The 121,896-nt window shown below is 28.3% G+C and overlaps 11 protein-coding genes and 2 pseudogenes across 15 annotated transcripts; 6 read left to right on the top strand and 7 right to left on the bottom strand.

Annotated features, from left to right (window-relative positions):
- Positions 1 to 2,264: 2,264 nt before the first annotated feature.
- Positions 2,265 to 8,031, bottom strand: LOC113551533 (nuclear RNA export factor 1-like). Of its 2 annotated transcripts, XR_003405132.1 has the most exons (15): positions 7,686 to 8,031; positions 6,180 to 6,411; positions 6,006 to 6,105; positions 5,862 to 5,942; positions 5,690 to 5,794; positions 5,453 to 5,609; positions 5,175 to 5,374; positions 5,004 to 5,110; positions 4,898 to 4,934; positions 3,885 to 4,135; positions 3,619 to 3,802; positions 3,343 to 3,519; positions 2,740 to 3,275; positions 2,376 to 2,556; positions 2,265 to 2,277 (listed from the first exon to the last, which is right to left on the bottom strand). XR_003405132.1 is itself a non-coding variant. In XM_026953820.1 (14 exons), exons 1-14 carry the CDS (start codon positions 7,741 to 7,743, stop codon positions 2,463 to 2,465), a joined length of 2,319 nt encoding a protein of 772 aa, XP_026809621.1. In that variant the 5' UTR covers positions 7,744 to 8,031; the 3' UTR covers positions 2,332 to 2,462. The 2 variants fall into 2 exon arrangements, 1 of the variants encoding a protein (XP_026809621.1); XM_026953820.1 differs by lacking the exon at positions 2,265 to 2,277 and having other exon boundaries at positions 2,332 to 2,556.
- An 8,554-nt stretch (positions 8,032 to 16,585) lies between these two features.
- Positions 16,586 to 19,451, bottom strand: LOC113555291 (annotated as a pseudogene).
- A 2,589-nt stretch (positions 19,452 to 22,040) lies between these two features.
- LOC113555287 lies at positions 22,041 to 28,065 on the bottom strand (annotated as a pseudogene).
- Positions 28,066 to 33,501: 5,436 nt separating this feature from the next.
- On the bottom strand, positions 33,502 to 42,962 carry LOC113553398 (nuclear RNA export factor 1-like). Its single transcript, XM_026956712.1, has 14 exons — positions 42,445 to 42,962; positions 38,468 to 38,675; positions 38,289 to 38,373; positions 38,138 to 38,218; positions 37,923 to 38,030; positions 37,686 to 37,842; positions 37,407 to 37,606; positions 37,239 to 37,345; positions 36,379 to 36,415; positions 34,919 to 35,166; positions 34,669 to 34,843; positions 34,438 to 34,614; positions 33,832 to 34,376; positions 33,502 to 33,636 (listed from the first exon to the last, which is right to left on the bottom strand). Exons 1-14 carry the CDS (start codon positions 42,737 to 42,739, stop codon positions 33,543 to 33,545), a joined length of 2,517 nt encoding a protein of 838 aa, XP_026812513.1. The 5' UTR covers positions 42,740 to 42,962; the 3' UTR covers positions 33,502 to 33,542.
- Positions 42,963 to 44,397: 1,435 nt separating this feature from the next.
- On the bottom strand, positions 44,398 to 46,062 carry LOC113553817 (nucleic acid dioxygenase ALKBH1). Its single transcript, XM_026957359.1, has 6 exons — positions 45,885 to 46,062; positions 45,694 to 45,808; positions 45,473 to 45,626; positions 45,196 to 45,268; positions 44,755 to 44,951; positions 44,398 to 44,681 (listed from the first exon to the last, which is right to left on the bottom strand). Exons 1-6 carry the CDS (start codon positions 45,981 to 45,983, stop codon positions 44,426 to 44,428), a joined length of 894 nt encoding a protein of 297 aa, XP_026813160.1. The 5' UTR covers positions 45,984 to 46,062; the 3' UTR covers positions 44,398 to 44,425.
- A 6,237-nt stretch (positions 46,063 to 52,299) lies between these two features.
- LOC113551270 (EEF1A lysine methyltransferase 1) lies at positions 52,300 to 57,221 on the top strand. The gene is made up of 5 exons (XM_026953419.1): positions 52,300 to 52,552; positions 52,626 to 52,773; positions 52,835 to 53,044; positions 53,128 to 53,254; positions 57,074 to 57,221. Coding segments are annotated over exons 1-5 (639 nt in total). The 5' UTR covers positions 52,300 to 52,399; the 3' UTR covers positions 57,075 to 57,221.
- Positions 54,528 to 58,455, bottom strand: LOC113551267 (regulator of G-protein signaling 7-like). Of its 3 annotated transcripts, none has more exons than XM_026953412.1 (13): positions 57,982 to 58,453; positions 57,561 to 57,708; positions 57,398 to 57,494; positions 57,272 to 57,322; positions 57,083 to 57,189; positions 56,454 to 56,505; positions 55,909 to 56,132; positions 55,635 to 55,852; positions 55,449 to 55,562; positions 55,248 to 55,391; positions 54,989 to 55,166; positions 54,751 to 54,843; positions 54,528 to 54,665 (listed from the first exon to the last, which is right to left on the bottom strand). In XM_026953412.1, the coding sequence occupies exons 1-13, from the start codon at positions 58,047 to 58,049 to the stop codon at positions 54,600 to 54,602; spliced, it is 1,560 nt and encodes a 519-aa protein (XP_026809213.1). In that variant the 5' UTR covers positions 58,050 to 58,453; the 3' UTR covers positions 54,528 to 54,599. The 3 variants fall into 3 exon arrangements, with proteins under 3 accessions (XP_026809213.1, XP_026809214.1, XP_026809215.1); XM_026953413.1 differs by having other exon boundaries at positions 55,248 to 55,373; positions 57,982 to 58,452; XM_026953414.1 differs by lacking the exon at positions 54,528 to 54,665 and having other exon boundaries at positions 54,758 to 54,843; positions 54,964 to 55,166; positions 57,982 to 58,455.
- LOC113551268 (ribonuclease P protein subunit p40-like) lies at positions 57,682 to 64,238 on the top strand. Of its 2 annotated transcripts, none has more exons than XM_026953416.1 (8): positions 57,682 to 57,734; positions 62,336 to 62,480; positions 62,572 to 62,716; positions 62,942 to 63,076; positions 63,170 to 63,286; positions 63,367 to 63,544; positions 63,836 to 63,973; positions 64,038 to 64,238. In XM_026953416.1, the coding sequence occupies exons 2-8, from the start codon at positions 62,367 to 62,369 to the stop codon at positions 64,189 to 64,191; spliced, it is 981 nt and encodes a 326-aa protein (XP_026809217.1). In that variant the 5' UTR covers positions 57,682 to 57,734; positions 62,336 to 62,366; the 3' UTR covers positions 64,192 to 64,238. The 2 variants fall into 2 exon arrangements, with proteins under 2 accessions (XP_026809217.1, XP_026809218.1); XM_026953417.1 differs by lacking the exon at positions 57,682 to 57,734 and adding an exon at positions 58,806 to 58,819.
- A 93-nt stretch (positions 64,239 to 64,331) lies between these two features.
- LOC113551269 (protein KTI12 homolog) lies at positions 64,332 to 67,189 on the top strand. The gene is made up of 7 exons (XM_026953418.1): positions 64,332 to 64,577; positions 64,897 to 64,948; positions 65,339 to 65,391; positions 65,464 to 65,647; positions 65,718 to 65,829; positions 66,384 to 66,446; positions 66,571 to 67,189. The coding sequence occupies exons 1-7, from the start codon at positions 64,415 to 64,417 to the stop codon at positions 66,796 to 66,798; spliced, it is 855 nt and encodes a 284-aa protein (XP_026809219.1). The 5' UTR covers positions 64,332 to 64,414; the 3' UTR covers positions 66,799 to 67,189.
- Positions 67,190 to 68,690: 1,501 nt separating this feature from the next.
- LOC113552719 (probable methylmalonate-semialdehyde dehydrogenase [acylating], mitochondrial) lies at positions 68,691 to 72,764 on the top strand. Its single transcript, XM_026955592.1, has 12 exons — positions 68,691 to 68,771; positions 68,871 to 68,947; positions 70,152 to 70,289; positions 70,353 to 70,502; positions 70,568 to 70,646; positions 70,733 to 70,932; positions 71,163 to 71,330; positions 71,410 to 71,656; positions 71,746 to 71,927; positions 72,128 to 72,307; positions 72,380 to 72,478; positions 72,568 to 72,764. The coding sequence occupies exons 2-12, from the start codon at positions 68,924 to 68,926 to the stop codon at positions 72,667 to 72,669; spliced, it is 1,569 nt and encodes a 522-aa protein (XP_026811393.1). The 5' UTR covers positions 68,691 to 68,771; positions 68,871 to 68,923; the 3' UTR covers positions 72,670 to 72,764.
- Positions 72,765 to 72,802: 38 nt separating this feature from the next.
- LOC113552721 (dihydrolipoyllysine-residue acetyltransferase component of pyruvate dehydrogenase complex, mitochondrial-like) lies at positions 72,803 to 74,844 on the top strand. Its single transcript, XM_026955593.1, has 3 exons — positions 72,803 to 72,933; positions 74,259 to 74,448; positions 74,523 to 74,844. The coding sequence occupies exons 1-3, from the start codon at positions 72,872 to 72,874 to the stop codon at positions 74,784 to 74,786; spliced, it is 516 nt and encodes a 171-aa protein (XP_026811394.1). The 5' UTR covers positions 72,803 to 72,871; the 3' UTR covers positions 74,787 to 74,844.
- A 5,032-nt stretch (positions 74,845 to 79,876) lies between these two features.
- LOC113554003 (uncharacterized protein DDB_G0290685-like) lies at positions 79,877 to 85,279 on the top strand. The gene is made up of 3 exons (XM_026957629.1): positions 79,877 to 80,606; positions 81,203 to 81,411; positions 84,977 to 85,279. The coding sequence occupies exons 1-3, from the start codon at positions 80,009 to 80,011 to the stop codon at positions 85,028 to 85,030; spliced, it is 861 nt and encodes a 286-aa protein (XP_026813430.1). The 5' UTR covers positions 79,877 to 80,008; the 3' UTR covers positions 85,031 to 85,279.
- Positions 85,280 to 85,994: 715 nt separating this feature from the next.
- Positions 85,995 to 110,966, bottom strand: LOC113555290. The gene is given in 10 exon segments (XM_026959713.1): positions 85,995 to 88,029; positions 88,031 to 88,124; positions 92,905 to 93,099; positions 93,944 to 94,114; positions 94,233 to 94,585; positions 94,655 to 94,833; positions 95,922 to 97,734; positions 98,380 to 98,537; positions 99,557 to 99,843; positions 110,512 to 110,966. Coding segments are annotated over 9 exon segments (3,462 nt in total). The 5' UTR covers positions 99,822 to 99,843; positions 110,512 to 110,966; the 3' UTR covers positions 85,995 to 87,795.
- Positions 110,967 to 121,896: the final 10,930 nt, after the last annotated feature.

Genomic DNA, 121,896 nt, shown 5'->3' with positions numbered 1-121,896 from the left:
CAATCATATTATTTATAGCCTTGTTTAGAGCTAATAATATAATATAATTAATAAATTATTTTCTATAAAAACCGATTGGCATTTAAAATGTAAAAATATATGTTTTTACAAATAAAAATAAAACAAAATATCATAGAACTATAACGAATTTAATGATTATATAATAAGTAGGGATATAATATATGCTAAAATATCTAAACTTAATTTTTAGCGATGTTTTTTATAACTGATACAATTTTATATAAAAGAATATATTAAACAAAAGTGTAAAGAATGTTCTGATGAAATGAGGAAATCTCAATTATTAAGCATCCCTCCACTTATTTTAAGTCATTTCAACCATTGATTTTATATAAGCGTATTTATTTTTTAATATATTTTTGACACAAAATAAACCTTCCTATAGCTATGCCTCCCCTAATCACATTACTCGGCCAAGAATCCAATAGCATGTCAAATTGTCAAGCATTAATACAAATTAACTAATCTAAGATGAAAATCTAGATAAAAAATGTTATCTATACATATTTATTCAGATAAAAGTTGAATATTCTATCTTCGTATTAATCTAGGTATTGTTTTTGCTATCTAAACTCAACACATTCAGTAAACAAAAATGTACGATTTGCTCTGGAATTGGAAAAAAATGAAAATTTTCGAATCTCGACCAAAAACCGAAAATAGATAGGTTAATTAATAAACTGACTGTATAATTATATACCAGTGTAACACAAAGTAACCGTTTTGAAATTCATTTTTTATACGTAATTTAAAATTATTTCTAAGACCCATACGTTCCGAGTAAAATTTTCTGTCAAATAAAAACAAATTACGATCAAAACTCTACTACCTAGACACCTAGTAAGTACCGACTCTAAGAGGCGTGGATCGATTTTCCTATAAAACTATTACTTTGATCGTTAAAATTAATTTTAATTTATTTTTCCTCGTGGTTTATTGACTGGCGTAACTAGAAATTGATTGAATTTTCGCACCTTATTAGTAAATAGCCGGCCTCTGACGGACTTAACATAGTTTGGTAATTTATTTTATAAATTTAGTATACCTAAAAAAATTGTACTGATTTAATAAAAATGACAAAGCTTAAAATTGATCGAAAAAATCTGTTTTTAAACGATTTTACCGGTTTGATGTAATCTATATTTCTTTAATACTGCTGGACTAACATTTTACTTGTTTTTTATTTTATTAAAAACATTTTTATTCTCCACAATATGCTCTTAGCACGCAAACACATAAATAAATTATAAGATCCTCTAAAAAGTATTGACAATGATGCAGTTTCCCCTCAGAATTATTATTCCAAAGCACAATCATTAATCATCGAATTCAAGTATAACAAAACTCATTACGGTGGCCAGTAGTGCCCTACTCAAAAACGAGGTACCTAAAAATACCTTAACACAAAATACAGCAGAACAACCAAAAAAAGCAAGCAAATTAGGAAATTGTACATAATTATAATATGATACATTATTAAAAAATTAATCACTTATAAAAATTGTATTTAAAATACATCAGAAGACAATGGTAATTCTTTATATTATTATGCTGTTATAACTAGGTATCAATACATTTGTTTTTTTTTTATATAAGACATTTTGTAATGAAAACAGTTTTCTAAAAAAAATTATTTTATTATTTCAATAGTAAGAGTAACAACAAGAAAATATTTACATGGCATATGTATTTTAAGTGTCATATGTATATACTATATATTTAATTGATATTAAAATATTAAAAAAAAAAAAGTCATTACAATGTAGTCTCAACCATTTAAAAGTAAAAATGGTGTCATAAACGTTTCAAATACAATAATTTCACTTATTTTAAAAAACTAAAAAAAAAACATTTACTCATTTAAAAAGAATTAAATAAGATAAATATTAGATAGTGAGTATTAAAGTACATTTAATTACATTTTCATTATTTGGTTTTTTTTCGTTTAACAATACTATTTACGGTTTAACAATCAAAACCATTTGAATAAAATTACTTTTTTGATTTTTAAATTAAGTTCTTGGTTCATACGAAAAACAATGTATCAAAACAATTGATATTAGGCTTCTATGTGTATTCGCGTACCAATTTCTCATTGCCTACACGGCACAAAATATTATATTAATGGTCCAAAAAAGAATTTTCAATTTTTTTTTTTAATATTTTGTTTTTTTTTATTTTGCATTTTTATGTCAGTTTTTTGTATCATATAAAACACATTTTTCTTCATAGTTATTGTTTTCATAGACCAAGTATCTTAAAAAAACATTTAAATGAAAAACAATAAATCAATCAATTATTATTATTATTATTTAAAAAAAATGGTTTTGGTTGTTCCGCAATAGCAAGCTTACATTTTTTTTTTTTAAATTTATATTGTTGACAATATGGAAAAATAAACCAAAACAATTTAATGAATCATTAATATCAGACTATTCTCATTAATGTATAAAAGCCGCAGGTGGAATATTGGCTTTCAGTTCTGAAAAACATGCAGCAGCTTTAGCATAATCCCATCCATTTTCTTCTAAACACCTGTACAAAAAAAATATAATATATAATTTTAAAAATAAACAAAAAACTATATGCGTGATATTATATTGTTATCAAATTATAAATATCAGATTAAGAAATTTCCCAAACCACAAACAATAAATAACAATAGTATACACTTTCATTATCATAATTAACAATATTCAAATATAGGTAATGAATTACTTTTTAGCCCACTCGTTATTCATTCCAGACTCATTTGAAAAACTCTTAACCAGAGACATCTTATCAGGATTTGCATTAACATCGCTGATCAAATTTACAGGCGCTTCAGTAGACAATTGATTTACTGGCAAGGAGGCAGGTGTTGAAGTTGTAGGAAATGCTGCTGTTGAAGGTGATATTGAGTTAAACATATTAAATGAGGCAGTTGGCTGCCGTTGTGAGTCTGGTTGGAAATTAACAGTAGCAGCAGGTGCCATTTGTTGGATCTGTGGAGTAGATGTACTCCCTTGATAAGGAGATGGCTGCTGTGGAGCAGTCATTTGTGAAGACTGATAAGATGAAAATGTGGATTGCTGATAAGTTGGTGGTGGGTAATTGGGTGTGGATTGTTGACTGGATGATGATGATTCCATGCCAGCCATTTCATCAGTATCCTCCATAAACATTGTTACATTTTGGTTACTGTTGCCATTAGAATTATTTCTTTTTGATGACACTGGTTTTGGTTTGAAAATATGAAACCGTTTTGAAGTTTCCTGAAATTTTAAATATTTGTATTATAGCATATATTTGAAATTTGAATAAAATCACAAATTCACTTACTAATAATAACTCATCAGTAACTATTGTTATAAAAAGCATATCACTTATTATACTCCAACCACTTCCTACAGGCACTATACAGAATGTTCTGCAGAATGATCGGTATACATGTCTATAGTTGGTTTCTTTAAAGTCTTCAGCAAACACACCATTTAGTACAATCTGAACCATTGCAGCCTAGAAAAAAACAATTATATCAATATTATACATTAATATAATAAAATACTATTTTACTCATATAATTATTAAAAATCATTAAAACAACAAATAACTCACAGTTGCCAAAGGAACATCAACTATGAATGATCCAAGATCATGCTTGGATTTAGGTAACTTGTCAAGAAAATTTATTATGTTTTCTTTGCCTTTATGTAAAAACCGACTTCTTCCTTGCTTATTTCTGTCAGACTTTAAAAAATTTCTACCTTCATGTAGGTATTGTGATAAACTTCCTTTAACACTAAAGTTAAACAAAATTTTAATTATTTAATTATTTAAAAATTTGTGTTACAATAGATATTCTTAACATATAAAATACTTACTTTTTAAATAGAAAACCACTAGATAATGTAAAAGTAGCGTTTTCATGGTAAGCTTCTGAAACCATTTGTCTGGATACTTGATTATCATACCGTTCATAATATTGAGCGAGAAAAGATTCAACTAAAGACATCACCGGATTTGGTAGTTCGGGATTATGGCCTTCTGGTATTGGGTAACAATTACCCAAATTAATTGGCATTTTAAATTTGGATCCAATCGCACTGTACCGAGATGGCAGTTCTGAATTATCCTGAAAATAATTAAATAACATTGCCCTACATCCTAAACATCAGCTCAACTTAATAAATACAAAGAGAATTTAAAAATTTTTAATATTGTTCATCCAATATTTTTTTACTTTAGTTAGGTACTACATTCACTTATACTCATAAAGTAATATAACGAAAATCAAAATGATTCTTTTAACCCAAATGTATATCATAAGTAACTTTAGATTATATTTTCTAAATGGTAAATAAATATATATATTTATATATATATATTTAAATGCTATTCAGTTAAAATAAATTTTATTTTTTTAATTAAACCTTTCCTTCAACAAATATTCAGTGTTTAAAGTATTTATTTAATTAAATACATAAATTAAACAATTAAAAATGTCCAATTTCCCAATACAACTACTATTACACATACATAACATACATTCTATTATAAATATGTATAATATTTATGTATAATCAATCAACCATCAAACAATCACTGTGAATGTATGTTTTTTTTTAAATTTAAATAATGTAGTGTGTGCAATATTTTTCATTTTTTTTTTTTTTTGTATACAATTGAATTCAAAATTATGTGTAATACACTTATTCCGAAACTCTTAATTTTAAATTCAAACCAGGTAAGATGTACTTACTTCAGACACCTTACCTTACAATACACCAAAAATAATCATAATACTGTTAAGCAAGTACTATAAAAACATCAGTCTTGTGGTTTCTTGCTAATACTTAGCGTACAAATGGTATAAAATAATACAAAGGACACTTACCAACTTAGTTAGCATAGGAAAAAATTGTTGTACATCCCTAAGACATGTATAATATAAATATATGTTAAGTGGTGTTAAAACTGAAGCATTAAAAATAAATATATACCGTTTGTAACGCTCTTTGTCCTCTGTATCACACACTGGATTTCTTGACAAGTTCAGCACTTCAATAGTATAACCAGAGAGACATCTCAGTTCTTTTAAATCAGAAAACTGTAATAAAAATTATTATAACCTATTGTAACAATAAGAGTAAAAAAAAAAAAAAACAAATTACTTTGTTCCCAGCCAAATCCAACACTTTAAGTTCAGGAAACAATCTACGTATCCATATAAGACCTTCACCTAAGTAAATGTGATTATTTTCAAGACTCAAACCATACAAATCATGTTTGGTATGTTGAGCAACTATATTTAATGCTGCCAAAAGAACTGCTGGTCGATTTAATGGTACAAACAGTTGATTATCGGTAAATACTGTAATAAAAATAAACATATTTTCCTTATTTATATTAAAGCTATTATTAAATTAATATAAAGTAATCTTTTATTTACATGAACAAGCATAAAAACGTGACAAATCCAAACTCTTGGTACTAGGATTGTATCGGGTTGCCATAGCTTCTATCATTTTTTCTCTGACTTCATTGGATACTGGTGTGAATGATATAGGACCACGTGGAGGTGAATATAATAATACCTTTATAACTAACTAAATACAAATATTTTTGTTAATATACATTTTTAAAATTTAACACTATAAAACTCTACAACTGAATCATTTTAACTTACTTTTCGATCATCTCTTTGTGTTATCTTATAGCTAGTGTTGTGCAATGCTTTAGCAACCTTATAATCATCAACAAGAAATCTTAATGCATTATCAAAATATTGTTTCTGTAAAATAAATATTAATCATTGTAATATATTCTACAAGTATATAAATAACATAAAAATAACATACATTATATGGATAAAATACAACAGGTGTAATATAAGTTTGTATTATTTTTAACACTTCATCACTATCTTCAACATTTGGCACCTTAAAAATAAGAAAATTGATAAATAAATATGTACAATTAATATATTAAAAAATAAAACTTACAAATACTGAGTACCATCCAGTACTACTTTCTTTTAAAGACCATGATAAGTTTCTGAAGTTACCATGACCACCGCGGCCATGATTTCTTTCAGGAAAAGACCTATTGAAAATGATATTCATGAGTATATGAATTGATTTTATAAGTGGTAATAAATAAAAATGTAAAATATTTACCGCCGACCAGAATTATTTCTAGGTGGTCCATTTCGATTAGAATATTCACTATCCAATTGATCACGAACTAGATCAGTTTTACCCTCCCAACTTTTACGAAAATTATTACCTCCACGGTTGTTTGCTTTGAATGTCACTTTTTTATTATAACCATGACGATCTAAGTAGCCACCACCTCCTCTTGTGCTAGGTCTTGAAGTTCGATCATCATGTTCATTATTCCGTTCATTACCTACAATTTAGAAATCTAATATTATCAGTGTGATAGGTTAGAATGTTATCAGATGAACTCATTTTGTGTGGAACTGCATATTATTGGTTTAAACTTTTAATTGAGGTTTAGCGTTTACTTAGTAGTTTTTATGAATGAATATGTTTTTTTGTTTGTTAATATACAAGTTTTTTAGATAAATTTATATAGTTTAATTATACTTAGATAAATGTCTTTAATTATAAGTTATAACTATTATTTTACATTAAACACAATAGTAAAATATTTTCTTCGACGAATGCACTGTATTTTTGCTAAAGAAACAATATCAATTTTTTCACACTGAAATTCTCATTAATTTATATTTTGAAGTACAAAATATTGAGAAATGAATATTTCTATTTCATCTTTTTAAAGTTCTACTGTAGAAATATGTACTAATTTAGTATTTGATGAAATTGTTTTGTAAAAATATTTCCTTCTAAAAGTATTTACTATATTATTTAGTTATATGGTTAAATATATTAACTGTATGTTTTTTTAATTATTGGATTATGTTTTATTACTACCACCTAACATAACAATATAATTATAACTTAGTTAAATTAGATAAACCTGAAATATTTCCTATTATTGAGGGATTATTTTTTAAAAATAGGTGCCTAAAACAATCTTTTAAATACCAAAAAATTACACAATGATAAATATTACCTATTGTAAGTATTATACGGTTTTTTTTCATAAAATGACCATTGCTGAATTGACTTTATACCTATATAACCTATTATTATTCAAGCAAATGAATTTCACACAAAATAACAGTCATATGAATTACACAGTACCTTTAATACAGTCAAGTAAAAATCTATACTGATGTTTCCGTTCTAGTAAAGAAGAAACGTGTCGATGCAATAAAAAAAAAATTAAAGGATAAGCACAATACAAATAATTGTGATATTTGAAATGTAGGTCCTACTGATGAATATATTTATACAAAAACAAAGAAAACTCTACCATGAGTGTATATAGAATTTATTTAGAAATTGCTAGAACTTAAGAATTTCAAAACTGATAAATATGGAAAATATGGACAATATGGTAGAATGTAAAATATATAATAAAGGTATCTAAGGAATGCCGAACGATATATTTCAACAACGTGTTTAAACGAAAACAGCAAGTATGTCAATGGTAAACATTAAGTTAGCTAAATTCTTATTAGGTCGTTGTTTTTTAAGCACTCCATCCCCACCTAAGTCCCAAAACATAAACGTCGATTTGTACGATATACTCACGTGAATTGATGTTGTGAAACCTGCCGTTATTGTTACGTCCTCGCGATCTACCAGCCATCTCGTTTAGTAAGTCGTCAAAACTTCAGACCCGAATATGACAACAAATGCCAAAGCTCGAAAGTGAAAGACTGAGAAAGAGTAGAGTGTACGCTAGTAGGTAAACAGAAAAAGCACTATCAAATACTATAAACAATGATATAGAAGACGTCTGTTCAAGTCTTCATAGAATAAAAAGTAATAATTATTTTATTAATTCGTTAATCTATGAGTCTAAACAAGAATTTAGATATGATTGGTTGCTAACGAGCACGATTGCAGCCTGCGCGACGATGAAATTTTTAACCATGCCGAAAAAAAAATGTATTGTTTTTATCAAAAACCTGAAGACTGCTAGCGCTTTTAGCGGTACTTGCGGTGTACTACGAATTGCGCTCTAGTTTTGAATAATAAATAAATATAGTAATATTAGTATATACTAATATCATTGATAAATATACATAATATATTTAATCAATGGTAATATTAAATTTTGTCAAATGACATGCAAATAGTAGCCACCAGGTATATTATAATATAATATAATATTATTATTTATTACATGACCATTATTTGATGTTATACGTTTTTAATTATTAAGTACCCATGTCCATAGTCCGTAGTCCATATGGCCATGTTTTTCAATTATATTTTTTAATTTTCTATTATTAGATATACCAACCTATTTTCAACAACTGTATTCATGCAATTAATTTAATTAAAAGATTTAAGTTTGAAAAACTGTTCATTAAATCTACATTCAACCTTATCAATTTAACAAATAGATGTTCAATAAAGGTTTTTACACAAGGCAAAGATGGCAAATTATGTTCCTTGAGAAACTCATATCCTCCTGGAGACCTATTTTATTGTGATGTATTTTAAAATTAAATTTTTTTGTTTACTTTATCTGAAATAATAAATATAAAAGCATTCAATTCTCACTATTACATCTGTTCTTAGGTTTTTGACTTTAGAACCAAAGTAAATTTCCTTTATCATATCACATTAACTTTGGAAAGTACCTAATAAGTATTTCATTTTATTATCAATTCATTAAGATTCTTTTCTATAATACTTATCATTTCGTTTTTATCAATTGGTTTAAACAAATAATTTTTTAATATTCGTTTTTTTATTTGTGTTTATACTATTATTTTCTTATGATGTTAAAATATTTTTAAAGATGTTGGTAAATTTTAATGTTATTAGAAGAGATAATATTTTACCACCATTCAGTACTATAAAACATTAATTATGTCCAGGGGCGCCATTTGGGGTATCGCAGGTTATACATTAGTGGCCCAATATTTTCCCATAACATATTGGCCAGCCTTAATTTTATACTGCACCGGTACAGCTAAAATGTAATAAATAAACTATTATAATAATTTTCGAAAAATATTTTATAAATAATAATATGTTGTTTTAATCTTTATTGTAGTTAACATTTCTTGACAGTTGTAAGATTAATGGATAATCAATGGATCAAAATTAAAAAAATATATTTATCTGTCTTATAAGCTTCTTAAGATTGTGATATAAATATAAATTATTAAAAATTTGTAAAAATCAATCTTACGTTATTTTGCTAATTATTTATAAACTCTTAATTTCAAACTTCAAATAATTTAATAATACAAATAACTGCATGCTAATAGCTTACATTGATTTTTTTTTTATTATATATTGCTTACAGCTTTATTTGTATAATCAAAAATTTAATTTGAATCATAATAGTCATAAGTATTCATTATAAATTAAGGTGCTTAAGTTAAATGTATAAATTATATTTATAGATAATGACAGTATAATCAAGATTCAAAGTAAGTGTGTAGGCTGGTTGTGACTGTTGTGAGACTTCTACAAACAGGCTAAAATGTATAATAAGTATATATGTATTTTAAGTTTAATAAATTTCAATATTTTTACTGTGTTCTGATCTGGTGGACAAATTTGGCCTGCTTAATAATTTGGCAGCCCTATTTTAAAACTGAATTGGCGCCCCTGATTATGTCACTAATAACCACTCTACCTCTACATACTAAGTTTCAAATCATGCTCTTATATCAAGATAGTAGGTACCTATTTAGAAATAACAAACTTAATTTTATCAAGTTTACCTAAAATCTAAATTATAAATCTTTAGTATCAATGATTTCAAAATCCTCATGAAAAAAGTATTATCCAAAATACAAAAACTGCACACACTATGTATTAGGGATACCAATTGTACAACAGTGATAGATAAATGTTTTACAAAGTATACCAGAATGATGTGAAAAATAAGTATATATTTCAACTTATTGAAACTTTTTTTTTATGGATAATTCAAAACAATATTAATAATAAGTGAACTTTTCTTAAAATTATATCAGAAAAAAATTTCAACAAAATAGAATATAAAAATGCTTATTGTTTGCTTGTATTTGTCACTCTTGGTCCTTGGACTCTATATGTCTATTAATATCAGATAAACAACAATGGTAAAAAAAAAATAATAGTTCTAGATATCTCATTTTTTCATAATATATAATAATATATATTTTTAGTTAAGAACGCGCAAGCCATGCAAGATGCAACAGTAAAAAAAAAGGTAAGCGTACGCGTACAGCGGCGCACCAACGCTCAAGAGATGGCGTTGTGCGCCTCATCGTTGATGACACGCAGTATGCAATCACGGTCAGTGATCACTACTGCCTTACCAGCCTTACCGGGCATTGGGAGAAACTAGAAAGTAGAAAGTAAGAGCCGCCACTCCAAACTCTGAAACTCACCAAGTAATCGCTCGGGAGCGCCTATTCACTATCGTTGTTCTGTAATTCTATTGTCTTGTTATAAAATAATATCTCTTATAATACCGTGTGTCCGACGTCCGTGTTCTGTCCTATAATCGGTCTTACTTTAAAGTTACTGCTAATTAACTGATTTTTAGTGATTGCTGCTGGGGCTTATCCCCCCCAACAAAAAATGCCCATCAAGCCCCTTCAAACATTCTTGGAAACATAAACATTTTGTAGTTTCATTTTCATATATTATATTCTTAAAAAACAAGAATATAACACATAATAATTTTTATATTTTAAATTTGTTTATATAATATTTACATAATATTTTATACGAAAATTAAAATTATAAGTTGGAACACTGTCCTATAGTGATTTGTTTTATCGTCTGACGAATAAAACAAATAAATATATAAAATTATATTAATTTAGAAATACAATACATAATAATTTTTCACAGTTAAAAAATATAGTTATTTTTTGTTAGATTTTCATTTAGCGTGGTAGATTACCGAAACTGGAGAACGGATTTTGTTATTTGGGGTTTTATTAGATTCACATTGTATAGGAGAAGTGCTGTAAAGATTTTCAGAACTTAATCTTCAATCGTTAACTCACTACAAAGCTATAAAGCTGAAAAACATAAAAAAGTACCCAACAAAATGTGTTATAATTTTTTTTGAAGCTCTGTAGTGAATTAATTATAAAAATTATAATAATATTAATATATTATATTATTAAATTTCAAATATAAAAAAAAATAATTGGACAATAATTTTATATTTTCGTTTAGTTGTTCAGTAAAATTTTTTCCACTGTGAAATTCCAAATTTGTTTAGAATTATTTATGAGGGGGTTTGGGGGGCGTAGCCCCCACGGCTTTGGTTATGAGAAAAATTGTAGCCCCCCTCCCAACTTTTTCCATGGATTTCCGCCTATGAATATAGTAGAACCAACAATTTATATCCATAATCTTATCATAACCTTCAAAGTCGTAATTTAAACTTTTATTATACTCAATAAGTAATAGATGTGTGTTATCCATATTATTATTATTATCGTTGCGACTTCGCTCATCAAAACTACGTAGGTACCTAGCCACCTAGGTATAAAATACGATTACATTTTTAACGATAAAATTTGGTTTATCGCAACCAATGGGTATCATTGTGTAGGTATACAAATTACAAATATAACTTTAGGCTAATGACCTGTGATGTTGAAGCCTTACTTTTAATAATATATATATAACTTACATATTAAAAAAAATAATATAAATGTAAAGTTTATTTCAACAAGCATGCTTTCGAATTTCTATGTAATTTAAAAATAATTTTTTTTATGACGACAATTATTTTAATAACTTTTAACCAAAATTAACGTTTTTCACTTAGTTGTTTTTTCCGTGTCGTTTTTTACCGATTACCGTACATTGTACACTTAATTCTAGAACTAAATTTATTCATTTAATATAAATAGCGTTATCTCTTATTAAACTAATGCTTCATATAGTACAAAAATACCGAGTATTTATACAAAATATTTAAATATCAGCATTTTTGGTTTCTTCAATCTTGAGTTATATTTAGTTGTGTTTGATGCTGTTCGAGGTATTTGACGAGATTATAACATGGGACAAATAAGCGCAATACAATTTTGTGTTCAACTTCAAAAATCATTTACAGAAACTTAAAATTCTATGATTCGGCGATGAAACTAAATTTTGTACCACAAAGTATATACGTACCAATGTACCTATACATGATAGAAGTGATTTAAAAACGGGTGAGTGTCAAATCAAAAATCAAAACAATGTTGATCAATTTAAATCTTACCTATATCATAGTATAGGTAAGTTTTTATATTATATGAAACTGTATGGAAATCAATTCGACAATCATATTGCGTAGAAAAACTTTTAAATTAATTTAAATATATTTTGGTTTTAAAATTAAAAATATTCTTAATTTCTTTAAAATCACCTACTTATTTTTGTTTACTTTAAATATCAAGCCCAAGTGTATACATTATGCCCATTATGTTGTGAATATTAGAAGTAATTAGTTAATATAAAATAAAAATAAAAATTTCTTTAAACATTAATTAAAAATGTTTATCAGCAAAATGTTGATTTTATTAATACCTCTAGGTCAGTGGCGTAGTCAGAATTTTAAAATGGGAGGGGAGGCAAACCCAAAATACTAAAAAAAACATAAACTTATTAACAATAACCCCTTCCCCCATGGCTACGTCACTGCTCTCGAAGGCGGATCCAGCATATATTTACGGTCGGGGCACTTTATAGGAAAAATGATATAATATTAATATAGTACCCCACCAAAAAAAAAAAAAAGCAATATGATAAATATGTATGTTTCTTAATATTATTTTTTTCCAGCGGGAGTGGCACTTGCCCCTAGTGCCCCCCCTTCGAATCTGCCCTTGACTGCTCTAGGTAGATATGTATATAATACATTTAATATTCATATGATTTATTGCTGCTATTTAAATTTCCTCTCTAAAAAATAAATATGCATGAAACAAATACTTTATTTCTCAGATAATCGACTGCTACAACGCTGCACACTCTGCAAATTATTATATAATATTTAAAAAATATATATTTATATATAATTAGTGACTACTGACTAATTTTCGGGCACTTTTGACGTTTTTAACGCATTTTTAGACCCATTTCTCGTAGTATGATTGAAAAATTGACTTTATTGAAATCGCAGTAGCAGTGTGTTATGATATCTAATAATAATTATAATAATAATAATACATTAGGATCTAATGTAAAACATATTACAACGTACTAGTCGTACTACTACACTACTACAAACCCAAATATCCCGTAACTGGTGCCTGAAGTATAAAAGAAAAAGTGAAGGTTAAATGACAACATAAAAAGCAGAGATAGGTTTAACAAGTCCAGAATTATACCAGATGTCCAGATCCATAACTAAATAATTATAGTCCCTTTATAAACAACCAATCAAATTCATCCGTATTAGAAACTATGTAGTAGCAATACGTCTGGGTACGTACGGACATGTACGAAGAAGATACGTAGGAGGTGTCATCCTGTTGGCTGTCACAACTCATAAGCTCACAATCTATTTAGGTTATTGCACGTCCGCGTAAATCCTAAACTGCGTAATAACGTGTGAACACAAATGACGCATATTATTTGACCAGATGTGGTAGGTGAAGATTAGGACGGGGGAAACTGACTATATATAAGAGGAACCTGGAGAAGACTCCGATAGAGGTGATTTACCAGTTAGCACGAACACCTTCACGGGCTTCAAGTCAGTCTACATCAAGAAACAGCCTCCTAGACTTGGTCTATTTTCTAGTTGTAAAACATCACTAAGAATAATTTTCAATAAATAAGCACTAAAAAAATTTGCAACATCTTATTTTATACTTATTACACCACGACTATAAACATCACTGCTCAACAATTAGTTGATTAGCAAGCTAGAAACATGGTGCATAGTATAATTAGTATAAATGTGTAATACCTATATAGTGAAATACAAATGTAATTTTTCAAATTTAAGTTTTTATTCAGTTTTTATAAAACATATTTTAGTTCAATTAATTGTATAAATATAGTTGCTAAAAATGGAGTGATGTACCTAACTAATAACAGCAAATACCATTTAGCAAGTTGAAAATTTAATTGAAAATTTGAAAACCAGTAACCACAAGTCCTTATAAATCTAACATCAAATTATAAAATTTATTCATATCATATTAAGCCCAAGGATTGTATTGTTTGAAGTATTTACAGAGAGTTGTAAGTTGTAAGTTGTAATGTTGAATTATTATAGTGTAATACTAGCCAAAAAGTACCTACCTTCTCTAATTTAATACACTATTATTAAATATATATAACAAAATTATTTTTCATTGTCTTTTATTTCAATATATTTTAGATTAAAATATGGGTCATTACCAGAGCTCAGAAGTTCTAGAAAATACATAAATATTTTTAGTGAGATATAACCATAAGATATAAATTTGTTTCACACTTACCTAGTAATCCTAGTGTTAAATAAGAAATTGTATTTTGCCAATTTATGCATGTTTACGGTTTCTAGTGATATTTTGTTAATTTTGAGTTTTTTTTAGTAATAATTAGGTAATTAGATATTTTTTATAATTAAGTATAAATAAACAATATAACTCCAATTAATAAGTATACAAAATACATACGACTGAAAACATGTGTTTTTATTTTTAAATAATGAGTTATTGGTTGTTATCTTTGATCGCACTAAACAATTTCTTCCATTAGTTGCCTAATAAATTATTACTTATTTTTAAAAAAGATTTAAACAGTAAACGGTAAACCACTAAACCAGTTGTTCGCAGTGAATCATCCTGATCGAAGGTTACCTCTAGGGCTGCTTTAATAAAAATTGTCTAATTTATAATAATTTAACCTAATTTAAAAATTAAAAAATGGATATCTGGGACAACAAAAAGGTTTTGGAACTTATTGAATGCTTCAAAAATAAACCAGTATTATGGTTCCCAAAGGATCCAAAGTATTATAATAAAATCGCAAAAGCCGATGCGTGGGAAGATAAGGCGAAACAAATGAAAACGACAACAAAGGAATGTAAAAAAAACATACGCCTTAATGCGCCATTTATAAGGCGAAAATAAAAAATAGCCAGAGAACTGGCTCAGGTAAATATAAACAATATTATTAGCCAGTCTTGCTAAGTATTTGAATACTATTTAGATTTTGTTTCTAAAATATTTTTTTATAATGATTGTAACTTATAAATTATAAATTAGATTTCGTCAAATAAACAGATTACAGAACCTACCTATTTATTTGCGAATTATGTATAAATATTTCAGTATAAATTTTATTGAACTAAAAAAATATATTTATTTAAGTATTTTGAATAATGAACATTTTGAAAAATGTAAAGGAAATATTTTAAATACAAATTACACTAAGTATTTAATTTAAGCGTGTATTCTTAATAATTAGCTATAAATAGGTACACACGATATATAATACGTTAGGTTAGGTTAGGTTAGGTAAACCTGCACTTGTGAACTGTCTATGAAATAAGCAAATACAACAACTGGAATAGGTATTCACGTCGTCCTTTTTTGTTAATGTTTCATTTTTATAATTCTATTTTAATAAATTGAATAGCTAAGTATTCGAATCTACAAATAGAATATATTATATTATAAATTATAATATACATTATTTATATTATAAATTCACATATTTACTACATAATGTATAGAAGGACTCTTGAATGACTATTATATTTCAAAAACTATTTATAAAGTAAAATATATTTTTATTATTTTATACAAGGAACGGATGAAGTAGATCATGGTTTGCCTTCAAAAGTTTGGCCTTTATTGTGGATAAGGACAATCCACGACCTATACATTAAAGCGGTAAGTAAAAACCAAAAATGTTATAATTTTAGTTTTGTTATAATATTTTAGATTTTTAACGGAGTGATGATAAATGTATTGATTTAATAATGATATATTTTTTTTTTAAATAACGATAATAAAATTTAGATACCCAAAAAATCTTAAAAACTGAATATAGAGTTAAATACGAGTTGAATGTATTATGTTTATTAAATGTATAATAATAATAATTTTTAAAAAATTAATAAGACACACTATATAAGTAGGTACCAGTAAAAAAATAAAATAAAATTATACATAGTCGTTTCGCCACGAAACCGCCCCTTCATTTACAAAATAATCTGCTATTTTGTTTCGAAGTTCTTTTACATCCAATGGCGATGTACGAGTCATATTCCGGATTGGTAATAAAGACATACTGTTATTGTTTTCCGATCTCCAATTTCCTTCAGTTATCTGTCCACCAACTTCTCTGTCAAATGTACTACTCGGTGTATAAATGTCCACCAAATGTATACGTTTCTGTAAAAAGTTATGGAGGTGTGCTACAGCCATAAAACAGCCTCTGCTTTTTTGGGTTCTAATAGCATAGAGTTACATAAAAGATGAAATTCCAAAAATGTATATTATAAATTATAATATACTTGGTTAATCCATTTCACTATGAAATGGAGCTTATAAGACTACATGTTTTCCGTCCATTGCGCCTAAACAACGGGAGAAATTCGAACGATCTTCATACCCTTGTGAAATAGCTAACCAGCCTTCAGATGTCGTAGAAATCTAAAAAATTTTAATAATAATATATTATGTTTTTTTTAAAACATCACATTATTATAGAAAATATTAACCACTTAAATTTTATTTTTCATATTTTTTATTGTGGTGGTTGAAGTTTAAATATTGACAAAATGCGTAGTTATACTTACGAATGTTTGTTAATTATTTTGTAGTTTAAAATGTATAAAATTGTTTGTGGTAATAGCTAATAATTGAAAATGTAATATAAGGTTGCCAATCAATTTTTTTAACAATAGTTATTAAAATATATAGGCGCAGTTTTTAATTTGGAAAAATGGAAGTACCTATCTTATACCCAGATAAACATTTTTCAACTTAAATATTCTTAAAACTTTATAACTAAGCTTCATCAATAATATAATTTTTATGTTATCATACATTTTTAGAAATAATTTAATATAACATTTAACATACAACATTTTTCGTTAATAAAATATCAATATCTACTTACAATTATATAGGTAAAACATAGCAATACATATAATAAAGTATTTATTAACTTTTAACTATTTTATTTACTAAAAAATCACTAAATTCTATTTACCGAGGGATGGAAAACTTTTTAAATTTTTTCATTTCCGTTATTGCTTATTGATTTAAAAAATATAGTTTTTTTTAGCATTTTATATGTTTTTGATTGAGTTTTTAAAAACGTTATTTTTCTAATATATTGTTTCCAAATAACGTTTTTGATAATTTCATTTTCTTTTTTATATTCTTATAAGTTATTTTAGTACCACGCATTATAGGTAGATACAAAAAATAAAATAGTTAAAATTAATTATTCTTAATAGTTATTAGGTATTTTAATTGTAATGTATAATTTATATACAATTTAGAAAATTCAAAATTTCAAATTATAAGAAAAATATAATTCATTTATTTTTTTTTTTCGTGGCATAATTTATTTTTGTTTTGGTTTTTGATTTTGTTATAATATTATTTTCGTTTTTTGGAATTGTTGGTTATCTTTTTATTAATTGGTTTAATTTTTGATTTTATTTTGTTTAATAACGTTTTTTAAAGACAATTTCCATCCCTGATTTATTGACATCAAGTAAATCATAAAAATATAACTTAAATATATAATTTAGGCGAACTATTTCTAAAATTTTTAATTCTTAAAAATAAATAAGTAAAATTAGTAAAACAGTTCATTTTTCATGTTCTTAATTCATTTTAAGTATAATATTTCAAATATGTTTTATTTATAACTTCTCAAAACATAAAAATAGATAATTGTTGAACTCCAATTAAAATCTTGATATAAACTTATAACATTGCTATCAAAATGTTGTATTAGCATTCTTAAAATATAAATTTTTTATCTAGGTTTATAAAATCTCAATATTTACAAGTATTTAGTTGTGTGTACTTTTCAGTTCGTTGAAGAATAATTAGTTGACGCCGAAAATCAAAATAAAGAATCCGAAGACTGTAATATATCATTACTGTCCATTGAAAGCCGAAACGATTCAGCTATTTTCGATGTTCCATCTTGTCCAAAAAAAAAAAAAAAACGGAGGAAAATTTTATGCTAGACCAGGCAATTTCCATTTTAATTTTTGCAGCTAAACCTGCAGAAGGAACTGAATTGGCTGAATGTAGTGCGACTAGTGCATATGGTCCGTACGGAAAATATATTGCAACGAAGTTACAAAGTATTTCCCCTCAAACAAGGAATGCTGTACAACACGAATTTAGTAACATAATTTTTAAAGCGTCTCAAGGTTTTTATGAATATAATTATACTGATACTAATAATATGAATGAACTATATAACTACAATCCTAGCTCTATACCTTCTATTTACATTCTAAGCCCTTCGCCTCCTACTTACATTCCTAGCCCTTCACCTCCTACTTACAATACTAACCTTTCCTCTACTCCTATTGCCTATGATCTTAGTTCTTATAATTTCATCTTTCAATTAATATTAAAATTAAATAAGATTTTAAGCATTTTTCAGTTTCATTAAAAGGTTATTATTTCTTTTTTTTTTATTATAGGTAGTACATGTTTATTATTATTATTATTTGTTATAATATTGTATTATTTTATTACCATTATAATTATTCTTCTTCTTCTTATTATTATTATTATTATAAAGCAAAAATGGGACTAGTATTATTATCAATACTATTTTTATTATTAATAATACAAGTAAAAATTAAACAGGAAAAAGTTATTTATATTTGATTTGTCTTTAAATTATGTTTAAAACCTTAAAAAGTTTCGAAATGTTTATTGTTTATATATAACAAATATACCTGTATATTTTTTTTTAACGCTTCCACAATAAAATTGCTTGGCATACCTCGAGAACAATCTGTCCAATAACCTGTTTTGACATTTTAAAAAGGTAAGGTAACTTTGATAGGATTCACTAGTTGCCAAAAACGTAACGTAACAGCTAACCTTTCTTGCACAGGAATGGCTTTTCGGAAATTTGTATCTTGTTTTGACATTTTTGGACCGATCAAATGTATTAAGTATTCAAAATCAATAGACGACATTCTAATGAAATTTCTGTAGGTACTGTCCACTTATTTCCTGTTGCTGAAGACAATTTAATAAATCTAATCCATTACATATATCCCTAGACTCCATCAAATTTGTTTGCTGCCATCTTCTTTCGCCTTTTTTTTCTTTTTTTAAAAATACAATGAATTAAAATAAATGATGTGCTAGCGACTTGTAAGTTAGTAGACATTGCACACGATGTGAACTCGAGAACAAATTGTGAATAACTGATGGATAGACCAGCGAATAACCGATACACAGTAGTGCTCGGCTCTAAACGTACATACTGGTCATTGTAACATTCAAGCGAGCACGAACTTTGTTGCATTACACCTAAATGCTCCGGTTTTAAACTCAAACCTAAACGCATAATACTATGCAACTATCGGATTTGTCATATTATTTACGTTTCAGAATCGAACCAAACACAAAATTATAGTTCCTAACTTACTGTCATAGATATTCTACAAAAATATAAAAATTTGCTTGACAATATTATATAGCATATTATAGCACTAAATATGTATATATGGTTATAAATATAACTATTAATTCTGAGCCCTAGTCATTACTATCAATAAGAACGGGCTCTGCAGATGGTGATGAAAACACGGGTGCATATGCACTGCCGAGGGAGACGACTTGGTCAAGCCAGCCAGAGACGTAGGCGGCCCCATTAAAGGCCTCTGCGTTTCCAAAGACCTGGCTTTATCCTTGGTTGCAGAGTCCCTCATTGGGCCATCCCTTGTCTTTGTCGGCAAACGAGAAAAGTCATACGTCCTGCACTTTATTGTCACAGACACGTATGGCGTTTCTGTGTGACCTCGTAATATAAATCGTCCCCTTGATCACCGATAAAAGACTTTATTGAAGTTTACCGTTATCCGCGTGCGGCAACTCGACCATTACTAATTTATTATGTTTAACTCTTTCTGAAATTAATACATTTATGTGATATGAGCGCGTATCATTACAATATGTACCTACCTATATATATTATACATCAATCTGAGTAATCTGACTTAATATTACCTGTGTACCATTTGCTTATGTATATTTGAATATTTCAACGGTACACAATGTAAATAAATTATTAAATCCTATAAAATGCATTGGTAGTGGATACAGTCTCCGCACAGAAATGTTTATCCACCAAGCAATAATGATTTGATGTTGAGTTCAACTAAAACAGAGTGCATTATACTGACCTACTCCTCGCGGTACCTAGCATAGCAGGATTGTCTACTCTTAAAACCTACTATACAGCACACAACTGAGCGACTTCTGAGGTTTTAATATTTTTGTTTACATATTAATATGTTATTGATTTCATTGATAAAATCAATAGGTGTTTTGCAAATGTAGAACCGTAAAATCCATATTGAAATAATTATACACATGTTTTGTTTACTACAAAATGTATAATAGAATTTTGATTTCTAGAACCATAATAGCATAATCACAATAGGTAGGTACAATATTTAACAAGTACCTACTACCTATGATGTGTTTATTATATTATAAACTACTATTTTATACAATTATATTATTTAAACATTTTATGTACTTTATAAATTACCTATTGTTTTTTGCTGAAACAAAAGATAAAACTGTAATTGTATATATTTATAATTATATGTTAAAAAAATTGTATTAAAAAAAAATGGTTGACTGGTAGACAATGGTAATACATTATATTAAACTGTATATAACTAGACACTTATAACTAGATAACTTATAACTAGACATCAATAAATTGTTTTCTTTTTATATGACAATACATTTTGTAATGAAAACAGTTTTCTAAATAAATATAATGTAAAATAATTATATTATAATCAATAACTATAAAAATGAATAATAACAAGAAATGATTTATATGGCATAAATACATTTTAAGTGTCATATTTATATTTAGTTGACATCAGAAGATTACTTTTAAATATTGCCAATATTGGATACAAGAAATAACAATGGTGTCTTATACATTTACAGTACAATAGTTTTACTTATTTTAAATTCTAAAAACATTCTATCATAAAAAAAAAAAAAATAAGATAAAAAATATATAAGATATGTGATATGAGTCACTAAGTACAATTACTTATATTTTTGTCTAATAATATTTTTAAAGTTATTTTTGTATTATACTATAACATTCATTAATTTGTTTCTTTAAATAATAGTAGAATGCTATTTGTGGTTTAACAATCAAAACCATTATAATAAAATTACTTTCTTTGCTGTTTAATTTAAGTTCTTGGTTCATCTGAAAAAGGTATCTAGATAAAATATGACTTCCATTTTTGTGTCTTGTGTACTAAATTATTTTTCATTGCCTATATGGCGCTAATTACAGTAATGGTCCAAACAATTTTCCATTTATTTATTTTTTTGTTAATTTTTTTTCGTAGTGCTAAACACGGTTTTCTTCATTATTATTGTTTTTGTAGACCAAGAATCTTAAAAAACATTTAAATAAAACATTATGGTGAAAAAAATGGTTTTGGTTGTTCCACAATAGCAAGTATACATTTTTATTTTTTATTATTTAATTAACATTATAAATATGTTGGAAAAATAAACCAAAATAATTGTATACAAAATATCATTAAAATTATAGAGCACTTGTTATTTTGTTTGGACTCATTTATGTCAAACTATGCTAATTTATGTATGAAAGCCGCAAGTAAAAAATAGGCTTTCAGATCCGAAAAGCATTTTCTTTTAAATACCTGTACAAAATAATTTAATAAATAACATATAGAATATACAAAAAACTTAACTAAACACTTTATATACAAATTTTGAGGTAAGTTTGATATTAATATATTATATCATAATCAAATTTTAAACATGAATGATATGACATGACTTAAATTTTAGCCTATTTGTCATTCATTCCACTCAATTGAAAAACTTATATCATAGACAATTTAATGGGATTATTAACATCCCTGATCAAATTTATAGACACTTCAGTTGACAATTGATTTATAGGCAAGAAGGCGGGATTTGAAGTTGATATTGTGTTAAACATTAAATGTGGCAGATGTCTGTTGTGACATTTAAAGTAGCAACAGGCACTATTTGGTGAATCTGTAGAATGGATGTTAGCATACCCCTTTGATAAGGTGATGGCTGCTGTGGATTTATAGGAGCAGTTATTAATGAAGTCTGATAAATTGGATATGGATAGCTTTCGTTCCAGCCATTTTATATGTATCTTCCATAAGCATTGTTAAACTTTGGTTACTGTTGCATTAGAAATATTTCTATTTGATGACACTGGTTTTGATTTTAAGATGTAGATGTATAATAACAAACATATTGCTAATTATACTCCAACCACTTACGATTGGCACTATATAGAGTGTTCTGTGGAATGATTGATATATGGGCCTAATGTTGGTTTCTTTAAAACATTTAGTATAAATACTATTCAATACAATCTGAACCAACAGAAAAACAATTATATCAATATTATACATAAAAATAGTACGAGTATGACTTATATAATTAAAAATTGTTTAAATAACAAGAAACTCACAAATGCCAATGGAAAATCAACTATGAGTAAACCAAGATCATGTTTAGTTTACTTGTCTAAGAGTAACTTGTCAAGAAAGTTTATTATGATTCTCTCGTCTGTGTGTAAAATATAATGTCTTCTTTGTTTATTTTTGTCAGATTTAAAAAATTTTTTACTTTCATTTAGGTACTGATTTTGATAAACCACCTTGAACACTAAAATTAAACAACATTTAAATCATTAAATTATTTAAAAAAATGTTGTTTAAAAAATATTTTTAATACATAATACACTTACTTTTTAATAGAAAACCACTGGATAAATTGGTTCCAACTGTATAGTACCGAGACGGCAGTTCTAAGTTATCCTAAAAGTAATTAAAAAGCATTGCCCTACATCCTAGACAGCAGCTCAACTTAATAAATGTATAGATAATTTAAAATGTACTATATTCACTCTTGCTAGTTAGGCAATAAATCAAAAAAATAAATATTTCTTTCAACCCATGTTTAAAGCATAAGTTGCTTTGAGTTATATGTTCTAAATGGTGAATATTTATAAAAAAATTTTTTAATACTATTAAATTATAATATTTATTAATCGTATAGTTACAGCTAAACATTTTATTCAACAAACATTAATATCTCAAATTATTTAGTTTAATTAAATGCGTAAATAAAAACATAGAATAATTTATTTGCCAATAAAACTACTACTATTACTCATACATAAATATATACTTTTATAATAGTTGAAAATGTGTATAAGGACCAATTTTAATTAAAGAATCAATAATCAATTACTACCAATGTTTGTTTTATAAAATTTAAAGAAATAATTAACAATTAATTTAAAATAATCAAAACCATTTTATAAAAATGTCATATCATAGAAATTAATACATTGATTGCTTTGTAGAAGATTCATTTATACCAAATTATGCTCATCAATGTATGAAAGCTGCAGGTGGAATATTGGCTTTCAGATCTGAAAAACATGCAGCAGCTTTAGCATAATCCCATTCATTTTCTTTTAAACACCTGTAAAATTATTTAATGTATAACATAAAAAAAAAAAAAATACAAGAAAGTAACTACAGGCCTAAACAGTTTGAAAGATAACTTTCAAGGTAAGCTTGTTATTATATTGTTATAAAATTGTAAATATCAGATGAAGAAATTTCCTAGGCCACTAATAAATAACAATACTTCCACTTTTAATATTGTAATTTATAAGATTTAAATATAGGTAATGAGTAATGACTTACTTTTTAGCCCATTGATTATTCATTCCAGACTCATTTGAAAAACTTTTAACTATAGACATCTTATCAGGAATTGCATCAACATTGCTGATCAAATTTACAGGCAATTCTGTAGACAATTGATTTACAGAGAAAAAGACAGTAGTTAAAGGTGATATAGTGTTTAACGTAGGAAATGAAGCAATTGGCTGATGTTATGAGTTTAGTTGGAAATTTTAAGTAGCTGCAGGTGCCATTTGTTGGATCTTTGGAGTGGATGACAGCATACCTACTTGATGAGAAGATGGCTGCTGTGGATTCACAGGAGCAGTCATTGGTGAAGACTGATAAGATGAAAATACGGATTGCTGATGAGTTGGTGATGGGTAATTTGGCATGGACGGATGTTAACTGGATGATGATAATGATAATAATTTCATGTTAGCTATTTCATCTGTATCCTCCATAAACATTATTACATTTTGGTTACCATTGCCGTTACAATTATTTCTTTTTGATGACATTGGTTTTGATTTGAAATTATGAAATCGTTTTGAAGATTCCTGAAATACATAATATTTATATTATAGCATACATCGTGATTATTTTAGTACAAAATACTCATTTTTTCAAAATCAATTATTTTATGATATAATCCTAAAGTTCTTAAATCACTAAGTCCATATCACTAATTATACTCCAACCACTTCCAACTGGCACTATACAGAATGTTCTGCAGAATGATCGATATACATATGCCTACAGTGGGTTTCTTTAAAATCTTCAAACATACCATTTAGTACAATCTGAACCATTGCAGCCTAAAAAAAATAACTATATCAATATTATAAATTAAAATATTATTTATTAATATTACTTGATATAATATTATTATTAAAAAACATATTACAATCTATACATTTATGTTTGTACAATATGGAATTTCTATTACATTTTAAAGTAATGAAAAATTACAGAAGAGAAGGTACTAAGTAATACAATTCAACTAACTTAAAATATTATGAAAAATCATTTTAATAGCAAGATACTCATAATTGCCAATGGAACATCAACTATGAATGAGTCAAGATCGTGCTTGGTTTTAGGTAATTTATCAAGAAAGTTTATTATGTTTTCAATGCCTCTATGTAACAAACGTCTTTTATGTTTGTGTTTTCTGCCAGATTTTAAAAAATTTCTACTTTCATATATGTACTGTGATAAATTACCGTTAACACTAAAATTAAATAAAATGTAAATTATTAAAAATTTTGTTAAATAGAAATTTTTAATACATAAAATAATTACTTTTTAAATAGAAAATCACTAGATAATGTTAATGTTGCATTTTCGTGGTAAGCTTCTGAAGCCATTTGTCTGGAAACTTGATTATCATACCGTTCATTGAGTGAGAAACGAATCTACCAAAGTCTTTACTGTATTTGGTAGTTCAGGATTATGGTCCTCTGGTAGTGGGTAACAATTACCCAAATTAATTGGCATTTTAAACTTGGTTCCAATTGTACTGTATCGAGACGGCAGTTCTAAGTTATCCTGAAAATAATTAAATAGCATTGCCCTATATACTAAACAGCAGCTCAACTTAATAAATGTAAAGATAATTTATTAAAAAAAAAAAAAAAATCTTTTCTTATAAAGACTACATTCACTCTTGCTGGTTAAGTAATAAATTAAATAAAAACTAAATATTTATTTCAACCCAGTGGCGTATTTAGGATTTGTCTGAAAGATAAGATACAACTAAAATGTTTGATACAAAATGTTTTAGGATTTTATTAACTCTAATAAAACTCTTGATATATCTTCCTGATCTCCCCCCTGTAAATTTGCCACAGTTTCAACCCATATGTAGAGCATAAGATACTTTGAATTATATGTTCTAAATGGCATATATTTATTATTCTTATAGCTAAACCTTTCATTCCACAAATATTAAGAGGACGTTATACCTGCATGTGTTGTCACTGTCTTACTAATGTAGATCATAGCAAATTTTTGTTCAGCAGAACACATCAGATGTTAGATTTAATATTAGAGTCAATTTACCTATTATCAAACTTGAAGGTAATAATGTTATCTAGGGCATCTCATATGCTTTTATTGATATTTTAATTTTTAAGCGAGTTACAGGCATTTTAAAGTTTTAATATTTTACATAACCATAACTCACTTAAAAATTAAGATATCAATAAAAGCCTATGATATGCCCTAGAAAATATTCTTACCTTTAAATTTGATACTAGGTATATTCACTCTAATATTAATAAAGTAATCTTTTATTTTATTTACATGAACAAGCATAAAAACGTGACAAATCCAAACTCTTGGTACTAGGATTGTATCGGGTTGTCATAGCTTCTATCATTTTTTCTTTGACTTCACTGAATACTGGTATGAATGATATAGGACCAGGAATATAATAATACCTTTATAACTAACTAAATACAAATATTTTTGTTAACATACATTTTTAAAATTTAACACTATAAAACTCTACAACTGAATCATTTTAACTTACTTTTCGATCATCTCTTTGGGTTATCTTATAGCTAGTGTTGTGCAATGCTTTAGCAACCTTATAATCATCAACAAGAAGTCTTAATGCATTATCAAAATATTTTTTCTGTAAAATAAATATTAATCATTGTAACGTATTCTACAAGTATATAAATACCATAGAAATAGAACACATTATATGGATATAACACAACAGATGTGATATAAGTTATAAGTTATATAAGTTGTTTGTATTATTTTTAAGATTTCATCACTATCTTCAACATTTGGCACCTTAAAAATAAGAAAACTGATAATTTAAATATGTACGATGAATATATTAAAAAATAAAACTTACAAATACTGAGTACCATCCAGTACTACTTTCTTTTAAAGACCATGATAAGTTTCTGAAGTTACCATGACCACCGCGGCCAAGATTTCTTTCAGGAAAAGACCTATTGAATATCATATTCATGAGTATATGAATTGATTTTAAAAGTGGTAATAACTAAAAAAATTAAACATTTACCTTCGACCAAAATTGTTTTTAGGTGATCCATTTCAATAAGAAAATTCTCTATCCAATTGATCAAGAACCAGATCACTTTTACCCTCCTAACTTTTATGAAAATGATTACCTCCGCAGTTGTTTGTTTTAAATGTCACCTTTTTAGTATAACCATAATTATCTGAGTATCCACCTCCTTGACTAATGCTAGGTCTTGAAGTTCGATCATCGTGTTCATTACCTACAATTTAGAACAACCATATGAAACACACAGTACCCGTTAAGACCTGTCTAGTTTAATAGAGTCAGCGAAATTAGTATCAGCTCAAGTAAAAATCCAGACTGATGTTTTTATCCAAGTCAATGAGAAATATGAAGATGCAATCAAAAACAGTTTAAAGACTGGCACAATATAAAAATAAATATAATTGTTGTATTTGAAATTTAAAACCTACCGATGAATATATTTTTACAGCATTAAAGAAAACCATGTTGTGAATGTATAAATAGAATTTAATAAAAAATTGCTCAAGCTTAAGCTCTACAATATTAAAATTAATAAAAACTAAGCCATGTGAGGGTGTTATATAATATATTAAATATTTTAATTATTTTATATAATATATTGTACCTATGATATATTCAAGCGCCAAATAGTATAAATCAACATCATGCTTGAATGAAAACAACGAGTACGTAAATAATTAACATTAAGTTATACAGATTCTCAAGAGGTCATTGTTTTCTAAGCACTCCATTTCCATCTAAATCCTGTAATAAAATCAACAATTTTTACGATATACTTACGATATACTTACGAAAATATAAGTCTTGAAATCTCACACAGCTGTTACGTTTTCGTGATCTACAAGTCATTGCGTTTAGCAAGTCATCTACACTTAAGGTTGTGTGCAATCAACAATAAACTTTGAAACTCGAAAATAAAAGTGTAAGATGAAATATGAACAGAAAACTTTATTTGTCCAAACCACGGTCTTAGAATAAACAATCCACACAGAACAAAATTAAAAAAAGAATTGCAAGTTCCCGCTACAGGTCTAACCGCATGGTTGTGATAAAGAAACTTTTCAACTAACAGTGTCGCCAGGTTTTTAAACAGTAAGCATCGTTTTTAGTCTTTTCAGTAACTTTGGATCTTTTTTAAATTATTATATAAATTAAATAAATAAACTATTTTATTATTTATTTACTAACTATTTATTAAATTTGTAAAACAAGGTACCTACCCGGTATTCCAGTGGTCAATGTGTACCGATCTACTGTACTTTAGCCATCAGCTATGGCTCAAATCTAGTGGTGCAGGGGTGAGTGCAAGTGCAACTCCCCCCCTTAATTTAATAGTTAGGTGTAGGTCAGGCGTGGTAGGAGCCAATACCATAAGCATAATTCGTATTTTATCGGCTGCCTAAATCAGACATCCTAAAATTTAGCTGTGTGGCAGAATCTAGGGTGGCTGGGGGGGCATAGAGGTAGGTAGGCAATTGATTGATACTCTATACAACAAACTCGCATATAACTATTAGATATCTATTATACTTTATACACCTATTAGGTAGTTATGGTATAATGAAAATGTATTTTTTTTTTCAATTTAAAAAATAATGGGTTTTGAAACAATAAAAATTTTTTTCGTATAAGTCGTCGTCGGTTCAAAAAAAAAAAAACCTTTTTGGCGTTTTTGTTATGTTTTACATAATATATAAGACGCCAAGACGGAGCAGTGACGGCTTAAGTTTTCAAAACTCAAGGAGCAATTTTCAAAACAACTCAACCAACCACCAACTAAATTTACTAAGACCAATGTAATATTTTTAGGTTCTTCTTTAGTTAACATTTTCATTAACTTTTACATTTTATGATATAGATACAATTATTATTTTTTATCTGAATGATCAATCTTCTGTTATGAATTATGATTAAACCTATCCAACCTAAAACATTTTTTTCCTTATTTTCGGGACAAGTGCGGCTTCCTAGTATATTCTTATAACAAGCCGCCCTTGAGATGAAGACAACACTCGCGAGTGTAGAGTCCTCGTGAGTCGTGATGCTAAATAATCTAAGGCCGGACGCATACCAAAAGAGTAAAACTGTTCCGAGTTGCCCGGCCTAAGACCGCGTGGACACTGTCACTGTGTGTTTAAATTAATTGTCGATCTCAATTTCATGGTTATCTTTAATATTTATTTACAAATACGGAGTGCAGTGAGTGCACACTGCACATAACACACTGTACCTACAGTAATTAGTAATTACTAATTACAATATTACATATACATATATTATTATAGTCTATACACTCTATAGATAATATGGGTATTATACTGTTATACGTCAGGGGCGTAATTCAAGGGTCGAGGAAGGATAGATCCCCATGTTCCGTATTTATACACAAATTACTAAAATAAAAAGTTTTAGATGTTTAATTATATTACTGTCAGAGCCCAACTTAGAGGGGGGCTAGGGGGCTGCTATTACTAATAATAATAACTTATTAGAGTGCCTATTTTATATTTACTATTAATAATCTACACATCGCAGATAATGGTCAATGGACACAACGTATATAGCGCAGTTTACGATAAATCGACTGATCTACGATCATTGTATTATTTATTATATTATACATACTTTAGAAATAGTATGACAGTCGATAGAGGTGAAACATTATTTTAAACTAAATTTTTAATTTTAGTTTTTAAGTCAATAATGAGCATTTTTAAATATTTAATAATCTCATACTCATAAAGTCATAACTCACCTAAATATTAAAATATTGTAAAAAGCCTACGAGAAAACACAGATAATGTTCTTACCTAAAAATTTGATAATAGGTCAATTAACTAAAAGCACACTATTGAAACTGGTGAACGAAAATTTACTATGTCGTACGTATGTAAGGCGGAGACAACACATGCGGGTGAGATGTCTTCTTAATAATTTTGGACACTTGATGTTTGGCAGAATCATAAAGAACATCTACTTTTCTTAATTGGACATATAAAACCAAATTTTGGATAGCTGGACACAGAACCGGCGCTAGCAAATATTGATGGGGGAGCGATATAAATATATGAATTTGCCGACTAACATTTTAAAATCTAAAACAAAATCCGCAAATGTTGTCTCTGTCGATTATCTCACACACAAGTAACATGGGAAATTTTGCATTCAGAATAATTCAATAATCAGAATAATCCATTTAATTATGTTATTTTAAAACTAGAGTACATTTATAAATTGTAAAATTTAAAGATAAAATTATTATTCGGGCATATTGTAGATTTTCAAATTGACATAACATGATGCTTTATGACTCATGTTTTAAATATCAATAAAACACTCCAAAATACCCAGATAATAATCTTAACTTTAAATTGTACACTAATGTCACTAATTGTATGTACATAATTGATCAATTTACTCTAATTTTAAAAATAATAGAGTGAAATGCATACTGAACGCAAAATGCCAAAATTTGATAATATATTACGCGTGTGTAAAACAGTCAACACTCAACACATGCCGTTAAGACTAAGACTAAAAGTATAAAAACAGCACCATTTTATTATATTATGTAAATTATTTTTATTGAAGTAAAATTTGTATTATAATTACAATGAACATTTTTATTTGGATTACAAATTACAATAAACTTTCTATCAAATTAAAATGATAGGGGTCGTGGAAGACAAGGGCTACACTTACACTACACTCTGTAAGTTACAATCATGGGTAATACACTGATACAGTGATACAATCGCGATTATTTATCCACACTTTCAAAACATTTTCACCATTACTGTTACCTATAAATGTTTGACAAACTCTTGTAACGTCAAAACTATAGGTTGATGTGATGGTAATGAGTATGTTTTAATTGTGTGAACTGTTATAATCACTATTGTATCATCTCCATTATTATTCGCATAATCGCATAGAACAGTGCCAAATTTTGTGTCCCACAACTCCTATCGCCATTTGATAGAATCATTAACAAATGTATAGGTAATTGGATTAACCTAGATTTGGTTACGGCATGGTTATCTGTCCCCAGAACCGTTTTTTTCTGAGCTTAAAACTTCCCCGTTATATTCCTATACTTCGGTGAACGTTTTCAATTTCCGGTATAACATATACTGATCATCTGCGCTTGGTAATGAAATAGTTTTATTGTCTTCCAGACTGACACTATTCTTGTCAGTAACTTGTACATCCTGTTCCACACCGTGTATATATCCTTTAAACAATATTTTGATCGACATTCGGCGTTTATTACCAAATAAACAGCAACAACAATCAAAAAATAAAAAGTCATATCATAATAAATATAATTTTACAAAAAAAATTTAAAAAATTAAAAATAAATATAGTACATACTTATAATGTTAAGTAATTGTATCTAAATTGTTGTCAAGAACGTGGCATTTGTGTAGCAATCGCTCAAAGTATACATTATTCCAGAGCATATTTTAACATACAAAGTAGATAGCACGTGACTGATGAGTGCCACCTTGTGGTTAAAAAATGTGCCCCCATGGCCCATGCCCCAAATCCCGGAGCACATTATTATTATTTCCTTATGGCTTACAGTGCCACTTAGTCAACAGTTCTTAAAATATGCTCTGCATTATTCCATAAAAACTTCCGCCATATCTTTCAAAAGACAAAAATGCATACGTAAAACTCTCCTTTCTTTTCCCGTCTCCTTATTACATACGTAAAAATTCCTATAAACTGTAGTATCGCACAATTAAGTGACGTATCTGAGTGACAGAGTCCATACTCTTACGAAATGTCGAAGAATTTTTTATTGAAAGTCACAAAGTATAAGACCATTATCATAAAGAATAAAGATAAGCCAGATAAGGTGTTAAATTGAAAATTTTAATATTTTTAATCCGTTGTTGTCTCTGTTAGCTCTAATACTTCTGTTCTGTTTGTATGAAGTTCGTTAGGCACTCGCGGTGTCAAATCTTATGAAAATCTGTGCATTTATAAATTATTTTGAATATTTTTCTTTTCTTGCAATACAAACATTTACCTAAACAAAAAAACTTAATTTTCTTGCAATACAAACATTTACCTAAACAAAAAAACTTAATTTTCTTCACAAAAGTATGGTTTATATCCATTTTTTCAAAACTATGGGCAGACATTCTATGTAAGCTGATAAATCAATTAATAATATTATAAAGCGTTCATATAATATAATATTAATAACTGAATGCTTGTGTTGCTATTACTTGCTAATAGTTTCACAGAAATAAGTAACATAATTAATTATTTTTAATTTAGCATGATAATATTTTATTTTTTTTAAATATTGTTTACATCAAACATTCTTGTTTAATTAAATATAAATGCCAAACAATTCTACAATTCTACTATTTGTAGCGGCCTCTTAATACATTGTTAAACCATTGATAATATAGTAATATAATAAAATTAGGTATATTTTAATAATTAAGTAACACTTTTTTTAGCATATCTATAACCATAAATATAATATAAATAATATCTCATTTAATAATTTTTATATTCTTTTATATCATAAAATGATACACAAAATATTTATCTTGTATAAATATTTTATTTATTAGTTAATTGTATAATTATATATATATATATTGATTTATGGTTTATGTTTTATGATTTTAAAATAACTGTGTTATAATTAGTTATTATTTACAATATACTAGATGTAATTTTATTTTTATAGCTACCTTTATTAATAAATTAAGAGTAGTACCTAGTACATAGTATAATAAAATAAATAAGGTATATTATTTTATTAAATGTTATCATAATATAAAAGTATTATATACTTAGTTGATAAGGGGCTTTTTTTTTGAAAATACTTATTTTAACTAAGAAAAGCCTGGAAACGTGTTTTTGTACCTTTTTCATATAAATTTGATTTTGCAGGGGTTTTTCATGAATTTTAAAACGAATCTTGTAAATTTATTTCATTCAAGAACTTAATAAACATAAAATAACTAGAAAATTTCGATTTTTTTTTTTATTTAGAGGAATGTTATAATATGGTTGGCTTGTATTTTAGATTATACTCTGAATTATTTGTATCCAAAAAACAGTTTAATGGTTAACTGATAGCTTTATTAAACATTTATTAATACATTGGAAATTCATATTTTATAACTTTTTACTTTCATTATATACCTGATCCAAACTTTAAATATTAAAGTTATTAACTTTGTTTTTTATTCAAGTAAAATAAAATAGTTTCATTTGTCAAAATGACAACAAGCAAACTACTAATATTTAAAATAAGTGTGTAGAAGCCAGATGCCAAAGATTTTGAAGATATATGAAGGTACAATATTATTAAAAAGACATTAAATAATATAATAATAAATAATTTAAAAAGATAAATAATAAGTATATTTTAACTTCTTTTTTATAGAATATAAAATAATAACAATAATAATCTTTATCAGTGTTTATATGCTATTGAAGGAATTCTAGATTTTAGTTTTGAAAAACACAATGTAGCTTTGGCAAAATCCCAATTATTTTCAACTAAACACCTAGAAAAAAAAAAATTAATAATAATACATTATAACCTAAATAGGCTAAATATATTTATATGATGGAATTTGGAAAAAAATATATTTAAATAAAATGTTCATAGAATGTGAATAATCAAAACTAAATATATTTCAATAGGTAGTTGAACAATATTATATATTACCTAATGAATATATATAATTCATGTATCTTACTTTTTTGACCACTTATCGTTCATTCCAGACTCATTTGAAAATCTCTTAATCATTAATAATTCATTACTAGAATTCCCGTCATGGTTATTAGAAGAATTTGAAATCATTGTAGTTGGTATTGTTGAGGATGCTAGTTCTATTGGTTTTGTGTTGAATACAGGAAATGATAATTTTTCACTAGGCACGAGACATGGCAAATTTAACTGTTGAGAGTTGGATAAGATACTGTCTGTTATCATAGTTAATGGTGTTGCAAGGCAATGCTGCTGCTGACGTGATGATTGTAAGTTCTGTACTACAGATGCATGAAAAGTAGATTTTTCCTCTGAATTCTTAGTCGGTATCAATGGAGAGAGATTATTAGATAAAAGTGAATTTTTTTGATATTCTGATGACGGACATTTGGAAATAGTTGTTTTGCAACATAATGTTGACAATACATCAGGCAAAGTATCCTCTATAAGCATTGTCGTTTTAAAACTGTTGTTATTAGATGTATGATTCGTTATTGATGGCTTAAATACATAGAATCTTTTTGTCGATTCCTAAAAATGCACATTTATAATAAACCTTGTTAAGAAAATAGACCCAAAACAATTTACTTACTTCCATTAACTCAGAGGATACTAATGTTATAAACATCATATCACTTAATATAATCCAACAATTTACAGCAGGCACTAAACTGAATGTTCTACTAAATGATCTAAATACTTGACAATTGTGGTTTTCATTAAATTCTTCAGCAAACACACCATTTACCACTACTTGAATTATTGTAGACTGGGGAAAAATAAAGTTTTAAAATTTATTTAAAACAAAAACCTAAAGACTTACACTTGCAAATGGTACATCAATTATGAATGAGCCAAAATCATGTTTTGTTTTGGGTAACTTTTCTAAAATGTTCATTATGTTTGCTTTGCCCTTGTGTAAAAAACAATTTATATTTTGATCGGGTTTCAACAAATTTCGACTTTCAGGCATGTAATTTGCTAGACTACCATGGTTACTAAAATATATAATATACACAATTAAAATTATACAGCACTAGAGATTTTATGCAATAAGTTTCTTAAATACATACCAGGATTTTAGTAAGCAACTAGATAATGAAAATGTAGCATTTTCATGGTATGCTTCCAATACCGTTTGTCTGGATACTTTGTTGTCATACTGTTCGTAGTACTTTGCTAGGAATAATTCTACTAAAGTCATTACTGGATTTGATTGTACCAAGTTAGAGCTATACTGTTGTATTGGGTAACTATTTCCTAAGTTGATTGGCATTTTCAACTTGGAACCCTCGTTGGTCAAAGGCAAATTCAAGTTATCCTAATATACAATATAAATTTATATTAAAATACTACAAATATTATATTATACTATAATATGATGCATATGATAAATAATATAATATTTTATGATAATCATTTCTAAATTTTAGTATAAGTTGTTTTATATTAAACAATAATTAATACTCATTGAACATTTTGAGTAAAACAAATTTTTATTTATATGTCTGACCTCTGACGACACTAATTTTATAGCACAAAATGCTTCAATATATTTTTTATCGGAAAGTGAATTTATTTAATTTATACTTTGACGAAAGAGAATCAAAAACAAAATATTCCTAATACTTTTCTTGATTTTGAAAAAAAGAAGGTTCCTCATAAATTATTTAAAAGCAAAGATATATAGGCACATATCAATGAGAATATGAAACTTTTAAGTATATTATATTATAAATACACAACATGTCAAAATATTTAGATACATTTTATGGTATTATCTATTTATACTCTGTTTGAGTAAAAAAATATAGTCGGCAGTCAACTATTGCACAAGGGAGTGGCCTTACTACATAAAGTAGACTTACAGATGGTTGATTTGATAGGAATAGACAAGTAGGTGTTGTCTGACCACAGTCCGATAAAATCTAATCACTACCTACATAGGCACAATTTCAATAAAAATACTGAGGGTGCTTAAGCTCTTCATTTTTCAGGCATAGCGTTGAATCGCTGCTGAATGTGATATTATGAACAAATATTTGAGACTGCTAATTTTAAAATTGGCGGTGCTAATATACCCTAAGCCTACTCTAATTGTGCCTATAATTATCGATTATATTTCTTAACTTGATCAGAGTATAAGCCACAAACCTATTCATAGGGTTCTAGAGTAAGTCAATATTGACTCAAATGTTAATAACAATAATATATGATGTAGATATTTTAATATTAATAATATATATATATATAATATAAATCTAAAAATCAAATAATAATTATAAATAAATAATTTAAATTTTTAAATTTAGATTACAAAGTCACTCAAAATTCTACATATTAAAAAGGCTCATTATCTGTTCATATTTTAGATTTTAAATCAAATAAAATATGTTTACTTTAATTATATTCTTATAGTATTATAATAAAAACTGTCATAATATTGTGAAGTTTATTTTATTAAAAAATTGGTCAATAATTTTTCACATATAACTATAATAAGATAATGTAATGACATCAAATTTAAACTTACCAATTTGATTAACATGGGAAATATTTTTTGTACATCCCTGAAACAGTTATAATAACATATTATTATGTGAATGATATACTTATATGCAAACAGGTATAAATGGGACATATTTTCCCATAAAAATAAAATTGTCATTCAAACAGTGATCCATAATTATTATTTTCAAAAATGTGTGGTATAGCTCAAAGAATATTGAAGCAAATATAATAACAAATTTGCAACATAAATAATAAATAACTATATAACATACGGTATTGATATAATTTGTCCAAAGGATGTCAGAATAGTATTTGACATTTATTATCTCTCTCTAATCCATAAGCAACATAGTAAATTTTATGTTTATAATAATGACTATAACCATATTCATTTCTCAAATTAGATTTGAATACAAATAGTAAACTTAAATTCAATTAATTAAGGTATACTAATGTTAAGAGTTTTTATATGCATTTTAAATTTTGAGAAATAAAATTAACAAAAGGTAAAAAATACTGTGAATGCCATGTATAATAATTTGATTTTCAATTTCTGCCAAAAAGGTTTTTATGCATTACTCCGCTTATATCCATTTCAAATACCAGACTACGAGTTTCATATTCTATAGATGGCCATTAACATTAAAATATACACGGCATAAGGATACAAAAATAATATGGGTATAAAATATGTACAATATACATTTTAGCATTTTATCAAAATCATCAACAGTAATTTTGCTAACTAACAAATTTAAGGCAATAAAAAAGATTGAAATTAAATGTATCATATAATTCTCATAACTATAAACTCATTAAAAAAAAAATTAGAATGTTTGTTGTTAAAATAAAAGAATTGACTCGATTTTAAATTTTGCTCACCGTCTATAACACTCTTTGTCCATTAAATCGCAAACGGGATTTTTGGATAATGTGAGAACTTCAATAGTATAACCCAAAAGACTCTTTAGTTCATTTAAATCAGACAACTGTAACAAAAATTATTTTAGCATAATATATAATACAAGTAAAAAATATACAACACATTACTTTATTAACTGCTAAATCCAATACTTTCAGTTCAGGGAACAATCTACGTATCCATGTAAGCCCTTCACCTAAATATATGTAATTGTTGGCCAGACTCAAACAATACAAATCATGCTTGGTATGTTGAGCAGCCATATTAAGTGCTGCCAAAAGAACTGCTGGTTGATTTAACGGTACAAACAGTTGATTATTGGTAAATACTAAAACAAAAATACACTTGTTTTCCCATATTTCTTCTAAAACTATTATTAACTTAATATAAAATAAACTTTTGCATACGTGAATATGCATGAAATTTTGATAAATTTAAACTCTTGGTACTAGGGTTGTAACGAGTCGCCACGGCCTCAAGCATTTTTTCTCTTACTTCACTAGATACTGGTGTTAATGATATTAACCTTCGTTTGGGTAAATATGGTAAGACATTTATAATCAACTAAAAACAAATATTAGTGTTAAAATGTAATCATACATTTAGAAATGAAAAACTTTAATTTTAAGTTTATTTCAACTTACTTTTCTATCATCTCTTAGTGTTATTTTATAACTTGTATTATGCAATGCTATAGCAACTTTATAATTATCAACAAGAAATCTTAATTCATTATCAGAAGAATATTGTTTCTATAAAATGAAAATAAATATTAAGTATTAAACTATTTTACAAGTATTATATTATTAAGTACAGTAATATTAAAAAAAGCTAATTAGTATTAAAATAGCATAGGTACATTGTATGGATAAAATAATAATGGTGAGATTTCTAATTCAATTTTTTTCAATACTTCATCAAATTCTTCAGCATTTGTCACCTTAAACATCAAAATATTAATTATTTTAACAACTACAATGGGCGCGAGTACATTAAAATTTAGAACTTACAATAATTGAGTACCAACCAGTTATACTTTTATTTATGATAAATGATGAATTTTTGACGTTGCCATAACCACCATGAATATGATTCCTTTCAGGACAAGATATCATTATCAATTTTAATAATCATGACATTTTTTAATATCTATTAATAGTAATATTATGTTAAATAGATACTTAAATACCTTTGATTGAAATTATTTTTGAGTGGTGTATTATATTTTGGAAGTCCACCATTAAATTGATTTTGAACCAAGTAGCTTTTACAAATAGTTTTATTTCCACGGTTGTACGGTTTGAATGAAACTTTTTGGTTATAATTTTGACGATATGGGTAACTTCGTCTTTTTGGAATAATGTTAGGCCTTGAAGTAAAATTGTCATGTTCACTATCTAAAAATTTGTGTCATAGATTGCATAAATAGTTATGTTTAGCATATTAATTAAAAATATATATACAAATACAACAACTCATTTGTATTAATATTTTTTAGTACATTTTTTGTGATGAAATTAAAAAAGGTATTATTTTTCTCGTCCATCGATCTTTAAAAACCGGAACGTAAGATTTAACGACAAACTAAAAATCACTAAGTGACGGAGTCAGCCGCTTTTGCGACAAGCCTTCTCACAGATTCTTAAGATTATGATATGTACGAGTACCATATTATAGTGTAATTTACAAAAAACTGAAGGATATTAATATATTGTACATATACAAGTACAACACCTATTTGGTTTCTTTTGATATACACTTCCCTTGACTCTATCGTGTATCGATATATACAAGTCTCGACACAATATACATTTAGAATTTATCTAATAACCCATCTTGCGGACTTAAGAGTCATACCAGTCATGAAGAACCATTTAGGGCTTAGAAATAAAAACTGTTAATTGTTCATTTCTTTTCAAACATAAAGTGACACATCCCGAATCTTTATTCAAATCCACCAGTAGTCGAACGAAGCCATAGTATTTTTACTATTCCTAATGTTCTGAATGATCTTTTTTTATTGTGCACGTTGTTGAAGGCAGTGATATAAAAACTAAAAACATTAAGTATTTGATAGATACTTACGTTCATAAAAGTTTTAACAAATATAACATTTAGTGTTGTTTGATAAAATATCTACAGTATTTAATATTTATGGGCTTAATACAAATTATCTGCGATCAATAATCTTACGTAGGTGTCGATCACTTGTGTCATTAATATTAGTACAATAAATATATCGTGTATTTTTATACGTAATTCATATCCTAATAGTAATTATTAATTAAGAAAAACAATTTATCTTATACTATCTAGATTAATAAGTAATATCATGGTAGTATTTATTAAATTATAAGTTGATATATTATTTTCCGGGGGTGCCCATAGGTCACGCCTTAACTTTGTCACTTGTATTTAAAATCCGGATTCCATAATAATAATTTAAATAATTTTTCAAATTGAACTATCTGGTCTGTCTATAAAATACAAATATAATATATTATATACAATTGTAATTTCAAAATAACATTGTGTGAAGTTCCTGAGATTACTGTAATACGAAAATCTCAATAACTCGAACTTCAAGATTCTTTCAAGTAGCTTTCAAACTACTTTGAGATATTATACATCTACATGTAGATCGTATGTCAAACTCGAAACGGAGTTTCCGTTTAACTGGTAGTTATAACCAATACAAACATTTGTTTTAAAATACATGAGTTCTTGGTGATATTTACATATTATTTATGCCTAACCTTTTATAAAACTCTTTGATTAAATTCAAAACAATTATATACCTTTAATTTTTATTGCAGCAAAGTAAATTGTTCCAATCCATTATTAATAACCATAAAATGTAGGAATTAGGTAACTATTTTGTAGTTATGTATAATACATACATATAATATCGTTTTTTTCCAATTATAGCCAATAGGGGCTAACTATAATTTATATTGTACAATACCAATAGCCAATAAGGGCCATACATTTTTTTCGATATAATCATAATATTACAAATTACTATAGACTGTGACTGTTTACTTATAATATTATGGATTTAGTTGCTGCTAAAAATACATATTACGGCAAAAACTAAGACTTAGGGGACACTCTGCTCCTCTTTAATTAGGGCTTGAGTATGTATTTTAGTATGTGTATAATTTCTAGTATCATGAATTTTCTAATTATTAAGCGATTGGAACATTTTTTTTTTAAATCGCATTTACATTTATTTAGGTGTTTGGCAGTTCTAAAAATTCATTAGCGCAAGCTCTGGCCTAACTGAAGAAAAAAAATCAATATGATAACCAAACATTTACATACCATATTTTATCGAAATAATAACTACCTAAGCTACAAATGTATTTTATTAGATACAGCCAATACAGAATATTTATTTTTAATTAGATCTCAAGTTCGAGGCCATTGCCGTGTATAGATGATTAAAAACAAAAAAATTTATTTAGTTTCTTTTGACTTTAAAAATCAAGAGTAATAATGATTAAGTGAGAATAATTAAGGAATAGTAGTATATTGAACTTGAATGGCTGAATTTAATATCTATTATAATAATATAATAACAGTAATTACTAATGACAATAGGTACTAATTCATGCAACGATTAATAATAACATTATCATATCAACCAATCAATATTAATTATGTATAAATATTGAATGTTTTGTTTCCAGTGAATAACAAATTGTCAAGTCTGGGTGCACAAGTCGCCACTGAATTTCGTGATATTAACACATACAAATCCAATATAATTCTTTTGACACTTAAAGATATGAAATACACGAAATAATTTATTAATATAAATGGTATGATAAAAATAAAGTAATAACTAATAAGTCAACAAAAAACACACCACAGGTTAAATTTGAATGAATGTTTAAAAATGACCCAACAGTAATTAATTGTTTACTGATAATAGTGATAATAATTATAGTTCTAGATTGCATTCGAATGTTCAATCGAATTATTTAAAAAATATATTTGCTTTATATTTTCTTCCGACAAATTTGTTATATTTATTTATAAATATATAATTATACATATAATCCTTAAATGAGAACTGGTATTACTATTTAAATGTTAATTAAATATTCAGTTCTATTTACTGTTATTCAGTACGATCAACACACATAATAATAATATTGATAGCGAATAGCGATTATTGTTTGGTATAAATGTATAATTCTATAATAAAAGTGACCAGTTCCCAGTAGGTGTACTATTGTACTAACATCGTGCTACTTGTTATGTTATAACAAAATTCTGTTTATAATAGTATCTATGATGGGTTATTCTGGTTATTCCACGTGTACAGATGAGTCCTTTATGATTGCTTATGCCCTTTATACGAGGGTATATAATAAATAGGTATAAATAGGTAAATAGGTCAATGAGTACACCACCACATTGCCCGTACTGGGAAAATTTTTTGTTAAAAAACAGTAAAGACAAAATCTCGCTAATTTACTCTAATAAGCGACGGGAAATGAGTTTCCATAACTCAAATTTGAATTAATTTGTATTTAAAACCAAGCAATTGTTTTGGTATTTCGTGGTGATCGTTACTACCGGACAAGAGTATTGTCCAAATATCCAAGCTAATTCAATAGGTAATCTCGGAACTCAGACCCAGAAAAATGTAATTATAAACAACAACAATAACAACGTAATTTTTCGTGGTCTTGAGGTCGAATTTTTTACATTATAGTAGTAATTTCTTCAAAAATTGAAACATGACATTTCTTAATTTTTATTATTTTACGATTTAGGGGAGTGGAGAGATAAAACAAAAACGTAAACAAGTCGATCACGAGTAGACTTGACGAAAAAATCAAATCTATTTTCAGAATTCTTATCGCTTCGCTAGGTGGTACAATCACAGAATATATTAAATCTATTTTTTTTTTTTTAATTTATCTTCTTTAATCTATTCTGCGGTACAATCGAAACATTGGAAATAGAGGCACGTGCCTTTTCATATTTCACGAGGATAACACGGTGTTATTAAAGAAAAGAAAACACCGAATTCGTAAGACGAAAACGGAGGAAGGTGGCGATCGATCGCACAACCGAAACCCTCGTGTTTTTATTTTTGTCCCGTATCCACACAGTGCACTGTGCACATGGCGATTTACATTCAATACTCACGTGAACGGTCGACATAATTCGAAGACGACAAATCGCGGCCGTTTAGTCGTCCGCGACGGTCGGTGTCCGGCGGGCTTCGGCGTCCGCGGCGATCGGCGTCCGGCGAGCTTCGACGTCCGCGGCGGTCGGCGTCCGGCGAGCTTCGGCGTCCGCGGCGGTCGGCGTTGGCTGGGCTGCGACGTCCGTTGTCGGATCGTCTGCGGCGGTCGGTGTCCGGCGATTTTCGGCGTCCGGTGTCGAACAGTTTGCGGTAGTCGACGTCGCGCCGTCGACCACCGGCTGCTGTGTCGGCCATCGATGTCACACTTCGTCAGCGCACGGGGTGCGGACAGAGTGAAAAACGGGTTGTAAAATGGGTACGTGAAGCGGACACGCGCACACGCTAAATCATAATGTTTGATTTTCTAAACACTACGAACGAAAAATTAAAGTATTTGTTCGGTGGTATGTATCTCTGGGACTCGGAAGTGAATAGAGCAAACAGCTGCGATCGTACGAGCACTACGAGCACACTGCAGTAACGCACGTTGGGTCACTTGGCGTCTGACTCGCGCGTGGAGCTGGAATCCGTTGACGGTTGATAAGAACGTTATAAAAATAGTCAAGAACTGGTATCGGTCGACTGCTGGCACTACAACTAACTGTGCGACGGTTAGTGGTTGGTGGAGGGAGCGACGGAAACCCGCCGTCCGACTGTGTCTCCCGTAAGTCATAGAGTCGCCGCGCCGCTCAACGACACGTGGATAATGATAATTATTTCTCAATTACGACCTATATCTCTGTGTAATACACTGCAATAGCCCCGCGAGTCGATTCTATTATTTCTAACCATAGACGTATAAAACAACGATTGTTTGTTTGTCTGTGTTTCTAACAGAATAGTCAATTAATCAATGTTTTTTGGAAATATTTTGTCAATATAATTTTAAGTCATTATTCAACAAAATTGTTAACTGATTTCTATTGTCATTATTATAATATAATTGTTAACAATTTTCAATTTTCAATGACTGCATACGTTTTTAATTATATATTCCTAAGTAGAATATTTTGTGAGAATTTTCACGTACATATAAATAAAATTTCAAACGAATAATAAATTATGTGCCTCACAATTCTCACATACATTTCTATATTTACAATTACAATTGTCTTTTTAAAATACACATTTTTTTCAGAAGAATTTCTTATATTTCACTAGAAGCATAAAAAGTAGTGCAGATGTGTAGTCACTACATGAGTTACTCTAAAAAGTCATATAGCACTTGCCACCTTGTATGGATGATTCTAAAATCCAAATTTCCATTCTATTATCTATCGGACTTGAATTCTAAAACTAGTGAAATTTATCAATCAATTTTATTAAATATTGATCAGATTTTCTCAACCAAATAAATGGATGTATTTCCAATTTCTGCTAGGAATTGAAATATACAATTCTTAATTTTTCTTTTTAATACTTTCCAATAGTAGTAAATAAATAACAATATAATATCTATGACCCGATGGAGCTTTTTTCCAAATGTGTTGCTTGTTTTTACTATGAAAATTATTAATAACAAAATAATTATTTTTACTCTACCTAGTTTAATTTTTAATTTAATTTATTGTAGTTACATAATCTCAAATTATTTTTGAACTATGAATAACTAAGTAGGATACCATTATTTCTAAATACAAATATAGTAAATCATATATTATGTAAGTGGTAAGCATGTTTGCTAAACCAAATTTTTATGAATAGTTTATTTTTTTAGCTTAAATTTAGTGTTTATTACTTATTTTAGATGTTTAGTATTTATTACAACATTTACATGAATATATTAATAATATATAATATAATAATATAAGGTGTACTATTTCATATTTTTAGTATAAGATCAGGGAACTAAAATAAAAATAAATAGAAGTCTTGATTTTTACATAAATAATTTATTCATATATATTGTTTAATGTCTGATATACAATTAAATTAATATTTTCAAACAACATTATTCACTTGTCTAACATTTATATTAATCCTTGTAACTTGCATATAACTCTTAAAAGGCTCTTCCAATTCATTGTCATAGTTAAAATGTTGATCATTTTTAGGTAACAACACTTTTGGTACACCGTGGTAACATAATCGACTCTCTTTGCTCATGATGATAGTATCCCCAGATCTTAAAAGTATTGCTATTGGCTTGTCCTCTAATGAACGTCCTCCAATAAGGAATATGGCACTTAAACCAAAACTATAAGATACATAGATATTATATATTAAGTTAATTTAAAAATATAGATGATTTTTTAATTCATTATTTTTACCTGATTGACAATAGTGGAGCACTTAGATTATACTCTGAGTGATCTGTATGACCAGAGAGTGTTGATGAAGGATGGTAAAAGTTTACAATAGCTGCTTCCGCCATAAATTCATCAGGGAATTGTAATAGTTTGATAATGGTTTTACTGAGCTTAGATAAGTCCACTGGAAATTGAGATTTTGCGGTTTCAGAATACACCTGATTTAAAATGATATAATAAAAATAATTAATCTCTTTCAATTTTTGAAAAATTAATATTTTTTAATAAACACATGGATAATAATAGGTTTTAGTTTAATAACGAAAAAAGGAAAAAAATAATTTATAAATTAACATCAAAAACATTTTTTTTTTTTTTAAATTTTAATGTTATAAAGTTGTCAGTAAAAAACAAATTATGTGCATAAAATAAATAAATATAATTGTCTATTTTTAAACTAACTTTTGTATCCCAATCATGATGGTATCCAAGTGTAGCCCATCTTAATTGATCTCTAAGTTTTAGATTTCCATTCCTAAAAATAAAAAAATATATAAGTAACAATACCTAACATATTAGATTTTATCGAAACTTATAAATATATAAAATAATTTTTTGAACTATATTACTGAATACTACTACTGTAATTACAATTACAGATACACCTGTTGGCTTTACTGTAACACATTTAAGATTTTAACATAAATAATTCATCAATATAATTTAACCATAACCAAACTTATTTGTTGTAGTCCACCAGTCTTCTCCATCGCCAAGGATATGGTGAGCATCAATATTTAATCGATTTGGTTTCTTTGTGTAGTCTACAATGCATCGTTTCGACCAATATTTTTGACCAATTGATGTAAATGGGTTTTTAATGAATATTAAACCTAGGTATGACAAAAAATAATAAATATGATACTAAAAATTGAGTATAATGAGATTTTTATATTTTACCTGGTACATTTAAAACATCATAACAGTTCCACTCTGATATATTGCTCTTTAAACCAAGATCATCTAGTATTTCTTTATCATTGTTAAAAAATTCTGATGTTAATATCTTAGGTTTCTATAGTAAAAGAATAATCATAAATTAATGTTTTGTTTTAAATAAATAAATGTCATTGATAAAATAAATATCTCACCATAAATTCAGTATTTACTTCATTTGCAAAGTCTATAATATTTGATTGTTGTTCAAGAGAATTAATATGCTTGTAAAATTTAAAACATTCTTTAAACATTTTAAAATTAAATGAACATATTATTTAACTTTGACAGTTTGATAAAACTGTTTAAGCCTATAAATATATATTACTGTTAAAGTTTATATCGTTTATAATTTTCGATGTAAAAACTAAAGAGTCCAAATTTAATATTTATTTGAAATAATATTATATTGTTTTTTGTTATCTGTGTGACAGTAACTTACAGTGTAACTGCATAAACGTTATCAAAATGATAACAATTAATGTTATCTGTATCGTTATATTCCGTGATGTTTTATAAATAAACCATTAAACCATTCCACAGATTAGAAACATGAAGACATAAATATTAAAAATTAGAATATAGAGAATTAGAGACTAATTACTGGTTCCTTAAAAAATTGAATGGTTTAATAACATTACTTAATGAACCAATTTTAAGAGACTATTAGCGATTAGCTCACTATTGAATCCTTAAATGTCTATTCATGCAATCTAGAATTAAGGTATCAGCTACTGAGCTACCTATAGTTAATTCAATCTATTTTAACTAATTTTTTGTTATGAAACCTTACTTATGGCCTGCAAAATCAATTAAACCCTGAACTAATCGACTGAGATTTCTTAGTTCGTGGTCCAAACAATACCTACCAACTATAAATATAAACAAAAATATGTATATCAATAGTGATTTATATCAAAATTCACTAAAAAAAAAATGTACTTCCTTAAATTATTTCCTTTAATGATTGATATAAGTATAATCATAGTATAATATTTATAAGCAGTGATGTATCCAGTAGAGGGTGTTAAGGGGTTGTATTCCTCTCTCACGAGTCCCACGGAAAATTGTTAAATTAAAAAAATATTGCTAAATATCCAAATACCTGCTATACTTCATTCATCAAATATGGGCAAATATAACTCAGTAATTCAAAAAACTAACAAATAATTACGAATATCGTAACTATCACCTATGTATCGAGTAAAATAATTTTTAGATAAAAATTGTTCCCTGTAGCATTGATTTTATAATATACCTATTTATATAGTTATATTATACGAATATTATAAAACCAATGCCTGTAGCCAAAGTTAGTCCGTTAAGATTAAATTTAATGATCAGTCGACGACCTTACAATTCTCTATATATAGTAGCTTTAGTCAGTTTTCGAATTTTGATTGCGTTTTTCATCACTTAACTTATCTACTTATCTGTATAGGTAATACATTTTAACAGTTAGTAAAAACATATCAAAATAAAATAAATGATGAATGTACCGATTCGAATTTAAATTATCATATGTTTAAAGATACAGATACTAGTATCTATAACCGTGATTTAAACTTTAAACATATAGTATTAAATTTGTGAATATTCTGAACTTATGAACAAAAATGTTACTTACTTGTACGGTTGTACCATAAATCAATTCATATGTTTATCCAATACTATCCGATGAATTTCTATAATTGTTATTTTTAACACGTCTAGTGTCTACTAACTCTACTACCATAAGGGAATGATTGATTTCAACACTCCGTCGTTTGAAAACTTATTTGTGAATTTTTTTCGGACAAATACAATTAAATAGTTTAGTAAAAACATATACTTAACCACCAAAACTTGAAATTTTCATCAAGTGTGTTTATAGTATAATTTATTATATACCTCGAATCAAGCGAAGACGAAGATAAATAAACTATAACAGTAGTCTGTAATTAAAAAATTGTAATTTATAACTTGTAATTAATAATCAAACTTGTAATAGCATGTGATGTGCTTAAACATTTTAATTTCAATAAATAATTTATTATGTACCTAATACAATTTTTGAAATATTTGGATTTTTTGAGCTAGGTTCAAGGTACCTACCATTATGAGTTATTTACAATAATAAAATTAAAATTTTTGATTTTTTACTTATTTTTATAAATTTATATTAAAAAAGTTATATAGAGCTCATAAGTTGTTTATTTCTCAATTAAAAAATATCGAAAATCTATAATTACAATGTTTTTTTTTTGAAATTTAAGGCTTCAATTGCATAGGCTATAGGTCATTGACCTCGGTTAGCATGTTGCATATTGTGTATTTGTATTATATTATAACGTCATAAGTATGGAACGGATTTGAATGCAAATTGCATTTTTTTCTGAATGTCCGAAAACATTGCTTTCCAAGCACAAAGTCCATTTCATTTATTAAGGAACTAAAAAATTTAACTTTTATTTTGTATTTTTTGACATTTTTAGTGCATTTTTATGTTTTTAAATCATTTTATATAGGAGTGGATAAAATTCGATAGAAATTTAGTTAACATTCATTTTAAAAGAATACAATTAAATATATATTATTATTTATTTATCGTATAATATATTAATATGTCGTATTTACATTTATTTTTATTATTTATTTTATTTTTATCGATTAGATAAATGTGACACCAGAAGAAATTATTATTGACACGTATAGACTTTTGGTAATTAGATATATACATTTATACATCATACATGCAAGTAATACGAAATATTATAAATTAATAATATCTAAGAATAAGAATTTATATAATTAAACAAATTTTTTCAATGTTAAAAAAATTTTTAAGAGCATTTAAAAAAAAAAATTCTACTGAGAGTGCATTAAATTGCTTTTTTAAGACATTCTTCTTGTTTTTTTAGAACAATTAAATCCGTTTACTAGTGGCCTAGTCATAAGTATACGTTATTATTTTTTTCTTAAGTTAACAACAAATTGAATTGATAAATAAATAACAATGATTTTGTATAAACTATTGACTACTGTCTTCGACAAAAGTTACCATATTGAAATATTTTTTTTATAAGCGTTTAGTTAAAATTTTGACAAAATAATTAATTTTGTTTTTCTGCCTAAGATTTGAAATTTTAATGCGAAATTCCTCATAAGTAGATAGTTTATATTGTAATCAGAAAATCTAAAAAAAATATACAGACAATTATATTTTATGTTTCATAAGTTCCAATTTGGTCGAAATTATATACTTATTTAAACGATAAATGACGATATTTTAAATATTTTGTTCGTAAGAACTTAAACTTTTATACATAGGTATTTTATATTATTATGAATTTTATTATACACAATAACATTTTTGAATTATTTTAAAATATTATCTATTTATACTTTATAAGTGCTATGTTATTACATTTTGAGTTATATTAAGTTTATATAGTATAATATATGGACATATGGTATAAATATATAAATATCATTAAAATAATTAAATATTAATAATATAAATAATATATTAAATGCATAATTTTCGAAAAAAAAATGTATCAACTTACTATAAAACTAAAAATAAAATAAATATTTATCAAAAAAACTTATCATTTGGTGATATAGGCTAATAGACCTTATCGGTTATCCGCTTTGAATATTTTTCGTTTATCGTATACAACGCTATATCGCATTGATTTCAAATTTAATAGACCTATAATAGTGACCCAGTCAACACCTATAATCAGTGGCCCGGGATGCGCTGTATAGCCCAACGTTGGGCTATACCTGGGGGTTAAAAATAATGAAACACCCATTTACAAAATGAACCTTTCATTCAAAATTTGGCTTACCCAACAATATGATACAAATTTATACTTAATATAGATAGGAAGGGAGGTCGCAAAATGATTAATTATATTTCATAGGCGTGTTTACGGGTCTTGCCTGTCCTGCGAAATTTGATTTAACTTACATTATAAATTGTGGTGCATAATATAACCTTATTTTTTCTCAGTTTCTGATTTCATATATTTTTTTTTTTAATTTTCATCATTTGGAGTTATAGCGTTTATATTTATAAGACTATAAAAATTGATAATTCTAGTGCAGTAAACCCATCCTCCTGGATATGCCACTGTTGTGCACGACCTGCGAATGAGGCCTAGACACGCGTATGGTATATTTTATACCTTTTTTGAGGGTCGCGAGACTAAAAAGGTTGAGAAACACTGGTATATAGTCCGGTAATTGGTAAAAAACAATTTTATGGGGACCTTAGCTTCTTGAAACATCTATTATGCTTCAATTTCTTATGTTATTTTTCTATACCTACCTATATTGATGAACTCACAATTATATTTTCAAGTGTACATGGGACCCAGGATACAATCGCATACCGGCATCCTTGCTAGTCTGCCATTGCCTATAATATACAGCATAGCGGTATTCACTTACCTTCATTTTTTATTTTTTATAATATAAACTTATTTATACAGTTTTACGGAATTTTCAGTAAGGTGTTATTAACTCAAAAGTATAAATACCTATATATATTTTATTATAATAACAAATTATATAATAAATTATGATAAATACTATACTACTTATCTAGTTTAACGAAAAAAGAGACGTCTTAAATTTAAATTTAATTCGCAAGTTTACATCTATTACAATGGTCAACAACTTCTGGACATTGAAGCGTTTTACGACTGTATGACGTCGTTTCGAATACTCGAAACAGTCGAAACTTATTGACAGATCACCAGGTTTATTTGTTGGTTTTTAACCATTAGACTAGGTTGAATGAAAAACAATTTTTTTTTTTTATTATTATTATTTAGTCAGTTTTATTTGTTTCAACATATTTCATGTTTTTATAATAAGATGAATTTTATAATAATTTACAAATGTACGACATGAAGTAAAAAGTAATGTTGATAAGTAGTTGTATATTGAAAAATATGTCATATATTAGAGTTAAATCGAAAGAAATATATTATACTTAAAAAAAGATCCACCTAAAAGTATAGAACGGGTGTAGTACAGAAATCAAAATTCACGTTAAAATATTATAGTATAACCTGTCCTTAAGTGGGTAATATTAAATAATTAACATTTTAACAATATAATAATGATCTTTGAAAAAATAACAGACATACGGCCATACGGGTCTCGTCGCAGGCTAGTAATAGACTATACAATACTGTACCCGTGGCGCGTCGTTTGGGAGATTTTCAATTTTCTCGTTAACGTACAATATTTTTATTTTACTTGGTTCACTTACGATTCTGTAAAGTCCGGACTAAACGTTAAAATTCTACATTTTCAAATTTTAATCATATAACAGTGCGACATGGCAGTAAATAATAACGATACAATGGCATCAAAAAATATAGACATCGATGAATTCATAAAAGAACTGAGAGCTTTCAATAATGGCAATGCTTGATGAATGATCTGTTGTTGCATCCGTGGTCCAGCGGAGACGACTCGGCGGCTAGTGATGGCGATGAGCAGGCAATATAGATACGGGTATTGAGCCAGTGAAAGTGGAAGATGCGTTGGCTGGTGCAGGTGACGAGCAGACTTTAGACACAGAAATTGTGTCAGCAAAAGTGGAAGATTTGTTGCCCGATGACTCACTGGCTAGTGATGACGAGCAGGCAATAAATACGGCCATTGTGCCGGCGATATTGGAAGATGCGTTGGCTGGTGCAGGTGACGAGCAGACGATAGACACCACGGGCATTGTGCCGACGAAAGTAGATGATGCGTTGCCCGACGACTCACTGGCTGGCGGTGCAGACGAGCAGGCGATAGACACGGGCAATGTGCCAGTCAGGGGAGTAGAAGTGCGAAACACTTTCGCGGATTTGGTCGGGTGGCTTCAACCGGGTGTGACCATTGACCAATGACCATGTACTCCTTCTCATATTTATTCGAATAATTTATTTATTAAAACTTTGATTAGTATAATTTGTAAATATATAGGACCCTATTTCAAATTATTTAAGGTTTTTTTTATACATACTATTAAAGTATTAAAGTAACGCAGCCAATGCAGCCAATGCAGGTGATAAAACTTCTTTATCTCAAACAAAAATATATTTACTGTAAATTGTTGTTTGTATGTTCTATATTGTACAATCTAAATCATAATTTTAACTTTTTTCTGAGTTAATTATATTGTTTATACTAAGGATAGATCCTTTAAATATAAAATAAAATGTTATATTGAATCTAGTACGTATTATAGTAATTTAGATTATTTTATTTAAACTATTGTGTAATTTGTGTTAAAATTCATTGATATCATTAAAAGGTCACTGAGAAAACTCAAAACAAGATTGGAAGATTTGATAAAAAAAGACGTAAAAATGGTTTGAGTTGGTAAGAAAAAGTAGCGAATAGAGAAAGATGGATGCGAAATTAGATGGTCCGGAAAAGCCTAATAAAATAACCATAAAAAGGAAAAACATAGGGCAACATGTTAGGCCTTGTATAATAGGCATTACGCATTAGGCAACTTATCATACATATTCTTATCAATGGTTAGGTCAATAATAAGTTGATAACTTCATGGCTCATACTTGTCTTAATTGTCTTATTTAAAACTATTGTTATTTTCAAAAATTGTATATTATATTGTGACAGTTTAAATTTAAGATTTTTTTTTTTTTTATTAAATATGTCAAGTTCTGACGATGATTTAGATGTATTGCAACTTTCTGCCGAAGCACAGAGAGCTTTAAAAGAATTTTATGAAGAACAAAACGAAAAATTATTGTCACATTGTGATGATAAAAAAGATGCAACGGATGTAAAGTTTGATGAAGATTGGGTGAGTTTGCTATATTCAATTGTTATTTATTTCAATTAATTTTTTGTAATATAAATTTAGTGGTTTGTTGCAGCAATTAAGCCAATTTTGGTATGATGATGAAACATGTGAGCGAATTGTTGAATGTGTTCATAAAATGGTTGGATCAAATGGTAGTGTAGCATTGATATCATGCCCAACGTTGTATAAAACCTTCAAAAAAAAGTCGCCCACAATGTTAAGTATGATAAAGGATTGTAATATATGATGTACAATATTGTATTTAAATTCATTGATTTTTAGTTAAACTATTTGAGTTTGACAGAAGATTTAGTGCTTATGGTTCAGATTATGTTTTTTATGATTACAATGAACCAATGAAATTTGATGAAGAACTATTGAATAGTTTTGATTTAGTTGTCGTTGACCCACCATTTCTGTCTGAAGAATGTTTAACAAAATCACTGCAAACAACAAAATCTCTTACAAAACAACATGTTATATTGTGTACAGGTGAGCATTTCAGAAATTCTATTCTCTTGGTTTAAAATGTCTTAAACTACAATTAATTAAATGTTTTTTTGCTCATTTTTCAGGGGAAATTATGGATGAATTAGCAACAAAGTTACTAAATGTCCATAAGTGTTCATTTGAACCTAAGCATAAAAATAATCTTGCTAACCAATTTGCTTGTTTTACAAATTTCTCATCTGAACTTGATTAGTAAGTAGTTACTAGTTTCCTCAACTTCCACTGTAAAATTAATGAATCTGATATATTTAAATGATTCTTTAATTATAATTACAGCAATTATACACTAATTTAACTATATTTTTACTTTTGTTTTTTATTTATTTTATTTTTTTCCCATTCAAAAAAATGTTTGTCTATGAACAATTGTAATCTATAGTTTATCTCATTTTTAAGATTGGTTAATTTTGATCATCATTCACATAATTAGTTAAATTATAAAAAAGTTCAAATAGTTAATTTCTTTAATTTGCGAAGAGCGCTAGATCTTGATTTAACTCTGGTGTCATAAAAAACAATTTTGGACTAAAAAAAATAAATGCCATTTATGTACTTACGTATTTTAGTTAAAAACAAATTTATTATTAATTACAATATATAAAATATAAAATAAATATTTAACTATTCAAATAATTCTTATATTATAGTTCTATACCATATCTAGTCACCTGCATTAGGTACTATGTTATGTTAGTGTAATTTAATAAGGTACTTTGATATCCATAATATTGGGGATCCCAGTGAATTGCACCATTTGCATTGTAGGTTTATCCTGCACTGTTGATGACGTACCTATTATACTAGATTAGTGAACATTTTATTATGTATATAGTATATTAATATATTATATAATATGATGTATTAATATAATTTAATAACTTTTGAACTGTTATTTTGTATTATTGACCATTGTGGTTTGGTTATCATAAATACACTTAAGTACAGTAAAAAATAAATAAAATTAACATAATTATTTTCAACAAATTAAACATAATGCTTAATAAAAACATTTTTAACTTTTAATGGACTTCTGCTTAATTACCGAGGTTTAAGTAGATCTAAAATTTATACAATTCAACACATTAATTATAATTTAAATTTGACTAAATAACAACAATATTATCATGAGTACCTACACAAATTTCATAATAAAAGAAAATTCAAACAAATATTTATACAATTTAAAATAATAAATATATAATATTTATTACAATTTGTAACAGTTGTACAACAAAAATATATGTATAAAAAAATGTCACCAGTATTTTATAGGAACATAAATTGCCTCAAACATACAATTATAACTTAATAGTTAACATTTTCACAACAATAATTATTTATAATAATTTGTAATAATAGAACCAAAAAATTGTAAATGCCTATAAATAATACATGTATAAAAAATAATAATTTAACCACCTATATTATAAAATTTAAATTTAATTGCTTATAATTTATAAATAAAAAAAGTAAATAATGTTCCAAATATTTGAACTGTATTGAATAGGTACTTTGAATAATTTAAGTACGCATACCATCACGATGGGCAAATATCTCTTTTTCCAGAAAATGATACAATAGACCTAATGCCTTTCATGGAAGTCTAGAATAAAGAAAAAGTCAAATCAATTGCTTAATATAACATAAAATAAAAATAAATAGGAAATAAGTTAATTAAAAATGATTACCTTTTTCTTTGAAGTATTTAAATATTCTTTATACATTTCTGATCTTATATACCTCTGGTAGCTATCACTCTTCATTAAATGGTAAACATGAACCTGATAAATAACAGTTAACTTATAATATAAATTTTTTAAGTTCTACACTAACTAGTTTCTAACTAAATTGGAAGATCTATTTTCTGGTAATCATGTTTTGAACTCCATTCTTAATCTTACATAATGAAAATGTGCGATTACATACGGCAGCAATATCAAATGCCCATCTATCAGGAGCAGACATGTTCTTTCGGCTTAATTCTCTTGACTGAGAGTCAATGTTTAGTGAATCACCACTTAGATACTCTGCCCAGATTTCTTCGGCAGCTTGAGGCACTTCACGTTGTGGTAATTTCTTAAGATTCTGTACTGCTTCCCAAAATCTTTTAGGAAAAAAATATTCATAAGAAGTATTCTAAACTTATTAACTATTAGAAAACATATAGTTTGACGTGTTTTCTTACTTTAAATTTTCACAACTAAATTCTTTTTCCAGGAATTTTGTAAAATGTTCCTTTCCAGCAGGATCAGCTAGAAGTTCTTTTAGACTAAATGCCCATCGTTTTATTCTACGCACTGTAACTTCTTTCCTATACGAAAACAGAGAACTATTTTGAAAATGTTAATTGTTTCTAATAAACTTAACAATCAATAAAATTACGCACGAATGCTTGTCACAATCCCATACTTCAACATTATCTAATAACCAAGGGTTGCTAAATTCTGGAGGTGTAAAAAATGGATCATATTCTGCATACTGTTCAAAATAGGTAATGTATCTATAAGAAAAATTATAGATAGTAAGTACACTGTAAAATACTTTTTATATTATGAGTTGAATCAATACTAACGTGTCTGCAATTTTTGATAGTTTTATATTACGGCGATCAAGCTTTAGCCGCATTGCAGTTATGTCTTTTTTTATAGATTCAATAGTAGGTTTACCTATGTTAGTTTTTACTGGGAGCTGTATAGGTAGTAAGTTAATATCTCCATTTGCCAAAGTAGATAATTCTTTATACCTCTTTAATTTCCTATAGTCAATTTCTGTTGTTATTATAGTACCAGGCTGTAAATAAATTCAAATGTTATATTATTTCATTTAAAAGTAATACCATTTATTACCATTGGTCTATGTACGTCCCAAAATGCACGTTCTTGACTATCTAATATTTTTCTTTCCATGCGATCTCGTTTTTTATCTACTTTACTTTGGGCCTCTGCTTGTAAGAATACAAATTCCCATTTTCGAGATAAAACTTTTTGAAGTTTTGCTAAGTTTTCAGCTTCATAATCCGCCAATTCTAAACGTGTTTTGTTTTGCATTGTCCTTTTACACAGATATACAGCTAAAAAAATAAAAGTATTTATTATTCTAAATACTTTAATATTCTACGTTAAAATCAAAGAATGTTTATGGTATCAGATTTAAAATAATTGAACTAATTCCTTCAAAACTATGTAAAACCGATACTGGTACTAAATCTCTATCAAAATAAATAATTACAGGGATCAGATAAAATCTCAAGATTAATAGTTGTTTCAAAGAACTAAATTAAAGATCCATTAAAATAATAACAATAGTAATAACAGATATAATAATCAATATAATTAAAAGTTGCTATTTCTTATGTTATAATTGTAGTACAAAAAGCATACTTATATCTTACCATAATCAGTATTTTCAGGGTCAAATATATTTGACGGCCAGTAATAAGGAGTCTGTAATAAATAAATTAAAATATTTTCATAAGTCAAAAATAATAAAAGCCTTACTTAATTGCATTATATTATAATAAGTTACCTTATCAAATACTAATATTAAATATCTAATCATATATTGTATGGAATTCAAATGTATCTAAACTTTTATTAAAATGCATACTTTTACCTAATTTAATAAACATATATTAGTTATAGTATTTTGGTGCACAGTGGTTAAAAGGAGTTAAGTCAAATGTTGACATTTTGAGATAATAGTTCTAATAAATAAGATCTTATATTTGGTAGCAGCAGATGAAGTCTAACACTTTTTCTCTTCAAGGTATAACACTTGGTTTAAACTTAAAACACATATTGTATAGTTTAATATCCTTAAATATACAGTATTATATTGAACACATTTATTGTAATGGAGAATTATAAGAATTATAATTTAAGGATATGTAAATAAAATTAAATAAATATTTTTTGGAACATAATTAGATAATTATTAATTTGTTATAAAATTTAAATTCATTAAACCAAAACAATATAGTTGTATCACTATTTGATTAAATAAATGTTATAGATTACTTACTTGAAAACGATAATAAGATCCATCATTCTTCACATTCAGAAAATGATCATCAATTGGGAACAAGTAACCATGAGATGACAAAAGATTTGCAAAGTATAATGCTTCAACTAAAATACATGGATATAATACATTAATATTAGTAATGTGTTTTTTACATTGCGTATGATATACAACAGACTAAATCTTTACCTTGATCATCAACATCCACGTTCTTCATTATCCATAATATCAAATCAGTACCTGAATATAAACCAAATCATATTATTATTATTATTCACTGAGCTGTAAAGTAACAATAAAATGTAAGAAAGTTACCGGTAAACACAGAAGGTACTTTAGCTCTGAACTTGTTGACAGTACGCACAGGGATGCCGGTGTTTTCGTCCTGCATCCGGTCCATCAGTTGTTCCATCTGAAAATATGAGGTTTGAGTGTTAAATACTCCAGTAATGGGGGAAACACAAAATAGATAGTATACTTTTTTGTAGACTATCTGGTGCTGAGTAATATTGTCTAGGTCGGTCATGGAAGCCGCCGTGAGCGACACGGTCGGCGTGTCGACGGGCACACTGCCATCGCCTTTTTGTTTCTTTCGTCTGGCTGATCGATCCGAACCGATGACCAGGCTGCGGATGTGTCAAAAGAAAAACAGGTGAGCATCATCAACTGGTGAGTCTACTGTTTGTACTATACAGTTTACACATTAATATACATATTATAGTACAATGATGTATTCTAGGCAGTCAGAGTGTTTGATGATGGTGATGAACACCTTGACTTCGGGGGGGGGGGGGAAGAAAGTATTTTGATGAGCATGTGGGGGGCGCACCAGTCGATACACTGTATAGTATGTTATATTACGATCAATCTCTCGACACATTCGTGCATTAGGTACGTACCTTTGTCCCATTGCTTTAAATATGTAGGAACATAGTATCCCTATCGGTTTTAACAGGACAATTAACATCTATGACGCCCGTGTATGGTGACTGCGTTCATTAAGGACACGACGGACAAACGCGTCGGGCGGGAGACGGTCGTGTGGCTGACTGGCTGTCGGTCGGTGTTTGTCGGCGGGCGGGAGGGATGGAGCAGCGTCGCTGGTTCCGCGTTGCGATCGTGTAGCGTACGCGCGGGACGACGGCCGTCGGTCGGTGCAATGTGTGTACGTTGTACGATGGCCGTGACGACTGACGGGGGAGCGGTGGCGGCTGCGATGACAATAATATTATTCGCCTTGCCGGAGCTGACTCGCGCGAGTCGGTGGCAAAGGGATCGGTGAGGCGGCGGACGACGGTCGGCAAAGAGCGCGGGCGCGTGCGAGGGACGACCGTCGACTGCAGAGAGCGCGCGCGCGGGACGACCGTTGCCGAGTGCGAATGCCGATCCTGTTCGGCAGCGACGGTGACGGTACATCTTTCGAGACGACTCACCGCTCCGGCGGGCTAATTTTAAATCAATACCCACACGGACAGTTGGACGGTGGCGCGCGCGCTGTCGGGCGGGCGTGATCTCCCCTGGACCCCCCCACACGTGACGCGGTATGGGTTCGGCAGACCGCGATCGAGATTTCTTGCCGATTCCAGCGCACTACGTACGATGTATATAATGACAGCGACGGCATATCATTATTGATGAATAGCAAATTGTCGTTCGGGTTCACAAGTCTATTCTTAGTCTATAAAGGGTCGAATTTTTTAGACCCCATCGGCACGGCCTAGAGCGACGACGTTTTGGGTACGCCAAACTCGAAAACTTTCATCAGAATGCATGTTCAATTTACATCTAACTCTTATTTACTACCTATTAACTATCTTCAAACATTGAAGTTAAATATATTAATCTTATAGGTATATCATTATTATGTATCACTATATCAGGGGCTGCTCCAGAGACTTCAGTATCGTTGGGGGGGGGGCCTAAGTCATAATATTTATAATAATATCATAGACCATATTAATTTTTATATAATTATAGTTTATTTTTATTTCATGGTATAGATAATAGTATAATACTATAATAGGTACATAGACCTATAATATAACTACACACTTTTAAGTATCTATATAATAGTCGAAGGTAGGCACATGTTTTTTTTTGTAATTCTGTTTATACCAACTTACAATTTTTAGAAATACCCGGCCCCTAACACCCCCACTTCCGGCCTTCCGGAATCGTTCCTGATACATAATATAAAATATGTGTGCAAAATGTAAATTAATACAAGAATAGATTTTCTAATGGATGTATATAGTACTATGATAGAACATGTTTATTGTTTATACTTCAGTTAGAAATGTATATACGAATGTATAATTGTACCTATGACTAAACGTTCTTTTTCTTGTCAAAAACGAATACAAAATTATTACACGTCGATTGTATAATTGTAGTAATAGACAATAGTACCTACTAACTGGCTACCTACTATATAGCATGATTAACTAGTTAACTAGTTAGTTAATCATGCTATATACTACGAGTGTACAACAATCACAATTGTTTGGCAATATTGAAACATTTGAAACGAGTTAATTGTTCTATTGTTGACTACTTTAAATTATGAATGTAACGATTGAAAAAATGAAAAAAAAATATTATATTATGTAGTTCCATCTATGTTGTATTTTATTTGATTAGTTTATAAATTACAAAAAAGGTACGATAAAGTATAATATTTATACATTATTAATACAATATTTTTTTTCCGTGTATGATAATATAACAAATTTTATGTTCATGTATAATAATATATTAATATGCATATAATTTATACATTTGATGAGGGACCAGGTGGAAAAGGCGATAAATTAATAAAATAAATTGTAATTTGGTTTCTCATTTTCAATATATATTCAAGAAAAGCATTTTGGTTTTAATAAATACAACATTTTAAACGGAGCACGGGTCATGACCGTGCGTAATCAATCATTGTGATGACTGGTGGCATAAAGTTGAGCTTGTGCGTGATGACGCATTTGCATGTCCATCCTAATGAGAATACCCGAAAATTTAATACATAATAATATATCGACTTTTGTGTATACTTTGTATATTTACTATTTTATAGATTGTAAATATACTATACTTACATATTACACACAGACTTCTCTCTTCTAATACAGTAATATATACTTGTATAATAGAACCCTGGGAATTGGGATGCTGAGGTTATATATATTAGTTTGTAATATAGGTAAACTAAAGGACATAGTATAAATAGAGTTTTATTAGTTTCCTTAAACAGATATTTTTATTGTTATTGTCATTTGTCATTATTGTACACCTTAAAAACGAATTGGTGAATACTATGAAAAAAAAACAAATTTTTATAAAAGTTGGTTGTTGGTATAAAATGTCTTACATATTTAAAAAATTCCGAGAAAATGACACATGCATATTATTACATAATAACAAGTACAAGAATTATGAATAATTTAAAATTTATAAGTAAAAACATAATTTTATACTTTATTCTATAATTTATTCAAAATATTAAAATCCTATTTCAGTAGATAGGCATAATATTACAAAATAAAGAAGAAAGTATTCCTTTATTAACTTGACTAATACATAATTAATAATTATAAATACTTTATAATAATGTTAAATACATATAAGTATTTATTATCGTCTATTGACACAGGAATTAATGCATTATTATATGTGTTTTGTATAATTACAAATAAAATAAGTTTGATTTGTTTTTAATATACCTAATACGGTTTTAGAATTTTTTTTTATATACATTTTACTGGTATATAAAATAGGTATCTATTATTATTGATATGCATTGACAGTTCCCAATCGTGTAAGGTGTAACTAAACTAGTTCAGCAGTTTTCGATCATTTATTGTATTTCATTGTAATCCGTAACAGTCAAGTTCACAATTTTTAACCACAAAATCTTCTCTGGCATGGGCCATTATTTGCATATGTAGACATTGTCTGATAGCTTCCCATTATAAATACTTGGGAGTTGATTGAGAACTTTCTATACCACTCATATATGACCATACTCTTGAGTGGGTGTTGTTAGGGCTCACAAAGTTAAGTTGATGTTTATATAGTAATGTTTCTGTACTATCACAAAAAAGATTTTGATTAAATTTTTTTGTTATATTCAGACAATTAACAATTTTTATCGTTTTCTGTACGATCAAATTTCTCTGTGAATAAAATATAGTTTTAAAATTAAATGCATGATGGTCATAAGCAAATTGTTATTACCGTAATTAATAAATAGTTGCAATTTTTGTACTTATAAGCGTTTGAAATTAAAATTTTAGTATAAACACCTATAAGACTTAACGTAGTTCAAATTTCTTAGTTTGTTTTACTAGAAATAAAAAACAGTTTTGCATAAAAACATAATATTATACATTTTTTATAAGTGATTACATTTTTAATTTTTACGTTATTTGATATTCAAACGTAAAAGAATGATTTACTCTCAATCGACTTTTGGTATTTTATTGTAATTTTTTGAACAGATATTAATCGAAGAGATTGAAACAATCTAGGTACTAGGTACCTATTACTTAAAAATTTAGACTTATTTTAAAATATATATAGGCTTATATATAGGAAGAGTGTCTTTTTAATCTTAACGAGTAATGACAGTTTAGCCTGTTTAAAGGTTTGGAAAAAAATCTTGAAATTAATGAAATTGTATTACTAGCTCTCACATCGCACGTACTTTGTTGTGTTTACGAATTATAGAAATTTAAAAATATAGCCAATTTAGGTATAGAAATGACAAAATGCGTTAAAATCACGAAAAATTGTAAATTACTTTTAAGTTTAAAATGTATAAATTTAATGCAAGGTTTCACATAACTCATAAGCTTTTTTATAGCAACCAAAAAAGTTCAAATTGTCTTTACTTTTTTATTACAATCAGTACCGCACCCATGAAACTACATAACCCAACATACAAGGTTTCTTATCACAATTTATAAATTATTCTGTTCATGGTGATCATACAGAAAACTAGTCACCGAATATATAGATAATATTATCTACATTTATGTATTTTGACAACAGTAAACAAACACGCACGTGTAGTTTATATTTATTACTGGTCAAAATCTGATATTATAATATATTAATATATATATGTCACGATTCTCATCTTTAAATTTACCAAAATAATAAATTTATAATTATTGTAATATTATATGTTCTTGTTTGTAATAAATCAATTTCCTTTGAAATAAATAAATTAAATTCGTTTGGTTTCATGTCGTATAGGTAAGGCTTTACTATATAATATACTGTAATAATGATTGAGCCAGAATTGTTTAATTTCAAACCGCCTTTAAATAAACATGTGTATGTACAAAAGCAATGGGATAAATTATTAGAAAATATAGACGAATGTGGACTCACCCATTCTGTAAGTATTTTAATGATTTATTAGTTAGTAGGTATTTCTGATATCTTATAATGAAAGATTGTGAATTATGATTAATTTTTATGTCTTTTAGATTTCAGTCGTTTTGCCAGACACAATTTTCATTCCAAATTATATTGAAAATATATTCACTGAAAATGGTCAATACTATCTGATAAAAAATGTTACCTTATACTCTTTAATAGATCCTGGATTTATCACATCTTTTGTGAAAAACGGTATAATTATTGCTTAAAATGTACTCTACAATGTATTGTTTATGATATGGATACAATTTTAATGTATCACATTATGTCATTGTATAAGTATTTTTATATTGTGTACTTGTGTGGATACAAATATAATGAATGTATAATGCGGCATATTGTTTTATTATTTAATAGATTAGTTTATCATAATATTGTATACATTCATATAATTGATACTTTATTTTGATTGTTTAGGCAATGTTTATGCAATATCTCTGAATACTCACATTGACGCTGAAGATTGTATTTCAATAACAAACAGTAATTTACTACAAATGTCCTTAATTCAATCATCCTATCAGAATATATGTCTACCAGTAAAAGACAATAGTAAGTTTATATTTTGATTGTATTTATATATATTTATTTTAAATTTATATTTAACTTTGAATTCTAAAGTATTATTATTTTTCTTGTTTAAAGAAATTACATTGGATTTAAAAGAATTAAAATTCAGTAGTAAATCTTATCAGCGTATCAAAGAGAGTTTTGAACGTTTTCAGACCAAGTTTGACATACTCGTTTGCTGGGAATCCAATAGTAAGAAATTGTTTGTAATTTATCGACAATTTATTAATTAATACTTAATACCAGGTATATTTTGTCAAAATATATTTTAGATGATGATGTATGTCCTTCATCCATAGCTTCATACTTTAATAAAAATGGATTTAAATGTCAAGAATGTATTCCCCGATCAACTACAAATAGAAAATATAATATGACCATCCCAACAGGCATTGATGATTTTGGACTTCTAGATACTTGGTTATCATATTTTTCTTTAGATATTAATATGTGAGAACATTTTTTAAGATATTTTTTTTTTTTTATTGTGACTGATTAATTATTAATTAACATGCATATATAAGCATATGTGTATATGTTTCTATTTAAAGTAATGTTACTTTTGATTTTATTTAAGTACCTAATCCAAAACCATTTCCTGAATATTAATAACCCTTTTTAGTAATTAAAATAATTGATTATTTATCAATTTGTTTTATTTTTCAATTTTATTCATGTTTGTTATTAGTATGAATTCATGTAGTGTTACAATAATTAATCATAGATTTTTAAACTCTTTAGCGATGATAAAATGTCCAGTATTTTACCCGATGGAAAGTTAACAAAATCAAATTCTCGCAATGTTGGTCAAGTTACTAAAATTGTTTGGACAGGGTTTTTTGATAATCATAAAGTAAAACTCTTATTAGAAAAATTCAGGTAAATATTAACTAACTCTGTTTAAAACTTGCTGTTTAATTATTCATTTGAAATTATATTGCAGGGAATTTCAGGAGAAGGAAGGCAAGATATATTGGATGGCAATTCATTTGGAGCCGTTTTCAAACTCACCATATCCTTGCACTCATCGAACAATTATATTAAATCCAGATGAGAAATATTTTGTTTCTTATTGCTCAAAATGTAAAAAATGTTGAATTTAAAATTTATGTTGTATTTTTAAAATATTTTTATTGTTCCATTCACCGTCATGGGTAAATAAATTGTTTTATTGAAATTTGTTGATAACGTTATTTATTATCTTTTATCAGTTTTATTCAAATTTTCAAAACAAATGTGAAGACGAGTGTGTTTGTCATTTGTAGTTTGTACACAATTTATAAGATATTAATTGTGTTTAAATTTATCGATCTATTAAAAATGCCTTTGATATTGATGGTTGGTTTACCGAGCAGTGGTAAGACGACAAGAGCTCGTGAAATTCAAAAATACTTCACTGAACAACAGCACAAAGAAGTTATTTTAATATCTGATAATGAAATAATTTCAAAAATGAATTTGGACAAGAATGTTTTGTATTTAGGTAGTTATAAATTAATTTATTAATGATATACTATTTGAATTTTTATTCTACTAATTGTAAGTTTATCAGGTATGGCCATTTAGATAAATTATAGTTATCAGTTGACCAACACTAACATTTTTGCTTCTTATTTTAATGTTAAGATTTGTTTTTTTCATTAGATTTGTAGAATCTGTGATAAAATAAAATCTTCTAAGATATGAGTTAACTTAGAACATTTGTATAGTAATTTTAATAATAAAATATTTTACTAGTTTTAAATTATAAATTATATATATTTTGTTAACTTGCAATATTTATGTTTGTTAAATATTTATAGAAATGAAGAAAGAAAAAGATCTCCGATCAAAATTGCATTCTGATGCCTTGAAGTTAGTATTATAATATTATTTTGTATTTTGTAGATACAAACAATTAATTCAAAGAATTTGGTCTATAGATTTCATATAAACTCTAAATTTGTTGGTTATAATATCATTGTACCCCTACCTCCAACTCAAGTTTTTAGCTTACAGGAGGTAGATAATCAAAACTGTATTTGTTTAACTCGTTAATTTGTAACCATTTCTTTTGATATCTAATAATAATAATAATAATAAAAAATTGTTTTGTAGATCTATTTAATAATAATCAACTATAGAAATATTACATTTTGATTAAACAACAATAAAATAAAATTTTTTTTTTTATTTATTCATTGTTCCATCACCCTTAGAATCTTAATGTGAAACTAATTATGTAATAATTTTAACTGTTTATAGGAGTTTAACTAAGGAAAATGTTGTAATATTAGATTCTGGAAATTTTATTAAAGGCATGTATAGTACTTTTTAATAATAATATTGTAAAATAAAATGTGAATAATTTAAAACTTTTCATTTATTAGGATTTAGATATGAATTGTATTGTTCTTCTAAAAGTTTGAGTACACCAAAGTGCTTAGTTGTGTGTGATATTTCAACTGAAAAAGCTTGGGAGCTAAATGAACGCAGACCTGAACAAGAAAAATATGTTAGGAAGACATTTAATGATCTTGTTATGAGATATGAAGAACCAAATCATTCAAATAGGTTAGTTTAGTGAAATATATTTAATTATATATACTAAATTATATATTAAATAAGATGAATGTTTACTTAGATGGGATTCACCATTGATTAATTTACAATTGGATGACACTTTGCCTGCTGAAGATATTCGAAAAGCAATTTTTGAAGTTGCTGCTCCTGTACCAAATCAATCGACAATAAATGTAAGAACATACTAATGTAGAAACTAATCTATAATATTAATGAGTTAAATAATCATTAATTTTTTTAACATGAATTAAATTTGAAGCAAATTTCAAACTTAATTTTTAATAATATTTTCATTTAGTTTTATTATTCAATCAAATATTAAATTTTTTTGTTTTTTTTTTTCACTTTTAGTTTTTAATCATACCTATTACTAATTACAAAATCTTTACATAAATAAAAAATTTAAAAATTTTTACTTTTTTCTTATTAACCAGTTTTTAAAAGTTGAAAAATTAAGGTTTAAACATTATTTAGTAAACTATCATTATTTATTAACTTTTTAATCAAGTAATATCTTAATAATGAGAAATGTCGCTCGAAATACTTTGAATTATTTTTAAACTATAAAAACATCACCTAATTACTTTTTTATACTTGTATATTATTTAATTATGAAAATTTTATTTTTCTTACAAAACAATTTAAAGAAACTGAATCTTGTCTTTAACCTATTGCTTGTGTTAGCATTATTTTAATAATATTGTGTTTGTATTTTTATTTACAATAGGCTCCATTAAATTCTAGTTCATATTTGTATGATTTAGATCAAAAAACACAAGAAGTAATTAATGTGAGTATAAAAGGATTTTTTTTTTATAGATTTTGTCTTAAATAAACTTTTAGTTGCGTTAAGAATATTATTATAGTATAATAATTAATAATAATTTTTTATTGTTTCTGGTTGTATTTTATAGTCAATTATACAGTTGAAGAAACAAGGTGTGGAAGGGGAAAATATTGAATTAGTAAATTATGAAGGAAAATATCTAAACAAATTGGACAAAAGCATCTCATTGGTGCAGCTTGCTAAATCTAGGAAACAGTTCCTATCTTATGCCAAAAGCCATGTTTCAGTTACAAATGACCAATCAAATATTGTTAACATGTTTATAGAATTCCTTAATAACACTGTTACTTGTTGAAAAAATGATTATTATTTTTTTTTTCATTGGACGAGTTTTGATCATAAGTTCCTTTTTAATGCTTATGATGAGACAAAATCTTGCTTTATATACCTATGGCCTCACATTAGGGGCACATGTACAGAATTTACTCCTATATAATAGATGAGTCGTTGAGAAGAAGATTTGCGGCTGAGTGATGTGGTTTGAGATTCATTACTAAAAATTTTAAATTGAATTATAATTCTTTAATTGATGACTGCATTGCCTAATTTGTTTTGCTTTCCTAACCTTGTGTTAGATAACATAAGTGATTTATTTTAAATTTAATATGTCAAACATATTGATTTTCAATAGTACTCAGTATTTCAGTACAAAAGTTTTTATAATGGTTTTACAACCAATGGTTACATTTGAGTGTTTTTAACATTTATAAATAAAAGTTGTAATAAATTACATGTTTTTTTATTTAATTTGTATTAAAGTCATAATTTACAATATTAATTTTTATAATGTTTAATATTTAACAAATAGGTACACATTTTTCACAGACATTACAGTACCTACCTGTTTATTATATACAAAAATTATTATAATTTATTAATACCGATTATTTTGATATAATATGTCTATTAACTGCTGATCGTTTATTTTGAATATTTATCATAAACTTTAATACTTGTACATACTACTGACTACTATAAACCTTATTTCCAATTTCCTGATGTATTGTGTTTAGTTTCATCACATGATTATGTTTAGTAAATGGAAAATCTGAATTTCGTTGCAAGTTGTTATTGTCAGTGGGGATATAACCCTATGTCCCTATTGTGTTGTCAGAAGTATTAATTGAACTCATAAACATTAATTGTAGTGTAAGCTCGTACCTAAATCCGTCAAAAATAAATTGTTCCCAACTAGTTGATCATTGAAATAAAACAAAAATAATACTTAAGAGGACGTCGCACCCGCATGTGTTGTCTCCGTCTTACACACGTACGATATAGATAAAACGCGTTTACGCAGTCTGAGTAAAACTCGCTCAATTTTGGTTCTAGAGTAAATATATCTATTATAAAATTAAAAGGTGATAATATTTTGGAGGGCAAGACGATAAATTTTTAAAAAAAATCAATATTTTGAAAAGTTAAAAGTTATTAAAAAATATAGAAATTTTCGCTAATTCTAAACAATTATAATGAAATGATATTGGGAATAATGGAAAAACTTAGCGTTTGCCCTTCGAAATGTTGTCATCTTTTATAATAGTGTAAGACGGAGACAACACATGTGGGTACAACGTCCTCTTAATAATATACGATATTAGGTATATAACTAAATTATGACAGACTTCAAAGTTAGTACCTATTATATTATTATGCATTATGCATAATACCATCATCGTTTATAGGTACCAACTTCATCTAGTTATAATTCAACAGTTATAATTGATATTACTATATTAGGTATATTCATATATATTATATAATATAAAGCCGACACCGTTAAGGTAAAGTAATTACTTATTTTAGTAGTTTAAAATCGTGGGATTATTGTGTGAGCTTTAGGGGAGGGGGTGACTGGTGAGCTTGGTATCTTTTCATCCCCTTGGATCCTATACCATGTAAATAATAGGTACCTACATTATGGTCGTAATTCTTTCAAAAAATGTTTTAACTTACCTAAATAAATTAACGAAAAATAATGTCATGATATATTGATATATTATGATTAATTTTATTTTAGCAGGTGAATAATCAATATTGAATTTTAAATTTTAATGGATATAACATATAAATTGGACTATATATAGCCCCATTATAATAGCCCCTCTTCGTAAAAGTTCTCACAGACGTCGCCGATGTAAAACGATATTACACGATGTCCATTTCAATGCGATTCGTATCAGCACGTATACCTGTTGCCGTCGTTATCACTGCAATTGCCACTTGCCGAAGTGGTGCACACGGTGTATGACGCTTCTCGTTGTTGTGGTAAGTCTAGATTTAAGTTTTCATTAGACATTTTTCTAAAATTTAGTTTTATAGCTCTCTATTTCATTCAATGAATTCATGTTTTCCTCTTGTCCGCAGGATAAAAAAAACATATAAGTTACATACCAGTCCGTACATCGACATCAGAAAACATGATCCGGTCCAACATGTTAAAAGTAATAATTTAATTAATTACATAATATTAAAATATTATATATAGCGTTCAAATGAAAGTTAAATTATCTGTGGATATAAAAACCCTTCATGTTAAATGGGTTTTCTGTAATGAGTGGTTGTTGCTAGTAATACGCTTGATATATCTATCCATTCTCATTTCAAATATTACATAATGACTTAATGTACAAATTATTGATTTTTTTAGTATTTTTGTTTTACATAATTTATTATTGAGTGGTATAACAAATAAAAACTGCAATCGACTTGTAGCTTCTACGGTCAATTTCTTCTCGATTGGTAACTTAATCAATTATAATTTGTCATATTATTTTATCAAAAAAATTATTTTATCTTAAAATACTTAAATAGGTAATTAATATTATTTTAGATAATAATTTTTTTTTATTTTGCATTTGTTTCAATAAGTATTAGTACAGCAGTTTATGTTTATCATGTTTATTATGTACATATTTTATGCTACTTGACATTTACCACCTAGATATAAATTATTTACAGGTTTATAACGGAAGTTAATGATAAGTAATATAAGGATTTACATTTTCATGATATACAACTGAAAAGTGGCTTTTAGAATATGATACCTATTTATTGCCTATTAATAATGCTTATAGGGTATTAAAAATTAAAAAATTAAAATATTTTTTATTTCTATAACAATACATCCATTTTAGAGTACATATATTTCTGTTTTAACTGTACATAAATACTATATTAAAACGTGTGCTTTATTATACCTATTTTTGAATACCTATAACATTGATATCTTAATATTATCTATCATTATAGTATAAAGCAACAACCGTTACCTTATAATTGTTGTTTAAATTATCTATAAATAATATTGTTAAATAGGTACATCTAAAATTGGTTTAATAAAATATGTTATATTATATACTTGGAAACGGCAAAAAATTATCATACACACATATTTTAAAACCTACCTAATTAGTTGATAGTTAATAATATATCAATTATGATCCTTAGTTATCTATATTGTTTGTAAAAATAGGTACCTGATTTTTATAGTTTTATTATTTATTAATCTTATCTAAGATCAGAGGTTATATATCATTAAAAAAATAAGTGAAAGACGTCAAGAATCAAATCTAACAATAATTAATACCAAATTTATATATTATTTATTTTAAGCATTTAATTAATATTTAATAAATATATTTTCAGAAAAATGTATTTCAACAAGCAATTAGATTTAATGCATCATGCAGTGCCATTCCTAAAGTTCCAATGTACATAGATGGAAAGTTTATTGAGTCAAAAACAAATGATTGGATCAATGTACACAATCCTGCTACAAATGAAGTAATCTTATTTACTTTATTAGTATAAAAATGAACATATTTAAAACTTTTAATCAACTTTTAGGTCATTTCTAAAGTACCAAAATGTACACAAAGTGAAATGGAACATGCAGTAGAATCATCCAAAGCAGCTTTTAAATCATGGTCAAAAACTTCTGTGATGAGAAGACAACAAATAATGTTTCGTTATCAGGAAATTATTAAAGCTAATATGGTAAATTTATTTTGATAGTTTTAATTTCATTTGTTTGTTTTAAATATTTTCAAATGTAATTATAGAAAAAATTGGCAGAGAATATAACCAAAGAACAAGGAAAAACATTGATTGATGCAGAAGGAGATGTAACTCGTGGACTGCGTAAGATTTATAAAGTTTTATTTTATTGTAATTTACTAATCGAAAATATTGAATTATGTCAGTTAAATGATTATGTTGTTCTACAGAGGTCGTCGAAAATTGTTGCAATTTTACCAGCTCAATCATGGGCGAATCGTTACCATTAGTAGCTACTGATATGGATATACATTCCTATCGTGAACCACTTGGAGTGACTGCTGGTATTGCTCCATTCAATTTCCCTGCAATGATACCCTTATGGATGTTTCCTGTTGCAATTTCTTGTGGAAACACATTCGTCATTAAGGTAAATAGATGCATTTAAACTTAACTTTAATTTGTCTAGATTTAACAGATGTACAGGTATATTTGTAAAGTATTATATTTTTGAAAGATTATTGACTATTAATAAAAGAATTTTAAATCATTATTTGGTATGCTATAGACTTATAGGCAATAAAAAAAGTTAATGTTAAGTTTTTATTAATAATATTTTAAATGAAAAAGTATTAATTTTTTTTTTTTAATTGTTATTAGCCATCAGAAAGAGTACCTGGTAATTGTATGATGCTCGTTGAAATGTTATCGGAAGCGGGTTGCCCACCTGGCGTTGTGAACATCATTCATGGAAGTGTAGATACTGTGAACTTTATCTGTGATGCACCAGACATTAAAGCTATTTCATTTGTTGGTGCAAACACTGCAGTAAGTTATAATTATATAATATGTAATAGCCTTTTACATTTGATTGTATTGAATGCTAATATTATTATATTGTGATTAGGGTGAACATATATTTACGAGAGGTTCTAAAAATGGTAAAAGAGTACAAAGTAATATGGGCGCAAAAAATCATGGTGTGATAATGCCAGATGCAAACAAAACTAGCATGTTGAATTCATTAGTTGGAGCTGCATTTGGAGCTGCTGGACAACGTTGTATGGCATTAAGTACGGCTGTGTTTGTTGGTGATGCCAAAAATTGGCTTCCCGAATTGAAGAGTCGTGCAGAAAGCTTAAACGTCAATGCTGGTAAGTAAATTGAAGTAATCCATATTAGTTTTTATTTTAGTTACTACTTATTTACAATTGTTATTAATCTATTATTCATTAAATTTTAGGTCATATTCCAAATACTGATGTTGGCCCAGTTATATCGCCTGAAGCAAAAAATAAAATCCACAGTTTAATTCAATCTGGTATTGACGAAGGAGCTAAAATTCTTTTGGATGGAAGAAATATAAGTGTGCCAGGCTATGAAAAAGGAAATTTTGTTGGACCAACTATTCTCACAGATGTGAAGGTAACGACTAATTTTTAATGATTACATTTGTTATAAATTTAGGACTAAATCCTTTTTCCACTATTCTTTTCAAAAAATATGCCAGAGAAGGGGATCTTCTCTTAAAATCAATTTTATGCTATTTGTTATTTTTATGATTTGAGTTTTTTTAAACTGCATTGTTTTTTTTTTTTTTTTTTTTACTATGTTGTACAACACAGCCACATATGAAATGTTATACAGAAGAAATATTTGGACCGGTCTTGGTATGCTTGACTGCTGATACTTTGGATGAAGCGTTGAACATTATTAACTCAAATCCATATGGTAATGGTACAGCTATATTTACTACAAACGGAGCAACTGCTAGAAAGTTTACTCATGAAGTCCAATGTGGCAATGTAAGTGTATTGAATTTTTTTTTCTATAATATAATATACTTTAATAATGGTATTTATTTATATTTCATTTAGGTTGGCGTGAATGTTCCTATCCCAGTTCCATTGCCAATGTTTTCATTTACTGGTACACGAGGCTCATTTTTGGGACAAAATCATTTCTATGGCAAACAAGTATGACGTATTATTAGCTTTGATTTAAAGTTATATAGGAATGTATACATAACATATTTCTTACGCTGTGATTTGTGATTTTATTTAAGGGTTACCACTTTTTCACGGAATTGAAAACAGTTACACAGCTTTGGAAAGAATCTGATGCCACAGACACCAAAGCGGCCGTATCTATGCCTGTGATGCGATAATTTTTTAAAACAAGGCTGATATCTTACAGTTTTTAATATAATCTTATTTTTGTTATCATAATTTTTAATAAAAGAAAAATGTTTAAACGTACAAAGTACAATTTTTGTCAAGTATTTCAAAGACAGTATATTGTCTGAACACACAAATTACCTTACAATGACTTTGTATTGTATTTCCAGATTAAGGAAATTAAAGTAAAAAATGATGAAACTTAAGAAAAGTATCAAATGCCTGTTCAGAATGTTATTTTTATTATTAAAAAGGTTAGTTTTTAAAAATTTAAAAAGGTTAACATTTTTATGTTTATAGTAAAAAGGATGTCATATCTACACGCGTCGTCTCTGTATTACTAACTTATAACACCATAATATAACTATACTATAATGTAAATAGTGTAATACCATAACTATAACCACTGATTATAAATACTAGTAATGCTGTAACATGAGTATAGAGCAATAAAATACTTATATTTAAAAATTATCATAACTTGTTTAAAAATAAAAATATTGTAAAAAATCAACAAGAGGGCACAGCGCACAGATAATGCTATTAAAAACCTTTATGGATAATAATAGATCACTTTAATAGGTACATAAGCAGATAAGTTGACAACACTAAATTGAAACTACAGATTGTAAATTTTTAATTTGTTATATTATGTCCTTGTAAGTTGTAAGACGAAGACAACACGTATGTAAGAGTCTGGCTCTCATAAATACTCTTTTCAATAGGTAATATTAGTTATGTTATCATTAGTTTATGAAAAATATTAATAATTAAATTTCTTTACGTAACACTACTTTCTACTATGTTGTCTAGTACTTTATTTTGATATAATGAGAATGTAATTTGGATTAAATTTAGTGATGAGAAATCATCCACTTAACGTGTCACAAGCATAGACATATAAATTAGTTTATAGGTCTATGGTTTTTTTCTTATAATGCAGAATAGTCAATACAAATTCTACCGACTGGGGTTCAAACTAATATATTTTCGGGTCCAAATAGCGGGTCCGGAGCGCTGCCGAACAACGTTCAGGTGTGGGCTATCTATTTGTATTTAATCAATTATAGCGGTAACCAAACTTATCATTGTTTTCACGCAATTATTGTATGCTACTTCATGTCACCATAGTTTCACTAATTTTCGTCTCATCACAGAGTTTTCACCTGTACCTAACCCACTAACCACTTTTTAATATTTCAAATTAAATCCTACAAGAAATCCTTATAATAATAATATATAAAGTAACTTATCTATTTTATAATATTAAACCATTGAAATATTTTATCTTGTCAACAAAAATTAAATCTTTACCCGTGACGCGTAAAATATTCATAGAATATCTTTATTGAATTTGTTAGTTATTTATAAACAACCGTGGTTGTCAATAAGGTATAAGGTATTATTATATAATTACATTCACTCGTTCTATAAAATATAATACCGTACATTATTATAATAAGTAAAAACAAAATGTATTTTAGACGTATAAAAATATAAAATAATCAATATAAACATAAATCATAATTTATTATTATTTCTACTGACGTGATTTTTCGAGTATTTTCCACTTTTCCAGATCTTTTTCCAACCCGTTCTTTTCGCGCAATGACGCAGTTGATGTAAACGTGGCTGTAAGTACTGAAACAGGACTGATAACACCAATTGTATTTAATGCAGATACTAAAGGTTTAATTGCAATAAGCACTGATGTTGAAGAACTTGCCGCTAAAGCCCGCCAAGGTAAACTGCAACCTCATGAATATCAGGTATTTATTATTTCTCGGTGAATTTCAGAATTTCTATAATAATTTTGTAACTTTCAAACTTTTCTCTATCACAGGGAGGTACATTTAGCGTTTCAAATTTGGGAATGTTTGGTGTTAAAAGCGTATCCTCGATAATTAATCCTCCTCAATCGTGCATACTTGGTATTGGTGGTATGATTCAACGGCTAGTACCAGATAAGACAAATGGAACCTGTGCACAAGATACACTTCAAGTTACACTGAGTTGTGATCACAGAGTTGTAGACGGTGCTGTAGGAGCACAATGGTTACAAGCATTTAGGCGATATGTAGAAGAACCACATAATATGCTTCTTTAAGACCGACTCGTCTCAAAAGCAATTCAGTCATAAAATGTTTTCTATAATATAATTTATCGTTTCTGTATTTTTTTTTTTTATGTTATTTATTATAAATAGTAAATAATATTCTAGACGTAAAATAACTACCGGTATTGATGTCGAGTTAAAAATTGAACTCGAAAAAAAAGAACTTTATCGGAGAATTATAATACACCATTTAATTGAAACAATTATATTTTTATCGGGCAGAAGTCTTGCATTTTGTGGTGATAATGAGACGTTGTGTTCTAAAAATAATGAAAATTATCTCGGCTGTTTAGAATTAATTGCAAAATTCGATCCATTAATGTCCAATCACCTTGATGAGTATGGTAACAAAGGCCGTGGAAATGTTTCATATCTGTCCCACACTATTTGTGATGAGTTAATAACACTTATGAACAAGACTTTACTTCATAAAATAGTAAATGAAATAACGTCCGCTAAATATTTCTCGTTAATCGTGGATTCTACTCCCGACATCACGAAATTTGATCAATTAACGATTGCTGTTAGATACGTTAATTTAGGTGGGACTGCAATAGAGCGATTTTTATGTTTTATTCCATCGGTTAGACATAAAATTAAAGAAATGGATGTTGCAATATTAACGAAATTATCTGAATTAAATATCGACATACATAAATGTCTTGGACAATCATACAATACATACCAGAAGATATGTTATTATCTAATATATAAAAATCTCGTGTCACAATATCGAAAATGTTTGTTACCAAACTCCTCCAAAACGGCTGGACCGATTTTGATGAAATTTTGTGTGTATATTAAGTAGGTCTCAGAGTGTGATGATAACTATTTTTAATATCCCTAGGAATAAAGGGTGGTTTACCACAAAGGGTTGAAACCAGTAATAATAATAATAATCACGCGTTGCCACGGTTACTAGAATATTTTTTTTACGTGTGTATTTTATGGGCGTGTAGATATGAATTGTTCTGAAGCGTAAGACACCGACTAGCTAAATTATATTACCTCTTTATTATACGTTTAAAGGCTGTGGGCTTATTTAATCGATTATTCGAATAATAAATTATTTTTAACGAATGATACATAATCAATCGGATACAATTGACGTCGTTTAAAACCCCTCTCACCCTAAGGAACTTTTTTTTGAGTGCGGCATTGATTGACGATAAAGTAAAAGAACTGAGAATGCCAAAATGGTATCTGTATTATATATAACCACTAGGTAACTAGTTCAAGACATTGAAACAAATGTATTATTGATCCCAACACATAAGTTTAATTTAGGATTATTTTTCGGCGTTTTTCTATGTTGCAAAATAAGCTTATACGATTTCATTGGGACTGGGGGAATACAAATACGGCGCGTTACGTCCCGTAATGTTTTAAACTTTTAAAAGATTTAATCTCATAAGTTATAAAAACGTTTGTTTAGGAATTTGAAAAATGATTACAATAATGTTTTTTTTTGATTTGGTCGAACTAATCGTTTTTTAATCTCTCTCGGTAAAGATTATATTAAGTTTAATTAAATACTAACATTTGAAACATTAAATCTAGATATAGCTTTACGCAATACATTAAAAGAATTATACTACGGTATTTTCCAAAACGCGTAGTTATTGCAACAACTGGGGTAACGCCAATGTTGACGTATTTCGGTGTTTGGCAATGATAATACTATATTATACTAAACATTGGCCACGCATCGCGCATATAATATTATAATGCGTTCTTGGCGGGTTTTCACTCGTTGAGCAAGTTCGACCTTAAGACCCAAAATATTATTTACTATAATGACTATACAATAACAGCGGTAAAATATATATATGCGCGTCTCATTCAACGTGTCCCATCTATTGGCCGTTGCAGTGTTTTGTAGGCACTTTTCTTTCTCCCGCGGACTCCCTGTGTACACGAGTCTAAATACAGTTTATTTATGTTTGAGGTTCGTGTCATATCGTTTTGTTCTATGCGTTATCTGCATTTGAAAGTTTTATCGTGTCCTCATACTTACCCGATACGCCCAACGAACAAAACTTTAACGTTTATTACAGTGTTGGGTAAGTTACTTTTTAAAAGTAACTAAGTTACGTTACAAGTTACAAAATAAAAAAAGGTAACCAGATTACTTGTTAGTTACTTGTGAACAGAAGTAATGCGTTACATTATTTTTTTTTACTCGAAAGTAACTAGTTACAATGACGTTACTCTCGAGTTTCATAAAAAAGTCTATTTTAAATCAATCAATGTATCTTCAAAATTTTGATCAATTATACGCGCTCTTTTTTTTGTACAAATATCTCCAGCTACACTTAAGAGCCACGAAAGTGCCCTCGTAACACCGCGATACATATCTCTCCAAAAAATTAAAATATAAAAATATAATTAAATATGATAATGTAACGCGTTCTTCCGGTAACTTACTTCTAAATAATTAACGTCGTTACTCTTGCCGTTACCCAAAAATAATAGTAACGAAGTTACCATAACGTTACCGAAAATTGTAACTACGTTTACTACCCAACACTGCGTTTAAATACATGGTAAATAACACTAATTCACTATAGGTATAACTTACTATATAAGTGCCATAATATATATCCAGTCACTATTGTACATATTAGTACCCCCGTGTACAATTTATGCTAAACACATAAGTGGGTTACGAGTACGTGCGATGTACGTCTGCACAACGTATACTACACTACTACAGGAACGATGTGACTGGGCGAAGTGTACATAATACTGTACACTTACTTTTGTTTTGTTATTTGTCCATCATATCTCCGCGACACAAATGGTATTACATATTATTATTATTATGTTAAGCAGACTCCCCTAATCCATTTCACATCGATTTCGAAGAAATTTAACTTTTCCTTTATTTTCATCAAGCAGTTTTATCCATGTTAAATGATTGGTAGAAGTTTCATAGTTTTTAATATGATATTGTATATTTTTTTGATGACGTTAATGAGGACTGACTGAGTGAGACAAGAGATATGAAATATATGTATAACAATCATGTACTTGAAAACATAAGATATAATAAATATTATATAACTTTGGAACTTGAGACTGTTTTTAAAATTTTATGTTTGGTAAGATTTAATGGTGAATAATGTAAAAAGTTTCTGATTACGCCATTAACTGCACGTTTTCGACGAATATCTACAATAATCGAAAAACTTTATGTATAAAACATTAGATACTTTACACTTCATAGGACACTTTTCGTTTCTTGTGACAATTTTCCAAAGCAAATAAAAATGTATTGATTTTTTTTTATTGTTAACACCCAACTAGGTAATGATTGAAAAGTGTTCTGAGCTCACGATATTGTGAACAATGGAAACTGTATCAAACTGTATCATACGAAAAAATAATTTCCTCAAAATTCATTTTCCAAGCGGTTATTTACAACATTTTTTCTATAAGTACTGTTAATAAATAAGAATGACTAAATTAATAGAATAGTGAAATCTATAAATTCGGATTATTACAGTCATTATAGGTAAGTACATTAAATTTCAACAGGAAATATCATAACGTTAAAATGTAATATTAATTTTTTTTTTTTATAGTATTATTAAAATTATTTTAATTTTATTAACAAGTGATGAGCTTCTTGTATACTCATGGCCTGTGAGTCCATGGCCTTCTGCCCATTGTGCTACCCAACTCCTATGTCACTGATAAAAATAGAACTTAACAATATATTAATCATGGAGTATGATTAATTTATTTTATAGTCAAATTGTATTTATTTTAATATCAATATAATATCATATTAATCCTTTTATATTGATATAATTTCAATAATAAACATTTTTATTTATTGCAATATTTATCAATTTTAAATCATAAATGTTATCTCTTTATGTTTAAGTCTTTATAATAATTATCTGTTAAATAAAGAGTTTTGTTATACATCGGCCACCACTGTCTGCGGACTATGGTGTATTTGTTTTTCACGTAACAATAAACACAATTGTGCTATAGCATTTTTACAATACCCAAGTACTGAAATGTGTGAAAAATAAGACGAGTGTAGTACGATTATCGTGTTGGTATTATGTTTATGTTTCATACAATTGTTTTTGTAATCATTTTGTTTTATACACACAAGTTATTATAACTGAATGCACAATGAACCAACATTTCTTTCTAAATGTACCATATGTCACACACATTACTGTTTTTTTAAAATATTTAATACTTCATTAAATGTATAGGGTGAGATGTTTTCGCACACAAAAAATAGAAAAAAAAATAAAATCGTTATTATCATATCAATAATCATTAGATATAATTAATAATATACTTGTGGATTATAATTTATAATGAATTATGATATTTAGTAAATATATTAAATATTTAAATAATTTAATGAATCGTTGTATGCTTGTGAATTTGTAATTTGGTTATTTTTGTTTTACCAATTTTCAAGTATTATAATAATCTTAATGTCGAAATTATATTATATCATATAATACTTAAATATAGACGTTACAAATATATTATATCAGCAGTATGTATGGCAAATTATATGTATCATTATACCTTGTGTTGTTGGAAGGGTATAGCATAGTTTGTGCTGTAACGGGGGGGGGGGGGAGGTACAAAATTTCATTTCAAATTATGGTATTTTTAAATTATATTTAACCATCAAGTTAAAGAACATATTTTGTGTGATCGTATGTCATAAATATTTTGCACAGTTAAAATTGAATACAATAAACTATAAAAATAAAGGTTATTTGTATTTTTAATTTTTAATGAGAGCGCACTTTCAATTATTTTTGAGAGACGCTGTAGAGGATTTCTTTATTACTGTTCATATCTATTCATAATTACAAATTCGATCATCCAAAACTTTCATCTAAAGTTGTTTTTATTTTTATAAATTATTTTTTTACACATAAGGAGCGATACGTACTTACATATTTTTACATTTTGTGATTTTATGCTATAAAACAAAAACAAAATTCGTATCCTATATAGAATGTATGCAAATTTTTTACTACAAAAAAATTACTTCTCATTAGCATCACAGTGTGTTTATGTGTATGCGTGTGTGAGACGTATACCGTCACCATTGCGATTGAAGTAGGCAAAAGGACCTGTGCACATTCGAAACGCTCATCAGTCACCCAAATCAATTCGAAACTACCCCTAAAATATTTCATAGTACACTAAAAATTAAAAGGATGGCTGTTGGTTGTAAACTGTGGCTATTGGCCGTGGTGTGCGTAGCATTTTTATACCGAGATGGCCCCCAAGGCAACGGTGTATTATGCGGAAGAAAACCCGTCCCCGAATCGTACGAAGATATGCAATCGTCCGGAGCTGTATCGTCCGATGACGGAAATGACGATCATGATGACGACGACGATCAGAACGATTCGCGTAATACTAGTAATGAGGATCATACAGGAAACAACCACAAAGGTTCCAGTGATAACGATGACGATGACGATGATCATGATGATGCTGATAAGGAATCGAATTCTGACGAAGAAGAGGATCACGGAAAAAATACAAAGAAACGTGAAACTAATACAAAATTGAACAGAGGTAAGAACCAAAACCGCCATCATGATGAAGACGAAGATGGCGAAGACAATGAAGGCGACGAAGATGAAAAAGCTGATGAAGACGGAAAAGATGACGAGGAACACAGGGAGCACTTCAAGAAAAGCACGAAAAATGACAAAAATGATGACGAAGAATTGACGGAAATGAAGATATTAACGACGACCATCATTACGGGAAAACCAAAGGATATCCTAAAATTTTTAAATGAAGGTATTGAATTTGATTCACGTCAATTGATAGTTTATTCAATCATTGCTTTTTATTAGTGAAGTACTTTGTTAAGTACCCCTTTGTTTTTGCATTTAATCGTATAATATTTTATAAATCGAATTGTTCATCCACACTGGGATCGATAAACGTAATTTCACATAATTGAACAATTATACGGGTATAATAGCTTAAAAAAATGTCACTTTATTGTTGTATAATTACATCAAACTCAAATGATTTTGCGTTTATTAAAAATATTTATTTATACTTATTATCGGTAATTATTATGTTCTAGTCGGAATTGAAAGAAATAGTGACATTAATTGAGTTTAATAGAGAAAGAAAGAAAGAAATAGTAATATACTTATATATCTAAACGTTTGTCTTTGTATAACTGAATATTTATTAATTATCATCAATTTCTGGTAAGAAGTTATTTAGTATAAATTATTAACTTCGTATTTTTTTTATTGTGCTTTTCGAAATAAGACGGCATAGGAATGTATATGCTTTTATTATAAAATTCATATTAAGGCAAATATGTTGCGATAAATTTTACATCGCAATTAATTGTTTTTTTTAAATTTTTTTTCTAGGTGTAAAACCCTATAAATCAGCTAATTTGGATTTCAATAAAAAATCAGATTCTAGTCTTTTAAAAAAAGTTGATGCCATTACAAAAAGAAGTAGTACATCAAACAAAAACAAAAAAGAAACATCAGAAGAGGATTTGACGCATTACATAAGATACATTGTTAAGGAGGGTACGAAAAAAAAAAGTTCAAAACAAGTAGATGCAGATAAGGTAAGAATTTTAAATTATCATTTTATCAGTAGTAAAATGATATTACACAATTACATATTATACGTAATGCGCATTATGCCAACCCCTTTACTAAGGTACTAAATTTTTAACTGTTTATAATTAGTGTGTATAATTAGTATGAAGTAATAGTAGTGAGTAGTAATTACCTATATGTATTATAGGTATACACGACTTAAAGTAGAAAAATGATTGGATTTTCAACTAAAAGATTTCTTTTGGTAAGAAATGTAATTTAGTTAGTCCTTTTGGGAAGTCAAAATTATAAATTCTCAGTACTTATCTTAATAATTGAAAAAATTAAAAGAAAGGAAAAACAAGAATTTTCACATAAAATCAATTTTGTTAATTTGTTGTAATTTAAAAATGAATAACCACATAGATACTTAGCTACTTTCATAAAATGTGTATATAAGCACATTATAAAATATAAATTATAAATATTTTTTTATTTATAGATATTTGACATTATCAAAATTTTATTTATTTTTCTATAAATAGTTATATCACAAGCTGTTTTTAAAGCCATTTAATAATTGTAAAGAAATATATACGTATTTAAAGTTTTAGTTTTATCAAAATTTGTTAAAATCACGAAAATGTGTGAATTATTTTGAAGTTGAAAATTATAAAATGTTTCAATATTTTAAATGTAAGTACTGAAAATTGAATACATCTTTCATACCTGAAAAGTATAAAAATATATAAACTCAGTTTAAATTATAGAAATTTAAATTTAATTTTGGATAATGTTAGACATTTAATTTAAACGAAGAATAAAGATTTTAGTTACATTATTGTAATTCAAATATATTTTCTTGGGAATTTGATAATTCTACAAATATATTTATATTTAATAACTGTACACAATGACATTTTCAAAACTTTTTGATTAATTTTATGCCATTATTTATTTATACAATGAACCTATTCACACTGTTCTACGGTAAGTCAATATTGACTAAAAGTTAATAAATATAATATATTATATATTTTTGATGAAAAATAATCAAACTAATCGTATGACTATAAATGTAAAATAATTACAATAATAATAATATAAATATATTTCATATAAGAAGTAATATTATATGATTTTTTTTTTTTTTTATCAATCATATTTAATATATTTATTATCAACTTTAATAAATTATAATATGACATTAAATAGTTAGTAATTTATATTATACGAGATTAATTTAGCTTTTTAAACTTTTCAATTTTGTCTTTGTTGTAAAACTTTTTTACCCCAACCATATGCTTCGTTTGTAATTATATATAAAATTAATGTTTATTTCTATTTTATTTTTTATTATACTACGAAATATATTATTATATATTATCATAATATATATACTTAGTAATATTATTGATTAAATATACTAGGTAGTATATTCAATCAATGGTAATATAATGGTAGTATAAGCTAACAGACTATCTTATTCATTCATAATCGTTTTTCGTAGGAAACGATTCATCACACATGCATTATACTGACTTACTCAATTATGAGCAACACTCAAACCCTAATGTAGAAAAAAATGGCCATCTATTTTCGCTTTTTTTTCAAAAACTAAGTTACGATAGTATTATTTTCCATATTAACTTTGAACTTAGCCAGTTAAAAGTATTATTTGTTTAACTATTAACTTCTATTGTATGTAATTCATTCATCGAGAAATATCCATCTTTATGTAGGGGAGTATATTATGCTTCATGCTAGCTTTATTACGCTATTTTAAAATTCAAAGACAGAATAATATTTACTAATGAGTAGTAATGACGGATAACAAAAAAGGTAAGTTGTTTTTTTCAAGTATATAATATAATATAGACACTATAGTAGATATATTGAAAATCTTATATTATTCAACGGGATTAGTTTCAAAGTTATTTAATTATAGTTCGAGATAACGAATAATTCGAGACATCAACGTTTGACATAAGAAGTTAGAAAAGCTTACTGTATCTATGCAGATACAGTAAGTATTTGCTTTATAATAAAAAAGCTAAAAATCTAAAAAATCTATCAGCCAAAATTATTGTATATTTTTTTTATGTATTCTAGTAAATTTTTTTATTTTACTATTATTAATGTGATGGGTCAAATTAATTTTGCCAAAAACATTGAAATTTATGTAATTTATTATATAAAATATGATAATAAATGTAAAAGTTTCTAGTCACCGCGAATAAAATTATTGAAATACAATAAAAAAAAAGCTAAAATTGTTATTGTTTATTAAATATTTAATTTTTTCAAAAGTTAAATTTCTAAAAGCTATAAAAGAAATTTTTATCATATATTTCACAGATTTTTTGGTTTCAATATGAACTATTTATGAGGTATTTTCTATTAATTAATTAATGCATTCATTATTGTTAAAAATGTATTAATTAATTATTTGGAAAAAATTATTCAATTTCACTTTTATTATAGACATAACTATATAATACATTACACAAATACTCATATTATATACTATTATATAATAAATATCGAGCTAAGTAAAAGGCATAACAAGGTCTATCAATCGAGATTTCTTTAACTTCCTGTGTTCTATTTCAAAGTCTCCAGAAAATGTACATTGCTTAATAACCCATAATAGAGTAATATAATTTTTATATAAGTAAGTATATTATAATATAAGTGATTATTTAATAAAAAAATTACCTTGTTAATGGTTTGTCTGAAATAATCTCTTTAAAAATTGGTCCACAATTTCGTTTATGTCCCAAAAACATTAGGCTAGTAAGAATGTCATGATCTTTTTAGTAGAATAAATAGGATAAAGTACTATATTGTTTATTTTCATATGATCATTCAACTTATATACTACTTTTTGGGTTATACACTTATACTATTTCTATTGGTGAAAAAAAGTAAATGTAAAACACTTAGTTGGTAATTTAGTTAATGTATCATAATTGATACAATCACTAGAATTCTCTGCAATAATATTATTTTTGAAATAAGTGATATAATACATTTTTTTTTTAATAACTGAGGAAATTACCGAGAATTTATAATTTTGACTTTCCAATAGTACCAACAAGATTAACTTTCTCGTCAGTAGAAATATTGAAGTTGAAAATCAAGCATTATTTTATTTTTCTACTTTTAATCGTGTATACCTAATACCATTGATTATAAATACTATACTATAGTATTTATAATCAATGCTAATACTTATAGGTACACATGAAAACACAAATTATTGTAAAGGTAATTTAATTTTAAATTATTAGTACATGGATCACATAAAGAGTATTTTGTTTCAATCTAGTATCTATATATTATGAATTTATGATATTATTTTATCATGAAACATAACAGAAATTATAGTATTTTTACTATTATTAATTATTATACTATTATAATATTATTTTTATTTAAAATCACGTAGATATATATGAGTTGGTATAGAAATTTATGTCTAAAATCATTATAAAAACTTTAAATTATTACAAGACAATAGGTGCATTTGTTTTGTTCAGTCGGAATATTAATATGATTAAATTTTAATTCAATGTTTTCTTTTTACAGTTATTAATAACCCTTGTGAAGGGTGTATTGTTACAGTTATTGAAAGAAGTATAGTTTGAAGTTCGCGAAAAGTCCATAAGTATGTACTTTACCATATTTATGTGTCAGAAATCACATTTGTGTGTACAACTGCAGTCGTAATCAACAATAATAATATTTGTGAAAAATGTTTAAATATATCGTTAAGAAAAATGCGTTTTTTTAACGTTCTAAATAATTATATTTACAGTATGTACGAATTTATAGAGTATACCTATACTCATATATTATACTTGTATTGATATTAAAATATTTTTTATTTTATTAAAGTTTTCTTTATAATTTATATACGGTACGTAATAATATTTACATTAATATACCGTAATGGCTATAGTAAACGAAGAAAATGTTATAATTTATACACGAGTCATTATTGTTTTTATATGAAACACTATAAAATGATATTATTATTATTATTATTGAGTTAAAAATTTAATATCCGAACGTTTCGTGAGACAATAATATTGATGTATAAATGTCACACAACTACGTTGTTCGTCAACCGTAAATCGTAAATATTATAGCAAGTCATAAACATATTTCATGGCCTTTGATTATTTTTGAAAAATATTAAAACTGTCCATGCTCATTCGTCACATATTTTTCATGGTTGGCATAATTTACTAAAATGTCTGAAGGGCCGGTTTCAAAAACTTGCCAAATAATTTATTACGACGTATTGCCAAATTTAATATTTCTTAAATTACAGTTTAATATAAGACCAACTTTATGATATAAGTATAATACAATAATTATACAAATCTAATTAATTGGTGTATTTTTTCAAAATAATTAATCTGTTATATTATTTTACGTTACGATAAAAGTATCAGTTTATTTATACAGATGTTTTACTTACCGTCTTATTGTTTCGTCGTTAAATATCCATCGACTCACTCATAATTTACTAAATACTAATAAGATAATTACAGGTAGGGATAGCGGTATAGGCGGTAGTAAAAATGAAAAATAATTAATAGACTAATATAAATTGTTTTCGCTTTAATAGTAATCTCTTTCATACATAATACACAAATAACAACAGTATAAAATAACATGTTTTTTCCATGTACAATATAGGGTTAAAAATTAGAAACAAATCAGTCGTACATTTATTCACGTACGTTAAATAGACTTAATTTCATGCAATAATCTTCTGTTTTGAAAAAAAAAAAAATAAAACAATATAAAATACAATTTAAGAATGAGCCAAATTAGTTATTTTAGCATTTTATTTCGCTAAATTGCATTATTAATCAATACGTATAGTATTGCAATTACTCTGCATTAATAAAAAATTGCTCATTTTATAGTTCAATCTTAACAACTAAATTATTAAGTGAACAAAGTTATCCAAGTGGAAAAATTATGGTCTAAAAATTTGAGAAACATAATATTTGCATTGTCTGCGGAACAACAATGATTCCTATATAGCCTATTCAACGTTTTTCATTCTATTTATTAGGTTTAAAACATCTAGAATTTAAAACTTAACAATAAATTATAATAATAATAATAATAATAATAATAATAATATAATAATAAATATATTTAACACTTAGGTGTGTAATTTTTACTAAAACATGTTAAAAGATTCTAAAAAAAAAAAAATGTACTTGCGTGAAAAAGTTCCTTGACCAAAATTGGCCCCGCATTAAGTACCTACTATAATATATTTATGGAATCTTTGGTCAGCTTTTCACACGCAATTAACCAGAATAAAAACGCTGGTTAATAACGTATGATTTATTATAATATAAACTTATATTTAATAATTTTAATAATAATAATAATAATATTAACTTATTATAATATTATAGATTCATAAAATGTTGGGAATATCGAGTTTAGACGCATGCAAATTGCTCAATAATATTGTAATAATTTGCAATATTACGGGTAGTACGTATCATTATATATCGATTTGTAGAGTAAAAGTATATCATGATTATCGCCAGAGTCGGCCTCAAAGGAACTTTTAACACATCTATCCACGCAGAATACATTGTCACATGTGTAATAATAATTAATAGTATATTATAATAACAATAAAACGTCTATGAAAATGAATAAATAGAAAATATTTTTTAAACCATTACCGTAAGAATATCGTTACATTATAATATGTATAGTATTATTATTTTAAAAATGGAAAGTGAAAAAGTGGCCGAAGGACAATTTTATGTAGTGGAGATTGTTACAGAATCATCGTACGTAGGTGTACAACAACTATCGTCAGCTCATTTTTTTTCTTTAAAGAATGGCAGTGCGTAATATTTAACTGTTATTTTTTAATTTATTATTATTATTTTTTTTTTGTACAGAATTTTGTATCGTGAGCACGATTTTTGTCGCCTATGATCGAACACCTACGCTGCAGTTTACGCTTCTCTTTCTACTACGACATTATGTAGAACTTGCACGCCGCACGGCGCAACTAGTATTGTATATATATATATATTATATTTTCATACATAGTATAACATAATTATAAAAATTAGACGGGCACATAATACACGCGTAAATAATAAACCTATTATAAAATATCGTTTCGACGTAGGTATGAATAACATAACATAATATATCGAAATGAATATAATAACGGTAAGTAAATAGTATTTTATAACAGTGAATTATAATATAATATGTATTATTATTATCATCACCGAATCGAATTTTGAGACGGAAAACGACGAGAGAGTTTGGTGGTACTCATAATTCGTCGGGCGGGGAACGGCGACGACGATGGTTGTTTGTTTTTGGCGTTTTTTGAGTTTCGTTCAAGTCGTGTCGCTCCTGTTCCTGGTCACCGCGGGCCACGTGTCGTGTCCGCCGTGGAGGTGACAGTCGCACCCGCAACGGTTGTGGTCCACGTGGGTAGACGAAGATCGCCGACGGGGTCTCATGGACATGGGCAGGACAGTGATCTTTTTGGGTGATCTAGGCTTGAACGCCGCTTCACCGCCGCGTTTGAGGTAGTCGTCGTCGTTGTCGAAGTCGACCCAGCGGCTCCGCTGAACAGCTCGTCGGCACGTTCACGCTGCAGGCCCGGCGACGTCTCGGCGGATCGGTAGTCGGTGTTTGGACGGTGGTTGTGGGTTTATTGAATCTTTCGGAAAATAAAAGAAGAAAATCTTGTAATGATGATGTCACAATCGTCGGTAACGTAATGTGCAGTTATTAATCCCTTAATAATAATTATAATGTTAGTTATAAAACAGAACTTTGAAGTGGCATGAAATATACCTGACGATTGGATTTTCCTAAGACTAACTGACATATGCCGGGAAATATACTGATTACCTACCCATTAAAATATATTTTTTTTATTAGAAATCCAGGGGTGACTGCGGTGAGAAATCGTCTGTAAGTCGGGTGTCTGCTAAACCGTGTCGTTTCGTGCTCTACTCATAAATACATAGGTAGGCAACAAAATATCGAGGACACAACACATACTATTTGAATTACATTCAACTCTACACGACACGATATAGCGGAAACTCGGTTTATCAAGTATTATTCAGTTTCTGTGGTAAAATTATGGTTACGCAGAAAAATCTGAGTACAGTGTAATACTTATACGGTACACGGTGTAATTGAAATACTTCTGAATGTCTTCATGATTTATGTTTTAATTTAAGAATCATTGTGTTTTGAGGGCTATGGTCGTGTTCTTTGATAATAAATTGAGTTTATTTCTAACATATTTCTTCTGATCGCATTACCAGATTTGTTACCTAGTTTAAATTTTTAAATCGTTAAGATCTTTGTTTTTTAAATTTTAGTAGGTACATTAGCATACATCGTATAAGGCACAGCGTTAAATTTCCAACGAAAGTATTTCTAAGAAAATGGTATAATATTAAATTTTTATATAATATTAATAAGTAACCTATTATTAAGTCATTGGGTAATTATTTATATATTAGTAAATAATATGGGACAGTACCGTTTCCTCCAACATAAATATTTTGCATCTTCTTCCAAATATGGTTTGGATTGGAATCATAGATGTAGGTATTGAAATTTTAAATATTAATATCGTTTTTTTTTTATATTATGTATGAAATTAAGATAGAAATGATTTGATTTGTTCTGTTATATATAAGTGTATTGCGTAACACTCCTAATGTTAATAATATATAGGTGATTCAAACATTGATAATATTTGTGTATTATATTTTAACCTGAAGTTATTAATCATTTTAAATCTAAATTATAGTTAATAACTTATAATTTATTATTATATTTTATTATAACGATTTTTGATTTTAATTAATTACACATTTTGTTGTTTATACATATACATAATGTAGAAGTAGAATAATTATATTGATCATTAAACGATTCCTAGGTATTAAAATTAATAATTTGTCCGTACTTTTAATAAATAAACAACAGTATTAAAATTTCTTGTTTTGATAATAGACAAGGACAATGTTTTTCATTTTTTTTTTTTTTTTTGGAGGAAAATAAATGCTAGAAAATACGGTACATGGGGGGAAATGATTACTGTCATAATATTTCGTTGTCTTTTCATTCAGAGGTTTATAATTAATAATCATTAATCGCATACCTATTATGTCAAAATCGCTTATGTGTAGTGCATACCGCTGCTGTGCGAACGGGCTACGGGCATCATGCTTATTTATATTTCACGTGGCTCATGTGCACTGTGCAGTCATTATTTAGATTACTGCTACACGCGTATAAAGCATCAGTCGTGTCAGAAAATAGCGAGAAGTGGTCAGGTAACGGAAGTGGTTAGTGCTTTAACATGGTTAGTGATTTAATGCGTTGGCAGTTGGTGATTTAAATGTAGATCTACCCACCTACCTATTAATTTTAATTTAACACTGTAACGTTTAATTTTGAATATTTTCACAGAAAATAAAATATTCGCACATATTATATTGTAATTGTTAATCATGATTATCAATATCGTAATTAATCGTCATTATTGATATTACTGAAATACCCGTTTATGTAGATTATTCCGATAATCGGAATCCGATGGATATACTATAGTTATCTATGATTTATACAGTTTTACTTTCGGATATGTACGTATGCCATGTTCATATAGACAGTATCTACCCCACTAGTTTATTAACAAAAAGTAGGTACTTTAGAATAATAATCGTTAATGTGAAGTATTGTGTAAGATTTATTAAAGTTTCCAAGAATATAGTATATTAATATTATCAAGATTTTTTTTTAAGGATTTTGCCTGTGATATATATATATATATATATATATGTATATTTATAGAGCATCAGCCAGACTATCGTTGCACTAGTTTTAAAAATATATTATAATAAACATGCGTTGAGCTGAGTCGCAAATTATTTTACGGTACTGTTACACACGTATGTGTACTTAAAACATATCGATAAAAAAAAATGTTTTGTATTTTAATCGTGCCATCTGCACGTGGTGCGTTGTGTGACGAAATATACATAAAGCCATAAAGCCTGGCAAAGTGTGGTTTTCATGTTTGCCTGTTTGCTGGCGTTTAATATTGTAGACGGAGTACGCATATGAAAAGGCTTTATCAGATTTATTGTGATCGATTGTTATTTGCTACTATATCCCAAAGCATACCCATAAAAATAGCACCACAAAAAATCCATACCACTAGTTCTGGACCCAAGTCGAAAGTTCAAAAATTAAACGCGGACCATAAATTACTATCGGTTTCATGATGGAAATTATTATTTGACCAAGTTTTATTTTAGTTATGCAGTGATTTCTTTTTATTTTATTTCCACCGTAATGACTATCGTCGACAGAAATGATAGCTTAATTAAATAATGTTCGTTTAAAAGTTAAAAGCAATACGGTAGGTTAATTATATTAATTTAAACATCTGTTTAAATTATATTATGATAGATAGATTGTAAATATGTCTTGTCGAGTTCTTTTGATCTTCCCATTTGTTTAAAAATCCAAAAATAATTTATTTGCTTACGATTATTAAATTGTTTGAAATCATAGTTAGAAAATCGAACATTTATAATATATTAAGTAGGATCATATATTTTACTTTAATACATTCTAGTTCAGAATATTATGTTTAAAGCATTAACGAGAATTATTCATGCTTTGGTAAAAATAAAAATACAATTTAAGGGTTTATTACTACTTTTAGGAGATACGATTACCTACGTATATTATGATAAACAAAAAGATAGACTACAGAAGGGTACTCGTACCTTATTATACGTGCCCGAAAACATTAAGAGCTTAATAGAAATTTATTATTCCATAAAAACATCTAAATAAATAAGTACTTAAGTAAATATCTACAACTGTAATATATTAGAATTTCAATTTAGTTAAAGTATCGCATATTCGCATGTAATTTAGTATACAGTTGTTCCATTAATTAAAATATGTTCAGAAGGTTTTTTGGTATGCGTATATATATATTAATAATTTAACGAAAATATGCATTTATATTTTGATGGGTAAAAATAATAATAAAAACAAAAAGCATAATACGTTGTTTTTCACTTTTTATACGCTATATAATATTATGCCAAGAACTTTGTGCATAAAGGTCTTAAAAGTTAACAAGGAAATTGAAAAAGACATATTATTTTTAAAAAATAAAATTGTTTTATACGTATAGTATGAATGAAATAACTATCACGTTAAAATAAAATAAATTAAACCATATTATTATTATATCAAAATCAAACACATAATTACAATTGAACTCATTCCAAATAAACGTACACAAAGCTATTTAACGCGAAAATGATGTTAGTCTACATAATAATATATTTGTGACGCGTACCGACATCGCTTATATTGTTGGGTATTAATGCATTATCATTTATCCTATTGTTATTATTAATGTATTATTGATTAAACGTTTATGTATACAACGCATAATGCATATAGGACAATTATAGGTAATATAGGTACATGCACACGTGCGTCAATGTTATAATATATTTTTTCGGTTATCGAACCTTTTCGTACCTTTTTTTTGTTAGAAAATTTTGGTTTACAATACACTATTTTGACAACGAGGAAGCTTGTTTCTTCAAAACTAACGATTTTCTGGAAAACAAATTCATCCGTCTACATGTTATATGTAGTATAAACTGTTGTAGATATAGACATATTTTATTGTATTTACAATTAACGTTTATAATATACATATATGACTACAGCTGGCTCGGTTTCGTGTGTATCGACAAGTGAGTTGTACTCGGTATATAGATAATAATAATAATAATAATAATAATAATAATAACAACACTGATCAGAGCTTGGAATTTGTTATATGCAATAATGAAATACGTGAATAGATGATATGCACTAAAAAAACTTAAATAATCAGTAAAATATAATTATATGCAATTACTTTTTATAAATTACGCACTTACATAAAAAAAGTTAAAAAAAATGAATAATGATAATACAATACATTTTAATATGGAAAAATATGCATTATCATAATATTAAACCAATTTTACTTTTTTAAACTTCAAAAATTAATATTAAATATATTCATAATAAAAAATAATCATCAACTCTATAGTATAATTCAAAATATAGATGGCCATGTTACGCGAATGCTCTTTATTTTTAAACTAGATTTCTTTTATAGCTGACATTTTTTTCTTGTTATTGTTGATTTATCAAAAAAATATGGGTACATTGTATACATGTGTATACAATTTTTGAAATATATGAAAAATCACTTAAATCTGGCAATATATGCAAAATTGTGCAATTATACTATATTTTTGGTTCAAGTATATTGTATTATGATACAAATTTTAGTTTCCTACCAATTAACAAAAATTTTGCAATAAGTGTATAGTGTTCCAAACCTTGATAATAAAAAATAATGTGACTTCATTAACACTTACTTCGGTAGTATGATCTGTATTTTGCTGGCGACGACCGGTGGGTCTTCGAATGCAGCTGCGATGGCGTAAGTTCCTAGTCCCGAAGGCAAATCGGTGGCACTTGGTGTGCTGCACCGGGGAGTTGGCCTATCCAATGAACAAGTCTTTGTCTCAGCGATTCGATGCTTGACGGGTATAATTGGCACGGCCACAGATCTGAAAGCGATATCAGATTTACAACAAAATATTATTGTATGAATGTGTCGACTCTAAATCAATGATAAATTATAATTATCACATTGATAGGTATGCAAATATAGCATTATTATATAAAACTACCACGGTTCAATAGTATACATACTTTGTATGTTAAATAATATATAATGGGGAAAGTGAGATGGAAAAATAGAATAGCATAAGATTAATAGGCTTTATAAAGAAGAACCTATTCGCAGTGAACACTGTTGACCTGTTGACTTAAAGATCAGATAAATTCTTATAAAGAGTGTTTTGTACGGGGCAGGGACTTGGACGATACCTACTCAAAATGAAACGAAAAAGGATTGAAGCTTTTGAAATACGGTACTAAACAAGAGCACTAAAAATTTCTTAGACCAAGGAAGTTAAAAACGAAGAAAGATATTTAAGAATGAATGAACATAAATATTATGGAAAACAATCAGAAAAATGAAGGAATCATGGTTAGGGCATGTAATGAAAAAAGACAAATGGATTACAATAATTATGGAAGGTAACGCAGAGGGGAAAAACAGGAAGAGGTAGACTTCGACTAATAATTATATTTATAAAACAGATCATAGAAGATATAGGAACAATTACTTACAAGGAAATTATGTAATTATGATAGGGACAAATGGAAGTCCATTGAAATCATCTCTAGAACAGATACCAGGCGGTCAAAGTATCTTATGATACTACGCGCGGTTTGAAGTATCTTATTGTAAATGATTTATTTATGTATATTTGTAAGTTTGTGTGAATAGTAATTGTTTAAAAAACGCTCAGCTTATTATAAATGTTATAAATTACTTGTACAAACCTTTCTAGCGGAAGTGTTGTCGGAACGTGCGGCAATTCTTCATCCACCGAATTCGGGTGGCTGAATAATTTTTTCTTCTCTTCTTCCGTGGCAGCAATCGAAAGCGATGACATAACTTCTGAGTCTGGTGACGTATCGTTGCTGTTGGCTGAGTGTACTGGATCTTGTGATCTATATAAAGTCAGTTAAACAAATTTATATTACATGTAGATATCATCTTAGGACGTTATTGCAAGGTAAATGAGCTTGCGTTTTACGTAATACAGTATTTAATATAAAAATTATTTACCTACTGAACCCGGGTGATAATGATGATTCTTCGAGTTTAACTAAATTATTTGTAACTTTGCAATCATTACTTTTGTTACTATTCCAAATATCATCTTTGATGACTTGAATATTTTTAACGGTATCATCGACAACATTAACTTTGTCAATTGATTTTATTAGCATTTCATTTTGGTGTGTTACCAAATCGTCGAATAGTTTCTTATTAGATTCGGTTTCTGTTTCTACCTGCTTAGGTTCATATGATACATGAACAACTGCCTTTGTGATATTTGAATTTGAATCGCTAACAACGAGTTCATCAAAACTATCATTAGGGGAGTGCAATGGAATTATTACCGTATCCTTTTCTATCTGAAAATCATATTACCACTGTAACGTTTTATCATTCAAAAGTTTTTCAATCATTCGCTCGGCACTTACATCTTGATTAAATTTGAACTCTACGTTAGTGAATTTTGGATCAATATCAACAAACTCCGACACACTAGATCGTTTTGGAGATTTCTTGTTAATACTTCTGAAACTGCTAGCTCGTTGTATAAGCGATCCCAACAGTGAACGACTTGATCCTCTACGGTCCTTAGATTTATCCAGTGTACCTAAAGTACATATATTTTATAATGCCATCCTGAACTGTGAAATTTAGTTAAATGTTAGTAGATAGAAAATAACACACGGAAAACTAATTGGGATGGCGAAGGAGTAGGCCTCTGTACGTCTTCAACGAGAGTGTCCTTCCTCTGTGATTCTTTCGCATTTCAACACCCCAGGAGGACTTATATCCGATATACACCATCATATATTATACAAGTGTTTGGAAATATCATTATGGAATTACTAAAATCTCTCCTAAGACTTATTAAATAACTGTTATAGTTATAAATTTAATATTATTGTTTATATTGCTTAGTTTAATTTTTTTACATTTTAACTAGATCATGAGTTCTACGCGCGATTAGCATAACTGTATGCCGCCTAATCTAAATTATATATAATTATGTTTCTAGGAACTAAGTCTAAAGAGCTTCTTAGTATAAATTTTATCCAATATTCATTATTATTAAACTAATATTTTTTTATAGTTTAAGTTTAAGAAAATATATACACTGCATACCTATTAAAAAAACTGCTATGAATTTTAAATAATTAGTTATGCACATACTTAACGTTTATCACATTTAGATTTATTAAAATTGTATATCTTTTTAGAAAATATTATCGAATTGAGTTAAATAAGAAACAAAAAATAAATTCTCTTATTTTTATGAAAATACTGATTTAGTTATGTCCCAAATTTTAGAAAGTAAATGATTTTTATGAAATAAGTTGATAAATATAATTTAAATAAATTATATTTAATGTATTAGTTTACTCCTTAAAACTTCCTCATATAACATAAAATGTTGTGATTTTGAAAAAAATTATTTTATTGAAATACCATGTTAGTCATGTTAATATGTTAAATTTTCCATATAAGTATGAGATAATTATTATTTAGTTGCTATATTAACAAGTGTAAATATAATAATTAATTATCACGATCAGCGTATCAAAAAATATATTAATTTGTTATGCGCACTAAAAACAGCAGTTAAGAAAGCACTGGGTTATTATGATTTGTTTAATAGCTAAAAAAAAAAAAGTAAGGCGCCGAACAAAACCGATTTTGGGGAATTTTATTGGTTACCGGTTTTCGGTCTGGCTTCCTTGGAAGACTCGGAACGCCTCCTGAGGATCTGAGCTTGCGATGAAGAGACAGATTGTAGCTGACCTGAATCGTCGTCTTCGCTTTTAAGTGGTATGATTTTCACTAGATCGTCAGATTTAGGTCTTCCTGAATTTTTTATGACTATCTGTTCCGGCGGCGGACTTCCCGGTGTACAATGCACTTGGACTTTAATCATTTGTTGACTTTTAGCAGGTGGCGCTGGATCACATATTCTTCTACCCGATAAATCGTCATCTGGTTCACTTATAAACTTTTGAAATTCATCTAGAATTCCTGGACTTACAGATCTGCTACAGGGAGCTTCATCTGGATGTAAATCATTGTCATGTTTCCTTGGTGGTGGTGGTGGTAGTAGATCATCATTACCTTCTGGTTCTACAATGAATTTTTGGAACTCTTCATAAATACTTGGTGAGATCGAACGAATGTTACTTGAAGTCGATAATGAAGGACTACCTTCAATAGGATTTTTATATGCCGTGTGAGGTAATGTTTTATGTATGATACCTTTTTCTTCGTCGTCTGGTTGTGCCATAAATTTATGAAATTCTTCGTGTATTGATGGAGATAAAGACCTCCCAAGATTTGGACTATCTGTTAGTCCTGACCCAACTACAGATTGAACTTCACGACTCGTAATGGAAATGGCCGAGCAACGATTTTTTGTATCGAGTTTTGTAATATTTACATCTCCGTCTTCTGGTTCAGAAATAAACTTTTGAAATTCTTCAAATATTGATGGTGACATGGATCTGGAAGAGCAATCTTGATCTATAGACTTTCTTTTAGTCATTTCAACACTCATCTGTTTTCTTAATTTTACAGGTTGTATCGGAGCTCCATCAGCTTCTTCATCTGCGCTTGATATGAATTTTTTAAATTCTTCTCTGATTCCTGGAGAACCTGACCTAATTGGTCTCCGTATTCTTTTAGACGATTCTATAGTAGCTGGATCTCTATTGATAAAATCTACCAATGTTCGATTTGTAAATGGCTTTAATCGTTTAGGACTAGTAGGATTAACAGATCCTTGTTCTGATGGATCAGGGTTTAATGGAATGTAAATTTGATTTTCCCCCGTAGATACCTTTGGACGAGATGCATTTTCTCTTGGTATAGTTGTTGGGACTTGTTTCGGTGCGTTACCCTGAATTATTTCTATATCGTCATCATCAAGACTTTCTAATGGTACAAATTTTTGTGTTTTTGGGTTATCAAGAACGACTTTTACTTTTGAAGTAGACTTTGTTTTTGTTTTCCTTTCTTTTAATTCGTTTTCCATGGCAATTTCTTTTGTAACTTTTATTTCTTTAACCTCTTTTGTTTCTTTTGATTTTGTTGTTTTCTTTACTTTTGCTTTAATTTGATCGTTTTTTATTTCTTTTTTGACAGATTCTACGTGCACTTTTTTTGGTCTTCGTTCGGTCTGAGTTTCAATATTTGCTAATTTTGGCCTGACAGTTGGTTCACTTAGATCGTCGTCTTCGTCGTTAATAGGAATCAGTTGGCGATTGGCAAAGTGTTCAGGTGATTTTGGACCACAAAAAGATGTCTCCAAGAGAACTCTGTGCGGTGATGAACCTCGGGAAGCTCTGGAATAATTCGATGCAGCAGACAAACGTGATGCTGCAGAAGCTATGGAGGCAGTAGAGTGTACTGATCCTACTGAAGAAACTCTGCTACTACGACCACTAATGCATAGAAAACCGGATTCGCTAGCTGTATCTCTTCGGTCAGCAGCAAAATCCGTATCCATAGTAGCATCAGAGACCTGTAAATGAAACAATAAGTATTAATTGAAAATATTTAAATAATATGTACAATTTAACCTTAACCTTATTATTAAAGATATTTTTCTTTATTCATTTTGTTATTATACATTAGTTAAATTAATAAAACAATTTTTGGAATTAATTTTTATGTTAATTGTTGAAAATTTATTTATGTAGTAATTATTTATTTTGAATGCATTGCTTCAATAGTTAATTTTTTTTCAACTCTACAATAATCAATATATTATATCCAGTTAAATTATTTCATTTAACTGGAATTTAACTTTAAATTTTAAAATTCAGTATTCATGAGTATTACAGTTGAACGATTTATGATTAACTGTTTTGATATGTATATTGTATAATTATTAACTATATTATTGTTAAACCGGTAACCATATTTTAATGATTTGAGAAGAAATATTTTTTATTTACCAACAAAATTTCATTTAATCCATATTTTGAAAGATCTAATTTAAAGTAGGTCAAAATCAGAGTAAAATGAATTTGAATATTAAAATATATTTATGGAAAAGTACAATATTTAATATAATTCAAAGGTAGTTCGATTAAATAGTTTGACATGTTTGTAATTTCTACTATCACTAAATGGAATTACATTGTTATTTAAGTTAAAATAATACCGCGTATTGAGGCTGCAGTTTTGATCGCCGCCTTCTGATTTCCGATTCAGTTAAATCGTGAAAGTTTAATTCTTCAGTACTGCTATGGAGATCAGGTATAATCTCTTCCGTATATCCTAGACCAGATTTAACAGATTCAACTGATTTCCCGTCGGCGTCTAATAGGAATAAACAACAATAACAATAATAAAAAAAAATTGTATGATAAACAAAAATCAAATTATAACCAAATGTTGTACATCCAAATTACACGCTACGGTTGATTTTTAATTATATTAAACACATTTTATTGCGTTTGTTAAACACGCAATGTTTACTCATGCACACTGACAAGGTTTTTGTAAAGCTAAAAAAAAAATAATATCTGGTAATTATATCTATCAAATTCTTGTAGAGAATTCCGTTTAATTGGATATAATGTTTGCCAAGATTATATCATATAAACATTTAACCGGCTGATAAACGGGTCTGTTAAATGTCTAAAATTCGTACCCTTCTTCTCGCCGCAGACGGTATACTGCTTGTATCCATTATTTTTAGCTATTGCGTATTAAAACGTTTTATTATAGACCTTGCTTGAAATTCACTTTTGATTTCAACGGCAAAACTAGATTTGAGTTTTGGCTATAAACCAATAAAAAACGAAAAAAGTTGATTTATACTTGATACCATATTCAAGTCTATTTCAGCGGAGATTGGACGAAGGAAAAAGGAACTGCAAGCGAGAGCAGGATTTTTAATTGTGAAAAAGTATGTTAAAATATACCTTTTATAACGTCATTATGGATTACTTGAAAACGAATTGATACGAAAAATATTCCTTTATAGATGGTTGGAAATACGTTAAAAAACTCAAGTATAAATAAGAAATCATACTAATTTAAACTTTATATGTGATAACTGATTAGATAGTAGATAAAGTACAATAAATCATAAAATGTTATTGTTATATTATAACAGTAAATTTATTTTTAATTTGTATCCTTCTTTCCATCTCTCTTTTCATATCCGATTATAAGTACCTTAATTACTAATTGTTGACTAATTTGACTCAAAAATATGCATTTGGCCCAAGAAAAAGTCAAATATATTTGGTTTAGACTATGATATTATATAATTTTATAGCGTATCTATTATTTATAATATTATAATATTTTATTTAGGTACTTAAACTCACCGACGAACAAATCTCTCTCGGGACTACTGTCGTCGTGATGTGAAGAACTGCTGGCTCGAGAAATGTCTATCCTTGGGGTATTTGGCATCGCCAAACATATCGTCTGTTGTCTCGACGCTTTGGCCGGCGAGTTCGGCACTTCCTCGATGTCTTCCAAACATTTGTTTTTGGCGTCAGCTTCCGGGCTGTCTAATAAATCCTCACTGAGATCTTCGGACGAGGCCAACGGAGGCAATTTCCTCACGTGTTCCGCACGCTTGTCCATGTCACGCTAGCGGCACGGTTGCCTGAAACCATAATTTCACAGGTATTTATATTAATACGCATAAATATTATATTGTGAGACTAGTACAAGTTGTGTTCGCGTTATTTGTTTTTATACTCATTATATGTATGTATATTAATTTATGAGATCAAAAATAATGGTTTACACGTTTTGTAATCACATTAAATCACTGCTGTCTTGACGAAAAAAAAAAAGAATTATTAGACCAAGTGGTTTTATTTATTGTTATATATCTTTTAAAGGTACGATGTTTCATATCCACTGAAAATCTACAATTTTTATCACGCATAATTTTATTCTTGTACTGAAACTATCGTGCTATAATGGTTTACAGTTGTGCATTTTTGCTAGGCACAAGTTAGTAAGCTATAGATATGTTAATTATATTATTATTTATTATACGTTGGGAATTTAATTATTCGCAAACATTTATTTAATATAAATGTTTGTCCGTTAAAGGTTATTTATGTATTATGGGCTGTAGCGTACTAAGGGCGTGCATATGTGTGTATGTTGTGTGTGTGCGTGTGTGTGTAGCATCGCTTTATCGATCCGTGAGACATCAGAAAGTCCCAATGACCTACAAATCGGCCACATTGCGTACGTTATACACATGTACCTGCTGACATTCAACGAATTCTCTTCGTGTTTGCATTGTAGTTAAAAATAACATCGAAACAGTGTCCAAGTTATAGAAGACATGTTTTTTTTTTCTAAAGAAATATTTCAAGTTCACGTTGACCTATATGGGATAGGTATACCCAGCCACTACGAGTAGATGTCAAAAATGAACGAAACGAATAATAATTATATAGGACTTTTTATACACGAATAATGCAAATTTGTGCAATAGTATTTGTGTTAATAATGCACGTATAAATGCACTTTAAAATAATGTCATTAAATGTACAAACGGAAACACTCGAAAAAATGTATCGGTGAATCCCCAAGTATTGAGGTCAAGTAGTTTCAGTCACCAAATTGTATATATAAAATATGAATTGTACCTGGACCAACGGGTGGGGTGGAAACTAATACCTCTCGCCTTTTTTCACCTCTCTTAAGAAAAATCAATAGTCTTATCCTGAAGTCTTATCTTGATTTCGACTGGAAGCCTTTCAATCATTATATTATTTCTTTTATAAGCTATTACATTTGTGTCTTGCATTATGTATTTTTTTAAAACAATGTTTATACATTCTAGTTATTTCAAAATAATTTCACAATTTATTTAGGTTAACTGAAGTAAATAATATTTATTTTTAATTTTTTTATTTCACTAATATTTAATAATTAATTTGGAAATTCCCATTTGGTGTATAAATTTGATTAGTTGATAGTTTTTTATATTCACATGATTTAAATAAAAATATTTATTTTTAATATTAAATTCGTAACATATCCACAATCGAATAAAGTATAAAATATTAGATTTTTAAAGTTGAATATTTCTTTTTCTCTATGTAACAGTAATCATTTTAAAGTACATAACTTGTTAGCTAATATATGATATAAGATATTGGAGTAGAAGTAGTTATTAATTTATCGTATAAATTATAATATAATGTGTATTGTAATATTGTAAGTTTACTAGTAAACTTAAGAGATAGTTTCACGTAGAAATAGAACTGTGAACGATCACCTTTTAGAATACTTGGAAAGTTTGATTTATTAATCAAGTTAATTTATTAGATGGTTGTTCAATAGAACTTAAAAAATTATTTATTTCAAATTATCAATCATATAGTTCATAAGAATTATTATATAATAATATGCGTCACTTACGGTGATAAATTAATACAAAATTAGAATTAGAATTTGTCTATTATATGGTTATTTATTAAAAAATTTACGGGACTACAAAATAAATTTAATGCTAAATAATATGTAGAAACTAACAAAACATACACTATTACACGTATCACAGTTATTTAATTAAACTTAGATGTACTGTAAAATAGTTCGAAACTTGATTAGTATTGAAACATTTGAACGAATACAAATAAGTAATAACATAGAGTAAATAAAAATACTGAAATACTTTCAAAGATTACATTTTATACGTGATTTTTGGTTTTTACTTAAGTTATAACTAGGTACCTTAAGTAGAAATTATTGTTGATGCATTACGGAATCACTTGAATTTAATTATTTTCAATTGTTGATTAGTATTTAGTTTATAATACTATAAACCATTTGTGGTAATATAATATTTAAATATTAAATGTATAAAATAATCTATGCGTATGATTTTATTTGTAAGTCACTTTACATGGACTATAGACATAAATAAACACGACAGTGTCATGTCAACAAATTGCCTTCATGATATATATAATATACCCACTGGAATTGTCCGAGTGTTGAATAATTTATGGACAACGACCCTAATATTATATTATCTTTTATGGAAAAGGGTTAAAACACCTAAGATATAATCAATTAAATTAATTATATCCTGTGTCATTAGGTAGGTAGTTGAAGTGATCTTGATGGAGAAAAAATAATATTTTATTAATCAATGTTTAACGTTAACCATGGACTAAATGAAAAAGTAATATTAGAAAAGTACTAGCTGAGTTTTCAAAAAAATAATAATTTTATTTATTGTTTAGTCATTTAATATTGTATCAATATAATTTTTCAAGTGGTATTCAACCTGCAAGCCTTTGCAAAAATACTAGCCTTATATTTGTACGGTTTGTGTTGAGATTTATCGTTTAAACATTTCGTTATATTACGCTCACACAAAGAATATAATAATGTTATAAAATCGAATAAAATAGTTATAACAGATGATTCCGCGTAATTTCGTTTAAACTGTAAATACGAAAACATTTCAATTAAGATTTTTGGTTGTTAATATATAATTGCTGTGCTATATAATATCGTGTTACATTACGTTTAAAAACGTATCGCCCCAATATAGTAATAGAGTGGTCTTTATAATTTGCGTTTCTCGTTTGTGAGCACGATATCATAAATAAATATAGCTTAATTTATAAATTATGAGTATTGGGAAGTAAAATCTTGAACGAAATTACTAAATCCACTAAAATATAGATCATTTTTATTTTATACTGTTAGACTTGTGTAATTTTTATTATAAATTGATGATCATTAACTACTATAGATTTAACCCGTACACGATGATTTGTTATGAATTTATGATAAATATGTATAATATATTATGTAATATGTAAATAATGTTTATTAAATTTTGGAAAACTGTAGTACGAAACAAACTAGGGGTCTCGTTTACGCGCATTGAAATACATATCGATGTAATATTATGTTAAAATATGCAGTCAACAACCGCGTGTTGTCTACTCGTCATGCACATCCATCTTTCTGCTATGTATTGTATATACCAACGTTCAATACATAATGATATAATGATATAGCTGATGCTGCCGTTTTGCGATTATTGCGAGATACGCGTGCAGTACATTTGGTTCAAAAGATATGACGGTCATCGGGCAAAATTGGAGACCAGCGAGCATATCCCTTCGCCGCACACTGTGGAAATTTAACACCCAGTGCTAGACGGGGTGGAGCGAAAAGACTATGGTTACCGAAGTGATAATATAGATCGCAGTCATTAAGAGGACGCCACACCCACGTAGTTTGTTGTCTCCCGGAGATGTTTAATTTAGATATTTTAGTTTTGAAACAAATTATGAGCATTTTCAAATTGTCTTTTATTCTCATACTTTTACATATTACACACTTATAACTGGCTTTAAATCTAAAAGATCGTAAAAAACTACTAATAGGTACATACAGATAATTTTGTTATAATTACATTTTACATGCATCTGTAAGACTGAAATTATAAATTCGCGGGTGTGGTACGGGCACACATAGATTTTATTTTAAAGGGGGGGGAAGAGAAATAAAAACATTTTAAAAATATGAGCTAAAATAAAACTCTTACATACCTAAATCGATAAAACAATAATATTCGTGTATTTTTAATAATAAGGTATAAGTATAGTGATCAATAATAAACGAATTACTTGTGTTGTCTAAGATAACTAGACAATGCATACATCATAGAAATATATTTATCAAATAATATATTCACGTATTAGTTTTCCAGAGGGGGAGAGCAAGTGTCTCGTATTTTCCTCCCTAATGGGTGCCCATGGAATGTGTCACTCTTAACGCGGCTGTATCATACTATATCATTATTTATAATTCATACAATATTCAAATATTGTTATATATAGTATAGTTCCTTGCTACGGACGGACAATAATAATAATGATCATCCATGCTTATTGTCTTGCAACCGACACATTGCCGATTTGCTCATTACATTATACTATTTAGCCACGCCCGTGGAATTCATATAACTCGTTTCCGAAATAATTTCCGCGCTTCCGTAATCTGATACCACGGATCCAAAACGCCGTTTTCCGTGGCCGGGTGATAAATCATTTTAAAATATAGTGTATTACACATTTACACCTTAATATCCTGTCATCTAAACTGCAATCGTCCGGTTGCGCCGCGTCTCATATTGACCTATTTTAGTTTTTCATATCCCGATTGCGGCCTATGAAATGTAGGCGGTTCACTGTATTTTTACACAATAAGTATAATATTGCGTATTCATGAGCTCATAATATTATTTTCGAGCGAATAGTGTTTTCAAGTTCATTAAAGATAAAAAAGTTGAAAGACTGCAATATTCCAAAGATGATGGGATGCAACTGTAATGTGGTTAATACAAAAAAAAAAAAAAATGAAAAATTTGAAAAATCAATATAATGATTGTTCATTATAGTATAGCGTTATATCATATTATTATGCTGTTATTACTTATTAACTTAATATGAGTGTTGTTTGATTATTCGTTTTATAAAACTTTTCAAGAATAGAATTTGTATTCTAAATGTTAAGAGAAAAATATATTATTACCAGTATATTACGAGATACAATAGAATTACACATAATATACTATAATTTTTATAGTATAAAAATTATAGTATTATTATTATTATTATTTATATTTTTTTTATTTTTATTTATTTTTTTTTTTTTGTATTTTTACTAAATCTATTTTATTAATACGTTTATATTTTATTTTGTGAACCAGTGTATATTAGGACACAATCGGTATATAAAAATCAATTAAATTATGTACTAAAATTGTATTTGTATTTTTTCAAGTAAAAAATAGCTACTACAATTTATATTTGTACATCAGTGTATGGGCTACACGAATTCAAGCCACGACATCTTGGATCCATACGTATCTATTATCATGATTGCTGTCGTACAATAAGCATGGCAAAATTAATGGGTTGCTAGCCTTAAAGCCAACACTTGAGTCGAGAAATACTTAGTTTTTAGTCATTTAAAGTGGGCCCGTTATAAAGATCTACCTCGGGTTTCTACAGGCTTACCTCCGGCCTCGATAACAATAAATATCATGTTCTGTAAATCCATTTGCAGCGTTTGGTCGATGACTGTTCAAACGTTTTACCACCGTGAGGTCACGACATTAAATTTATCGTCGTAGTCAGATGCGCATATTATATATGTATAGGTCTGCGTATTGCGTAAATCGCGAGGCATTACTGAACGATGTTTAAAAGAAAAATAGATAAAAAAATCTACACATTTTGTAATCGTATCCGAGTATCCGATATCGGATCGGACGGTTTGGCGAATGCATTATTGATGTCGGATAATAATATCGTTACAAAATAATGTATTACCCTCGGAATTATTATAATATTATTTATTATGTTATTACAATGCCGCGATCGCGCGTCGTTTGTAAACTTATTGTCGTTTCCCCGCAATTACCGAAACATTAGATATCGTTACCGATTTAACAATCAAATAATATTTCATGCACAAATAGGCATGCATAATACACGCGGCGTCGATAAAATCGTACGATATAAATTTCCCTACACACACGTCAGACGTTATAAGTATGATTAACAATGGACACGGAAAACGAAAGTTTTCGGGGCTTAGATAACAGTTTCGGGTCATATTAGCAAAAGCAAGAGTGTCTATTTCATTATTCATATTTGCGTACAAAGCTCCGATGAATAAAATGTATTTGTTTATACGTATTTTGGCATCGTTCAATCCGATAAGTAAAGTAGGTACACCCATTCACGTCAAATTGCGAAATTAATTACACGGACTTGGTTATATAGCTATTTATGTCGTCATCGTTACAGTACGGAGTGTAATGGTATCGAAAACAATAATTAGCAAATACGCTCTTTTTTTAAAGTCGGTAGGTTGAAGATATATACATATATTATAATATAGGCGTATTTCGTCTACATCAGTGTATAAATATAATGCACTTTAAATATTCGAAAGTTTCATGACACGACGAGAGGTTGTAAGCGAATAAATATTTTTAACGTTGATTTTGGTTTGTATATTATTTGCATAACATAAAACATATTAATGGTAGTGGAGTTATTTCTAAAAATCAAATTTCAAAATAATTGGGTTTAGCTTTCGTATAAAAATGCGATTTAGTGGTCGAAATGTTTATGTTGTTAAACTAACCATCTAGAATATAATGAGATTTATCCAAGGAGTGGTTCGTTTTATATTTTTTCAGAGAAGTAGTTTTAATACAGACGTTTTCTAATGGTATACGAATTGAATTATACAAAAACAGAATCTATAGTGTTTCATTTAATGCGAAATACTCCTATTTTATCTCTGCGTCGTTTTTATGGTTTTAAAATTTGCAGTTATTATTGTTTTATAATATAAATTAACAATAATTTACCTATATATTATTTATACGTTTGTAAAATATGATAAAATTTATTTTAATTTCATATTCTAAGCTGAATAATTTTAGAATATTGAATCAATAATCGATGCTTTAAAATGTTTATAAATTAATGTAATATTTATTAATAATAAAAATGTGTGTATTATTATTTTAAAAGAAATATCAGAATATATAAGGTTAAAAATAATAGCCAATAGGTATTGGCATTTGAAAGTCTAAAAAGAGTGTAGTTAAAAAAATAGATTGATTTTTTTAAATATAGTACTATCATTACTTTGAACTTAAGCTATACACACATATAATATAAATATACATATATGTATTATGTATGTATACAAATAGAATATAAATAAAATCAATGGACAAATAAGTATGGAGCGCTCGGTCGGGGTACTCGTTTGAATTCTATTCATTGGACGAGTGGATAATCCTATTTGTAAAAGCCAATTGAGTTGGAACATGTATTTTCGTTTAGCGACCACATTTTACTTAGGTATTATTGTGTATATATATATTAAACACTATATTTGACCTTACGTGACATAGGTAGCATTAAATAATTTGCAACATTAGGATTTTCAAACACAAACTATGTTAATAAGTAGTATAATATTTAATTTATAAATAGATAATAGATAATAATTATTAACTTGAAAGCATAAATTTATAGTGATTTATGCAAAAGACATAATAATTTATTGAACAAACCAAATACAATGGTTATAAAATAATATAGGTACAATTTGCTGTATTGATTTAATTTCTTATAAGCTTTTTAAATAAAACTGAATAAAGTGAATACAAGTTTTGCTTTTATTATAATCTAATAAATTTGATTTATTTTGTACAAGTATTAAATTATATTTGATGTTGTTTTACTTCATTTACATTGACTAGGTACGTAAACCTATTCAGTCTTCTTAAGAATGCCATTTATTAGTGTTTCAAATTGTAAATTTTAAATTAATTTGTCTTAGACTTTAAGTAAACAAACTCTTTGGATACAAATGAAATCTAAATACGGCTTAGTATTCGAGAAAGCATATTAAACAAACATAGCATGTCTTCGATTGTGAAATAATTTAACAGTGCGCCAAACAATTATTGATAAATTACGTGTACTTATATTTAATTTAAATGAACTTGTACCGTTCGTATATTTTGGTAGATTTTAGGCTTAGGTTTTATATGTATAATTGTATTCCATAACAAAACTTGCAAGAAAAAGATCAATGTAGATAATTACTCATTTATTAAAGTTTTAGTAAACACCTCTTTGATAGATAATAACTATTATAATTTATAAGTAAAATAGCTAAATGTTAATAAACAAACAATAATAATTAAAGATTATAAAAATATCAATAATTTAAGAGATGTGATTTAATTGTATGCATATAATATTTTACCATATTATACTGGTTATATTAATAATCTTTATTTTTTGGAAAATTAATTCCAATTTACAGTATATTATTAAGCGGGTACACTGACAATGATTGACACTTATATTATATATAAAGTATAATGATATAATATAATACGTATTGTATCGTTGAGTTATAAGAATATTATAATGATAATAAAAAAAAAAAAAAACCATAAAATTGTTTTTTTTTATTAACAACTATAATTAGTTATAACCGCGATGACAATTTGTTCAGAGATAAATTTATGAAATTAACATATTTTTTAGTGTTAGTGTTAGAGTCATTAAGATATTAAGCTATGAATTTATGAAGTAATTGTTTTTGTACTATTTAAGTACAATTATAATGATTATTCGCGTGTTCTACTGCATTTATTTTAAGGTTAATGCGTTTAAGTAATTTCGGGCAGTCGATTGAGTTGTTCAATAATAATTTGAATAGGAACTTTAACTCATTTTTTAAAACAATACTTTTAGTTTAGGGTAGATTAAAAAATATTTTCACCCTTATATACCCTAAATATGGAATTCTCTCGACACTGCCTTTAATGAAAGCAGCCTAAGAAAATTAATTAGAATTTTAGATTAGTACAGCACATTAATATATGATCTTGTACGGCGCATATCGCCCGAAACGATAACTGAACATATCGTTTTTACAATTCGTCTCGCCGTTGTGTCAGTTGGTTATTATAAGTACACACTGGTGGTGGGAGGGGAATTAGTGGCCTTTTATGGCATCATACTTCAACTGTATCGAGACTTTCGGTACAGCAATTCGGAATGATATGGCCATCGAACTCTCTTACAATATTACGCGTTGTACACCCAATGCAGTGGCAATCGTCCCTCTTATAGGAAATAAATTGTTCGGTATAAAATGTATTTTTAATTGTATATACTTGTTGAAAGAGTATGTTGTATCTGTAAGTGTTTTCAACACCTTACTAACGCAAACGGCATAGTAAAATAAGTTCAAACGGAGCATGACGCGTGACATCCTAATAAGTGTTTATGATAGACGGTTATAACTACATAGAGGTTTATATGACAACAAAATATAATAAAAGTCGTTTTATTAATATGCTACCGTATTTAACTCATTATTAGTAATTACTACATTTATTAGAAGACGTATAGCAGGTACGCCATTATGTGTGTGATAGATTTTGTTAACATTAATGCGTAATCAGAAACAGTTCAGTTACAGATAAATAAGACAACCGTTAAGAAGCCACACGATATGCAGGAAAACTTTTCCTCTGAGCCCTCACTTTGAAAACGCCCCTGTGCAATGATCGCAAAAAGATTCATATCAATCTCAAAGCATTGAATAAAAAAATTATGTGGTCGTTGCAGTACGTCGTATGCCGTTCATTCATTTCGTAATAAGAGTAGTGTCGTCGGGATCGATGGAGCGCGATGACCATTGGCGGTAGATAGACGAAGTGGCGTGCGGGGGGGGGGGTCGTGTGCGAAAGAATTTATTCGACTAGTATGTCCCACCCCGTCCCCGTCGACCAACAAAAGTCGGATAACAAAAAAAAACCCTTTTCCGTCGGGGAAAACCGTGTATAATATAACGTAATACGTGGGTTAAATGAAAAAACGAAATATTATTATGATTAGTGTATTGTCTCGGCGAGGACTCGTTTGCCCGGCCGAGTGCTTTACCTCCTCGGAAAAACAGTAGGTACAACGATGGACCACAGCGCGGTCAGGGTACGTATATATATATATATAATATGCACACACCGCACACCGCGGTCGTTCGGCACACTATTTTACAAACCATTAAAACATCATCGTTGTAAAATAACGATTTCGCCGTAGTATTATAATATTATTAAAAAAAAATAATATTAACGCTTATTTACGTCATTATATGTAGGTCACGTGCATCCCCCGGGTTGTCACGAGATCCGACGGCGGCGGCGGCGACGAAGGTGACGGTCGGTCGATCAAGTGCGGTGACCTCGAGTTTCGAATAACGTGAACACAACAATAACAATATCATCGAAAACCGATTTGGGAGGTAAGACAAACAACCGCGCGGGGATGCCCCTCACTACGGCCATATAATATACTGTGCGTGTAAACGCATCAACTGCAATTAAAACATAATAAATGTACGGAAGCGAAGACGACCGCAGCCGCAGTGGCGTTTGGAAACTCGAAACGTTTCTGACAGACAGACGATTCGTGGCGAGTGGAATCACTTACGATATTTGAGCATCCGCCGAAAAACGTACGGTTTACCGTTATACTTTTAATCGCCGGTCGCGGTAATTATTATACACTAAAAGCAGTCGACATACAATTTACTACCCGTTGGCCGTTGTCATCCGACCATCCATCTCGGAAAAGTTCGGAGACGATCGCACGTTCTCGTCGCGATGTTAACATTATATAATAATATATTGTACTGCAATATTTCATTTTATACGTACCAACGTCGGCGAATTGATGACGGGCGTCATGACGGCGGCGTCTGGAGCGCACGGCGTTCGTCTTCGGCGACGCCCCGGCGGCTTTGGTCGTCGGGGCCGTACTCGTGACGGTGTGCAGACGACGGTGACGGTTGTGAAATTATGTCGTGCAAACGGCAATACCGATAATGTTATCGATATGTCGGCGGGTAACGGCACAGTACACGGACGTATGACAATATACGACGGCGTGTACCGTAATAACACTGCTACCGGTGAGCGGCAGTCTCGTGGTCGTGGTTCCCGTTACCGTGGTATACGCCGCGGTATAGCCTATACAGGGGTCGTGGTACGACAGCAGTGCGTGTACGTACGTACAGACACGACACGGGCAATAATATTATTACCGCAGCCGACGATGCGTACTACTGGGCCAGACACACGGGACGCGCCGATCCGCCGACTGCCGGTGCTGCCGGTGATGACGCTGTCGCTGTGCCGCCGGGCGGCGTTTGCGCGCTCCCGAATCCCTTCTCCCCCGCGCAAACACGCGCGCACACACACACACACACACATACAAGCGCGTGCGGTCAAACGTGTATACACGTACGGCGATCGATTTGCGCACGCACCGTCGGGGATCCCGGCTCACGCACACGAGCGCGCGGCGCGCAAAATCGTAAATAGCTATACCCGCTGTGCACGCCGACCGCCGTCGTCTCCCGTCGCGGCGGCGCGTATCGCATACGACATTACACCGTACAACGTTATACGCGCGCGCGCCGCGCTCACTCGCCCCCCCCCCTTCCCCCCGTTCGCTAGGTCGTACGGCGCGACCGGCGACTGCAGCGTGTAGAGCGCCACGTCGGCCCACCGTAAAATATCTAATGATACGATGGCATATTACGGTGGCGTAGTAGTGTACGACACGAACGCACACGCACCATCAAGCCGTTTGCGAGCGAGCGAGTGCGTCGCAAGCGTCTGACGCGAACGGCCGCCGAAATATCATTTATACACCACCCCGTCCACCCCCATCACATACACACACACACACACACACACACACACATCCACACTCGCGCGCGCGGTCCCCCTCGCGTAACGCGTTATAGGGTGGTTTTTTTTCCTGGCGCGCGTTGGCGTGTGTGCGCGCCGGTTCGGGTGGCGCGGCGGGCGAGGGATGTATTTTTTCCGACCGGCGGTACGGCGGCCGCGCCCGCAGACGAGACGGTTTGATCAATTACCTACCTCGTGTGTCGATATATGTACGTGTCGAGGTGTGGCCACCCGCCCCGCTCCGTTCCCCGCGAAAATCCACCAGAAGTTATACGCATTGCTCTCTGCCTATACGTATACATTTCTCACATGTAGAGCGGCGTGTGCGTATAATACATAATATTCATCGTTATACCGTACTTTGCGATAGGGTAGATCTTCTGTGACGTGCTGTACGTCGCGTTTGCCTCGCTGCACCCCTAAATTTTTCGGGAAATATGTTACGGTACGATTAACGGTGATACGGGGGGGGGAAGGGGAGATTTCGAAAACTCCGGTCATAGCGTTGCGGACCCGGGTGCCGAGGAAACTTCCCAGCAGACGTCCGCGAATGAACGTCATTGATTTTTCACGGGGAAATCATATACAAACTGTCGAATCGACTATACGATTTGGCGGTATAAATATTGCGAAACGATTTTAATGATAGAAGAAAAATATAGTGAGTCTTGGACATTTTACTGTCTGGGATGCGCACTTTACGTTTTTTTTTTTATCGACATTTTACGTTTATGTCGCACAACCCACTTCCTAGGAATGCTGCAACGACTCTCTGTGGTGTCAAGTATTTTTGAATAAATCTAATTTTATTCACGGAAGCAGACGCAAAGTTTGTTTGATCTAGTAGTGGAAAATGTCAGACGGTGTTGTGTTGTCAGATGTGTGTATACGTGTCATATTCTGCACACCGCGAGCCAGTGTTTACTTAACTTCATACGATAACATAACATGCACTACGATAAATTAATATTTTTACACTGTGCGCTTTTAATAATGTCATGGAGTTGATAATCAATAAACGATATCCTTACTTATAAACAAGCGATTCAGACGGTTGTATAAGTACCCCTATTATTGCGATATAATTGTCTACGAAAGCAGTTAAAAAGGTCATCATCGTCGTATCCACGCCCTCCTTGCCTTTCGAGAAAGTTTTGTTCACACGGAAACGAACGTTATTCACTCAAAAGTATATACTAAGCAGATTACTAAAACTATACGAAAATTAAATTCGCATAGTAAAAATTAGAAAATTAAAATTCATATCTGTTACTCGTTTGAATTACAATTACACGTTTACACGTCATGTTTTTGTTTTGGATTATTGCAGAATGTGAAACGCGATGTGGGTATAAAACGAGCGATAAATGTTGTATTTCGTTCAGATTTGTTATGTTATTATTCTATAACCCGGTTACAGTTATAATGCGGTATATCATATTGTATGTATTATGTATAATACAGTAGGTACTAGGCTTTTATAAGACTCCATGAACTTATTTTCTAGTGTTGCGTATTACGTATATATAACGCAGCCTGTATGTGTGTGCGGGATTTCAGCGTGACCTCGTAAAACATTATCCTTGATGGGTTTATACGTTTTGTCGATCGAATATAATAAATGATATAATATAATATTTTGTTATAACACCCACACATTTGCATTTTCGCCCGGCAAGCATATAGCGGTTTGTGCAAGTGTGTGTGTGTGCGATGGCGTGCGCACTATAAATGATGATCGGTAAATTATATTATTGTATAACACTACAACGGGAATGTCGGTTGAAAAATTAATATTTACGACGCGAAAAAACCAATCTCGTCGGATGCAATAGGTATATTTGTTTAAAAACGTGTTTATATTATAAACTTGTACACGGAATAAATCTATCATGTATCTAGAAAATATTCGATTTGGTTGGTATTCCGCGTCGAGTCTTTAAGTCATTAAATCTTAACAGTTTAAATATTTCAACGAATGTATAAATATTGTTACATTATCCATTGACCTTTATCGTAGAGAATTTTTTTTTTTTTTTTAATAACAAGTATTATACGCACCAACATAAAGTATGTTCTTCGTAAACTTTTATCTTGTATTTTCAATTTACTTTCGAATCTATCTTAACAGTTTTATATCATACAGCTTTTAGGTGATTAATTACTTAAAACTTAAAAATTGATTGTAGTCGTATAATAAACCATCATACTTTGGAACCAAATCGTTATTAAATTTGTTCTCCGTGAAGAACAAAATCAGAATTTAAGTGTCGGCTTTATATTATTGTGGTTGCTTTACGAATACGGTTTAATACGTTTGGAGATTTCACCCGAATAAAATCAATTAGTTCGGTGTAAATGTTTGCACACGTGTCACATATATATATATATATATAAACATATAAAATGTTTAAAGTGAACACAAACCTCTGTGGTAATGAAATGTATATATACACGGATCTGCAACTTCCGGATATAAAATTAAATGGCTGGTGGCGAAGTGAAGCAAATACAATCAAAAGTCCGGAAAAGCATTCTGCTCATAAAACCGGGTATCCGGTTTTCCACACGTTGTTTGTAAAAACGATCTTGATGTGGTATATAGGGTAAGTGTATATATTATTGATCGCCACCCCGCCACGGTCCATTTTCGAAATCAATAGTCACCGGCATCGTCGGTGGTAAGGTTTTGGTGTTTAATGTTAAGCCTAATGAAAAAGTCCACCGCGAGCGTCTCTTACGGTTTGAGAGCATTTACGCGTAATTATTGCAACGAACGATTTACAGTAATCGGTGATTTCATATAACATTATAATATGTCTATGATCTATTATATCGTGTTTTTGTACGTGTAGATTTAATTGACTAACGTTTGCCATTAACATATATATATATAATTATATAATTATTACAAATTAAGTACAAAAACGATTTTTCAAATAAAATTCGGTAAAATATCTCGAAAATTAAAATTTATTGACCATAACATGAACAATATTAATGATCATAAATAAACAAATAAATAAAAACAAATAAAAAACAATAAGATTAAAAATTTGAGGTGTGAATTAGATACCTAAAAAATGTATTATTTCATATTATTAAAGATGTACAACATGGTAGATTTGCGTTCAATCGAACCAATTTTGTGTTATTAGCTTTGATTATTATAGTGATATTAGAGAGAATTGATTTATTATTAAATTTAAAGATAAATATTTAAGTACATTATATCATATAGAATAAATCATAGGCTTTTATTAATATTTCAATTTGTATGTGAGTTGTAAATATTTTAAAATCATGATATTTTGGACAGTACTATCAGTACTTAAGTTTTACACGGTCAATTTAAAATCAAATTATCAATAAAAGCATCTGAGGTATTACGGAATAACGCTCTATTACCTTTAATGTTTATTATATCATGAGAGTTCTTTTAAATGTTAAACCTTATGAGACCTAATCGGTTGTGCTAAACGCAAATGCGCTATGTTAATGTCCACTAAACTGTTTTCATTCTTAAGTTCTTGGCAATAATTTGCTGTTGTCGTTGAATTGAAATAACACCCTAGTGTTGACGTGTCGAAAGACGCAGTCCTTTGTTTTCGTATTGATTGGTTCGATTACAATACATTGTGCTGTTATTTCTAATTATAAAATCACAGCTGTGAAATTCGTTTGGTCATTATTCGGAAATTCTATACGTGTCGGACGTACAGAAATATATTAATTTATTCCATTAAATTAACATGCGCATTCTGCGAACACCAGAGTTTACGCTTGCGTACGCTTATTTAATGTATTACACAGCGCGGTAGTTTTCGATGGTCCAACAATATGGAATAGGGATGTTGTTTAACCTAACCTTGGCGAAAGCTATCATCCCTCAAAATACTTTACGGTCAGTAAATCACTATAACTGACACGCAATAACTTTTAAAAAAGCTTTTTGTACTCAAAAAATGCCACGTTTTAAAAATTGTTTTTACTATTAAAGTCGGGCAAACGAATATGATGTTGAATTTTTAAGTTTTAATCGTTTAAGTACAGATTCAGGACGTGTTTCGTATAAATGTATTAAGTACCTATACCTATTACACAATAAAATTAAAAAAACCGTTAATTTAAAATAATACCAGTTATTGAATGATTGAATATAAAGTTTTTACGTGAATACAAGATTTATCACTAAAGTTTTATTACTTCTTCGAAAATAAATAAATTTATTTAAATTATATTATTTTAAATTTTAAGCGTAAAAAGTGTTGTTAAAAATAATTTTTCAGTTTTTACGACAACGTCCGATTTGCATTTCATTTTCGATATTAAAATATGTGCACATAAGTAAATACGTTTTTTCCCTAGAGAACGGGAGGGCTTGAGCTAAACTTATACTCAACGACCGCGACTATAAAACCTAACGAATTATTGAACCATTTCCAGAATAGCTTTTTAAAAAAAAACAACACAGAGCGTTGTTTACGACTTATTTTATCGGGTATACATATTGAGAGCTATTTAGTTTTCAATACGGCCAAATGCTGTACAAGAACATTTACTTAGCTCTAAATATTATTTTTACAAACAGTATTTCCATTTCACGTAAAATACGGTCATCATAACATGTTTCTGGAATTAGAGTAGAAGTTAGAATACATTTAAATAATATATTGTATACACGCTAATGATATTATAGCTATAGAACCATCATGAAAAATTGCAGTATGTTATGTTTAATTTAGATAACTAAAAAAGCATTAATTTGTTATGAAAATATGTGTTAGTAATATTACCATTATAGCGGCTTTTAAATTTTTTTTTCAAGTACTGATAAAAGGTACATTGTAATATTTGTATATAACTTGAAGACAAATTTAATGTGTAGAATCGTGTCGTATAAAAGTAAACAAATTAGATATTGTTTATATTAATATATAACTACGTTCTTATGGCGCTTATTAACCTTTCCGTGTGCTTCCGATACTATTATCGAGAGTTTTCACAATTATTCAGGACAGTGTTTTAGTGTAAAACACGAATAATAAAATTGTTCATTAGCATTTATTCTGAACCATATCGATAAATGATAAAATTACGATCTAACTTTTAGTATACTTATTGTTTTATTCATTATTGAGTAAAAATATGTTTAATGGTAAAATAATGCTAACCTATCTATAGAGCTTATTGGTCTGGAAGGATTTTTATTAAATACTAAATAGGATTTTTTGGTTTTAACAGAAAAGTCGTTTTAATTAACCAAAATTATTACAATCGTACTTTCATTTTACGAATAAAATTGGAACGATTCCAGAATGCGGGAAAAATAATTTTATTTTCTAGTTATTAAATTGTGATGGTAAAGATTTTGCAATACATCTATGTAATTTTTTTAAGGGTGGATGATTGATTGGTTGAGTATTGCTCGCTCCTAGCGGACTTTGGTGTTTTGTTTTTTATTTAGAGTTTAATATTTTTTATCAACCACAAACCATAACCAACTGTTAATAATTTAATAATAATAATAATAATAAAATCATAAAAAACAATTATTCCATTTTATAAATCCATAGAGGGGGGATATACATTCTGACTTAGTGGCTCACTATATAAAGCAATTAAATGTTTAGTTTAGTTTTATCGAGTAAAATTGTGAGTGTAAATATTCTATGATAATGTTGTGTATATTATGAGGAATGAAAAATTGAATGGAAGTGGTTTGATCCGTAATTTATTCATATGTCCATTATCTTTAGCTCAAAATTTAAAACCAGAGTAAGTGTGGAAATGAATTGAGAGGTTGTAATGTGAAAATTATAGAGGTTAAACATAAATATATTTAGAAAAGAAAAAAAAAACAAGAAGGTATTTTTCTAATAATTTTAAGGAATAACTACTAGTAGATTGTTCAAGACATTTTTAATACATTTTTTAAAAATTAACGATAATTCTATATGTTTTTTATTCCTTTGGACATCATTATACAAAGTATAACCATCCAAAAGCGATGGCTAGAGAGGGGAGCTGATGAGAGGCGTAATCTTCCCTAACACCGAAACTTCACCAAAGAAGCAAATAAAAATAATTATTTAGTGTGTCCAAATTAAACAGATACCAAATTAATATTTATTTTAAATTATTAATTTATATTCTGAGTGAAAGGGTCTATTGTTTTTACCATGATATTTAGTTCTTGTTCTTATTTATCCCGTGCTTATAATTTTAGGTAATAATATTTAGAAACTTGAAATCTTAACACTGTACAAAAAATGTTATTGAAAATACAAACATTAAATAAACATAAAAAATTATTGTTTGAGTCGATATTACTGAATCTTAAAATATACATCGAGAACTATGTAGTGAATATTTTGATTGAAGGATTTTTTTGAATTTTAAATGCAAGGTTCAAATTTTGATTTGACCTCCACTTTAGATGTTTAGTTTGGTTTTAAAATCTTAGTATGGAAAATATTCTAATTGAGCTTTTGAAATCTTAATATGTGTATTATTCAAATTATTATAATTTTTCATCAATTTTAATACCATAATTTAAAGTAGTCGTTAATATAAGATATTTTATATTCTAATTCAGTATAATATTTTATTTATCGTGTCCAATTCGGTCAGTTTTGTTAGCATATAAAAATGAAATATTATAATGGTACGTCTGTAATTTACATAAAATGTAGGTAGAGGCCAATAATTTCCCACTTACTAAAAAATAATAATATATACTAATATGAATACTAATTGTTGTTAATTATTATAGTTTGTACAGAAAAGCGTAAAAAATCATTATTTTGCGTCATATTCTTTAGATGGAATTTAACTTTATTTAGTTTAGAGTATAAACACATTTTAAAGCTTTAATGTTATAATATTTTTGTATTTTAGTATTCTTAAATCTCGGGCATAATAAACTTTCTAGTTTCTACCTGCTCTTATCTATAGTTTGCACGCTATGATAATTTATGACATGTTGTTTATACGAAGTGATCATTTTGTACGCACGAAATACGTATCCCATACTTACGAAATATCCAATGTAAAATTAACTTGTAAATCTCATTTTGCATAAAATATTTATTTGAGTATTTTAGTATTAAGAATTTTACATCTGCTACAACAAAATAATTTAAATTTATAGTTTTTAGATAAAAACTTTAAATAGTTTGAATTTGAAAATTTTGTACAACATAATAATTATGTATAATAAAATGATTAAAGTACTAAATGTTTAAATGTTTATATAGTATTGTTATATGTAAACTATTTCATCAAAAGAAATAATTAAGTTTTTAAATTAAATTTGTATGATTAGCTAATTAGATTAAATCATTGTGTAGAGTATAATTTATGTATATTCATTATATTGTATATTACAATAACTTATTCAAATGATATAATTGGGAAGAAATATTGATTTTTTTTTTGTGTTTAAAAAATAGCGCAACGTACAGTCTCTAATCGTGAATAGTGTATTAGAGCTTAGAAGGTGGCTATTTTTATTTGATAGAATAAAATAACTAGCGATCTTGGACTACAAATTGGCAAAGTGACCAAGCGTGGCAATGAAACGTCACGAAAATCATTCAATTTAGTCTAAATAATTCTGTACCTATGTGGTTTTTAAGTTGTGTGTGACATATATTAGATATTTCAGAATCCCTACTGAGTGAAACATTAATTATAAATTGATAAATTGGTGGGGATGAATGTGAGTATTGAAATATTTAAGGGACTGTAATAAATTACAATGGTTTTTTGTTTAATTTATTTAACCGGAAGTAGGAATATTTTAGATTCTGAATAGAGCGATGAATGTATTGATTTTACAATTATATGTTTTTATTTTTTTTTCATGTGTTTGTCATCACTTTTTGGAGCTCTAAAAATGATTAGATATTCAACTTTTTAAGTGGTGTCTGATAACAAATCGGATACCCAGCAAGTTTTATAAAAATCGAGTAAACAAAAAATGTTGAGGAAAAATGGGCATATTTACTTAAAGCCTGTTCGACAAAATCGATTTTGTTTTTTTGTCAAAAACTACCTAACCATATAGACACTTGAGTTTTTACCAAATATTTATATAAGCATTTTCTAAAGTGATATTCATTTCAAAATACTTTGACTCTTCTTGTGCTATTTATAGATATTAGACATTTTCTGTTTTTTAGTTAATATCGATTTCTGTATGATAACGTTATGACTTGTGAATCAAAAACTTTAAAAATTGAATACAACGTTACTTGAAAGATTTTATCTTAAAAACCTAAGAATTTCAAAAATAAAAATTCACAATTTATTAAGTTAAAAAAAATTGAAAAAATGGATATTTAAACAAAAATAATAATGGCTTAAGTTATTTTGTTGTAGTTCAAGAAATATTATCACGTAATTTTCAAAATCTTTCAATTAATTATGACTTATATTTTAATACATTTAAGTGTATACTATGAACCTATTCAAACCAGTTTGATGTAAGTCGGTATTGAGTGGTAAGTTAATTAAAGCAAAAATAATATGGCATTACGACATTACAATATTAACTACGACATGATAGAAAAATAAACTACAGCAGCGGTTCCCAAACATTTTTAGTTCACGCTTCCCCAAAAATAGAAAAAATTAATCCTGTTTCTTTTGAATAAATGATACAACAATTTTTATAACTGTATTATTGGTATTTGGTACAATATCAATTTTTACCTCGTGCCTCCGCTGTTATAAGTACTTTTACTTTCCAAGGGAGACGTGTCTCATAGTTTGGTAATCACTAAACTATAGCATAATATAGCAACAATAGTTCCCACTAAGAATCATTTTTGTTTGCAATGATTTATCTTTGAATTAAAATTTAACACAATATCCATTAGTCATTATAATAATATACTTTATCAATTACGAGATACATTAATATGCAGCAGAGTGACTCCCCCTGTTTTTCATGTCGTTTATTTACAAGTTTTGAGGAGTTTCTTGCAAAAATTGAGTTTAGGTTGCGTTTACGGTTTATTAATACTATAAAGTTTTGTATCGAGCGAAAGGTTACGCAAAATGCTTTTAAACCATATTAAATACCTTACTCGTATAATTTCGTAATCACGTGGGTATAAAATTATTATAATAATAATTTGGTGCGAGTTTGGAAAATCGTGTTATACGCCGTTATCACCTCTAGTAAAGGTCGAATCGACTCTAAAGCATACATTTTGTTCTTTTATAGTTTTTTTTTTTTTTGGTTTTGTTACTAACAATACGGTAGTGTAACAATATCCGGCGAATACACGTCATCGATGTATTGCATTGCACGCGAGGGTTGTGCGACGAGCGCCCGTGACAAAATTATAATATGAATGTGGTTTTTTTTCTAATCTCAAAAATCAAAGCGCAAACAGTATTTTTTTTATTTGTCAATACTGTGCATGTAGTATGCTCTTCGATCGTACTCGAATACAATGTATGTCCTATCCATTTGCATATTGTGTATACATGCTGAGTTTAGGTGGCAAACGAGGACGAAAGATTGGTATTGCGATTGCAAGAAAACAGTGAACAAGCAGTGGCGGTGGTAGTACACGGCTGGAAGAGTTTGAATGCTGCGAAATACAGATATAGTCTTTGTGATTTGAATGGGAGTAGGAAACAGCACAAGACAGAAATCGGTCCGTTGCTCACGATAATAATATATACAATATAGATGAGTATTTTATGTTTTTTCTTATTTTTAGCATAAACATAGATTTTCACGGTCGACGTGTGTGTCTATTTTCTTCAAGACTCGGAGTAGATACTTGTTATAATAATTCTGTACTTGATTGAGAATAAAAAAATATTGAAATTTGCACAAAGATTTCATTAATGGACGTACCTAATAAAAATTTAGATTATTGACCAATGACCATATTATTAGATTCTGAGTGAGGTGTAGTGAATGTATTGATTTTATAATGTATATGTTTTTTAAATTTATTTTTATGACAGTCATCTAACCTTTTGGTTTTGGAGCAGTAAAAGTTTCTCAACCATAAAAATAAAAACTTTTCAGTAAATAATTAAAGTGTACTTTGCTAACGCCAATCTCCAAGTTTGGGGAAAAAACAAATTTTTTACGCAAAATCAGTTTTCGACTAAATTTATTTCGTTTTTTTTTTACGTATTTCAAAAGAATATATATTGAAACATACATTTTTAATTAAATATTTAAAATAGCATTTTCTAGACATGATATGCTACGTAGGAATGTTGGCTTCTTGTAATATTATTAAAACCATAACATTTTTGACTTTTATTAGTTTTTTTCAATATATGAAAAATATCGTGAATTTTCATCACTAG

The sequence above is a fragment of the Rhopalosiphum maidis genome, chromosome 2, assembly GCF_003676215.2.
Source record: "Rhopalosiphum maidis isolate BTI-1 chromosome 2, ASM367621v3, whole genome shotgun sequence".
Taxonomy (NCBI): domain Eukaryota; kingdom Metazoa; phylum Arthropoda; class Insecta; order Hemiptera; family Aphididae; genus Rhopalosiphum; species Rhopalosiphum maidis.
This window is presented reverse-complemented; position numbering and strand designations above follow the sequence as displayed.

Excerpts from the sequence above, each read along its gene's own strand:
- LOC113551270 (XM_026953419.1), top strand. The coding sequence starts at position 52,400 with ATGTCAAGTTCTGACGATGATTTAGATGTATTGCAACTTTCTGCCGAA. Across the intron at positions 52,553-52,625 it reads TAAAGTTTGATGAAGATTGG|CAATTAAGCCAATTTTGGTA; the intron begins GTGAGTTTGCTA and ends GGTTTGTTGCAG. Across the intron at positions 52,774-52,834 it reads AAAGTCGCCCACAATGTTAA|TTAAACTATTTGAGTTTGAC; the intron begins GTATGATAAAGG and ends ATTGATTTTTAG.
- LOC113554003 (XM_026957629.1), top strand. The coding sequence starts at position 80,009 with ATGGCTGTTGGTTGTAAACTGTGGCTATTGGCCGTGGTGTGCGTAGCA. Across the intron at positions 80,607-81,202 it reads CCTAAAATTTTTAAATGAAG|GTGTAAAACCCTATAAATCA; the intron begins GTATTGAATTTG and ends TTTTTTTTCTAG. Across the intron at positions 81,412-84,976 it reads AACAAGTAGATGCAGATAAG|TTATTAATAACCCTTGTGAA; the intron begins GTAAGAATTTTA and ends TTCTTTTTACAG.
- LOC113553817 (XM_026957359.1), bottom strand. The coding sequence starts at position 45,983 with ATGTTTAAAGAATGTTTTAAATTTTACAAGCATATTAATTCTCTTGAA. Across the intron at positions 45,809-45,884 it reads AAGTAAATACTGAATTTATG|AAACCTAAGATATTAACATC; the intron begins GTGAGATATTTA and ends CTTTTACTATAG. Across the intron at positions 44,682-44,754 it reads GCTCCACTATTGTCAATCAG|TTTTGGTTTAAGTGCCATAT; the intron begins GTAAAAATAATG and ends TGTATCTTATAG.
- LOC113551269 (XM_026953418.1), top strand. The coding sequence starts at position 64,415 with ATGCCTTTGATATTGATGGTTGGTTTACCGAGCAGTGGTAAGACGACA. Across the intron at positions 64,949-65,338 it reads TTGCATTCTGATGCCTTGAA|GAGTTTAACTAAGGAAAATG; the intron begins GTTAGTATTATA and ends AACTGTTTATAG. Across the intron at positions 65,648-65,717 it reads GAACCAAATCATTCAAATAG|ATGGGATTCACCATTGATTA; the intron begins GTTAGTTTAGTG and ends ATGTTTACTTAG.
- LOC113551533 (XM_026953820.1), bottom strand. The coding sequence starts at position 7,743 with ATGGCTGGTAGATCGCGAGGACGTAACAATAACGGCAGGTTTCACAAC. Across the intron at positions 6,412-7,685 it reads GTTTCACAACATCAATTCAC|GTAATGAACGGAATAATGAA; the intron begins GTGAGTATATCG and ends TCTAAATTGTAG. Across the intron at positions 5,795-5,861 it reads TTGTATTTTATCCATATAAT|AAACAATATTTTGATAATGC; the intron begins GTATGTTATTTT and ends TTTATTTTACAG.
- LOC113551267 (XM_026953412.1), bottom strand. The coding sequence starts at position 58,049 with ATGTTAATTGTCCTGTTAAAACCGATAGGGATACTATGTTCCTACATA. Across the intron at positions 55,392-55,448 it reads TGGGATTGTGACAAGCATTC|TTCTCTGTTTTCGTATAGGA; the intron begins GTGCGTAATTTT and ends TTTTCAAAATAG. Across the intron at positions 54,666-54,750 it reads TAAATACTTCAAAGAAAAAG|ACTTCCATGAAAGGCATTAG; the intron begins GTAATCATTTTT and ends TCTTTATTCTAG.
- LOC113552719 (XM_026955592.1), top strand. The coding sequence starts at position 68,924 with ATGATCCGGTCCAACATGTTAAAA. Across the intron at positions 68,948-70,151 it reads TCCGGTCCAACATGTTAAAA|AAAAATGTATTTCAACAAGC; the intron begins GTAATAATTTAA and ends ATATATTTTCAG. Across the intron at positions 72,308-72,379 it reads ATGAAGTCCAATGTGGCAAT|GTTGGCGTGAATGTTCCTAT; the intron begins GTAAGTGTATTG and ends TATTTCATTTAG.
- LOC113552721 (XM_026955593.1), top strand. The coding sequence starts at position 72,872 with ATGATGAAACTTAAGAAAAGTATCAAATGCCTGTTCAGAATGTTATTT. Across the intron at positions 72,934-74,258 it reads TTATTTTTATTATTAAAAAG|ATCTTTTTCCAACCCGTTCT; the intron begins GTTAGTTTTTAA and ends CCACTTTTCCAG. Across the intron at positions 74,449-74,522 it reads TGCAACCTCATGAATATCAG|GGAGGTACATTTAGCGTTTC; the intron begins GTATTTATTATT and ends TCTCTATCACAG.
- LOC113551268 (XM_026953416.1), top strand. The coding sequence starts at position 62,367 with ATGATTGAGCCAGAATTGTTTAATTTCAAACCGCCTTTAAATAAACAT. Across the intron at positions 62,717-62,941 it reads CACATCTTTTGTGAAAAACG|GCAATGTTTATGCAATATCT; the intron begins GTATAATTATTG and ends TTGATTGTTTAG. Across the intron at positions 63,974-64,037 it reads CTCTTATTAGAAAAATTCAG|GGAATTTCAGGAGAAGGAAG; the intron begins GTAAATATTAAC and ends ATTATATTGCAG.
- LOC113553398 (XM_026956712.1), bottom strand. The coding sequence starts at position 42,739 with ATGGCCGACACAGCAGCCGGTGGTCGACGGCGCGACGTCGACTACCGC. Across the intron at positions 38,374-38,467 it reads AAAAATAATTTCAATCAAAG|GAATCATATTCATGGTGGTT; the intron begins GTATTTAAGTAT and ends TTGTCCTGAAAG. Across the intron at positions 34,844-34,918 it reads AGTTGCTTACTAAAATCCTG|TAACCATGGTAGTCTAGCAA; the intron begins GTATGTATTTAA and ends TATATATTTTAG.